Source organism: Leptosomus discolor, chromosome 1 (genome assembly GCF_034619465.1).
Source record: "Leptosomus discolor isolate bLepDis1 chromosome 1, bLepDis1.hap2, whole genome shotgun sequence".
Classification (NCBI taxonomy): domain Eukaryota; kingdom Metazoa; phylum Chordata; class Aves; order Leptosomiformes; family Leptosomidae; genus Leptosomus; species Leptosomus discolor.
In genome coordinates this window covers 164,285,968-164,430,146 of record NC_141391.1, presented here as the reverse complement: position 1 = coordinate 164,430,146, position 144,179 = coordinate 164,285,968, and the positions used below count along the sequence as shown (strand labels likewise).

General features: G+C 40.2%; 3 protein-coding genes across 7 annotated transcripts in view; 1 reads left to right on the top strand and 2 right to left on the bottom strand.

Moving 5' to 3' along the window:
- Nucleotides 1-28,154, bottom strand: part of PLBD1 (phospholipase B domain containing 1) — a 41,731-nt gene extending 13,577 nt beyond the window's left edge. Inside the window, exons 1-6 of one of the 2 annotated variants that reach the window (XM_086469902.1) lie at nucleotides 28,079-28,154; nucleotides 18,068-18,287; nucleotides 11,193-11,276; nucleotides 9,142-9,280; nucleotides 2,275-2,439; nucleotides 959-1,103 (exon numbers count right to left, since the gene is read on the bottom strand). In XM_086469902.1, coding sequence (XP_086326028.1) covers nucleotides 959-1,103; nucleotides 2,275-2,439; nucleotides 9,142-9,280; nucleotides 11,193-11,276; nucleotides 18,068-18,287; nucleotides 28,079-28,154 — 829 coding nt within the window. The remainder of the gene's footprint in view (nucleotides 1-958; nucleotides 1,104-2,274; nucleotides 2,440-9,141; nucleotides 9,281-11,192; nucleotides 11,277-18,067; nucleotides 18,288-28,078) is intronic. The other variant, XM_086469909.1, reaches the window with a different exon arrangement.
- A 5,226-nt stretch (nucleotides 28,155-33,380) lies between these two features.
- Nucleotides 33,381-78,134, bottom strand: GUCY2C (guanylate cyclase 2C). The gene is made up of 27 exons (XM_086469889.1): nucleotides 77,924-78,134; nucleotides 76,877-76,989; nucleotides 75,499-75,566; nucleotides 73,902-74,117; nucleotides 71,396-71,517; nucleotides 70,430-70,526; nucleotides 67,664-67,778; nucleotides 66,319-66,454; nucleotides 64,050-64,135; nucleotides 63,508-63,619; nucleotides 59,215-59,296; nucleotides 56,775-56,880; nucleotides 56,177-56,239; nucleotides 55,541-55,612; nucleotides 54,285-54,389; nucleotides 52,970-53,056; nucleotides 48,283-48,415; nucleotides 46,449-46,586; nucleotides 42,751-42,839; nucleotides 41,928-42,019; nucleotides 40,150-40,308; nucleotides 38,562-38,754; nucleotides 38,007-38,181; nucleotides 36,953-37,051; nucleotides 36,093-36,187; nucleotides 35,382-35,458; nucleotides 33,381-33,555 (listed from the first exon to the last, which is right to left on the bottom strand). Exons 1-27 carry the CDS (start codon nucleotides 78,132-78,134, stop codon nucleotides 33,381-33,383), a joined length of 3,216 nt encoding a protein of 1,071 aa, XP_086326015.1.
- An 11,574-nt stretch (nucleotides 78,135-89,708) lies between these two features.
- On the top strand, nucleotides 89,709-140,818 carry IFT56 (intraflagellar transport 56). Of its 4 annotated transcripts, XM_086469856.1 has the most exons (17): nucleotides 89,709-89,846; nucleotides 90,244-90,336; nucleotides 97,225-97,339; nucleotides 105,352-105,401; nucleotides 107,040-107,185; nucleotides 108,449-108,620; nucleotides 109,043-109,117; nucleotides 111,035-111,137; nucleotides 115,875-115,930; nucleotides 117,720-117,773; nucleotides 118,193-118,256; nucleotides 124,805-124,893; nucleotides 129,999-130,082; nucleotides 132,241-132,310; nucleotides 135,038-135,144; nucleotides 139,025-139,158; nucleotides 140,463-140,818. In XM_086469856.1, the coding sequence occupies exons 1-17, from the start codon at nucleotides 89,709-89,711 to the stop codon at nucleotides 140,572-140,574; spliced, it is 1,662 nt and encodes a 553-aa protein (XP_086325982.1). In that variant the 3' UTR covers nucleotides 140,575-140,818. The 4 variants fall into 4 exon arrangements, with proteins under 4 accessions (XP_086325982.1, XP_086325990.1, XP_086325998.1 ...); XM_086469864.1 differs by lacking the exon at nucleotides 90,244-90,336; XM_086469872.1 differs by lacking the exons at nucleotides 107,040-107,185; nucleotides 108,449-108,620.
- The last annotated feature ends 3,361 nt before the right edge of the window (nucleotides 140,819-144,179 follow it).

Below are 144,179 nucleotides of genomic sequence, written 5' to 3'. Positions count from 1 at the left end.
TAACTGAACAAAGCATGTTTTGAAATCATAAACCAACAAAATTTCATCAGAATGAGACAGTTTCCTACGGCACATCCCTCACTTTAAAAAGCTTATGAAGATTCTTGAGTGTTTGGGTATTTTTTGAATTTGAAATTCTACCTTTAAAAACCTAAACGATACTAACTCACTCTTTAAGAGTCTTAGATTTGCTTTGTTCTTTCATGGTCACGTTTCTTGGTGCTACCCTACCAAAAGTACGTATTTTACCACTGAAACATTTAACTGCTGGCAATTTCTAACATTCTTCCAGGAAACTTGAGATTATTATATGCTGCCTAATCTTCCCAAGGGAGATTTTAAATATCCTGGCTGGCTATATTACTCACACATGAAATAAGCATAAAAAACAATCCTGCCCTCTGCAACAGCTTATAGAGAAGATGGAAGAGGGAGATGGGGGGAAAAAAACAACAATAAAAAAACCCCCACAACTAAATAACTGAAGGTTTGCTAACCCTGCACCAAAGAAGTCGATACAATTTCAGATGGCTGCTGTTTGATACTCTCTAATAATCCCACTACAGCACAAGTCATGCCACAGTGGTAAACAGAAGTGTTCAAAACTGTTATTACCAAACATGCGAATGCTATGGGCAAGGTGAGGAGTTCAACAGTTGAGACTACTGCAGACTACACAAGCAGAATTCAAAGCAGCATGTTTGTGCCAGAGGTAGAATATTTAACTAGTACTTTCCAGAGCACTGAAGGTGATTAATCAACAACAAAAGACAACAACAACAATATCATTTTCAAGCCAGAAAACTGAGGACAACATTTAGTCCTCTCAGTGGCTAAAAGTTTTAAGGTAGATTGGAGTTACTGCTGGTTGAGGTATCCTTTTTATAGGCAAGACATCTGCAAGACAGTAAGATGGTCCATCTTGGGTATCTACATTGTTTTGTTTCCTTGACTTTACCTGGGTAACTGCTGAATGAGACACGAGTAGCACTAGTGTCTGGATCAACTATATTGAAGTTCCAATGCTTATATATTCTCAGTGTGGCCGCATATGTAAACCAGCTGGAATGGGCAAAATATATGTTCTCATATCCAGGTAGAACCTGGAAAACAGAAGCAGAAAGATTAATAATTTTAGGCTCTCTATACTATGCATGTTTTGTACTTGATAGAAACTGGGAGAACAACTTGTTTTAAGTAGTTTGATTAATTGCATTGTTCAAGAAGGAGCAGATTCTTGTGCTTTTAACTGTGTACTTAACAATGAATTTCTGAAACCTCTGGAAATAATTCTTGCCTATGTGTTATTTTCAAATAATTAGTTGTTATTTTTCAAAATGAAACAGTTTAGGGTTTGAGACACCTGCATCACCTGTATGTTTTGTTTCCCCAGTTTCCTCTTGAATACTTGGATTGACACTTTCAGATCAGCTTTCTGCTAACATATCCAACATTAACTTAGAACATGCTGTTTCTGTGAAAATGCCTCTGGTGACTTTAAAGTACAGAAGCAAATGCAAGTAAATTCAATTTGAAAAGGTAAACATATATATATTGATAGTACATCTTTTCAGAGTATTTCCCTGGTTCTAAGATTCGTTGTTAGCTCAGAAACCTCTTGCTGTAGGCAAATGCTTGAATGAACACTTCTCATTTTAAGGTGACTGCTGTTGCTCGGGGACACATGAAGCCTTCACACGCCGAGTAGGAACTTGATAATTTTAAATGAAAAACTTAATTGCCACCATGACATATCAGACATTTATCTTAAAAGCACTTTTTCTGTCATTACTCCCACTAGAAAACTGTTCCAGAGTATCACTGTTACCACTTGAAAAACGTCAGCCACTTGTACCCATTTATTCTTATGCTATCACTGTCCTTTAGTTTAAGTAATACTTTTCCCTTCCTCCTTATTTGCCCAATATATTTGCAGACATTCACAATACCCCCTGTCAAACTTCACTCGCCTAGGTGAAACAAGTTATTCTCTTCCAGTCTCCTCTCCATGGTAGTTCCCCACTCCTTAGTAATTTTAGTAATTTTTCACTGTCATTCTCTGTGGTTTCGGTTTGGTTTGATTTTTTCCCTGCCCTTGAACACAAGTGAGCAAAACTGATCCCAAAATCCTACGGAGGCACAAATGACAACTGCATAAAAGCACTTTGATTGACAGGAGGCTCTTTATCCACACACAATGAACAATGAAGACTCCAGAAATGCAGATTCGTGACACTGCAAATCAACACTGGAGGTGAAGTTCTTGGTGCTCACCTTGATGAGTGCAGAGCAGTGACCCATATCCCACTGATACTTCCCATGGCCTCCTCGTTCCGCGTTGCATTGTCCACTCCGCGCAGAATACTCAAACAATGCAGGAATGAGGTCCAATAGGTCTCCAACTGCATTCAGAAATTGGACATCAAAGATACTCAGTGGCTGAAGAAAGGGAGAAAAGAGAGTCCACAAAAAGCACTTTCAGACAGAGAAACATCAAGACAGTCTCAGCTGTTAAAAATTTTTCTTTTGCTCTCAAAGGAAGCTCTTAGGTGGTCTACGAAATACCTGCTCACAAGCCCCAGATGCTGAAATTCAGTGTGGCATTAGGCACACAGGTATCTTTAAGGGTCTGGCCCTTGTAGTGGCATTACCAATGCTAATATTTCTAAGGGGAAAAAAAAAAGGACACACTAGCGGTAACTTACAAAACTTCTGTGAGTCTTTGCAAACAGCGTACCAGTCTGCTGTTACTGTTACACTGGAGTAATAGTAAGATTTTTTTGTTTTGTTTTGTTTAAGCTACATGCCTTCGAAGAGCCTTCCACTAACAAACACTCTGGGGAGTTTTTAGATTTTTATGAAGACTGCAATTTAAGGATCTTCAGGACTAGAGGAGGAAGAAATAAATGAGGAAAGCAAGGTATCTTAATGATACTAATCAAGTACAGAACTAGCTGAAGAAAGGAAGTCAGTCAAAAGGCACTCTGCTATGTGCTTTCGAAAACCCCTTATGGCTGGAGCTAGCCAGGGTTAATTACACACAGCTCATTGTGCAACACGCTCTTCAGAACATTCTCTTAATTCGCCTCTTCAAAAATAGGAGCTTAACAGTGGTCTGACCTCAACCGTCAAAGACCGTTTTCCAAATCTTTCCTGTTCTTGCTTGCACCATGCTTTTCGTTAATGCAAGGCTTAAGGAAAAGAAGTCAGAACACGCATCACTGTAGGGCTATGAATAGTAATTTTAGAATGTAACATAATCATATAGCAAAGAAACATGTTGCTTGTAATATAAATCACTGTTATTAAACCATATAGCTGACCCCTCTACAAACCCCAATAAAGGGGAGACAAGGACATGGAAAAAATAAACAATGCCAAATCCATTTACTTTTTATTCAGAAGGCTGAATTCTGTGTTATCCATCTGCTGCTTGGGCAGAGAGGAGAACCAACAGGAAAGCCAAAAACTACATAAACTCTAGTTAATGTATTGCAGGGGAACGAATTAAACCTTCCCACAGTGCTTACCAAGACAAGTGAGAGAAATAAGCCATTCTCACAACTAAAATCACGCATTGCAGAAGGCCCCAACAACAGCTATAGTTTGAGGAAGAAATCAAAGAAAACTTTCATAGATGTTACATTGCTTTAGCTCATCATGTTTGTGCGGTAAGAACCCAAAGAGGGAGCAGCAAAGGTCACAACTGATGAACATCAAGAGGTGTATCTTTGGATAGTTTTAGGCAACTCAGTGGTATGAATCATTTACAAACCAGTCCCAACTACTAGTATCTCACTGGAATCCATATAGAGAGACTTGGCATTGTTTCAGCACAATTTTTCCCCATCCAGCTGCAGGCCCACTACACAATGAGGAGAAGCTGTTTTCCAATGTCCAGTTTACACAGGCATTACTGTACAGTACCACCAGGAGGGGATCAAACAGGATTGCATGAGAATGCTCAGCCAGCCCCAAGACATTTTAATTGTACCTGCCATCCATTTGCTACCACTCCATATTCTCCTCCGTAAAACCTGCCTTCATTGCAACATCTACAAGTAGCTACACCGACACCGCTGCAGCATCACTTGGAATGGCCTGTATATTTCTTAAAAGTTTCACATTTCTGTGCTATCTTACAGTCATTCAAGTCAAAAATTCAGTAACTACTAGGAAGTCCATTCACGCTAAAACAGAGGTGCCAAGCAAGGAAGCTATCAGATCTATATACACAGAAAGGTGGCCAGAGAGCAGGAGGAAAGACCCACTCAAATGAAGAAGCAAAGGTTATGTAAATTCCTAGGGCCACACTGGGTGAGATTAGGCTGCCACCTCCCAAAGCCAGCCAAAATATCAGAGAAGTAAAAGAGGAACTATGTTTTTTAAGCACCCACTAGGAGGGGCAAGCAAATTTTGTCCAGTTTATTTCCAAAAATTCATTGTTCTCCTTGGATAAACTTAGTTTTGTGTTTTAAATTGTCTGATGCTTGGTGACATCACACAAGCACAGTCTGCAGAGCTTCTCTGGAGCCTCAGTAAAACAACGCATTCAAGCAGATGACTCCAGTGTCTACAATGCAGATCAAATCTGGTAGTTTTAGGAGTGGCCCAAGGCATCTGCCACAAGGCAGAGCACCCGAGTTTGGGAATAACTACAGCTGATTTCCAGGACATATGGAGAAATCTTCTCTGTGAGGAGTTAATCAGGGTCCACTAGCAAGAATTACACAAAAAAAAAAGAATGCATCATAACAAGTGCATATCTTTTGTAATCGCCTTCTCCTATCTCCTACAGCAATGTCAGGAAAATGCCTTGCATGCATGCTTTACATCCTGAAGAAGCATGAATGAATGAGCTAAATTGACAAGCCAAGAGGTAGTATAGCCACCACAAGAGAGAAAGTCCTTTTGCTAGAATGTGTGGCTCCTCTAGGGTACCATTCTGAATTGCAAAAAAAAAAAAAAAAATCAAATTGAGTTTGAGTTACATCAGCTGTAAGGAGAAATAAACTTAGGAAGGCTTGCAGATAGGAGAGAACCAACCTTAAAGGCTCATCTACATGGGACACTAAAATAGACAAGTTAACCTGTAACAATTGTTTTCCAGTAACTTCCCCATGCATGAGCATTCTCAATACAAAATAAGGGAGTACAAATAGAGAGCTGTCCTAGAATCATTGTAGTGTTTAAAACCATGACACCTCCTTATTCAAGAGTAATTTCCCTGTGTAGACAAGCCCAAGATTAATCACAGCGTTAGTAGAGCATTAGGCAGATGAAAAGGCTTAATGTTCTTTGAGTGCCCCTCCTTCAGAAATTGTTTTGACAAAAGGGTTGGGTTTGTTTACTGGATATAAAATGTTGCTAAACCAGATGGAATAATTTTCACTTTAACATGAAAATATATTCAGATTTTGACATCATTCTTAATGATACCTGTAAATACCAAAATCAAAATACAGAAGTTTATAATATACATTGCCTTCATGCAGGTCTTCATGGAAGCACGTACCTAAAATAACTCTGCAGGAAACCAGACTCCATGCAATTAAAAGTTTAGAACATACACTACAAAACACTTGCTTCATACATATAAGAATAAAAAAATATGTATTAGTACTCCTATCAAACAGTTCAGAGTCTAAACCAAATTTTTCTTTCTGTAGTAAGGCTGTTATTTGTGGCAGACAATGGATCTACGTTATTCCAGTGAATTAGACCTCAGTTTAGGTGAGAAAAGAAAAATGGAACATTTCAGAGTGAGCTGTGTGCACATAATCCAACTCTCATTTAAGCACTATGTGGATCTGGCATAGCTTCAAACTACCATGCACTATACAGGGCAATGGAAAGATCTTTTCACTTGTCTCTCTCAAATAAGCACGCACTAACTAATCCACCAAATGTAAAACTCCAACTACTTGTAAGTTTGAAAAGGTATGTGTAGTGCTCGTAAGACACCTTGACACATTAAATGTGTAGAATTAAAAGCAGATTAGCTTTTAATTGAAACAGCTTGTTTCCATTCTCCTGAAAAGGAAGCCATTTTCTTCAACTTTACCCAGTGCTCAGTGTTGAAACCCACAGACTCTGTAAACGCAGTTCCTTTTCTCCATCTCCTTTAGATCTTTTGGCCTATCCTTGTCAGCTAACCAACTATTCAGTGTTCAGGAGAGCACTATGTCCATGTAGAAGCATTCGCGGGGCAGGAGGGGGCGAAATTTAAGAACTTTGAAATCCATTTCCTCCTCCCCAAGTCTCTGATCTTTTGGGAGTTAAGGAAAAAGGCTTCCAAGCCCTTTTTCTGCAGCATTTATTCTTACTTTAAGCTTAGGGCAGCAGGGGGTAATTGCCCTCTGCATTTACAGAGTAATCCGCTGAATTTTTCCCAATAGCAGTTAGAATATCAGGCAACAAATGCAGCCTGTCACATGTAGGGTTTTGGGGTTTTGTTTTGGTTATGGTTTGTTTGGGTTTTTTTGGTGTCTGGTGGGATTTGTTGTTTTGTTTTACGTTGGTTTTCTTTGGGGGGGGGGGGTGGGGTGTTAAAAACAAAGTAGAAACATCACAACCCACACATGAGATATTCCCAGTGTTTCTAATGTTCATTACCACCATGAATCCAAACTACTGCACCACTAGAGATCAAAGATAAACTTGTTTCTGACTATAATAACCCTAAAACAATAAAAAAAAAAATCCTTTCTATATCTGCAATGAAACAAAAGTAGTATCTACCAAAGGAAAGAGGGAAGAAAAGACTATAAAAGCATAAGGAAAACACTCAATAGGAATGAGATTTGCTTTTAAAAACATGCAGAATTTGTTGGGGGGGCTTTCATTAACAAGTTTAATTTTTTAAGGTGAGAAATGAGTAAGGGAAATAGTAAATACTTGTTACTGCAGTTGCTGCTTGAAGAAAGATCAAAACAACATCGGATGAACTGAACCCAGGTATAATACTTAGAAATAATAAGAAAAAAATCATCTATTAGGTGAATTTATTTGCCAAACATTCTACTTACTAACAAGTCTAAGGGATTAAGTAAAATAATCTTTTTAACATTCTTATAACATGTACTGCAAATGCAAAGTTGAAAACGGCCTCTTTAGAGGGCAGATGTTCTTTAAGTCAGAAGGAATAAGGAAGATACACTTGGTCTTCTGAGGGGCGTGTTGTTGTTTGTTTTGTTTGTTAGTTCAGGGTGGTTTTTCTTTCAGTGCAAATCATTTACAGAAGCTGGGTTGATTCTCAGACAAGTGGATGTGTGGAAGCTAGAATACTAGTCAGTAACATTGCATCTGCCCTGTTTTTATTGTCTATGTAAGCTTGGAGCAACGCTCTTCAAGCTCTTTATTTCCTGAAGGGGATCCCAACAGCAGTAAGTATGTACACAAATAGAGCTGTTGTAGCCTAATCTCCCAAAAGTATTTGAAAAGTAGCATGGTGTCCAACAAAGTGAACTGCCTGTACTTTTGCAGAGCTGTCAGGTATCATTCTGATGCCAAGGAAACCAGACACCTAGATGCACAAGCAGCTATCCAAACTGTACTTAAATGTAAGAGACTGATGTTAACTTATTGGCTCTGGCAAACAGAGCAAACTGCAGCTCCATCTCAAGTGAGAAACACATACATAGGGAACATTTTTGCTTTGAATAAGAAGATAGGGATCTCAACATAGGTGATAAAGCCCAAAGCTAAAATTGTGAATGGCATAGGAAGGAGGCAAAATAAATCCCACCAACTGCTCCAGGCATATTTGGGAAAAGAAATAAATATATCCACTGCATATAATTCAAAAATAGAGGACACATATTTCAGACTGAACCACATGTCTGAACTTTCACTAAATGCACCATTTTTATATAGGCATGTTGATGAGAACTTTGAAGAGAAGATAAAAATTACTGTCACTTCAGAGGTCAGTGCTTTTTAGTATCAAATACATAGTAAAATAAGTATCAGGGAATACATGTTGCAGGTAGGACATGCCTATTATAAAGAAATAGCTCAGACAAAAACTAGCACTTTCCCCTCCCCCATCTGAATCTAAAGGATTCTGAAGCAGCCAAGAAAATTGATGAGCTTTGCAGGTCTCCTTAGATACAGGTATCATGAAAGGGAATTAATGAGTTCTTTTCCTAGAATGTCAAAGTTTCTTAGTATCTTTCCTATAACTCAGGCCCATCAGGATGGATTTTTCCATTATTGGGAACACTGGGTTTTTTTAGTTTGAGCAGGTTCCCCATTCATGAAAGCCCCAGATTAAGTGCTACACAAGAAAAAGATGTGCATTTTACTAAAACGCAATTGCTTATAAATCAGGACTCCCAACTTCTCTAAATTCTTGATATGGTTAAACAATTACTCAAGTCCTCCCTCTCACATTGAGAAACTATTAGACATTAGACTTAAGGACAGCATCGTAATTACCATAGCTCTACTGGAGTTAAAGGAGCCCTGCTATTACACACAAGCTGATGATCCCAAACACAATTCTAATTGAATTATAAAAAAAAAAAAGAAACAAACACAACCACAAAACACCCCAAAACAACCAAAAAACCCAAACCCTACCCCATTTGGCTTGCCACAGCACTGACCGTATATTTTGTAATGGGATACTTAGAAGACAGAAAAGGAGAAGACATTTAGCAATGTAAAACATACTCCAAAATAGAGAGGCTTTTAAGATTTGAAATGTGATGCTTGGAAGTAAAAATGAAAGCTTTAATACACTCCTTACATGCTGATTCATACTGTTGCAGCTACTCTTTATACCTAGAAGGTCATTTGCTCAATAACAATTGTAAAGTGACAACAGCAAACACTTTAGAAGTGTCTGTCCTTCCAACATTCACTAGTGGATGCAAAAGCCACCCCCAATCTAATCAGCACCTGAGCACCCAGGGTTCCAAGTCCAGTGCAAAGGATCTGTAGTGACCTGACCCAAGTGCTTAGTCACATTATCTACATTGAACAGCCACTGAAGTTTTTGTAGAATGGCATGCAGAACGAGTACTTGCCACTAATCATCCTCTTGACTTTTTTTTTTAGTATCAGATTCCCCCTCTCCCATCTTTGTCCTCTGACAACCCATCCCCACCTACTGAAAAAGAGATGCAGTAATCTTACTGTTTGTTTGTGTAGTTTAGCCCATTCGAGGGCTCCCATGTACAGACCATCCAACTGTGCAATAATATAGCCAGCATGCCTCCAAAATGGGTCATCCTTATTATTTCTGATTTGTTGTCTTGTCCATTGATCTTGTTTCCTGCAGAGGAACAAACAGGTTGGGGTTTTCTTGGCTTGTTTTAGAGTATAATTGCTAATGCAGGGAAGGGACAAATATATTACGACCCAGATGATCCAACCTTCCTAGTGTTTTGAGGCAAACCATGCTTTGAAAATCCTGCAGGCATAACTGTTATATCCTTTGTGTGTAAGTGTTCAGGTCCGTGCAATATATCCTACAGTAGTGTGCCTCTACCAGACTCTAGTATCAAAGAAAGAGTAGGACTCCACCTCAGTGGGGGACTGCTACATCAGACCTAGCATCCCCTTAAAGTCAGTAAAGGGAAACAAGCATTTGTCGGGTCAGATGAACCATTCCCTTTCAAATGCCTGCCTAAGGATAAAACAGACTGACCTCTGAAGAGCCTAATTTCCCTCCCCTAGGTATAAGTGCAATGAAGGCTTTCTGCTGGTGGTGCTCAAACACTGCCCAAGAAACACTGCTATGCTCCTCTGAGGACAAGGTGGCAGGCCATACTCAATCATCCTATGTGCCAAATCCAATCAAGAGGCTACTAGCCAAATAACCCTGGTTTAGAACATGAGGCAATACAAGCTGAGCAGACCCTACGGGAAGAGCATTCAATGTTATAAGGATCTCCCAGAGTTCCCTCCTTTGCTGTGTGCAAAGGGCCACAGAAGAACCACAGGTGTCAAAGTAAGTCAGGGCCAGATTCCAGCCTCTGCCATCCTGCTGTATCTATTCATCCAACATTAGGTACAGCAGCAAAAAGAGAGAAAGAACCTGGTAAGGAAGCAAACTCTTCCAGCAGTATATGGGTGATAAAACCATCCAGATTTAGCTTTCTGGAAGTAACAAGATGCAAGAAGTATTTCAGAGGAAACAGGGACATGGTCAGAGTATTCAGGGCTAAAGACTTTCAGGACAATGCAGCAACCTGTATTGCAAAACTGATATAAAGTAAAGCAGCAATACAGGAGTCAAGGGTATAGGCAATAGAAAAATGATACAAGGCCACCTAATATCACCCCCCTCCATCCAACAATGCATCTTGGAGGACATAGCTGCTATGCTGAGTCATTCTGGAAAACACACACAGACAGCTATCCCATTTTTCTCACGAGGACAGGAATACTGAAAAGTGATAGCAAGGCAGCACTAAGATTTTTTTTCTCCTCCTCTTTTTGGATAAGCCAAAACCAGTCAACTTTATATATGTGCACCAATACCAGAATTAGTCAGATATATAACCCTTTATTGAAAGCACAAGACAAGGGAAAGATGGAAAAAACAGTCCCCAGAAATGACCGAAGTTTCACAGAAATATTTGGAATGGAAGAAAACATAAGTCTAAGGAGATTTAAATAATTGGCAATCACAGTTGAGTTTCTGAGTACCTGGCCTGGTTCTTCTCCCACTTGTAGTTTCCCACCAGTGTGGCTGCATTATTTGAGCAGAATTACTTTTGATTTATACAGCTGAAGAGAAAAGGGAATCAGGACTTTTATGATTAGAACAGAATTTACGTCAGTGGTAGAATAAACAAAATGCTAACCTAACAGAGGAAGGAAAGGATACACAATGCTAAAATGATCAAGGTGCCAGGAGACCACACTGTTCAGTGTAACATTCAAAACACCAGCTTTTTAGAAAAGCAGTTTGACTAGAATGACCTTCAGAATTTATTGGCATTATCCAGACTCCTTTATAGCAACAGTTTTAAACATTTCTTTGAAATAACCAGAATTAGGGAAGGGCATATGCCCTTCATGTATATTTAGTATGAAAAAAATTCTAATGGCATTCAATCAGAAGGAAAGGAAGCATATATATTTTTTAGACCATCACAAAGAAAATAAAACCTTGAAAATTCCATCATCCTCCAACCCCAAGTCTTGAATAATTTCTTTTCTAATAACTAAATACATACGCCATAAAATTCTGAACTCCACTTCGAACGGTGGGATTCTTAATTAACTGTGGATACATATTTGCAGCATGGTCATACATGTGCCTGAAAAAACAAGAGTAGCAGAAGTTATTCTTTTGTGTCTTCCCTTCCTTTTGCTTATCAACCCATTGATCAACAAGCATTGACAGACAAACAACACAGTCCACAAAATAAGCTTTTCCTAATCACAGAAATTACTTCAGTGCACAACAAACAGCAAAGGTAAAGCAAATGGATTGGTGATATTTAAAATAAACAACCGTGCTAATACCTGCCTAAACTGCTATACGATGGAAAGATAAGCAAGAATGAGATTCAACTTCTTCACAGCAAAACTTCACATTCAAGGGAGATTTGTATGCCAGAAGCATCTTGAAAGCATTAGCACACTAATTTAAAGCACAACAGAAATAATTTACTGGAACTAAAAAAACCACAGAAGTGAGGAGAATATAATTTGATGATTCATTTCTAAGAGGTGATTTCAGCCTGATATCTAGCAGGTTTTACTTACCATTAACTATGTTCCTTCCTTTTCGATTAAGCTAAATATCTCTATTTTAAAGTGTGGATAAGTTGATCCTATGTGTTCCCACGGAAACTCTCACTCATGCCAGCCCTAAACAGATACAGCTTTATGGAGACCAAAATTATTGTGATTTTTTTTTTAATTCAGTTAGCAGTTTCATCCCAATTAACTTAGGAACAAAACTTGTAAGGGTTTTTTTAGTCGGCTGGGGCTTTTTTTGCTTGGCTGGTTGAAGTGAAGTCCTTTACATTTCAAGATTAAATCAGCTGCCAAAAATTGCTCGGGAGCCGAGGTGTTAAAATCACCCTTCCATTTTAGGTGAAATATAATCTTCTGATTCAAGCCAAAACAGAACTTCAACATTTCTTAACTTGGGTGAAACTTCACCAACCTTTTTTTCAGCCACTGAATTAAAAAAAATTAAGTAAAAAAAAAAAAAAAAAAAAGAGGAGGGGAGAAGAATATCTAGTTCTAGGTGGAAACCAGCAGAAAATCATTTTGCTGTTGTCTGGAGTTGACAGAACTACATCAGTCATCAGTAAAATTAGCTCCTACCAAGTGCTGAGAGAAAGAAAACAGAACTAAGAAACAGATACCAACCTCAAGTAAAGCACATGCCAGCAGGACAGAATTCCCTGTATTAAAATTCATGAGGGTGACTTCCCCTGGGAGGGATGCAGACAGGACCTCTTCCCCGTTTCCCTCAGGGAAATACAGCCAGAGATGATGGAATGGTTTGCTGATGATTAGAGAATCACCCATTGACCTTCTGCCTTCTTTTTCTGTCCCTTGGCCCATTCCCAGCTGTTTAAGTACTTGATTGCACGACCCTGCTGCTGCTTATCTCAGCTCTTGTACCATTCTGGCTACCAAATCTAATTGTCCACATAACATTCAGGCAAAACACTAACTCGGCAAAAAATGCAAATTATTTTTCTGTCAGTTTGTAGTTTGAATCAGGTTGTTATGTAGACGGATAAGCGACAGAACTGGTGCAAGAAAGCAGCTCTCTACTGTGTTAGCAGACGAACTGCTGCATGAAAGGGTCTGATCAGCACCAGGGCAGACACAAGTTGGGGGGATTAGATCTGTGGAGGAAGGTGCTGGGGCAAAAGGGCATCGTTCAGCAGCTTCACACCATTACACCTTTCACGAAGCTGCAGCTACAGTATCAATTTTAGTTCTAGAGTTTCCTGCCTCCCATGTAACACAAGCCTACATGCCATAATCATAACCTACTTCCCAAAGAGGACAAGAAAGCTAGAGACAGATCAATATTCTCCACCCCTGCAGTCACAGAGAATTTGGCAAATAAAAATCCCAAGTAATTTTAGGAAGGAAATTATAGTGTAACATACTCCATACTACAAATCAGAGCTCTCATGGCACAAGAGGAGCAAATAGCATGAGACCATCCATCTGGTAGATGGTCTTTTAGGGATGAGAACCAGATGAGGAGGAAACAAACAGCCAGGATACTACCCTAAACACTGCCCAGGCCAGGACGGATGATCAGGCTTCCTGGTTCAACAATCAGCTCTTCTCTCTTCGTTTTGCACTCAAAGGTTACGCAACACAAGGTAGATTTTACTCTAGTAGTATCTTTAAGCTGCAATGACTGATGTAGAGACTGGGTTACTTCAGAATCAGGGGACTGAAAACAGCTTCTTTAAAGGCCTTCCTTCTTATATATGCTAACAGAGTACATACAATTCCTGGAACTGATTTTTCCTTTTTAAATGCCCAGGGTTACTGAGAATTTTTCCCCTAGTTGCCCTGTTGTTTGGTGGTGTTTTGGTATTGTTTTTGATGGCCGTTGCTTTTTTTTTTTTCTTTGACAAAGCTTCTACGTGCATGGCTTGCATGTTTTGTAAGGGTATTAAACTCTGAAGTAAATTGGATCATTATAGTAAGGTAAGGCTTTGCAGCTGTATCTAAGGCCAAATGCAAGGCAATTACAAAGCTGGGACAAGAAGTCAAAGTCTAAAAACAGCAAAGTAGAGCCCTGCTTCTTCAAATTAGAGAGGAAGATGACAGGACGCAGGTCAGCTGAGGTTATATCAAGAAAGAGTACAATTAATGTTGCTTCAAATTTAAATACTGCTCTTAGGCACCTGGCATGCCCCATTGGAACTGATTAAAAGCATGTGCTTAACATCACAGATTTGGATGTGCTCTGCCATTCTCCAAGTAAAACGAGGCCTCATTAACACTTCTGTTTGTAATGGGAGAAGAGAATTCATACCCAAGAAAACCAAAGCAAACATCTTTGGCTGGATGATAGGACTGGACCTTACAGAGAGGTGAGAGACTGGTGATAAAAACAAGTGTCTGATTTCCAGACACTACAGATGCTAGAATTAGATTTATTCCACCCCTAACTATGTTTTCAAAATAGACAGCTACTATCTGAATCAGATGCCAATACTAGAAAGATGAATCATGCTCTAGAAAAGGCCTGTGTTTCTACCCTCACTGGTAAACGGGTCTGACTTAGTTATTGCTTTTTCTAACACAGACTTGTATAGCTAAAACTGAGATTAATTCTTCTCCAGTAATCCAAGATAAGGCCGTCCCAGTCTGTTGGTTTGAGGTTGGGGTTTGGGTTGTTTTGTTTGGTTTTGGTTTGTTTGGTTTTTTTTAATTGGTTGGGGTTTTGGGTTTGGGTTTTTTGTTTGTTTGTTTGTTTGTTTTAATCTGGTTGCCTTACATTCTTCTTAGGCTCCTACTAAGAACAAAGCACACACTTTTAGGAGAGATTGTCACTTTTTTTGCTTACATCATGAGACCTAGCTGTGTCTAGAAACCCTTCTTCATGCCCCAAGTGTAATGCAAGAACTACACCAGCCGAGAATTCCTGGAGATCTCTAAATTGAACACACTGTCAGGCTGGAGCTCCTGCTTACCAGATGGCTTCTATGGGAACCTGTACTTCAACTTGAGATCAGGCTTGCAGCATATCCTTCCCAATAATGCATCACATCAGAGCTCTGCCTGGTAGGACTTCAGGGTTTCTGCAAAGAGCCATCTTGGGTCACTTCTACTTCATGGAGTCACTGCCACAAACAGATAGCAAGACAGCTGGAGACCCTGGAGTTGTTCAGGCTACAGGTAGCAATGTGCTACAGGGAACTTCAATACCAGGCACATCCACAGTATTCACGTTGCAGGGCTGTGCCTGAGCCACCCAAGGTGGTGCTTGTACAGGCAAGTGACACAAGCATCTCCACTCTGGTAGTTAAGCAGCTGTTAATGCAAATAAAGCCTTCACCACAGCCAAACACATTGCTACACTCTTCCTTGTTGTTACCAAGTTTTTAAAAAGGCAGGTTGAACTGTGGGCAGCTGCTGTGGGCACTGATGTCTGCAAAAGCAGAATGACAGTGTTTAGCGACACCTTCTCATAAAAGAAGTCGCAATGGTCCTAGAGAGCTTCCCTGAAGACAGGCTGAATGAGCCAGGAAGCCTGATGGGAATAGAGTTACAGATTAGGAAGACTATTTGCCAGTTTTTCTTCAGAAGACTTGTGTAACTGTCCTAAAGATTAAACATCTGTCTGCATGTTTATTAGGATTCTGTGAATCTCTAGGCAAGATAAAGAAGGAGAAATGGAGCGCCAAGAGCAATCTTAACATCTGCAAACTTACTGAGTTCTCGCTACTCCTGTGGTTCAGGAAACTGCAAACACACACAAAGATTCATTAGTTGCAGTTTGCAGAGTGAAAAACCACCAAGGTCATAGAGCTAAAACCTAAAGTAACAGGTTCTCCATCTTCCCAAGGGTCAGGGGAGTACATCACTAATTCATCTCTGCTCCTGACCTGGAACATTTTCAACAGGTATTCCTAGCTTCAAAGAGAAGCCCTCTTTATCCAAAATAGCTTTACAAAACCCGACAAGAAAAAGCTTATATTCATAACCCACAGTGAGAAATATGCTTCCACTGCAGGTACAGATGTACAATGGAGCAAAGACATAGCCAAAACTCAAATTCAGATGGTACATACAGTATTTGATAGTAATTTTAATAATGGTAAGCATTTTCAGGTTTTGCATTGTCAGAGAACTTCTCAGTGGATTTCCTCAAAAAGTTTCCTTACAAAAGAAAGGCTTTGGCTACTTCTGGTTTTGCATCTTACCCCCCCTCTCACACTTAAACTCCTTTAAAACACTTGAGTTTCCCACTTTGCTTAACGGCCGAAGTCTCAAACCCTACTTGTCCACAGTGATACAAACCCTCAACTTCACTTCCACAGGCTTTAAGACCTCTGTTCATAACTGTTTCTGCTATATCCACTTCTCTACGAAGGACCACTCAGTGCTGGAGCTGGCAGCCCTACAGTAACAACAGCTAGGGCCAGGAACCAGCCTCAGTAAGCACCTGACCTAAAGAAGGCAAAAGCCTTGAGCACAGTAACTTCTGTGAATCTTCACTTAACACCTGTAGGAAAAAGAAAGGGGAAAACACCCTCCTCTAAACCTAAGCATAGGCTAAGACATCAGATGAAGTCCCTGCAGACACTGTTTCACATTCAAACCATGTTTAAAGGAATGGGCATATACTTAACTTTGTTTAAAAGACAGACAGGAAGACTTATAAATCTACTGTGGAGGCAGAAGGGGAATAGGGTGTAGGTTGTTGCTACTAGAACATCACTTGCCATCTAATTGGGTTTACCATGGACTGGGCTCTCTATGTATGATGACAAAGCTTAAGCTTAACCACTTAGAGATGAGTACACCTAGGTAAAGCCTTAGTGAAAAAAAAAAAAAAAAAATCTGTTGAGTGATACTCAATTTTAATATTCTAAATGTAATGCTAGCATCCCCCCAATCCATAGGTACTTTACATAAGCTGACTGAACACAGTCACATAACAGCACATAACAGTAGCCTCTCATGTCAAATAATCTAACAATATACATCCAAATCTCTCACGTACTTCATCTCCTTTCCTGCCTGGAGTACAGGCTGTGCACTCAGAACTCCAGGCTTCCTTTAGTCTTTCACTCAGAAGTGTTTTGTTATTGACAAATATTACTTTATTGAATTTCCTTTATACTCTCCAGAGACCTAGCTGCCTCTCCAGCAAAGTTCTATGGAGTCACATTCATGTCATATGATCAGAGAACTATCCATAAATCTTAACTGATCTCCAAATGTCTTACTAATTAAATTAATATCATCTTGGCCAGCAGCTATATCTGACAATTGTTCAACAGACAACCTTCCCCTGCTGGCCTCTTCAATGCAGCCTATGGGAATTTATTTTAGTGTTCTGGAAGCAAAGCTGGTGAAACCGAATTCATGTCACCACATCTATCACAAGCATCTCCCAACTATTCCCCAGCTACACATCAGAATCTGAGAATTTTTCTTTTCCTATGACTAAGTTGATAGAGGAAAAGATGGAACTTGTTCAACAACAAGCCACATGTCATGTTCTTAGCTATACCACCAGCTCACCAGCTATATCCTACCAGTTAGTAGGTCATAGTGCCATTCTGTCTTCCAACTCAGTCAAGGAAAGAATAGGGTTTGGTTTTGAGGGCGGGTTTTTTTGGGTTTTGGGGCTGTTGAGGTTTGTCTTTTTTAGAAAAAAAAATGCTCTGGATTCCTAACAAGTACAAAATTCTGTCAGATTTCATAGGTCTGCCTTGCAGGAGAGATTGTCTCTCCTCTTCAAAGGGCTTTCACGAATACTCTGACCGTTCCAGACACACACCAGTCTGCCTTCAGATCGACCATTATATCAGCATTTCATTTTAATTTGTCCAAGAGAGACTAAACTCCCCATGCTGTGAAGTTTCACTATCTGCTCCCCAGCAGTTTTTTGACAGTGTTTGGTGAAAAAGATCTTTAAGGAAGCCCTGCAGCCCTTGCTAGCAACATCTCCCTGCCTGATCTGCTCTCAATTGTCTCATTTGTTGGTGGTCAGTCACCTAACTACAGAGGCGGGAGATAATTACAAAAGCGATAGCAGAAAGAATAGTTATGTACAACAAAGGGTTTACGCACTTCCTCACACATACACTGTTCTGTGATTACATTACTTAATCAATAATCATATACAGTACTCATCTATCTCACCAAAGTGTCAGGAAAGCCTACAGGATGAGGAGAGGGCATATCTTGATCCCATAATGAAGATGCTATACTTCATACCTGCTATTAATTAAAAGAACAGCACACAACAGCAGAATGTACGGTTAGTTTAAACGGATGGGAATTAAGGGAAAGGAAAAACAAACCAAACAAAAAACTCGCAAGTACACAGAAATCCACTGGAAGTGTCATAAGTTGAGTTGCTTCCTGAGGTACTTACGGAGCTGTGAGATAGCCTTCCAAGAAGCCAGCTGCATACATGATATCTTCATTGCTTAAGGTCTGACTGCCATAGCCTGCTCTGATCTCCAGAACTCCCCAGCCTGTTGTCTGTATAGTGTTGTTGTAGAAACCATAGGCATCTCCACTCCTGTCCAGTGTATTCTTGACCTGAAGCGTTTTTTCAGCTCTATTCCAGTAGACAGTTGCATAGCGGATTTCTACGGTGGAGAAGAAAGGGGGCAAACAGGAGTAGGTATTTCCTCTCTAATACTGAAATGTCAAGACAATATTTTGGCAATTTAAAAAAGTTAATTTGATAGGCTTTCCATCAGGTTTAGTTCTACTATGGAGAGCAACACTAATGTTAACATACTAAAAAGTGGCATAAGAACTAACTAGAGCTTTACCAAGACAAAAGCTTACAGCTAACTGTTCTCACATTACTCTTCTGGAAATTATATACAACTTCTTCAACATGGAGCTCCAACACAGCTGAGTCTTGACATGAAATTCAGAAAAGTATTTCCTTACCTGGCCCAGAAGAAAATCTATACAAATCTTATTGAAAGTAACTTCAGAAGAAGCATGCCTTAGCAACTGCAAAGAATTATAAATTACTGTTGACTGTTTTCTACCTAAAGATTCAAAAGGCTACAAGAGTTTCCTAAACTGTCTGTCTGGGCAACTAATCCTGGAGGTGGCATTACCAAACAGCAGCACTGGAACTCAGTGGATCATAGGCTTAAAAACAAAAGCACCACAGGTATGCAATCTTTTATAAAACACACAATCCCCATCACCCAGACAGAACAGAACAGATCCCAAGTGTGAAATGAACAGGAAGGAAGGGCACTAGACTGCTCAGAGTTCTGCTTGGACTGCTGTTTAAGAAACATTCTTCATTAGTTGTGTTTAATTCCTGCTGAGCCGAGGAAAAAAGAGCGAGGTAAACCACTTTCCAAAATAAACCCTACAACTCTAATGCAACCTTCTCTAAGATGGGACTTTATCACATCAGATCTCTATTCAGGACTGATCAAACCACTACTACAGTATTGCGAGTGAAAAGAGTTCAAAAATCATGAGTCAGAGTTCCCAGAATTATTTGAAAAGTTTTAAGGGACAAGCTCACAAACTACTGAGAAACCAACAATGTTGTTATTCCCCAACCCTTCTTTAGTGTGTGGAAATTAGTCCTGCCAGTCTATAGCAAGAAATTACAATTTGGTTACTACCCCTCACAACAATTCATTTTGTGCATCATGCCCCTAACAGCTGCAAAATAGAGACCTGGATCTAATTCTGGATGATCCTGCACAAAATACTTAGTAAGATAATGGAACTATAAAAAAAGCAATATAATGCCAGCACAATACCCTACAGTCTTCAAAAGGCTGTGAGTAAAATGTTTGTGATTAAGCAGGTAGTTTGATTTCAATTTAAGTGCACCCACTTTATTCAGTGCTCTAAAACATAACATGGAGAAGCTATTTTTATGAAGAGCCATGACGTATTCCAATAAAAAAGCAAAGACATTTTCCAAGAACAAAACTCTTTCTCCAACTAATCACTTTTTGACATAGCAGTTACTCGGTTGCTTTAAGCCAGTTTCCATCCATTTTACCAGACTGTTGAATAATCTGTGTCATTCAACAGCCAGAAAGCTGTTCTTTCCTAGTGTTCCAGCAAGAATAACTAAAACTGTTTCTTACTGAGAATCACAGACTGGCTGAGGTTGGAGGGTACCTCTGCAGGTCATCTCGTCCAAACCCCCCTGCTCAAGCAGGGTGAACTACAGTAAGTTGCCCAGGATCATGTCCTAACAGCTTTTAAGTACCTCCAAGGATGCAGATTTTTACCATCTCTCTGGGCAACCTGTACCAGTGTTTGTTCACCTTCATAGTAAAAAAAGTGTCTCCTGATGTTCGAAGAGAACTTCCTGTGTTTCAGTTTGTGCCCATTGCCTCTGGTCCTGTCTCTGGGCATCACTGAAGAGAACTTGGCTCCATCTTCTTCACACCCTCCTCTCAAGCATTTTTACACATTGATGAGACCCCTCTTGCACCTTCTCTTCTCCGGATGAAGCAGTCCGAGCTCTCTCAAACATTCTTCACATGAGAGATGCTCCAGTCCATTAATCACCTCCGTAGCCCTTTGCCACACTCTCTCCAGTAGCTCCAGATCTCTCTTGTACTGGGGAGTCCAGAATTGGACCCAGCACTCCGGGCATGTCCTTACCAATGCTGAGCAGACAGGAAGGATCACCTCCTTCAGCCTCCTGGCCACACTCCTCCTGATGCAGCTCAGAAGACAGTGATCCTTTTTTGCCACAAGGGCACATTGGTGGCTCACGCTCAGCTTGGCATCCACCAGGACCTCCATGCCCTTTTCTGCAAAGCTGCTTTTGAAGTGATCAGCCCCCAGCACATACTGGTACATGGGGTTATTTCTCCCCAGATGCAGGACTTGGTATTTCCCTTCGTTGAACTGCACAAGGTTCCTGTCAGCCTGTTTCTCCAGCCTGTTGAGGTCTCTTGGAATGGCAGCACGACCCTCTGATGTATGAGCCACTCCTCCCAGTTTTGTTTCATCAGCAAACCTGCTGAGGGTACAGTCTGACCCATCAGCCAGACCATCAAGGAAGATGCTGAACAGCATCAACCGCTGGCATACACTGTTAGTTACTGGCCTTCAGCTAGACTTTGCAGCACTAACCGCTACGTCAGTCTTCTAGATTTACTAGAGACACTTCTCACGTGAACAGGAAAAGCATTAGCAAGAACAGAATTTTAATAGGGAAGGAACTGAGGGCTGTTTTTTTTTTTTTCGCCCTATTCTATGAATAGAAGTTTTTACATGAATCTCTATTTAGAAATGAAGTCATTTCAGGGACTTGGAACACAGCGTTTAAAAACATGTTTTTCATCTGCCAGGTACCGAGGCTATTTAAAGGACTGAGACATGACAGACGTTGGATAACTCTTCAAGCAGCTATAATCTTACTTTTCTGTTGTCTCCTTAACTATCTTCTACTAATACATGGGGTAACTGCTACTTTAGCTTAAGGGTAAACATGGGAATCACCCAAGCTGAAAGTCTACAAAAAAAGCAGGCTGATAAGGGTCATCGGTGAAGAGAGCCAAAGGCCATCTTACACAGCTAAAGCTCACATATCAAAGAGGTCAGGGAAAGGGAGGTGCTGTGAAGAAGTGGTGCACAGTGTCAGCACAGAACACAACTAACCTGTCCAGCAGTAAAAGGGAAGCCTGATTCCAACCAAGCAGCCCACTGCAGGGCAGAGGAGAGACAGGCCACACGCCCAGTACACAGACAGCTGAGAAATGAGCAGAAAGAGCAAGAACAAAGTAGGGGAAAAGATTACCTTCTTCCCATCTCTTCAATAGGCTATGGAGAAATGGCGAGTAGTCAAGAGGAACAAGGGCAGCTGAGTATTGTTAGTAGTGCCCACAGACTAAATGAGTATGTCAAAGAAACCTTCTTCTGCCTAAAGCAAAATAGCTATTGCTTTCTTTTTTAAAGGAAGGCCAAAGTCTGTGCCAGACAGACTGATCTGACACAGGTATTCTAACACAGCAAGCTGTGTTTCTTTGTTTTACGCTCTGCCAGAACATGAACAGGCAGAGCTATTTTCAAAAGTCAGAACAAACTTTAAAATTGCCCTTGCAGTTTGCCCTGCCCCAACTGCACTATAAGACAAATTTAAACTGAGGAAAACCAGGACTAGAAGAGGATGGGAGAGAAGAGGAAACATTAAATTACAGCATAATTTGCAACAAACCTAGGGAGGCCTTTAGAGGAACAGCATCAAGGTAGCTGTCATAAATGTGACTTAATGATGCTGGAAAAGACCATTTCCCAGTATTGATTTTTTTTCCCCCAACTCATTCACTCATCAGCCCATTTTACCTCATCAATTTTTATGTCAGTTTCTGCAAATCTAATTGCCCCAATCTGAAGTGTCAAAATACCTACATATGAAATTGCTATGTTTATTTCAAGGAACACATATATATCATCATACAGTAATTTGTTATAATTTAGAAGATAAGTCTTTGTCTTGCTACAGATGGAGTTAAAACTACAAGCTTATAAATCTGTGTACACTTAAAACGCACACTACAATGTAATCAGAGCATTTGTTATCACCCAGTCTGTTACAATTTTAATCTGCGTGCACCTAAACTAACAGCAGTACCTTGGCCAAGAAAACCATCCAGAACTGAAGTATAACACAGAACATCTACAAGAAGCAACTGCACATTTCCAAACAATCCCATATGTGTCCTGCAACAACAAGAACCTTCCCCTCAAATAATGTTGGAATTTTTATATTTATTTTCAGTGGGTGAGGCAGGGGCCCTAGCATCTCTTATCCCAGCAACTGTATTGGTAAATTCTTACATATTAATCAAACGCAGTGTCTCCATGAATCTACAAATTATCCTTTTATCATTGAAGTTAAGACTTCCCAGTGTGTAGCTGAAAATGCTGACAAGTATTTCAAGACTATTAGGACTCTGAAGAACAGAAAAGACTGCGATAATCTGTGGTTATTCCATAACAGTATTGCTTAGAATAATCTAAATAACAAGCCAAAGACACACTATTTACTGCACGAATGACTCAAAATCCCTGGGGACAGGGCAGGTCAGCGGAGTCACTGTTCCCCTCATGCAATCAGCCAGCCAGGAGAACTGCATAGCATCAGCGATGCACAGTTCCACCACAACCACCAGTGGACTGTATGCTGGGAGACATAAGTGGAGAAGTGCAATGACAAAACAAGCCTGGCAATAAACAAGCGTTCCTTCTCCTTTCTGCAGTCAGTAGGGATTGGGAGGAACCTTTCTTCAAATTGCCTGTTTTTAAAGATACATCAGTGCTTCTGCCAAATAAAGATCCAGAAATAGGGACTACAGTTGGGAGAGTGCTGCCATTTCTTCAACAAGTAAGAAGTATCTGCTTTTTGCCAAGATTATACCTTAAATAATGAAAAAATGAAGATATTTCAGCTGTGGTTAGGAGGTGGTGGTAGTCCTCTCGATTTTCAGGATGAAATGCTAAATCTGTTCTCTGCATTTTTGGCTCAATACAGGCATTGCCAAGGTTGTATTAAAAGTGGAGCTTGTCTTTTATTTGGTGGCAGTGGAAGAGTGGAAATACATACATGTTCTTGAGAATGTAGAGAACGCAATTAAAGGAAATACTAAGTGAGAGGACTGAGGCAAGATGAAAAAAAGAAGAAATCAGATGCTTATGAGGACATGGAAGAGTAGCAGGAAGTTGTAATGTAAGAACAGAATGGACAGAGAAGATGAGGAAGAAAAATGAAGAGCAGTATAGCAAGATGGCCCAAGACCACCTAACAAACACACTATTTGATAAGTGCCACTAATATTTATTCAATAAATCACACCTACAAAAATAACACTTGACACGCCTTAAGAATGCCAGTAAAATTTGTCTGGCAATATGCAACAGTTGCTTTCCCTTATGCTTTCCCAGCCATAAGTTGTTTTTAAAACATACATATATCTAGTAGACTATTGGATTTTCTAATTAAAGACATTAACAGAACTCCCTTCTCCTTGCAGATGAAAGAGCTACAAGGTTTGGGGGTGAGAATTAATACTCACATTTTTCCTTAGTCTGAGAAACAAGCTAACTCACCTGCAATGAAGCACTGGTTAGGTTGCATGTAGAAGCCAACTTAAGTTAACAACTGTGAGCACCTCCTAATAATAGGAAAACCACTGGCTTCCTTAACTACTAATTTTTATCTATATTTTACATGCTTATTTTTATCTATGGCTTTTCAAAGGTGAACCCTTTTTTTTTGTAGAAGTGTTCAGATTTACTTCATGAAGTCCACCTATACACTTCCCATTCAATAATGAAGCTATCACTTTACTGTTTCACTAAAAACTAGTTCACAACTTCGAAACACATAAGACATAGCACTAAGTTGCACATCTATTTTCAGTACACCTTCTCCTACAGCTGATGTTCAGTAGTAAAGATATTAGCACAGCATAACATTCAAATATCTCAGGTCGATCATAATAAGGAGCATCTGATGTTTCTGTTCAATTTTGTCATTTGATAGAGCTTGTCCTGTTTTCCCATTAAAAATTTTAGAACCATCCTTTTAACTGTTTAAAAAAGGTTGTATACCTCTAAAGTACAACTGAGATTTCTAAGTACCATCATGATTCGAATCCATTACAAAACAAATGTTAAGAACCTCAAGACTTCTTTAGAGATTAGCTTAAACCACACAAGAACTTAACACAAACCCCAGTAATTTTCAATTAAAGGAGTAAATGCTCTCTTGTTCTGCTTGAACATAAGCTATTTGCATTTTCTATTCTACTGGCCTTAATTCACCCTATTTCCTCATACATTTTAGGTCTAAGTAATTTTTCAATTTGCTTCTAACAGTCCTGTCATTATTTGAAGCCTAATCCCCTGATTCGTGCTTACATGAGAGATAAGCAATATTCAAATGTGAGCTTTAAATTAAGAGTTTAAGTCTTGTATGGTTTTCATGTTCACAAGGATACTTACTAGTAAAGTTTAGCTGATGCAGAAAACTTGCCAAAAGTTAGAGGTCCCCAGGTCATCCACAGAGGAAACAAAAATAATAATTTCACAAATAGCTTCATTAATCTCATAGTCCCTAAATTTAAGTCATTTTTACCAGAGACCATTCTCTAAAAACAGTTTCCGAACAGTATGATGAAGAATCTTCAAGGTGTTCAAAATGCTAAAGCGCAATGAACCAATTAAAAAAAAAAAATATCTAGACAATTCACAGTGGCGAAGGCCACTTTTACTCCATTAAATAGCCTAAAGACATTTCTATTTGCTACTTAGTAGTTTTCTACCAGTAGTTCAATTATGATGTGAGAAATCAGGCAAGTATTAGCTGAAACTACTTTATACCCTAAATTTCCTTTCACTCCCTTTGCATGACTCAGGGTTGACCCTTCCTTCAGTCATGCTAATATAGTACTAAAGTTTTTGCCAAGTCAGGTAAAGTTTGAAAAGTAGGTCTGCAAGATGAGGTAGGACTGTCCACAAAATTATTTGCTTGTAACATTTTGGACACGTCAAAACAACTGTTAGCTGATTTTCTCCTTGTTTTGTGGCAATTAATAAATTAACTAGGAACTTCCTAGAAACACTGAATCCAGCCCAGATGGTCTTCAGAATTCATTGAAAACAGCAGGAGATTCTCCTGATGAGATTTGCTCCCCAACAACCCTACTATTGCCATCAGTACAAATGGTATCCAAAATTCTCTACTGGGCATTCTGCACCAAACAGCTGATGTCTGTCACCAACCTTTACTGATCTTCCAGAGGCAAGCTTCACTTTCACATCCTGCACACTCACTCTGCATCTCTTAAATTCCCTCCTTTAGTGACTCTTTTCCCCACCCTTCCAGTTGCTGGTAAACCCGTTTCATACTTTGAAAGGAAAAAAAAAAATATTAATAATACCATGTTGATACCTCACTGGCATGTCTTTTCAGCACAGTTAGATACCACAGCGTGTGCCCACAGCTACAATGATTCTCGAACAAGCTAAGCAGAAACTCAATTTTTAAGTGGGCAGCTGAGATTCTATGGAAAACCATGAAGCTCACCAAGATGTGAGATTATGGCATTTGCCAAATTCTGTTTGCATCTAAACCTGACTCTGAAGTCGCAACAAGAATGAAGTTGTAAAATCAGGAGACAGAAAAGCCATAGCTGTCAACAAGAGGAAGCTCAAAAGTGTTGCAAGTTTCAGTTATTGAATTACCCTAATTGGAGCCTTACAACTTTGACTGAAAAAGTATTATATTATGCAAACATACGATGAAAAATAACCAGAGCACAAAATTAGTACGAAGTGCTGTCTGTACTGAAAGAGATAAACCCTGACAATTCCTGACTAAGGCCTCACTGTGATCTGTTTAGTTTCGCTTGCGTCTTTGTTTCCTTGAGTTTTCCTTCCCCTACAAGGATGTTTTAGCTATTTGATGACCAGAATTGGTAAACAGATAACATCTTACCTAACACCGAAGACACAAAGCTCCACATATCAAGGAGCCATTAAGGAGACATCAAGACGACAAAGATCCAGATATCAAGGAAACACTAAGGAGACGCCCAGCAAACACCTGCACACACCGCAAACATCTACGGGTTTGCTTGTTACAAGAGGAATTTTCATCAGAAAAGGGGCTCTGGCTTGTGCTCAGGAAAGAACATTCAACTAATGCGAGGAAGAGTATGAGTGATCACTGAGGAAGATTATAAGCAATCACCGGAGGATGAAAAGACCCTAACCCTAAATTTACTGCGCAAGCTTGGACTATGTAAATGAGTCCCAGCTTGGACTATGTAAATGAGTCCCGGGAACTTACCACCATAAGACTGCCCTTCTCAGGAAATCTGATGAATACGTATGATTTTTGTGTATATAAACTGATGTGTTTTGCTAGCCCATTGGAGCACTCATGGTGGAACATCCCCAGTGCTGCCCAGAGCTGCAATAAAGAATACTTGCTTCATAATAACACTCTGTTGTTACTGAGTTTTCATCTCCGAATCCTTACCCAGCCGCACCTAGCCTCCCACCTCGGTGAGGAGCGTTAGAAAGCAAGGGGGTTTGGAAGCTCCGAATTTTTTATCAATACCATGTCGATACCTCACTGGCATGTCTTTTCCAGCACATGGTTAGATACCACAGCGTGTGCCCACAGCTATAAGGTGATTCTCAAACAAAGTAGAAACTCAATTCTTAAGTGGGAAGCTGAGATTCTGTGGAAAACTGTGAAGCTCACCAAGATGTATGATTACGGCATTTGCCAAATTCTGTTTGCACCTAAATCTGACTCTGAAGTTGCAACAAGAATAAAGTTGTAAAATCAGGAGACAGAAAAGCCATAGCTGTCAACAAGAGGAAGCTCAAAAGTGTTACAAGTTTCAGTTATTGAATTACCCTAATTGGAGCCTTACAACTTTGACTGAAAAAGTATTATATTATGCAAATATATGATGAAAAATAACCAGAGCACAAAATTGACACAAAGTGGTGTTTGTACCGTAGAAAACAACTTCGGTTTTTAAAAGTTAACCAGATACTGGGAAAGTACTTTAATGACAATGCAAAGTTAATCTACTTAGAAAACATCAGATCATGTATAGGTATGAGTTCTGAAACACAGGCAACGACCTATACCCACAAGCTAGCACTAAAACACTGTTACAAGTCACAGCACTCCGTGGGCCACGGCACCAGAACGAAATGTCCATCCTAAATGATTCCCATGCACGTACGTTACATTAAAACCCGGCATCACTGGGCGCTCAAGGCAGCTTCCCATCTGTCAGGTCTTAGTTTGGTTCCCCTCGCCCGCTCCGGGATCGAGAAAGGTGTTTCCGAAGCACTCAGGAATGAAGCGCCAGCACTTAACACCCACGAGGCACCACGACCCGGCCTGCCCCAGCCATCGGGCCGTGAGATGCCCTCGGAGCCAGCCCATGAGGCAGCCGGGCCCCTCCCGGCCTGCAGGGTCCCTCCGGGGGGGGGGGGGGGGTGGTGGAGGGGCTTAATCTCCGCGACGGCCCCGTCGCTGCCGGGGGACGAGGCCCCTTGCTGCCTCGCACCCCCTCTCAAAGCGGCACGACGGGGCCCTTCCCCCCGGAGCCAGCGGGGAGGAGGCGGCGCAGCGAGGAGCAGCTCCCCAAGGCGAGGCGCAGAGCCCGGCGGGCCCCCCGGGGCAGGCCCCGGCGAGCCGCACTGCCTCCTCGGGAGCCCCGGCAGAGCCCCGAGCCGGGCTCCGCCGGCGGGACAGCCCCTCCCGGTCGCCTGGCACCCCGGAGGCTGGGGGCAGCCCCGCTGTCTCCCTCCCTCCCTTTCCGCTCGCCCCGGCGAGGGGGCTCTGAGGCGAGGTCCCCCTGCCGCCAGCCTCCCGCCCCGCCGCTCGCCTCACCTGCTCGGCCCCCCGTCGCCGCCCACAGGAGGACAAGCCCCCAGCAGCAGCACACGCCGCCGCCGAGCCGGGCCATGCTGCTGTTCCCCCACGCCTCCTCTGAGCACTAGGAGGCGGCGGGACTTTAAGAAGTTCCCTCGCTCAGGGCAGGTCTCCTCGCTGCCCCCGCCTCCTCCGGTGCCCGCCCCGGCGCCCCGTGCTGGGGGTGGCCCTGCTGGGGCGAGGGCTGCGCGCCGCGTCGGCCGTCGTCTCCCCTCTGGGTCCGGGCTGTTCCCAGGGGGACGCCAGCGGCGGCGGCCGCTTTTCACACCGCGCTTCCCACCCAAAGTGTCGTGGCAGAGGCCCCGAGGCAGCTGTTGGGCCCGGGGCCCCCGGCTGCCCCGACAGCCCGGCTTGCAGGCTGTCCTCCGTGCCAGCCGCCTCGCAGCCAGGCGCGCTGGCAGTGATGGCAGAAGGCACTGGGGAGGGCGTTAAGTCGAGCTGGGCAGCAAGGACAGGGCCCTGGCATCTTTTGGACCTTGGCGCTTGTTTGGAGCCCCCAAGGCCTGGCCAGGATATGGGGTTCAGTCCAGGCTGAGGTCAGGCCTCACCACCGCGCTGGCCAGCCTCATATGGCAGGAGGCAGTGAGGAGGGACCCCCAGGCCAGCGCCTGCTGGGCTGCTGGGCTTGCCGAGGGTGATTAACTGAAAACGGGCAAAGGTTTATCAGGAAAAGCCCCCATAAAGCAAGAGGAATCAGGTGGTGTTGTATCAAACTATGAGTTTTACATCAGAGGAAGAGCAGCTTTTGGCCCTGTTGAGAAGAACCACTGGTTGTGTCCCAGCAGAAAAGCTGAGGGGTGGTCCTTTTCTTAGGGTTTACAGATAGGGACAACTTCCCATGGGGTCTTCCCCTGCCCCCCTGATTCAGATCATTTTGAGATGCTACCTTTTCTTCTCCCCCAGTGTTAGATATTCTACCACTGTCCTAAACCAGCCATTATTAGGACTTTGTGTTTCGGTAATTCTTTAAGACAGTTCAAATTTGATACTGGTGCCTGTAATAGCCTCATATAACAAGGTCACATGCCCACCAGTTCAGGCCAGGTAGCAAGACTTGGCCTGAAGCCCAGGGTAAGAGCACTATAACACTACTGCTGGCTGCGGGGAACCTTCCATACCCATAGCTGTTTTGTTCTTGTTTTTTTCGCTAAAAGATAAGGATAAAATACAGTGCTGTTACCTTTTATTTTTTTTGGCCTCCTCAGTGAAAAATAACTCTTAAATGTCTAGTCATGAATGGGTGCTGTGTTTGCTTTGGAGGAATATTTTCCAAAGGTTTTTCCAAAGGAGGAATTCACCTCTGTCACACGCTGCTCTGAGTTTGACTATGTTGGTGAAGTAAAATACAAAATTATATTTTCCACAGAATTCACTGTATAAGATTGTCACAGAGGCACCCACAAAACAGACAGAGTAATCACCCAAAACACTCCAACCAACCAAAGCAAACCACAAGCCCAGATACAAGGCAGAGCCACTCACAAAACAGAGCAGCTGCTCAAAATGAAGGTTTATTCCAAACAAAATTAGGCAACACTCCGACAGACCAGAGTAAGTCACAAGTTTGGACGTCAGACAGGAATATGATACTACACAACCTGACTGCAGAATTCCTAAGTTTTGCAAACAGTACTTTTAGCAAGATGATCCAAAATGTGTGCACACTCGCTTACAAAAGGGGGGAAAACCTCCCACTTATGGGTACCCAGAAAATGGAATCATTTACCCAAAAGGGGGGTAAGGGCTTACTGAAGGATGTATCCAGAAGAATTCAATCACCAAAGGTGAGGGGTGAGGGCGCTTAATGCTGGGAAGTTTCCTTGGATGGCATCCCAACCCAGGGGGAGAGTCTCCGACCACAGACTCTCTGCTCTGAGGAAGACCGGCTCCAGGTGGCTCTCCAGCAGGGCTCCATTTATACCCTAGTCGAGTCTGACCTATGGTCAGTTCTAATTAGCTGGGGCAAGTGAACAAAAAGGCAAGATGAACAAAGTGATCAGGTTTGAACATCTGGAAACACCCAGTCTTTGTCTTTGGCAAGCCCCAGTCTCTGTTGGGTCTTTGGCAAGGCTCTGTCTTTGTGATCTTTGGCAGGGTGGGTGCATCTGCCACAAGGATTACCACAGGGAATTAAAAAAAAAGCATTTAAACCAAGATTGTCTGCATACAAGTGATGGGAATGGCCAGGAATTGGAGGCACATGCAAACTAGGATAGACAGCACAAGTATACAATGCTGCAACAGGAGGGGAGTGCGGATGCGTGACAAAAATAAGGTGGAGACAAGGGGGGAGTCTGAATATGACCAAAACTGCAAAGCTTTTGATGTGTATTTGGAAAGATTCACATGCTCCCAGCACATGGATTCACAGATATTTTTTTTTGGTGTGAGTTAAGTTCAAATGAATGGTGATGGTGCAGCCAAAATCCTTTTCACTAGGAGAACAAAATTAATATCTCACACTAGGTTTTTAATACAACGTTTCACTGCCTAAAAAAAAAACAGGAGAGGTGAATAACTGGACTTTCAGTGACAGATTTCTGATGGTAGAGGGCTCTTTGATCTAGCATTTGATAAGATGCGATGGTAAGACATTGAAGACAGATTAAAACCAGAAACCAGGAGCAAATTTTTTAAAAGGGCAGTCAAAATTTATTTTATTGTGATGTATGAATGACAGATAAGTGCAGGGACAGAACCATGTAGAAAACAAACCTACCAGAAGATGGGTCCATCGACTCATTGCTAAGGTAATTATTTAACTTCAAAGAATTATATGAAATTTATGATCTGAAGAGTGCAGGAAAGAGAAGGGCTACTGAAAACTAAACACTGTTTAAATTAATTGTCCCAGTCAGTGTCAGCAGATACTTGCTCTAAAATAGTTTGTATCTCAGAGGTGTCAAGGGTGGAACCCATAAAACTCCTCTTTAAAAATAGACTTACATCACTTCAAAGATCAGAGCAGCTCTGCTTAAGATAAAAGTCGTGGGCTTCTTCAGGCATGAGGGGTCCAGCTCCTGTCGCTGCACTACAGCTACACTTGCTAAGCATATCAGATACAGCAACCAGAATAGTCCAGTGGTGCCAAGAAGCACAGCATTCAGACCCAAGAATGAGACAAAGCTTGTTGATTGGCACCACGGGACAGACTTTATACTTTTTGTACTGTACTGGTAGTCTTTTTAATACATAACAGTTTTAGAATACCAATTTTTTTTTTTTTCCATCCTTATCCCAATGAACACTTCCAGTAGAACACAGACCGAAGAAGTAATCATAGAATCACAGAATGGTTTGTGTTGGGAGGCACCTCAAAGATCATCTAGTTCCAACCCCCCTGCCGTGGCAGGGACACCTCCCACTAGACCAGGGTGCTCAAGGCTCCATCCAGCCTGGCCTTGAGCACTTCCAGGGATGAAGCATCCACAACTTCCTTAGCCAACCTGTGCCAGTGTCTCACCACCTTCAGGGTGAAAAACTTCTTCCTTGTATCTAGTCTAAACCTGCCCTCTCCCAGCTTCCAACCATTACCCCTCGTCCTATCACTGCAGGCCCTCGTAAAAAGTCCCTCCCCAGCCTTCTTTAGGCCCCCTTCAGGTACTGGAAGGCCACTGTAAGGTCTCCCTGGAGCCTTCTCCTTTCCAGGCTGAACAAGCCCAACTCTCTCAGCCTGTCCTCGTAGGGCAGGTGTTCCAACCCTCTGACCATCTTGGTAGCCCTCCTCTGGGCCCGATCCAACAGTTCCCTGTCTTTCTTGTGCTGGGGGCCCCAGAGCTGGACGCAGTACTCCAGGTGGGGTCTCACGAGGGCAGAGCAGAGGGGCAGAAACACCTCCCTTGACCTGCTGGCCACAATTCTCTTGATGCAACCCAGGACACCAGTGCCAGTCCAAGTTTAAGATTGGTTACATATAATCTGAAAGCTGTGGCTGTTGATTACAAGCTATGTGCTATTTCTGTCTATATTGTGTTCCTGGGTGTAGGCATTTGCATTCATTAGGCAAGAGTATAAGCCCTACAGCACCTCCTGATTTAATTTTTCCAGGAATCTTTGCATATAGATCTGTCTATTTACACCTAGGTTATTCTTTTTTTCTTGTGTGAGTTCTTACAAAGCCAGCTTAGATTGACAAAGAAAAAACACAGGCAACTGGCTTGCTCTTTTTAAAATTTTTTCAAGTTGTTTACATGGACAAAAATGCTATTCAAAACCATAAAAGAATGATTTTGCACCAAGTTTTATGGTTTGAATACTGACCAATATTTGATAACGGTGAAAGAAGTAGCTCTGCTTTGAAAGCCACCAATGCATAAAAAGCTTTTCCAAAAGTTTCACTCGCTGGTTGTTATTTCTTCATGTGAATGCTGATTTTCTTTGACATGCATCACCTTGCTTTGTTTGCTTTTTAAACCTGTTTATTAATATAAATGCTATGGCATCAGCTATTGAGCAAGTCATCTGAGTAAAACTTGAGTTCTGCCTGGTTGTGAAACTTCACCCAAAAGATGAATTGAAAGTTTCTGAGGTTTAAGAAATTCAGGTAAGGTTGTTTCCTTCATTTCTGTTGCACTTCTGGTTTAGAGGCAGAAGCAGAAGTGGAGAAAAGATATGAAAATGTCTGGTTTTGCAAGATTTCCAGTTTCATTTTGCAGGCCCAGGAGATTCAGATAGGCTTTAGAAACCATACAACTTCTGGAGTAATCTTCCAAGGTAAATAGCAGAAGTGTTGTCTCTTGAACAAAGTCAACTTGATTAAAAAAACCATGTGAGACACAAAGGAAGACAACAGAAGAAGCAAAATGGCAACATATCCAGGATTTACATATGATATGTTTAATGTTATTTTCAAATATATTACAGCAAATCTTTCATCAAATAAAAATTACAAATTAAATACAACATTTAAAAATCATGACAAATTAAAGTTTTGCTGTGAATATTTTCAGAAGTAGATTATTGAACAGGCTATCACATTTAAAAACCTAACCAAAGCAAAAAAAAAAAAAATTTTCCAGACTCAAGTGCAGATATTTTCATTTACCTCAAATCAGGCTGCATGTGTCCTACTGAAGTCATCCGACAATTTCGACGTTACAGTGAAGAGAGGTTTGTTTTACTGATAGCAGGTCAGATGGTAGAAAGGATGCTTGAAAAGGCATTTTCTTTCTCCTTTAGCTGAGAGTATAAGCCTCCAGCCTTCACATGAAGTACCCCAGAAAGTTGCTGCAGCTTTTTGAGTCATACTAGTCATCCAGTTTTAAAGATATGTGGCAGAATTCTCTGTGCTGACCAGTTGCAGGTATTCCAGGGTACCTGATCGGTAGCTGGCTACCCGTGAAAGCTCCCGCGTCTTGGATCCTTCATTTTCCCTTTTCTGAAGAATATTGGTTATCATCTCTGCTAAGTCATCATGTAACCGCTGCTGGTTCTCCCTGAAAGCAACAGGATGCAAAAAAAATTCAGTGATTCACATGTTTTTAGTGGCGTCCAGATCCTCAGTGGTTTTTAAACATTTCTATCCCACATTTATCTTAATGACATTCGCACACTACTGATAAAAAGTGTGGGCAGAACTAAACTCAAGTTCTGGATTTAGGAATAGAATTCAGGGTTTCCATGTGATTTTTCCAGACAGTATGGATCAGTGTCTCTGCACAGGAGGTCTGTAGCTGTGTCGTTATCGACCTTAAAAAAATTATGATCATTTGCATGAAAAGGAAGACATTAATTAGATTCACTCCCAAGAAATTCTAGCTCTCAACACCATTACTGGCACCAGCACTTTCCCTATTCAGCTTCTAGTGGCGTTCAGCAACAGAGTTGCCATGTTTTCATAAATTTCTGCAGTGTATCTGGCTCTTGCTGGAGTACCTCACATATGACAATTTTAAGGGTCAATTTTATCAGTCACAGCCTATATAAGGAAATGAAAACAAAAACATCACTGACCACAGTGATCCAGCTCAAGAGGTACTTCCAATAGTTGAATTCCAGAAGAATTGCCAATTCGATAATTGTGATAGTCTCAACAGATCGTATTAATTAAAAAATTCTGAGTTTACAAAAGAGATGTGCCATAGAAGTTGGCTTGACAGTATTTCCTGCTCAGCCCAGAGCAAACACGTGTACTTTCCATCAAAAAAAATCAAAGTTCATGAGAGTCTGTAGTAGATTAAAAGTTTGATTGTTTCTATTTTGCAAATGTCCTGAGAAAACCTGTATCTTTCTCTTAGCTTCTTTTCTCTTAGGTAGATAGGAGTAAACGAGCAGAAAATTTTATCTGTGCAATGGACACCTTGTGTAAGATTCAAAACTTTTGCAGTAGAAGTAAGCTATAACATTTACTTATGACTTTCACCGTAAGGGATCCCAATGTATCCAGCAAACTACAATTTGCAATATAATTGCTTCGGGTTGCCCTGAAACACTGTCATTTCAAAGCAGACGGCAGCAAATTCCCACTTAGTAAAGAGCAACTGTGCTCAGAAATTTATAGTAGAAAGTAAGGAACTTCTACATTTAGTGAGTTAGCAGGAAATAATGGAATATTCATATGCAAAATATACATTAAATAAACACAGCCCAACTTCAATTTTGCACAGTTTTTCATTACTATGTTTTATTCAATATTAATGCAAAATGATAGCTCAGTTCCAGGACATCAACCTCATATTTTTTTCCTGATATCTTATCTCTTATGTGTTAGGAGGTAAGGTTTTGTTCAATTTTTAAAGACTTTGTGCCTGTGCAATACTACAGTAACTTTGTCTGCCTCTTCTAGGAGAACACAGCTCAAAATCCTGCAAGCTTCATTTCTCCTACAAATTCCCCTGCAAGATACCACAGGCATAACATGGTAGTACAGAGAGCTGCACATTCAGTTGCCGTTACCCTCTCACCATACTGTCACACACAGGTACCGCTAGAACTGAAGTCCTGGGAATATTAATGTTTTTCATTTTTCTGTCCATCTCTTGCACTTAGCACATCAGTAACTTGTCCTGTAAGTCTTATTTCCCTTCCAAGGAAATGACCCTGTTAAGCACTTATATATACAAATAACTTTCAGCACACGCATAGTCCCATGTCATGAATATTTACACATGTTTATATGCACATACACAGTTAAGCCTCTAACTACTGAAGGCAAGTTGAGTGGTATAAAAAAACCACAACAAGTGCCAGGGAGGTACAGCGAAGGCTAAAGTGCAAAGACTGGGAAATTCTCTTCCCTTTTCATATATAAAGACCATCTTACACAGAAGGAGGTGTTGGGAGATTGTATTTCTTGTCCTCAGTACCCGTCAACCAGTAGGTAACCTCTGTTCCTCTGCCCTAAATATGTATGACAAAGAAAAGAAAGCACAATTTTGGGATTAGAATGCAATTTCCTGTAGTTAATTTATTTAAATAATACTGTATTGCACATTGCCATGTTTGCTTATTTTCAGTAACTGATGCTCACAGCAAAGGATTAAAAATCAGATGTGAGGAGAAGAATAATGGGAGAGATGCAGCTGCACACTTGTTCCATGACCTGAAACACATGCTGTGGGAGAGGTGATGTGTGCTGCTTGCCATCAGCTCCCAAGTACAGACATCTGCCAAGTGTAATAGGTTGAAATAAATGGATTGGGAGATAGACAGTCAGATATTGGAGCATAAGTAAATTAACAATAGATTTAGCTTCCCTTCCATCAGATTAATTCACTCCACAATTTTCTGTTACAAATGGTATGTTTCATTTATTCTCCATAACTTTATGTTGCTTTAATTTATGACTCAGGGAGCTCTTCATTGCCTGCATTGTCTTTATACAAGTGTCTTCAGCCTCTAGAAACTGTGATACCAATTGATCTGTAACCCTTGTTCGCCAGCTGTTAATTAAATTGCAGGGTACTCTCAGCTATATAATACTTTTATAGTATCCCTCTTCTCTGTGTTCATTCATGCACATGGTAAAGGTTACCTTCAAGTACGTTTCTCCTCTCACTTCATACTGGAATCGGCAGTCTGTTCTTTTCAGGATGTTAATAGTGGAACCACTTACATGGATCCTTAAAGCTAAAAAATAGACACAATGAAAACTCCGCTTGGAAATGTACCATATAGTCATATTAAGTATATGTGAAAACTGGTGCTATAGCAGGAGCTCCTCCAATTATGATCAACATAAGTTCTGAGAGTCAAATTAAATGACAATCAGTTACACCACTGTACGAGATATCTGACTCTGCTACATGGTATTGTATCTAGGGAGGAATAGCTGGTACAGCCATTGATCTGAAGTACAGGTGACCAGGTATCTGTAGTATTTAGATGCCAAAAGGAAAAAGAATAACTGGGACAAATATAGGGATCTATACAGAGTAGTCATGTGAAGACACTGGCCAGAAGGAAGACAAGCTGGCTCTTGGCACAGTTCCCTGATGGTGAAGTTGAAAACATAATTGCTTCAACTTAAAATACAGCAGTCAGCATATTTACACCACAAAGCTGTAACACAATTCTAGGTCAAACTAAAATCTACACTTCATAGAGTAAAATTAAATTCCAGACATGTAAGTATCATATCTTCCAGAGGAACTCAGCCAGCAATACAGCCTACGTACTCCCTATTACCAGCACTGAAGCATGGACAAGGAGCAATTCTTTGTTGCCCAGCAGGACAGTGAAATAATTGGTAATCAAAATAGATAGGGCTTCTTCATCTTTAGAACTTCTGCAAGCTGATAATAGATTGTTCTCAGCTGAAAACAGACACTTTGGTCACAAACTAACCAATAGCCTTTGGTCCTGTTACACCGACAACTAAAATTAAATCCTTACGCAAGCCTGTGGATTCCATCCGCGAAGCTGTGTTCACCGTATCTCCAAACAAACAGTAACGAGGCATTTTTATTCCAACCACACCAGCTGCGCATGGACCTAGAAATGGGATGCAGAGAATGAAAAAAGGTGGATCAAGAGACTATTTGTTTGGAAGGTGTCTCACTGTTGCAGAGCAGCGCAGTGCCTGCTGGAGCTCTGCATTCCTTGCCAATGGAGTACTCTATACCCCACTTCCCAAAGTATCTAGTGGTTTCCCGTTCCACTCCAAACCAAGCCTGGCTCTGTTAGTCTTGCATAATCCAATAAAAGCATAAAAAGGACACACCTGCACAGTGTTAATTGTAGTTAAACACAACTTCTGTGCAGAAAAATGTAGAGTTACTATCTGTCAGTTTTGGAAGCAAGAGAAAAAGAGAATAAGCTTCATTATGGATGGGTGCATAGTGGTGCCTCAAGCGGTTTCCCATTGCCTCAGTCACTTTCGCTGATATATTCCTCCCCTGGCAGCTGGTGTTCAGGTGGTTGTTGAAACAAACGGGGAAAAAAAGATAAAATTTCCCAAAGTACTTGGGATTGTTGAGCTATCTTCAGTTCCCCTTTGATAAAAAGTATTTTTATGGATAAATTAAAGCGTTAATTCCCACACAGGCTTGACAGAACTTTTCCCTCCAAAAGCATAAAATACAGGCCTGCAGTTTTTGGCTAGACAAGCATAGCTGGCCATGGCGGATCTCCACTTTGGTCAGGGAGGAGCGATCTGCAAAGGCTTGTTTGATACAACTGTCTTAATCATACCAGGAACAGTGGCAGTTGCTCTTCCTAGCTACTGAGTTAAGCTATGAATGAATGGGTATGGGCTATTTCACTATGGGGGAGTAAACCAGTGGCTCATTTACTCCTGTTTCTCTTCCTCCAGGTGCATTGTTTTCAACCTAATTCTTCACAAGGAGAGAAGTTGAATATGATGTACTACCAGATTTTCTATAGATGTTTATTCTGTTAAAAAGCAACGCAACAACATTGTCATTGTTGATCTAGCAATACTGTGTACCAGAATGAATTCCAATGCGAATCCAAACAGGCAGACCCGGCAGATGTCTCAGTTCAAAAGATCCCATGAAGCTGAGGATGTCCAGAGCCATCATGGAGATGTCTACTGCGTGCCGGTTGCCATTCCTCTTTGGTAAACCACTCACCACCATGTAAGCATCACCAATAGTCTCCACCTGTGGAAACAAGATTAGAACTCAGTACCTGCAGACATAGCAAATTACACATTCAGTTAAAAGCAGAATGATCCTCCTGTTCATAATTAAACATTTCTTCCCTGGACAGCAAGATTATTTAGTTTAAGGTAGCTGACACCTTTTTGGTATATGAGGGTTTATAATTGCACCCAGCATTCCAGTTAATGAATCTGTGACCACCTAGCATAGAAACTTTGATATAAGCAGCACACTGAAAGCATATTGAAATGAGGTAATTTTGACCTGTTTTTCTCTCTTTTGTCTGTGGTTAGAAGGCAGATTCCCAAATCCACCACATCATCCACTTTGATTTGTGTGTCCCCTGGTTGTTGACTAAGCAAAAATGTGGAGCTAATCACCTTGTAAACATCATGATGGTCAAGAATGTGGTCAAAGTTCTTGTAGATATCATTCAGCATATCTACCACCTCCATAGGGGTGCTGTATTTGCAGAGTGTGGTGAAGCCAACAATGTCACTGAAGTAGATAGTGACTTCTTCAAATAGCTCTGGCTCTACCAGGCCAGTCTCCTTCAAAGACTTTACTACTGGCCTGTGGAAATAGAGAAGGCAGGAAGATAGATGAGTAGTGTTTAATATTAAAGGTATTTTTTCATGCAACCCAACCACACCATTGCTTTCTGTGTAGGAAACATCAAATAGTTTGCTGAAAACTGCCACTGTAATCGCACTTTGGATGCCCATAATGCCTTTCAGCCAAGGACCTCAAAGCACTTACTGTTAGTTAATATGCTACAACCTTACGAAATCCCAGCATGTTAACAGCCGTGAGAAACTAAAGCACGGGCAACTGAGCTTCTTGGCTAGGGTCAGAAATAGGGATATTGAGTCAAATTTAAAACTGAAATTCTGAAATTTCTAACATGTAGACCTACATTCTACCCACACAGTAAGTAAGAACAGACATATTTTTTCTGTTTCCCCAGTGCAGAATTAATTTCATCCTCATAATTACAACACCACCTCCTGATTTCAGATGAGATATCATAGTCTGATAATTTTGTGGAACAAAAATTCAATACCATGACAGTCAAGATCTATTCAGAGGGACCTTCATTTTCTTGCATTTCTAAATCCAGGAAATTATCTATTCCTAGTGGAGATATTAGAAGAGAATAACTGAAAGAGACACAGAAAATTATAGGTGTTGCACAATGCTGTGTTCCGTCTACAGTGAGACAATAGTAGAGTGGTAGGAACAACAAAGAGTGGAAGGAAACGTTGATTCCTTGTCACACAGTCTACAGAGCCAGATCATTTAAAATTTTCCCTCAAACTGAACTGAACAGACACCTTCTTTTTTTTTTTAAAGACGAGTCATAAAATCAATACCCTGACTACTTAAATACCCTTGAAATTAGTAACGACGTACCAGGATAGTTGTGCTATTCCAAATGTATACAATACCAAAATTACTGGTATTACCAATATTATAATAACAATAATACTTGCCCTATACCATACTCTGAAGCATCTATCTAGGCCCCGTATGGCCCAGACCACCTCAGCCCCTCTGTTGCATTGCTAAATCCTAGCCTGAAGTTGGACTGCACTCTGCTCTCCAGCTGGAGACACTCCTTCTACCTAGCAAGGTGCTGGAGCAGAACAGAACTCTGTGATATGGAATCACTGTAGATGATGTGGGATCTATGTGTTCCCAGGAAAGCAGCGAATAAGAGGTTTGTGCTGGAAGGGGGGATCCTGTGCGTGAAGAGAGGTTGAGGAAGATAACGGGCCCCAGTACCATCCTAACATGAAACTCCACCGTAAGGTGGAGACTTCAGGGACAGCTTCTTCTTTCCTCCCTAGCAGGATTAGATTAGAGGGGAAGGGAATAGAAGATTAATATTAATCCCAATCCCCACTCTCCAAGAATCAGGTAATATATGTAAGTAAAATGCCACTGAAAATCCTCCTGGCGAGTTACCTTGGAAGTAACATGAAATTAAGCCTGTCTGCTCTGTCTCGCTCTGCTTTATATAGCTCTGTCCTTTCCTCCACCAGGTGCTCCAGGTTCCGGGAATACAGCTGTAGACGTCGGATCAGGGTATCCATGTAGCTTTCATTGGTCTGGCCATGGTAGTTACTGTAAGTAACAGAAATACTCAGAAGCCAACAAGAAAGGTTGAAGGAAGCACATTGTTGAGAGAGGCAAAAAAGAGGCAAAAAAGGAGCAATGGAAAACTTGTCCAGTGTTTAACCTCCATGTAGTTAGAATGCAAAGTGCCTCAAGTGCATCATTCTTTTTCTTGCTTGGAGGGCTTAGGTATATGAATGGAAAGTGTGATCCATGCTTGTCACTTGGAGGTGGTAATTCTTAAAGCACCCTTAAATCACTTAAGCCTGCTAATATTGTCAGCTCCAGGTTACCTTGGATAATCCATGAACATTCTTTTGTAAAAAGTAACTGACAAGCTCAAATCCTGAGAGGAAGCTAAAGATAGTAGGTAGAAAATTGCATGTAACGTTTGGCTGGGGACTTCAGCCAGAAGGATTAAGACAATTTCAGGCTGCCCATGTAGAAGACAGAACAATTCAATGGCACAATTAGCAGCCTCGAGGCTAGTGTTTCTCACAAGATCCTGCAGACTCCAGCCTACTAACTCCTGGAAGCAGAAGTATGGTAACACAAGCCACTCATAATCACTGTTTATCTGGGCAGCCTGCACTCGCCGAAGCAGTCTGAAAGAATATGTGGCCAGGCTGACTGGAAGAGTCGGATTAGTATTGTACCCAGCTGGACTTTAAAACCACTCTTACTAGAAACAAGTCTTTACATCAGGCATGCACCATCTTAGACCTGCTATGAGAAGAACACCGTGTTGTATATGGCAAGAGGCAACCTCTTTTCTTTTGTAGGATGGAGGCTTAGGAGCTGAACCAGGACGTCTTTCTATTCAGCTGCAGTAAGATTATTCAACTGATACATTCAGTTATGCATAGTAAAGTTGTCCTTCTGCTCATGTAAAGTGCAAAATGATGCGAGTACTGTTGGCATTTGTTGATGAGGGCTTTAAAAACTGGGGAGCAATTTCCCAAGAGAAGTAATTAAAAGCTCACTGTTTGGGCTGTGAAATAATTAATTCAGAAAAAACTCAGTAGGAACACTGCAGCGTTGGCCAAGTGAAAGGCCTATATAACCCCACAGGTTTATCCAGCTATGGCCCTTGTTATCACACAACTTTATACCAACAAAACACTGTAATTAATACTTCTGGTGAGTTACAACACAACACTTCTAGTCAGGTTAATTTGGGACCATCCAAACTATTTTGGGGCACAACTCAGCTCATCCAAACTTTCTAATCATTCTCCAAACATTTATGTGCATTCGTTTCCCAAAACTTAGATGACATGAGTCACTATCCAACTCTTGACTAGAGACAGGGTGTGAATTACTTGAATGGTTTAAATCTTTAATTATCCAGCTTGCTACTTTCACAATGTACCAATTTGAGGTATGGTGATCGCCTTAACCTCACTCAGCTAATACATGCATAGATGCTCATGTACACACATGTACGTATACATACATACATGCTTGCCTACCTTCTGCCAAAGAATAAAACAGGATCTAAGTGAAGACACTCAATTTTTCCACTGACCGAATCATAGTCACATTAGCTTACACGCTTAAAAATATGAGCTTTCTAACACTTAGGAGGAGTTTGGAGCATTTTAAAAAATGGAGCTCCTGCTGCTCACCTGAATATTTTAGCCAGAATACTCTCAATTTTCTTAAAGTCAGGCCTTTTCTCTGGATCTTCCTCCCAGCAACTCTTCACTAGTGTATATACCTTCAAACAAAAATTTAAGGAAAGTCCACCTGAGTAATGGATATAGAAGGATAATGGTGCTAAACAGCACTAGTTCATTAGCGAATTTCCGGTTACTCTTGACCAGCAACATATTAAAATGTGTGACTAACTGTTTTGAATCTATGGTTAGGACACTCATTGCAGGCATCTTAAACTTAACTTCGTGGTGACTAGTGACATTATCTTAACATGAATTTGCAATACGTAAATGAAACGCAAATATATGGATCCAGTCTTACAGCTGGTCCCAGATACAGTTATTGACATGGGGGTAAATGCTGTGGTAATTATATTTCCAGTAACCTGAGTTTGGGATTTTTCTGAAACTAGTGATTCAGCTAAAAAGAATGGGGTTCATTGCTGAATATGTGGATGTCTACAATACAGATGTTTTCACCTGAGCAAGAAGCCTTAAGGACTATATAATCAGTGGAGAGAGGTATATTTGAGGTGTGATTCATCCCATCTTAAAGATATCTAAAAGATTGGTGCCATATGAACATCCATCTCTTTCCAGTGAAATAGTTTTCATGAGTTGTATTTCATTTCACTGGTAACAGCTGTAGAAAACCATTTTTTCCCATAAGGTTAGGACATTTGGCGTAAAATGTGCATAGCTTTCATCCTCCCATCCTTCCCATCATGACCTCTAGCATGGCCAGGACTTCCACCCTTCACCCAGAAAATGGCTTAGTTAATTATTAGCTTACTTCCATCTGTCTTTCTCCCACTGTTTCCAAGGACAGGTCTGGTCGGAAAGGCTTCACTCCTTTGCCATACTCCACTCTGTAAAGTTTCTCTAACACAGGAAAAAGATTCAAACTTTTAAATTAAAAAAAAACCAAGAAGGACATTCCTTGTGGATAGCATCCTATGATGTTACAAGTTACTGTACAAACAGAAGCCTTGAAGACAGTTCCCTCATTTTGAAGTGAATTTCAGCTTTGGAGCTTTTCTAAATATATGGCACAAGATCAAAACAGGCTGGCTTGAAGGCCCCTGAAAGCAAAATGAATAGCAATGTAGATGAGTATTTATTGGGCATGGTAGACATGGTTATGGCATTTTCCCAAATGAACCTTAGGCATTATTAGTGTGCCTCTCAGCATGAAGTATAACTATAGTAAAAAACAATGTGAAAAGCCCATTGCAACTTGGTCAAAAATGTGTAGAAATACAACTCTCATCAGAATAGTTCAAATCATCCTGCAGATGCTCAGCTTCCTTAAAACCAGGCTATTTATGTTTGTGGTTTAAAACCATTGCATTTATTATCTCATTTGTACTCTTATTCATTAAATCCATTCTATGAAAGTTATTTGAATTCTGAATGCATCAGAATGCAGGCTGCATTTGCACAACTTGATTTAAGCACAGTGAGTGAGAGCCAAAGCAATAATATCTCTCTTTGTCCTTCTCCTCCAGACCTCAAGAGTTCCAGAGGGAGGGAGGTAAAAAAGAGAAGCAATTTTTTACCTCTGGGAGAGGGAAAGAGAAACTGAAAGAGATCTGTGAACAAGGGTGAAATACATTTTTTAATAGTGTGTGATTATATTTGGAAGACAATTTTACTGAAGGAAGCATATAATGAGATGAGGGAGGTTTGTACTCATGATGGTATGTGCAAGTCTAGAGCAGCTAGGAATGCCTAAGCACGCCCAGTGTGCACAATCACCCTAAAAAGATGCAGTAGCTTCCAGCTTTGTGGTACAGAAATTACAGACCAGAGAAGGAGCAGGAGACTTGAGTCTCCCAAATGCTATGGAGTGGACAGACTGCTAAGAAGTCTTCTGTGGGCTAAGAGACAGAAGAATCTGTATGAGTCTGATGTATGCAAGAGGAATGTGTTGGATTTCCATGCTGAGCATACACCTGAGAGTAGAAGTAACAGCAACTATTAGCCACACTGCAATTAGCCAGTGGCAGAAAGTAGTGGAACAAGGAGGCAGCTTGAATTGAGCATTGGTACGTGACAAGATTTCACAGTCTTGAGCAGTGAATGAGGTGTTTCTGCGGAAGAGTGGAGCAACCAGCTGGCCTAACAGCTGTCTCACAGAGAAGTCAGTAAAGAAGACTATGATGTAGTTACTTCTATACATTAGACATCCAGTTCTGTATGCCCATCATCTTTGTGGGACTTCTTTTCACTCATTGGCAGCGATATTATTGTATGTTAAGTTGATTGATACATATTTGCAGGTTGAGCAAATTGGCTTACTGAGTACCTGGAAGTTGAGTTTAATTTTCATAAGTTCGTGGATAGAAGCTAGGTACAGGGGTTTTTAAACAGCTCTTTAAAAATCTGAACACAGTCCTTGCTGCTGCCGATAAAGTCTTGGAGAAGCAGTTATATCAGTTGTCCTGAAATAGCAATATCATGTCTTCTAACTTGCAGAAATTAACTTCTGATAGCCTAGCCATTGAAAGACTTTCTGCAGGAGACTTAAAAACCAAATTAGTCTAACATGCAACAGGGCCATTTCTTTGCCCATTACCATTTACTCTATTTTGGTATTCTTTTCCCTCTTTTTATCTTCAATATTTGTAAATTAATGGTGACCCCGAGTTTGAGCTACTCTCTTCCAAAGTTAGATGACGCCAAAAACAAAATTCAAAAGTGTCTGAATACGTATGGTCTGCCCTTTTGCTGCCTCATCTTGGCTAATGAATGAATCCAGACATTTAAATGGGGAGCCACTTCAGCAATATATAGTAACACTTACTCCTTTCTGTTAGATGAAATTTGATGAACTGCTGAAACTGGCCTGAATGCATTTACTCAAATTGCATAATCAAGAATCAAAAATACTACCAGAAGCCATTAGATCAGCAATATATATCTTAGACATCTAATAATGCTTTTAAGGAAACAGCTTTGGGGAGAAAACAATCTTCTCACTGAATGGAAAATTGATAATTTCAACCGAAGTTTACAAAGCAGAATTTTTTTCTAAGTTACACTGAATCCAGGCTTACCAAACAGGCTTCAGGCCCATTAAGTTTATTGCTCTCTTACAAAACATGCTGATACATGTGACCATCTCCAGCAACAGCACCTAGAGATGCTAAAAATTCTTGCAGTTGGATGGATTAACCTAATGCTATCTGAAAAGGACAGTCTTTCTAAAATGGCAAAATGCAGTGTTGAGAAACAGGTCAAAGTTAAAAAAAGGAACCAGATTATGACTATGACAGCCAGGGTCAAACACAGAGCAGTGAGGATGCCACCACATGCCACAAAAGAGCCCAGGAACACTGTGTCTGAGGCTAACTTAATAACCATTAACATAACACAGAAGGATCGTAACTGCTCAACAAACAGTTAATAGAATGTAGTTTGCTATGGATCTGCTTTGCAAGTCAAAATGAGCAAGGAAGAGTATTGCTCTTTCCTTTTTCCATCTATTTTGGCGATATTTGTAAAATCCTTGCATTCATGAGGATTGTGCCTGCTTCTTCCCAAGAAAAAAAGAATAGAAAGACTTTTCTTTTCTCTACCTTAAGCATGGAGTCCTGAAGAGTTTGCTTCAAGGGGAACAGGCTTTTCTTATTTCTTCTAGGTCTACATTTATATTAAAGAGTTGGTGATGTGAAATACTGTGTTTCCCTAAATATGAACGTAGATTTGTCATAACATAGGTTGACAAACATGCCCCAGAAGTTATTCTCAAATGTAACTCAGGAAAAGACCTATTAGGCTGTCCAGCTGATGCTCTAGATGTTTTAACAAATGTGAGGTGGATCTATCAGAGTGACTCAGAGATAAATGCAATGTCTAAACTTGTTGTTGGTAACTGTCACTAGGAAAATCCCAAACCCACACGTGCTTTTATGTCAGTTCTGATATATTATAATGCCTGGATTCTGGGAACTGGGATTGACTGGGCTGTTAGCCACTCAAAAACAATGTCACAAAATGCACAAAATGGGGTTTAATGTATGCACTATAGGAGGAGGTGCTTTTTCGGACAGAAGTTAAATGACTAAAGTCAATTTTGACAGGCTCGAATGAAGTCTGAATTGCCAGTTTTTAAATGCCAACTGTTCTTGTGTCAAGCTGCTGAATTCTTGTTATTCTGTGTTGACATTGCTGATTTACAATGCCTAATATGAGTGAATTATCATGTGTTGTGCACAACTCATAATAGAAAAAACTTTGTGGCCTTTAAATGTTACAGTAAGTCTGGACAGCATTGTATAACGTCAACCTCTGTAATGCTGTGGCCAAGGTAAGGAGGGAGGAGAAAGGGCAAGAAAACTCAATGCAAACTTTATTTACAGAAAGAATAAGGACACTGCTCTTCAAGCAGCTATCAGAGACAGTGCCTTTCACAAAATATGAAGAATGGGCCAGTTACAGCCACACCATCCCGGAAGGCTGCAATGGAGGAGAAATTTGTGGATGTACCTTTGTTGTCCCAGCAGTGTCCAGTGTAGAAGGTCTCCCTGCGTAGGATGATTTCTTGGGCAATGATCCCATAGCTGTACACATCACCCTTCTGAGACACATCAGCATAACGGAGATGCTCAGGAGCTGTCCACAGGTCTGAAGATCCAGATGACAACAGGGAACGAGGTAAAGGGAGAAGAGAGAGAAGTAATTGAAAAATGGCGATCCTTCTCAGAGCATCCATTGGCTATAGTGATATTTCCTTTTATTCTTTCTATGTCAAACCCAGAGCCCATTGGTACTGGGTTTTTCCTACTGTAGCATTTTTCTTGAGAAGCTGACATCAATACAGGTTAGAAAAACCTCTGATGTAGTAGTTTTCAATTGTCTGGGATTTGCCGACCCTACTATTTCCCAATGTAGGTGCAGACCCTCACACCTCCAGAAAAGTTACAGTTATTGGAAATGAACTTGCTTTTTCTTAGCTAACTTTCATGGATTCTTAGAAATATCCTGTGCATCTATATAAGACCAAGGAATTCCAGTGCTATAAAAAAAAAAAAAAAAAGGCTGAGCCATAAATTATTGAGCTAGATGTATGGAGTTTGTTATACAAGTTGTCAGATGAGAGGACTGTAATATTTCCCAGTGGCCTTGATATCATGAATCTGTTGAAATAATTCTCAAGGGTTTTTGAGCCTGACATAATATTACCTACTGATAACCACCTTCTTTCTACAGAAACTATTAATCTGTATTTCTAGTACAACAAGCATCATTGTCCCTCAAAACCAGAATGCTGCAATGGTATGACAGTTTGTTATGACATGCTGGTGATGTGTCATAACAGTGAACCTGAACACAGTGGTCCTGAAGATAGTGTTATGATATCAGGCTGCAACATCCAGCTACAATGGATCTGTAGATCTCTTGTGAAACAGTAGGTTTTCTTCAAGGAAAGAAATCTAGTAACCAGAAATTTTGAGGCTGCTTATGAGCAATGAAAGAAGAGAAATACATTACAATGTAACAATAATATAAATTTAAAAATGAGATTTGTAAAATGAAAAATGGGTAGAGCATTTACATTAATGCACTTTTTTTACTCTTTTTTTGTGTTCTCATTGCTACTCTTCAACAAGTTTGTGTCTGAATGTAAGAATTTTCTCTCAGCCCAGTTGCAACTACAGTTTCTTCTCAGAAAATATACTGCAGTTATGGCACAGTGCTGTGCTTATTATACCCCAGCCCTACTATACAGATTCAGATGACATAATTTCAGATGGGTTCATCTTTTCCCTCAAGACCAAGTAAGAAGGAAAAGATGAGTAGAAAGAGATGAGTAAATTGTTATAGATTTTTTTAAGGATGATCGGAGTCATAAGTGTTATTGTTTAAATTACATCACAGAGCACTGTGGTAACATGTGCTTCTGATCAATGACAAGATCATGTGTTACTTAACTCCTTTTTTTCTTCACAAAAGTTCAGGATTACTTCTGAAGAGAGCTGTTTGCATGAAGGCCTTCGATGCTGAAAATGTTTCTTGCATCTCAGCCACATGTAAAATCTGTTTTCTAAACTATAGGTTGAAAATTCATCTTTCCTCTCCTTCTCACCTACACTGCCTAATTTCTTTCTCTACCTGTTAATAATTCTCTTTCATCATGTTATTTAAGTTAAGACAGTGTATTCAGATATCATTCGTATGATGGCTGCTACATGAAACAAAATCATATTGCATCGTTTGTACTGTGTACAAGATGTAATTAGGCCCTACTGGACTATGAATATAAGAAAATTTCATTGTGTTGGAAACCATGAAGGAGAGTCCAATTGGGTACTGTTTTTACCTTTCCTTGGAGGCAGAATTGAATTACAGCCAAAATCAGTGATCTTCACTACCATGCGATTGTCAACTACACAGTTTGTGGATTTGAGTCGACCATGGACTTCAGTCTTGCTTGAGTGCAGGTAAGACATCCCCTGTGGTTCATAATAAGAGAGGAAGAAAGCAAGGCTATGTGTGAGACAGCTATTACCAGACTCAACAAGAATGTGAAGCATTAGTGTAACATCTGTCCAAGTAATTAAATGGCCTTCATCAGCAACGGGCATGCATAAATCACAATTCCTTGTCGTGGAGGGAAACAAATATTATTTTACAGAGGAGACTTTCCAAGGTGACAGGAACAGTCCTGTCATTAAGAAATGAGGAGATTGATCATCTTTCCTCTTAGTTAACAGAAGTCTGACATAGCATCTTGGGTTTTTATAAGATTAGAACACAATTAAGCAATTAGGAATATTTATTTCCTACCACAGAAGTTTTGATTTCAATTGCTTTTATGGTAGGATTAGTACAGCTTTGTTGGAATGTCACAAAAAAAAGTGCTTCCAACTATATGTTCATCCAATGTACGCCATAAGTGTGAGAGGAATCGCTTTTTATGTCTGTATCATCTTTGAGGATTACCATACACACGAGATTTAATTCAGAAACATTGCAGTAAAACCTCTTCTGCAAAGCAGAGGGCTAAAGAGGGGTCAATACAGAGAGTATGCACTAAGGCTTACATAAGTCAGGGGATCAGATTAGACAATCATAAAGGTCTCTTCTGACCTGACTGATTATGGTTTTCTCTGTACTGGTTGACACATATCACCTATCCATGGGCTGAACTCAGAAGTGGACAACACAAGGACTGACCAGTACAGTTTCAGGTATATTTCCTGAGATTCAGACTCTTACTATACGAACAGGTGTACAAAGGTGTGTAGTTTGCCCCTTTTTACTCATCACCTCTGAATTTATCTCATTTAGTCTAAGACACTTGAATACAGTGCAAATACATGAGAAAGGGCCAGCACTGAGGCATAGCAGGAAAAGAACATTAGTAAGTGGGCGTAAACTGAAGAAGGGAGTAGGTATGCTAATTTGCACCCTCTTGCTATTATTTATTCTGTTTCATCTCTCTCTTTTGAACTACTAAAGCTCACACCTACTTGTAGCCTACTGGTGGTTGTTTTTCTTCCTATAGTTCTCTTTCCTGTAGCTCAGTATATAAAGCACGATCTATATTCTGTGGAAGCCAGAACAGTTAACATCATATCTATATAGTTTCTTCTCTGAATGGTCTTCCACTTAGACTCTTACACGTATAGCTCATCCTTGTATGGTAACTGGTAGATACACTTTAATCAGGGTTACATAGCTCATGTGGTCCAGAATACACAGTATAACATGCTGGCTTTTGTCTCCATATACTGGGTACCTGTAATTGGGAATGGGTCAGCAAATGCTACAAGGGATCACTGAGACGTGAGCTGAGTTTTGGGCACAGTAGATGTATGTCTGAGACACAAGCAGCCTGCAAAAGATGCAATCCTTGGAGAATGTTGTTGGACTGGTTATCCTGTACCTATCTAGACCATGCCAAAATTTAGAGACTGTGTGCATGCTATATCCAAGGAACACATTTCTCGATAAAACAGCTTTTATCATGCAGCTCTGATGACACTATCCAGGATGTTTTGCGTGCGTTAGGTCACATTTCCTCCAGCTGTGCCTTCTTCCAGCTCCTGCTTTCATCAACCAGGAAATACACCCTTTGCTATATCCAATTCCAAATCAGTTTCTGCATGAAATGTCATGCAAAGGTAATTTTGATTTCCTTATACAAGGGCTTTCTTGTTAATCATTTCTGGAGGCAGATGTCTTATAGATGTGCCTGATAAAATTTTCCTCTTTCCTTCCAACTAACCTATGCACCTACCTAAAAACACAGAACCTATTAGGAACCCACAATATGATTTTCAAAATTTATAATGAATGTCAGTATTGTACTCCTAAATCCTTGAGGCATTCTTGTAACCTCTGCTCTGAAGCTCTGAAGCTTTAGTTCTGACTGAGAACCCTTTTCCTGACACAATGCAAGAATATTATAATCCCTTGCACAATATCCTGCAGCAGCCCCTTATTTAATAAATAGTGTTGCAACGACAGTGTATGCAATAATAACTGCAAAGCTTGATTACTGCAATTCCGTCTTAGCAGACCTTTCATCAGAGCTCTTTGGTCACATGTAGCCAAATCCATGTAGCTACAGGTGGGGTGCCATCAGACCTAAAGACAGCAAAGATAGCAAAAAGAAAAGGGAAAAAAAAGTAAATGGAGCAAATTAGGGCTTCACCTTTGCCTATCTCACCTCCTCTAGAGGACTAAGGGCTGCTCTAGGAATAGTCACTACTTGACTAGCTGTACCAGGGAAGAGAAATGATTCAACCTCTGTTCAGAAACACTGATGCAGCGGCTTCTGTGCCAGATGAAGAGTAGGTGAAGTACAAGGACAAGGCCATGGTAAAAGCAGGGTGTAGGAAAGTGGTGGTGTGGAGTGGAAGAAGCTGTCATGGTTTAACCCCAGCCGGCAACTAAGCACTACACAGCCACTCACTCAGTCCTCCCAGTGTCCCCCTGGTGGGATGGGGAGAATTGGGAAAAAAAAAAGTAAAACTCGTGGGTTGAGATAAGAAAAGTTTAATAATTTAAATAATAATAATTATTATTAATTATTATTGTTGTTTTTATTATTGTAATAATTGTAATTAAAAATAAGATAACAAAAAGATAAATAAAACCCAAGAAAAACAAGTGAGGAACAATGCAATTGCTCACTACCTGCTGACAGATGTCCAGCCAGTCCTCAAGGAGCGATCCTGACCTCCTGGCGAACTCCCCTGAGTTTATATACTGGGCATGACATTCTATGGTATGAATAGCACCCAGCAAAAGCTGGGGCTGTGCCTGCCCTCTGCCTGGTTCCAAGCCCCCCAGAGACCCACTGGCCTCAAGGTGCCCACGTTTGTCACAGAAGAGCAAAGGAACTGCAGGGGCTGGTCATAGGGATTTTATCAGCCTGGAGAGCTGGTCTGGGCTTTAAAAGGGCAGATACTGAGATGAAAGGAACTGTAGCTGAAGGGCCATGAAGTGGCTTATGTAAAGCAAGAAGCCATTCAAGTAAAAATAGATAGGGTGCCTGGAGGTTAGGAAGCTATGGTTTGGGAAAAGCAATACAAGAATTTCATGGAAATGTCTAGGTCCCAGAGGCTTCACTACAGTGTCAGGTCAAGGAATAGGAGAGGCTGGCAGATCATCCAAATGACAGAAAGTTTCCCTGATATTCCTGGGTACATACAAGTTTTCAGGAAGCTTTTGTGAACCGTCTCTACTAACATGGCTAATAATGCTCAGGAGCCATTCCACAGAATGGATGCGGTGCACCACCATCCTCAGACACTATGTCCCCACTACCAACAGTGCAGTGAATGACTGGTTGTGAAGTCCCAGGCCCAGTGCAGTCACTGAGCATTTAGTCACTCCCTTCAGAGGGACTGGGATTTCTCACTCCTTCTTGTAAACAGAGACAGTACTAGTCCCTATTTTCTAAAGAAACATCTGAAGGTGGACTGCAAAGGGTTAAAATATACCCTGTTTTTTCTATATGCTATAAGGAGGAAGGGAAACTCCACTGCTGCTATTTAAAATGAAACTTAATGCTGAATATTAGCTGAACTTGAAAGTCATTAACAAGGCCAACAAACTGTGACAATTTGGATTAAAGGGGCTTTAATAAAAAGCAAGATTTTCAATATCTCTTTAGAACAGGCACAGTGGAGTCATTCATTGTGGAGACCAAATCTGAACTGATGCATGTAGGGAAATGGGAGGACCATCTAACTGCAAACCAGCAACAGGAAGGGGAGAGCAATTGAGCACTAGCAAAAAGGCAGAGGTAATTCTCTACATTATCTACAGAGGTATCATGAATTATTATACCTGTGAATTATAATGGCTCCCTAACTACCAGCTAAACAGATGTAAGTCTCTAATGCAGAATAGAATTTCCTTTGCCGTGCGTATTGATTCTTCCTACTACAAGGACCTAAAATGCAAAGATCTGTTGAAACCTGCTGAAAAATAGTCTTGGTTTCTGTACAAGATTAATTTCTTCCCTCTCAAAGTGCCTGAAATGGATAGCTGTAGTGAGAAACTAGAGTTCTCACTCAGTGAGAAAATCAGGATGCAAAATGAACAGTTTGTTTAGAAAAAGTGATCCCATCTCTGAATACAAATTAGAATAATTCCATCATTTTAAAAACTCACAGTTTTCTTTTGTATGCCTTACCCGAGGCCAGAGAGCAGTGTGTTTTGCAGGTCGTGTGACTGCATGTGCCTTACTAATCAGAGCAACTGGTCAATGGATTGTAACCCTCTGATCTTTGTGTCACATTTCTTTGGGGCGTATTTATTTGTTTATTTATAACTAGCCCAAAGACAGCTCTGGCCCCTATTTCCTCCTTCAGTTTGAGATCCACTGACTCTTCTTGCCTCATATACCTATCCACAGAGAAGGAAAGAGTGGAAGGGCATACAGCTCTAGAAAGGGAAGGAGAAGACCTTGAGAGATACCCTTCTCCAGAGGATCAGTTTTGCCAGGCAGGACAGGTTGATTAACATTGCACCGTCAGTGGTCTGCTTACCTTGGCAATATCGTACATGACGGAGATTTTGAATTCCCAGTCCATGAACGTGCCATCAGGGTAGGAGATTTTATCATTCAAAACATCCTGTCAAGAGAAGAAAAGAATGGTTCTAATCTACATCAGGGGAAAAGCAGAAGATGAGATATGAGTACCTAAATCGCACAGCCTTTCAATCAGCAACTGAAAGAGGTAGCCCTTCATTTTTTATAGGGAGATAGAGCAGGAGTTGCCTCAGAAAACACGGAATATGAAATATATTTTAGGTTTACAGAGAGCTAGAAATGTGGGGTTTGTGTACTCAAAGGTAAATTGTGAATTTGCTCTTAAAGCCCAGTCTTTAGTAAAGCAAAATAGCTGAGACAGAAATGGGCAAGGTGTGCAAGAGGAATGGAGAGGAGTTTCTGTGTTTTGTGCTCACAGTCCTTTTCCTACCAATTTACTCATGGCCTTATAAATGCAAAATAAACTGTTCCTTTATCTTAAAGTGCCATTCCTTTGCAGTTCTTCCAGCCACTAAGATTTCCGTTGCTAAAAGTAAATCTCCATGAGTATGCCAGTTTACAAGAAAAGAACTAGAGATAGAGATGTTATTTTGCTGCCACGCTGTGAGTTTGTTCCAGGCACCACTGCTACTGATGAGAGTCTTTGTATGAACTCAGAAGCAGAGACAATGTGTGCCTGCAGAAGAGCTGATGCCACCATTACTTCATGATTAGCACTGAAATAATATTTGTAGTAATAACCACAAGTCTTTCTATAACTTTTGCCAGGCATCAATTTACCATTTCTTTTTATAAAAAAAAAAAAATAAGGGCTGTTGTCCCTTACAGCACAGGATTTGCCATATTCCAGCCTCAAATTGTTTGTCCCTTATTAATATGGAATATATTCTCTTCTCTGTCCTTTCACACTCTGGGGGCACTGTGGGGTCCACGAGGGCATCAGCAGAGACAACAGCTACCGCTTGGAAAATAAAGAAAAAATTATGTCCTATGTGCTCCCAATAGGGGGCACAATACAAATATTGGCTGTTGCTGTTGCCTGGGCAGAGCTCTGCCTGTACTTTTACTTGCTTGCACCTCACCTCATCCCCTGGCTGCTGAGAACCATCAAATTCATGGCAGCTGCGGCAGCACCTGGGGAAGGCTGGAGAGAATCGAGCAACAGAGAGGAAAGTGGACTCAGAAACCTGCCACCACTTGCTCAGTCCGTGGCTGCTTCATGAGGGCCAGAGACATAGAGATGGGGATTTTATTTCTTACTTTGAAATTTGAAAATTTGGGGCAGGAAGGAGAACTGAAAAATCCTTTACCCGTAGAGAACCTCTTTCGCAGTACTCGATCACCCCAAAGATCATGGTGTCTATCTTCACAGTGCCATAGAACTTGGTCAAGTTGTAATAATCAATCTGCAGGAGCTAGAGCAGAAACATTGCATCTGTTTTTAAAAGCAGTCATTGTTAGTACAGAAATGCAGGTCAAGGATACTTGTGTGACGTGGATTTTTATCTCAGGTGCTGATAAGATATATGAGTTTCCTTTAAACCAGTATGTACTAAAGCACTGAATGAAGTACTGTAAGACGTTTGTCATTCCAGAGCCTTCCGGATAAGGGAGATAAGAGTGGCTGCTGTTGGATACTGCAAGTTAATTCCAGAGCCCACTGTAGTCTCCAATATTGCCTATCTGCTCAAACCTCCCAGTGGACCAGAATAGCCATTATGAGTGACAGAATGTTGTGAATCTGTCAGTAAGTGAGCAAGTAATAAAAATTTAATGACTCTGCATTATATTATGGACTTTGTCCATTTATATAAACAACTGTAGTTTACTTTGAAGTATTTTTAGAGCTTATTGAATTCACAGTATATCTATGCTGTGTAAATAGGAAAACTATTCATTCAAAAAAGATGCAGTACTGCAGCCAAATTCATCTCTCATGTTGGAAGAGTCTGTATGCATAAGTCAGCAGAGGGTTACTTATATTTAAAAAGCTGCATTTGGCATTTAATAATAAGATTTAACTATGACATTCCACTACTAATGAATTACTATGATAGGAGCAAAAAGAGTGCGTTGACTTTTAGCATCAGCTATAAAAATGTATTTAGCAAGGCCATACAACAGAGTGTGAATTACTTCATTCACCCTCAGCTTCTCTGGCATACAATTCAGATTCTGAACTGGTGAGGAGATCACACACATAAAGAGAAAGTTCATCAAGCTGTGTCCTTTGAGGAACACCTCACGAACACGCACGAGCATGTGGCTGTTGGAGTTGACAGTGGAAAGCAATGACTTTACTCATAGGCTCCATCCCACCCTGCAGTGTCCACTTGCTACATAGAATCATAGAATCGCAGAACAGTTTCAGTTGGAAGAGACCTTCAAGATCATCAAGTCCAACCTTTGTTCTAGCTCTATCCACACCACTAAACCCCGTCCCTAAGTACAACATCTACCCATCTCTTAAACACCTCCAGGGATGGTGACTCCACACCTCCCTGGGCAGGCTGTCCCAGTCCCTGACAACCCTTTCAGTAAAGAAATTCTTCCATGAAGCAGTTACCTTGTTCAGTTCTATTTTTTGCTTCTCTGAGAAATTACCATCGTTGTTTTTGAGATCCTTTAGGATCACCACCTGAAGAAAAAACATCAGTGGGAAAAAAAAATCACAGGTTTAGTACAACACCAATTCATCCTTCTTTTCCAAAAAATGTCCATAGAAAGAAATACTTCAGAAACACTTGCCTACTGCTTTGCTGTTGGAGTTTCAGTTAATCAGCTAGTAAGTAATGGAGTTATATTTCCTTCAAAAGATTTACCGGGTAGGTAGGAACTATTTAGAACTGTCAATAACGCAGATTTTAACTCAACATGAATATACCTCAGCTAGGCAGATAAATCTACTGAATGTACAAGAATTGCTATATCAAAGGCCTATCCTCCATTAATCTATTAATCTCAGTACCAAAATGTATCAGATTTCTGGTCCCTCTGTTTTGGTGCTTCTGGGCTAGGCTAGGGATTCATGCAGTCTTAATGCAAAGCACCTGATAGGGAGTAAATGGCTTATTCCTTCCGTAAGATCAAGCCATTTTGCAAGGTCAGGGGAGGCGGAATTGTCTCTGGAGAGAAACAAATTCCTCCCAGAAAAAGCCCTCCTAAGCCATGGAAAGGAGTGTGGACACTGCAGTCAGGTTACCTTCTTGTCATATTTGCCTTGGCGCAGTCTCTGGGTGGTGTCCCGTCTTTTATCTTCATCGATCTGAGAACAAAGAAGAATAATTAACTTGTAGTTATCACCTACTCCTCACTTGCCGGATCCAGAGAGATAAGTAATGTCACTGTGTGCCACACAGAGAAGCGTAAGCCTCTCTCTCTAGGGAGGGCCACTACATGCCACAGAAAGTGTGGGACATCCTTGCCACTCCCACAGCTGCTGGGGCCTCCACCTGCTGCTTTCATTCTCTTGGGTGTTAGAGGCATAACAAAGCACGGGGTAATCATTTGTAACAGGAAGAGACTGAAAATCAATACCCAGCCTATTCCCTCATCACAAAATGAGCTTTGCTGCTGGACAGCAGGTATGTTCTATTAGGGAGCAATAGATGGGGAATAATCTTTCTTCTTCAATACAGCAACTGAGGGTCAGAAAAAAAAAAAAAAAAAAAAAATTAACAGATCCTAGTTCTACCAGAGCCATAGCTTGCATTGTAGTCAAAGCATGCCAACACCCCAGCACTGATGATTTTTAGAAGACAGAATCCAAGACCCAGCTTTGGGCTTCATGCTTCTCCTACCTTCAAACTAACATGACTTGTCTCACTGGTCTCCAGAGGCAAAATTTTCTCAGGCGGTATATGGGACCATTTCTTCCATCGGCGCTCATTATCTCTCCTGTACTTCCTGCAAAATAAGCAGACTCATTCAGAATATCCTCCCAGTGAACTGAAACTCACAACAGGAGATTAGGATAGGCAAGCTTCTAGTGTCAGGATGACACAAGGATGGGGGTGTCAGGTTGATAAGGCTTGAATGCAAGCCCTGTGGCTCTAGTACAGTTTTCCAGTTTGAGGCTGCTCTAATTCCTCTAGCTTTGGGAAACCCTAAATGCCCATTCAATTCCATAGACATAGCAGAAGAACAGAACTGATTTAGCAGAGCAACTTCTAGGCAATTGCCAGTCTCAAGGGAGGTCAGAACAATTTAAAACATAAAGCACTGTCTGGATTTTGTGTAGTTTTCTCCTCCGTGTCGTTGAATATACTCTGAAGGGAGATCCCACAAACAAATGCAAGCTAAAGGAAGTCTGGCTGTCAACACCGGGTGGTAAGAACTGGTGTGAATACAATGCCAGGAAAGGAGGTAACAACAGTGTTGAGATGAGATGCCTTTCTGTGCGGGTCCCTTGTGTTCTGCACATTTTGTAAAAATGAAGGAAGAGCCCTTGGAGAAAGAAACTGCTGTCTCCCTTGTAGAACTTCAGAGCAGACACTGTCTTCTCTTAGAGAAAAGCTGCAAGACATGTAATACTCATCAAATCACCTGATTACTTGTGCAAGTCCTTCCTCTATTTAAAAAAAGCCACAGGACTGGAGAGACTGCAGGAAAATCCTAACACACTGATGACTCCTGGCACGTGCTCAAAACAGGACAACCCATGGTATTGACTAACAACATAAATGTTCACTTTTCTAGTATATTTTAACGTACATATCTATAAGAAAATGAAGACAAATAATTGAAGTGACAGCTATTTTCTCAGTTCAATCTTGTAAGCTGTGTTATATCACCAGGATGCACTGCAATTCAAACTGGTATCAGCTGGTGATAAAGCACATATCAAACTGAATTAAAATCTACTAGGTCTAATATTTAGTTATGTGGTTTTCAGAACATTGCCTTTTTACTTAGCTGTTAGAACTACACAGGGAGTTGTGAAATAGTTTCAGTGTCCTAGTAACTTGGGAGATAAAGAAGGAATAATGACACATTTTGTTAATTTTCATAGCTGAGTCTCTCTTCTCCTTTGTTTGTTAGAGGACAAGCTTTGGTAGCAATTGTAGTTGAGAAGTTTGCTATTAATTCAGGACAAAAAGGACAAGCTTTATTCTAAAAAGAGTCCTCAGGAATCTCTTCAATATCTGATGCTTGGGGATATTACAATGATATATATACAATAATAATCTAATCATCTAAACAGATTCTTTAGATTTTATGCATCTGCAAATATGGAAGAGTACAGAAACTTTTACTAGTCCATACTGTCTCCAGACAAATTTTTATCAATTTTCATAGCCATTACAAACTTTACTTGTCTGTTTATATGTTAGTGCTTAGATGTGGCAATGATTAGGTCTTCCATTTCTTGAGTACAACTGGATATGTAAGAGTTGTATACCTTCATCTTTGATTTTTCCCTTGTGAAAAGCTTTAGTTAGCAAGGCAGATTGGTCCACTCAAAATAAGAGAGCTTGGGTAGTATCTGTTTCTAAACAAGTTTTCTTAAGACCTGATTTTCTCACTTTTTCTGAAGTTTTCTGATATATAGCAAAGAGGGACGCTAAGCTACTGAAAACAGATGCACAGGTAAAACCTTTTTTTAAATATGAAAGCAGGCAATATACTTTTGAAATGCATTTCTTCCACCAAAAGGAGACATCACTGATTTCTATTTCTGCTTTTTCCATCATAGTAAAGCTGAACTGTGTTATACTCATGAAATTCTAGCTGTTAGAAAAGTCAGTATGCAAGGAGTTGGACTGAGTTGGAAGAAACTGAAAGACAGGATGGATCCATGCAATTAAAACACCAAAACCTCTTCGTAGTTTGACTCCTGAAGTGACTCAAGACAAATACCTCCTTCTAGACTGAACTGTTATGTCACCAGTAGATTAAAGAAACATAAGTGAACCCCAGGTAAGATAAAGATGGGCAGTAAAGTGGAAAAGGTCTGAAAATTGGTCTGAGATACATGTTTCTGTATATGTAGAGGAATCAGAGCTTTTTAGCAGATGCAAAAACTCTGAGCCTTGCTGCATCTTCTCCCTTGATTATTATCATGACATAACAACGCTATGGATCCAAATACTACTTGGCATATACTAAAGAGTTCATGCTGAGGGCAACCACCCAGGCATATAAGGTAAGCTAATGAATGGCTCTTCAAGGAGAGATCAAAGGCATTGCCCTAGGAGGAGATCTGTTCCAGGAAAAACAGGAGGCCAAAGAGGTTGGTACCTTAGAATCAGCAAAGAGATGATCAGAACCAGAATCACAATTCCTGTGAGTGTAAAGACAGCAATAGTCAAGATGTGTGGGCCTGCAAAAAGGAAAAATTGAAAAATAAACAATTGACAGAGGATGCTGAAAAACAGTATTATATGTAAGAAATTACCCTCACCCGCACATGTGCAAGTCACAGTAGCTGAGCAGGGATATTCTTTGTTTACACCCAAATTAAGAGGCTTTGGTAAAGTCCATCACTGCCTAGAGATGACATGTGCCAGCCTCTTTCACTGCAAGATGAAGCATAACCCAGTCTTACATCCCCACCTGAGGCATGGGCACTCTGTAGGCACACACAGGTGGGAGAAGAATTTAACAGCACTAAATCTCATATCAGCTCAGCAGCAGTTTCCAGGTGTTCTCCTCTTTTAAAGCAAACTAGGGCAGTCCAGGAATAAAGCTGACTTTTCTTAGTAACCACATTTTTAAAAGTGAGGCAGCCAAACTTATCCTGGTAATAACGTCATAAGAGTGGATGGTGGAAGCAAACCTCAGATACAACTCTCTGCAGGATAGGGATGTAGATGAAGTAGTTGACCATTTGAAATCAGAGTCACTGGCAGGCAAGAAATGCTGTTTTCCCCCAGCATACCCAGGGCTTAATGCAAAATGGGCTTTTCATTGACTCCTTTGGATAAGGATTTACGTGAAATGGGGAACAAGGGTTTGATCCCTACTGGTTTTATCATGAGATTCAACACTCGACGATGACTTTCTGATTCAGGCTTCATAATGTTTACCTTTTCCCTTCCAGTCCTGCTGGGCACCCATGCAGTGAGAAAGACATATGTCACTGAAAGTGAATTTTCCACAATTACCCATGCCTTCGTCACCCAAGGTCTTTACTGATATAATTTGCTTCAGGATGGAATACAGCTAAAGCTTCCACCGAGAATTTCAGCTGATACAGAGTACAGCCACTTGTGGATTTCAAAGGCATTTCTCACAAGAATTTATTATCCAAAAAGAGGTCAGGATGAAAACCATGGTACAGCTTTTAAGATACGCAGGCTTTTCAGCATTTTGCACTCGGGTTCTCCCCTTATTGGCCCAGTTGTTTAAAGCCATCTGTAGTTGTTCTAGACAGAGCTTTGGGGACTGTGGACTCATTTCTGAACACTTCTGTAGACACTATCTTGGGATGACAAATGCTGCTGAGTGGATGGGACTCTTCAATCAGAAATTCATATCCTATAGAGGGAAATTAATCTGGCGGCAGCACAAAGCTAGTAAAGAGTCCTTGGAATCTGCCAGATGCCAAACAATTTGAAAATCTATTCAGGCATCTGAGGACTTAGACCGAAAACCATAGAGCACACAAGGGTCCTAATCCTGACCAGGCAGGCAGGATGGCCAAGGCTGGGAACTGACTATTTAAGGTTGTAATTTTGTTTGTCTTAATGTGGAAAAGCAAACTGAAGCCTGTCTTGGATCAGTTCTTGGATATCAGGGGTACTGGGAAGGAAAGTTGCAGCCACCAACTTCCTTTGAAGAGCAACAGGCCATTAGTGCAGAGCTTCATCTAGTGGCCACACATCTAGAGTGTATCTACTCTATTGAGTAAGTCTCTCGGGCAAAGAAGGCAGAAGATAATCTAATTTTGAAGATTGCCATGTTGGTTGTGGATAGTAAAACAGCCAAGCTACTCAGCCTTACTGAGGCTAGTGCACTTCTTCCTGTGCCCAGAGACAGAAATAAAGGCACACAGAAAAATGATGAAGTGTAAAAAGTTATAAACAAATTAAAAGCAACATGGCACACCTTAGCTGCCTTTCAAATAAGGCAGCATCTGAGCAGGGATTTTCAACATACTAATGTGTCTGCATCTGACATAGAATTAAATTTAGGAACACCTCTGGATTTTGGACCCAGCTTTTGGGCTTTGATTTTTCTTGTTCTGTGTATCACTTCTCCCCACCTTCTTTCTGTGTGTTCAACCTAGCATCAGTCTTGGGGCCTTCTAGTAACTTAGTATTAGTCTGACGCTCTCCACTGAAAACTATCAGCACTACTGTTTCCCTCCTCCAAGAAAGGACATTAAGTCACCACACTAAAACAACGGATACATGAGAACGTGCGAAGCCATTTTGTACAAATTCTCTAGAACTTCAGATTTGTGAATCGTGGCTTGCAGCTTAACAATCAGCAGGTTGTAGTTTCCCATGGAAGAGCTGTGGGACCACGATTTCCCGTTCTTGAGGCTGTGGTACCACCTCCTGGCTCTTAGTATTACAGCACGCAAAGGGAGAGGGCATCACAAATTAACTGTTTTCAGCACTTCTGGAACCCGAAACGTTTGTGTATTGAAGGATGACCTTATCCATGCTTAGAGCAAGGGTTAAAACTTTCTGAATAATGGGAAAATGTGGATGAAGCCCCTTTTTTTAAGGGATGCCAGGAGGAAAGAGGGTAGCAGAACTGGGTCAGCTGTTCTCAGTTGCAGCTTAGGAAGGAGCAGGGCTCTGGTTGCTGTGTCTATTCACCTCCCTGGAGGAAAAAACATATTTCTGGTTGGAAAGTTTTGACTGGCTTTGGCAAGGCATGGTGATTACTTAAACTTTGGCCATAAAAAGTTGCCCTTTGGGGGAATATATTTATTTAGAATCACACTGAAGGAAGGTTTATTTTAAAAAATGTGAAAACAAAATAATCAAGTGCCTGTGGGAGGCACTTTTACTTTGGTTTAATATAGCTTGGCCACAAAGTCAGGCCTTCATTAAGCACTGAATGTTAAGCTATTCGTCTGTAGACATTGGCTTTCTGCAATTCTAATTTTTCTTTGGTCATTGTGCTGCAGCTACAAATAAGGGCATACTCAAGAGAATGTTTTAAGGATACAAAGATCCACTGACAATGCAACATGTTGTGGGGCCCAAGGGATAGATGAGAGTGGGACTGGCACCAAGAAGACTGGGACCAGGCAGCACACAGCTCAGCAGGCTGGTGCAGGGAGAACCTGTGGCTAACGTGTGCAGTGCTGCTGCCACTGCAAAGCAGGACTTGTGGTCATACTAAAGGAGACCAGAGATTTGACCAGAGATGAAAAATTATAGCTCCACTGAATTCCCTCTGCTCTTCCCAGAGCTGTCTAACTGGACTCTAGTCAGTGCTGCTGCCTGCTCCTGGCAGCTCCCATGGGTCCCTGGCAATGAACCACTACTCCTGCTTCTCTTAAGAGGGTAAGCCCTGATTTGAAGCCTCTGATTTACTTTACTGAGGAATAAAAATTTTTTAATCCATGTACCACCTTACTGTGAATGGACTCTTAGTTAGCAAAAGGTGTTCGTTTCTCCAGTTACTGCTTTGCCTATTCCCTACTGGAGGTAAGGTGTACAGCAAATTAATGGAGGTCTTTAACAGAGACCTTTAATAGCGACATCTTTGGACACTCACTGATGGGAATGACTCAGGTGAACACTAACCCACTGTGCACTAACCATTGCAACCACTGCCACTGCAGTAATTTTTATCCTGCATATCATACCCTGAAGCATATGCCTTTCCGTTGCCAATCACCATGTGGCAGCAATTTAAATGGGGAAATAATCACAATCTGATCAGACTGACAAGGCTGTACTCTGCTATGCTGAATAACAAGGGGATTCATCTGTTCTATCCAGGAGTCACCAAAAACTCAAAAGGAGGTGGTGATTTCTGGGATTTCAGATTTAAAGTTTGAGTGTAGATAGTAACCTAGTTTCCCATTGTCTTTCTGCAAAGAGACAGGTCTTCTAAGAAGCCCCTCCAGAGAAGTACCATGAATCTGCACAGTGCTACGTCCTGTCCCCAGCTCTCTACAACAAGGATAAAGGGGCAAGCAGAAGCCACCGCACTGCATCAGCGGTACAGAAATGCAGTCAGGTAACTCATCATAACCTTAACTCTGCTGTCTTTCCTGAACAGTCTTTCAAGCAAGTCACACCACCACCATCTTCTAGTGAAGTTTGTATGTCTGGGGTGACCTTTTCTAAAACATGCTGTGGTATTCCCCATGATCACTGGTACAGTATGGAGTCTATGAGAGACTTAGTAGCACCTAAACAGAAATGCAGGTTTAGAACTGAGCTGGATGCAGGGAACATGGAGGGCTGGGGCACGGAAAGGAAAGATGTGATTCTGCCTCCAGCTCCTGGAGCCACGTGGCTGGGGGCAGTGTGAAGGTAGTGTGCTTGATTGCACAGCAGGTGGATCTTAGAACTGTGTGACTTGTCTTTGCAGAAGAGGTAGGTTTAATGGGTGTCTCACCAGTGCCTGGAATATCGCTGGGCAGCTTGTGGTTCTTCCAGATGAAATCCAGACTGGTAGTCATCACTCGTGTCTCATTCTTTTGGGTATTGAAATACAGAAGAGTTCTGAACTATGCGTAGGAGGGAAGAAATGCAGTCAGCAGCTGTGCTCTCCTTCTTTTGTCCCTTGCTTCAGACTACCCTTAATAAATGTGTTGCCCACACTCAAAGTAATTCTTGCTCTTTCTGCTACAGTGGTGCATTCCTCAGCTTAGCCATATGTTTGGCTGCCATATTCTTCCTCATTCCTCCCCTTTCTCTGAAAAGATATGTATCAGTCCCACAAAATACCAGCTGCACTTCACTTACTGAATCACCAGATGACATCAATCCTGTCAGTCTCCAGCACGCCTCTCAAGACCCCCCCCAGCATGCACAGCGTGCCTTGGCATACCACCACTTCTGCTGTAGTTATTTTCATCATTCTTATGCAATAGTACCAGGTATTTTGTTTCTCCTTTCATATATAAGGTCAAACAGTTGCTCCCTGGACATACGTACATGATTTTCAGTCTGTGACGTGTATAGCAAGGTCAAATTAGTATCAATGTCCCCGAATTCATCTAGAGTCACAGGACCCAGTACACCTGCGAACACAATGAATTAGTCAGAGGGCTTGTGTTCTCAGAAACATAAATATGTGGCAGGAAAGATGGGATAAATAAAAGGAATTCTGATGCTCAGGATATTTTTCTTCTTCATGTACACGCTAGAATACATATCAGCTTAGTGTGGTGCTGCTTCTCCCTTAATAGCATGTTACATTTTCTCTACAAAATCCAATAAAAGGGGTTGAACTGACTGCACTGAAGAGGAAAGTCTCCCTCTAGCTATAGAAAAATATATTTGTCAGGTTTCTTCAGCATACCAAGAATGTCAGAGTAACCTTCCTCGAAGGAACTATTTTAGAAGTGAGAAGGGAAATTGCCTGTTTCCACCTGCAGTTTGACTCTATCAGCAAGAAAGGAAATACAAGGATACTTTAATTCTTCTTACTCTTTTGAGAGCTACCTGCTTGGCTCTAATAATACCATTTTAACTGGGTTCTTTTTCCCTTTAGCCTCCTGCCTCTATGTCAGCAAATGTGCAGATTGAGAAATTGCCTATGTAGCACATTCCAAGGATTTCAAGGTGGAACTTCCTAAGTCCCTCAGCATGGCTTGACTTTGCTCTTCTGAAGTCAACCATTTCAACAAGAGCACAAGCTTAGCCAATAACCACCAGTTCTGAAAGTATCACCTTCATTTTTTCCCTTCTTTTTTCAGGAAAGCCTTTTTGATCAGCTTCAGATTACTCTTTTGCTGCTGTTGCTGATGACTTATTTTATTTTTCCTAAAGTTCAGCGTCATCATTATTTTAGTTTGGGAATTACCTTCTCCCTTTTCACCTCAAAAACTGATGCTAAGTTTTTCATGGTCCACTGTATGAACTCCCTACTCTACCAGCCTCCAGCACAAGAAAGAATGAAGGTGATTCAACACCTTGTACTTTTAGGATTTTTTTTTAAACTAAACATATAACTAATGTGGAGCATTACAGCGCAAGATTTATTTCAGATAAGTAAAAAAGTTTGTGCAACTTACCTTTCAAATTTAAAGTGAAACTGAAAAGATGGTTTTACTGATATGCAAAAAGCATGTTGTCTCCAGGAGGAATTAGTAAACCATATTTTGCTAGGTTTGGGATACCACGGTTAAAGAAAAGATAAGCCCAAAACCTGATAGGCCATATTAGGAAAATATGGGCAACTTCTACACATGTGTTTGCTGAAAGCAGGTGGGACATAAACACAAAGCTTTAAGTTGTGATTTTGGTACAGATCTCTGATGTGAAGTGACAGCTGGGACTTTGTTCCCAGAGAGGTAATGTTGTCACTTCTTTGCCTCTGTCTTTTCCTAATGACTGAATTCTGTGATTTTAAGCCCATGGCCTGCAAAAGCCCACTGCTGCTGGACAACCTGTGAGAGGAACAAGCAAGTTGACTAAGAAGAGCCAACCCGTTGCCAGCTGGCTTACACTCATACTGCAGGCATCCAGGCCTACAATGGCTTTGTAAGCCAGAAAAGGGGTGAAACTACTTCATTAAAGCTTAGCTAGGTGGACTTCAGAGTCATTTGAACATCAAGCATATTTCACACATATTGGCCTCAAGTCAAGACTAGACCTTTGAGGGAAAGCTTAGAAATGCCGCTGTCACAGATTAACAACCTGAATGCTAGGTTGTCTCTGGAGGAAGCACGGACTCTGAAAACCACCTATATGATTCACTCTTCCAGCATCTTTCTCATTCTCCAAATAGTCTCCCTATAGAAAGTTCAGTTTGACACCAGCTGCAGGTCCTTGTCCCTGTCCTCCATCTCTGCTGGCTGGGAAGCTCTCTCTTCTCCTTCCCCCACCACTCCTTACAGAAATATTCTTTAAATGTGCTTTGTACTTCAAAGCAGCAGGAAAGACTCAACAGCCCAGAAAGGAGTCTGGTCCTCAACCAGTCTGTTGCTAGTTGCAATGTTTCAAATTATATTCATTTTAACTTTCTACCTCTTCTGTGTTGCATGCACTGCGGTGATTCTGCATGACTGATATGTAGTGCTTCTGCTAATACAGAAAGTAACATTCTTGTAAAAAATGATAGAAAAAGAGTGGAAATAAAACCCATTGAAAGGCTTAGACTTGTTTAGTGCAGAAGTGACTTATCCTAAAAGTGCTCAAAATCAAATTTCTTTCTCTTCATCAATTAAGTGAAACCTGCACAGGACTGTACTTTTTTTACCTTCAAAAGTGGTATTTCGGAATTCATTGATGAAACTGAGAGGTGACACTGGGCTCTGGGAGAAGATATATTTCTTCAGAATATGTCCAAACAGCAAGACTGCATTAAAATAGCCAATCACAAAGTCATCTTCTATCTAGAACAGGAGAAAAACAAAAATGACAATTTGAGAGTTCATGTTTATACCTTAAAGCTACAATATCTTTGGTGGTCTCCATTTGGCAAAACCTCCAGCATGGAAGAATGGAATCTGCTGAACACTGTCAGTAGACGGGCAATGCCACATCAGTGTTCTCGCTTGGAAAAATAAAGGTGAATAAAACATATTTTTGGTGTATGAAGACAGGGATGTGGTGCAGACTTGTAAGAGGCCAATGTAAAGCTCTGGCATGATGTTCCTGGCGCAAAGGGTTCAAGAAATTCTACATTGTAGGTTCTGGGTAGGTCTGCTCAGTGGGACCCAAAGCCCCTGGTTTTGGATTAGATTTTCTGTGCAGATAATCAAGTGTGGTGCCAGCAAGTCTGGGATTTCAGATGGCCACAGCTCAGGGGCAAGGACCTGTGCCAGAATTTCCAGCAGCATGTCATAGAGCTGATACCCAAAAAGCGTTGAGGCCAGGCTGGGGGATCTGGAAGCCCTGTAAATCCAGCCAAAAGCTTTGGACTGCCTGCTGGAGAGCTGGAGCTCAAAACCGCAAATCCTGGGAGGAACTCTACATGTAGAGTCTGGTTCCTAGGCAGATGGCAGGATCATTAGTTTCACTAAGCAGATGCAGGGTTTGCATCGTTTCTGCTTTTCAGGAAAATAAAAAAATACATATTTCCTACAGAAAAAAAAAAAAAAAGTTCCTGTTTTTGAAGTTTAACTGGAAAGCCCCCGGACAGAAACAGCAACAATTGCCACTGCTTATACATATCTGCCCACAAAAATCAGTCAAAAATTATTAGTTCTGAACTTTCCATACTCACATCTCAATTGCACCTATAGATCTTCCTTCAGTGATGCTTGCAGCTACGTATGAGATTGTGACTCCGAAGTGGAGTCAGAAGGCCAGATACCTATATGTCTCCCTCAAGCCCCATGAACATGACACTTGCAGACCACATTAAAAGCTTGAATTGAACTTCACAAAGCAGGAATATGAGAGCCTGCATGTTTGCCTTATGAAATTTTACTTTTATACCATTACAGAGGGACGAAATGTCATCCTGCAATAATGTAAGAAAATATTAGCTTAGAAGCATGATGGGGGACGATTACAGCTGCATTTTTAGTTTCCATTTCCTAGTGCGTGAACATGAATGAACATGAATGCAATAATCAGATATAAATTAGTGTGGTTACCAGGACAGCATCCTCAGTCTTTATGGTATTCAAGCTGTAATTAGCTGGTGGCAGAGTCAGGACAAGTACATTCTGCATATAACGGGATGAGTTGTTGTTCCTGAAGTACATGTTACTGCAAAGCAAAGCACAAGAACCCCACGAACAATCAGCAACAAGTGCAGTGGTAACCGTGACAGAATCACTCTCCTCTACCCAGCGGCACTGTTATTTTACAGGTTGAAACAGTAGTTCTAAAAATAAAATTTCATCATGGACAAAACTCTTTATGTTGTTCATTCCCTGATGCCAGCTTCTGTGCTTAACTACATTAAAAGGTAATATCAAAAAGATCTGGCAATCTGAAATTCAAAGGTTGCAATGTATTGTTGTTATTATTGTAACTGTTTGGTTTCTGTCCTGTTTATTTCCTCTTCTATCAAGCAGGAGTTTATATGTATTAAAACTGAGTCTCTTATTGGAAACCACAGAACTGCAATCTGTAGTTTCTTCATGCGATTGTGCATGTTTCTGACCTCTTCTGCACTCTTTTGCATGTTTCTCTAATTGTGATATTTCCTGCTGGAATTGATCACAGCAGGATTTGCACTAAAAGCGTTTAACAGGAGGTCATGAAACATCAGAGAGGTGCAGAGAGCAGCTTATTGATTTATTTGTTTAATTCAGTGAGCTAGGAAAATCAGAGGAAACTATGTGAACTTGAAAACTATGCTAAAACAAGCAGAAAAGGTTGTAGCTTTCAGGTATCTGTGGTTTCATCACCCTGACAGGCCATCTGGCAGTGCTTCACAGACTGGCAACTACTGTATTCACATGTTACAGAGGAGTTTAGCAATAGATACTAGTGCCAAGTGGCAACATCTGTCACTGCTATAGATAGACTGATAAAAAAAAGAATTGTATGAGCCTTCTCTCGTTATTCGTGTTTGATCATCCTTTTATTTTTTCAGTCAGCACTGTATTAATCATTTTTGGAGACCATAGGCTCCACTCCATGGCCATCAGATGGGATCCTGACACCAGAGCGCTGTCTCTGTCTTTCTCTGAACCTTCTGACTTTTACATTGCATTTTCCACCCTGAAGAATTTCAAAGTGCTTTTCATTCAGCCTTGGACGGAACTAGCCAGGTGAAAAGGAAACTTCATTAAACTCCACCAGACTGAATAATCCTACAGCATCCCACCTACACTGAGGGAGGCTTAAACACTGTGTTTGTGTCCTGGCTGCCAGAGGACTCAGAGCTGAAGAAAATTTAAGTCCATTACTTTGTCTGAGGGACTTGACTCCTGGAGAAGCATGGGACCTTGTCTGCTGTCTTCTCCTACAGCTTAAGTTTGGATCTAACACATGTGTCTGTATTTTGTTTCTGTTTTAAGATGAAGAGCATGATTTGAGATATTCAGCAAAATCAGGGTTATGTAGCAAATTTAAGGAGGGCACCATATAAAATGGGTTGAGGCAACTGGGTATATCAGAAGGGTTCATACTACAGCAGAGAAGCCCCTTACTGTCCTCGCCTACTGTGAGGCAACAATTATACATGCAACACCAGTAAGTAAAAGCAGTCATGTAAGTAGTCCCCATTGTGCATTTCCAAAGAAACAGGAATTGTGGCTAGTTGCCTCAGGAAAAACTGGGGATTCCTAGTGCCTGGATAAAGTGGTGGAAAGTCTAAAGCTCTTAGAGACACTTCTGAAAAATATATATGGTGAACTTGAAAGTGTACAGGACAGAGAAGATCCTGTTAGCATCTGAACCACAGGCTCCAAGGTTAAATAACTGAAGTCATTAGTCCAAAGTGCCTTAGCCCTGCCCTGTCAAGGTCAGCTTTAGATGTGAGGGCTGGGAAGTATCACAGGCCCTGGAAGTTCATAGATTCTTTTGCTACATCAACAGTGAAATAAGATTGACACATGGGCCTTGTGATCATACATACCATTAAGCTGCCAGTACAGTCTTGGGCATAGTTTTGGTCTAGACCAACCAGCTTTCTCCCAGACTGTGACTTGCTACGGTGACCAGAGCCATACCCAAAAAGCAGTTTGGACATCTACACTTAGTCATATGGATGAGAGTTGTGCTGTGTCACAAGATCAGCTCTCGGTCCTCATATACAGACAAAGTTTTGAGACTACCATCGATAAGGCCAGTTTATACCAGTTCTCACCTATAAAGATTTTGTAATTAGTAATATAAAGATGAAATTGAACAACAGAAAACTTTGGTTGTATACTAAGAAACGTCTCTGAAAAGTTAGATTTATGTAGTTATAAAGATGTAGAAGAGACGATTATAAAGTGGAAGAGACAATTGTACCACTCTTTTAAATCATTTAAAAATTGAATAAATGGAGCCTAGAAAAATATACTGTAAGCCACGTTTACATAATTGTCTGGTTGGGCAGAGTGTATGAAAAATGTACAAAAACTCGTACGAACAGCTCACAACTATTCTGACTTTGGACTCTGTGATTCTCTCATGGCTTCCTGCACTGAGGATTCCACAGAATGACACTAGCCCTACCTGCCCTACCTTCACTGCCTTAGAAAAATATTATGTGAACTAAAGGGGATATTGTAGAGGATGCACCACAAATTAAACACTAAGCAGCTCAGATAAGTGGCCAGACATGAGGAAAGACAGCAATGGAAAACATTTTTTGAGAGAGCATTTCTTCAACAAAACAGTTCCACTCAGACTATTTCCATTATCTCTATCCTTCAGCAAACTGCAGAGAAAAGAGAAGAAGAAAGGTGATACTTTACTTGAAGAGATCTATCAGGATGATAACAATGTCCTTATCCACTTCCTCCGTCCCTAGGTCTGTGCTGACGTCAGTTGGAGAGCCACACATGATGATCACTACAGATTGGGCAAAAATGGAGACAGATCGGTGAAAGGTACAGACAAGAAGAGGACATTTTCCTGTTTCCCTGTACTTAGGTAGCAGACAGTAGAGCAATGCTGGGCTAAGGCACATTACCTGCGCTGTGCTGGGATCCAGGCACAAAGTTACAGTCCCTCTGCGGTAAGACCGGGATAGTTGAGGGAAAGTGGTAAAAGGTGCCTCGAACACCTGCACCATTTTCTGTCTGATTGCACTAGAGCACTACCATTATCTGAGCCAAATAAGCATTATCAGTTCCAATGCAACACAGGCTACTGAATATGAACATTTCTAAGTTAAATGGCGTTCAAATAATAGTTTCATTGGCTTACTTATTACTTTCGCACTCATTTGGCCTGCTAATGCCAGGTGCTTAGTCTTAGGAGAAGATGAGCCATTTACTCATCCATTTTTCTAGTTTCGATGGATCACTTCCAGAAGAAATGCACCTTGATGGCACAAATGAGGCCCATATATGTACCAGGGATGCAAACACAGGAATGGTAGAGGGCTAAGCATTCTTGTAGTATCTAAGGACCTTTGTAGGAGGAGTTGTGATACCTGGATTTCTGAATCTTTCACAAAAGAGAGCTTGTGCCTAGATGGGATAATTCACCCCAAAAGCTCTCTGGAACTAGGATGTTCCCCCATATTTTATGGGGATGGAGAGAGGAATCTAAGAATTTTGTGCCATTTTATGTTTGCATCTATGTGAAATGGTATATCTGTTTCTCCACCATTTCTGTGGAAAGATTATCCCTAAAATGTAACTAAGGGGTAGGTCTGATTTCCTGGGGAAAGCAACTTACCTGCAGGGGAGAGTTCACCCTGAGCGCCCCCTTACCATTGCTTTTCCGGTTTGGATCTTTCACAGTTTTTTTAAGTTGCTCTGGAGTCCTTAAAATCTCCTTGAACTTCAGTTTTTCGGAGAAGTGTGTGATTCCAGCATCTAGCGCATTTATGTACCTGACACAAGGGAGGACAGATACTGTCAGAAAATTGCAAACTCCTCACATTCTCCTAAATAAGCCAAAATGTGAGATACGCTGTTTACAGGACACAAGAGTGTTTCTGAGGCAGTGTGGAACATTTTTTTTCTGCAGCAGTAGAAGAGAGAAAATCAATACAGGGCATGAAAGACTTAAAAGTGTCTGGAAAGTCACTCAGAGGTATTTTAGCCTGGTTGTACGAAGGATGGCTTTAGAGAATACAGTGATACAATAAGACATTAACAATTAAGAAAAGAAATCAGGGATATGGGGAAATTACAGTGAGTGAGATGAACTGGAAGGCAGAGCCAGGAAGCTCTGATGTTTTAAGAATCTTAGAAGGCACATGTGAAGGTTCAAAGGACTAAATGGGAGCTCCAGAAAGAATTGATAAAAAAAACACACGTACCCTAACTGTGAGAGAAGTGAAGGAAGGAAAGTAGCATTAGAAAACCTCACACTGAGTCAGTCAAAACTTGAAGGGGAAAAATTAGGACAGCAAAACAAACAATGATGTGAGTAAAAGCTAGCTAAAAGATTAAGCAAAACCAGCCAAGTCCTAAATCCTATTCTTGCCTCAACGTGTTGTGTCTGAGAAAGTTAATGCAGAGCGAAAACCAAAAGAAATCTCTGTTTTCTAACTGCTTAACATTTGATCTAGCAACACTGAGATCCCAGTCCTATAAACTACTAAATATCTTTTGCTTCACTTTTTTTTTTTTTTTTCAGGAACAGCATCATTAACCATTAATTTACAGGAATATATGGATTGTTGAGACAACCTGATTTTGCTGTCGCTGTAGGTATTCACTTATTTTTATACACATATGGGAAAAACAATTAGCCTATGCAGTATAACTTGTGCTTTAGCAAAAATGGATTTTTTAAAATTAGACAGTTCAAAAACCTTCAAGATGACAGTTTCTATTAAAGCTGAGATGCATTTTTACCACTATATTAGGATGAAAAATGTGCAGAAATACAAAATTGCTTTTACATTTTTTTATTCATTCGACAATAAAGAAAAGGAGCTCGAACAATCCTGAAGTCATAATTAATGTCCTGAACAGAAGTATTAATAAAGACAAAGTAAGAAACGCTTGGGAAATAATTTACATGCATTGTCTTCCCTGAAATGTATGAAACCTGCAGGATTGAAGGGATTTAGCTAAAGTGTGTGTAGTACATTGGCAATTGTATCTTCAAACATGGAGAAATAGGGATTGTAGTAAAAGATAAGCTAAGTGCACTGATGTTTCAAAGCATCAAAGAGAGATAATCATAGCAATTACAACATGTGATCAAGTTGCTATCTATACTTAAAAGAAGGAGAAAACAATAAAAGTCCCTAAATATCTATAAAACAGTGAATTGGAGATCAGTTTTTAGGCCCCTAAATTCAGAAAAACAAAATTTAAATTCTGTATATAAAATATTCTGTGAGTGCATGCTTCTATCACTCTAAAGCAAATATAGTCATGAATTCTGCTTAAAATTCTGCAAATTCCTCAGATTATTAATTGGAAAAATAAATAACAGTTATTTTCACGAATTCTTGGCTGCCTTTGAGCTACATTTATAAAATTACTAGGAGAAATGAGATTTTTGTTTTAATTAATCAGCATTTATGTCCCAAAATTAGGGAAAAAAAAGATCAAAGGAGCATAGAAACACTCACATGAGCTGAAAATTAAGTGAGTCAATAATAGAAGCATAATGATAAATATTAGTATAAAGTGTTTATTTGACTAAAAACAGCCTTTGGTTTTAGGCAAGGAGAAAACCCAGCATTCCTGAAGATCAAGCACAGGCTGTTGTTTCAGTTCACGAAGTGAAAACTGTCTCCTTTGCTCCAAACTGGTGAGACCATAGCTTAAACTCTGCAATCATTTGGGATCATTTTGCTCAAAGAAAGACACAGTTTGAACTTTGGAAATATTTTGGAGTAACAACAGTGCCCACAGATTGAAGCCAATAATGTGGAGAAACATTACAAAAGCTTGATAAGACCACTGACCTAAAAAAGCATCTATGGAGCGCCCGATGGAGGAGCCTCTCATGTTACATGATTTACATCAAGGATACAGTAAACAGCAGGGCTCTTTCCAGCAGGGACAACATATGGATTATGCTGTCCACAGGAAAAGCCCAGGCTTGAGAATACTTAAAAGCAGACTGAGTGGAACATTCAAATACACAGTACAGCTAAAGGGAATAATTCAACTCTTCCTTCTCTCATTCCTTGGTAGCTGTAAGGCACCTCACAAAATGTAGGACTCCAAGGACAGCTGGTAAGAACCATGTCCAAGGATGGAGATGGAGTTTGTCAACAGCCAGGTCAGAGGTGGATCTGGATCTTACCAGAGGCATGCCTCCGAGTTTTCGTTCCTCTTGTAAATGTAGGTAGATTCCCAGGTTGTGGTTTTGAATGGCAGCATAGATTCTTTCCAAAAATAATAGAAGAAATCATTCACTTTCCTGGCTGGGGTCAGAAGGCGGGTTAGGTTTACTTTGTAGTCACAGGACAGTCCAAAACTCCCTACAGAGATCAGAGGCAGGCTCAGTATTGTTTCAACTCTGAAGGGAGAGACAAGAGGACAAGTCTGAACAGATTGCTGTTGCACCAAGGCAGCTACCACGTGATTTCCAGTCTCAGCGCGCTCTTCTCATGGGCCCTGCATTAGTTTAACAGCAATTTGAACCTAAACCAGAAGGCTCTTGAAGAACACAAGCAGATTTCAAGTCAGTATTGGCACTGAAAAGCCTTGTTGAACTGGTCCAAGCAGCTTCTCTCACTGCCCCAAATTCCCTGTGCCCTTTTGAGTACCATGCACCATTTCAGCCCAAGGGCTGTGACAGGAGTCCAAAGGCTCAAGGACCCATGCGATTCTGCTCCCCAGATGCTGAGGAACAGACTTTGGCATCATTCTGGGCAGCTGTATATCCAGCAGATAGAAAAGCAAACATAAAGTTAGGAGGCACAGTGAATAAAATGGGGTGTATTGCATAATATTTTAGCATGGTCCTATATATATACGTGTTATTCTTTCGATTCTTCTATAAATCAGTCACATGTGTTCACCAGTAACATTGTATTCACTTCTGGTCATGCCACTCAAAGAAAAGTATAGAGCTAAAAGCACATAAAACTTCAGGTGAAAGTGTCTTGATCTTCACAGTATCTCTCAGTGAAACCAAAAGGCTACCAAAGTTTAAAAAGAGAGGTGATTCACATGGGTAACAATCTGTATTTGTACATCATGACTGATGAGGGTTTTTTTAACTGATTTATGCTAGAAGTCTGCAGATTCAACTTACACTTTTCCTAATATCTGAGACTGAACATATTTATATATAATATAATATAATATAATATAATATAATATAATATAATACAGAATAGAATTATACAGGTTCATGTACAATATGATAGTAGAGAGATTCATTCTTCAGAAACGCTTTCTCAGGCAGAAGAGTTAGGATGAAACTAGCTGCTCCCAATCTAAACACTCTTTACTGAAGATGGTTGAGGTTTTTGGATCTTCTCTTGACGCACGTGACTCAGGCCCCACCTTAATCACTGAACACCCACCCAGAAGGACGCCTGTTGCTGCAGTACTGCCATGTCTACATGCCTCCAGCTAACATCTATTTCTGCTGCAGTTGCTGAAGAGTTAAGTCTTTTAAGCCCTTAATCAATCAACCAGCTTATTGTCAGCAATTAGAAAAGTTTTCTTGCTAGCAATGGGATTTCATCAATGGGCTTTGGAAGGGGATTTTCTTCTCCCTACCAAACCGTGGCTGTGCATAAGAGTCTTACTGCCTTGACTGTAGACCTAAAGGTGTCTGATGTTATCTAAACCCCAATGTCTCTGCTGGCTTGTTATACACAAAACAACTTTGTTCAGCAGTTGATATCTTGAATATCACAGTATTAGGCGGAAGAGGTGGTACTTACGAGACCATTTGGTAGGTAGCGTAGGTGCAAGCGGGTCCTATGACGACACAGCCAAGTGCACCACGATCCTGCAAGGGATCAGAAAGGGTCAGTAGTGGGGACAGTGCAGAGGACTGGCAGAGAGAGGAGGATGGGAGAATGAAAAAATCTTTAGGCTTTGAGAAGTAGTCACTGAATTTACCCAGCAAAAGCAAGAACAGAGTAGCAAAGGAGCTACAGAAAGGTTAAAAGAACAAACCTGGAGTGAAGGAGGGAGGAATCACAGAAAGCTGAGAAAAGGCGGAGGACAGAACAGTGCCTGTGAGTATGACCTTCCTTAAAAGACAGACAGCAAGTTAGGATTAAAATGTTGCATTTGTTACAATTGCACATATAAAATTATACACCCCAGAAGTGCTTGTATTTGCAGAGGACAGAAGGGTTTGGAATTACAAGATATTGTGTATCAGAAAAATGATTAGTTATGTGCATATGAAGCTTGGTAGAAAAAAAATCCTTCCATGACCACCAAATGAGGCCTAACCAGTAGCTTTGTGTGTCATGAGGGCCTTCTTAACAAAGACGATAGCATGTGCTCACAGATCGGTAGATTTGAGAATTCGCGCTGGATTGACAAAGCTTCGCTCAGAGGTGATAGTTATTAGACATCAGAAAAACCGCGGAAACATGGCTTCTTGTAAGGCAGCAATTCTAACTGAAGCTTTTCCCCATGTTAGGGTGTTCACATAGTTTGTCCCACATGACTTCGGTGATTTCTAATGAGAAGTGAACACTTCATCTTTGCCCTCTGGGCATAGTTCCATATGTGTTTCTTTTGTATCAGTGCCAGCCTAATAATCTCTCTGCCTGCATGTTCCCATCCTCACACAGCTCTCCACTTTGTGTATTTGTGTAAACTGATAGAGAACCAGATCAGGGTCTGATCCAGTTGGAAATGGATTTTTTTTTGCTCTTTTTAGGCTGTTTGAGTACTTGGGTTTGGGGGTTGGGTTTTTTGGTTGGTTGGGATTTTCTTTTTAATGGATTGCTTTGGCTATGTGGCCACACAAAGAGCTATGCAAATATAAAAAAGAGGACAACTTAAGTATAGGAAAAGGAGCCTTAAGCGGAAGGCTGCTTTAGCCGGCACTGCCACCTAATGTCTAATGACAGCCTCCAGGAAGCAATCATAGAATCTCTCTCCAGTATTTCCCTGCTTGTCTTCACAAAACCTACAGGAACATCTTCTCTTTGGAAGCTTTACCTCTCTGTCAAAATTATTCGGAACTGAACAACAGGTTCAGAAGTTAATAAGGAAAGACAGGGACACGCACGCACACACAGAAAGAAAAAAGTCCTGTCTTCTCAGGAAATCAACTTAAAGAAGCCCGCTACTCACATAAATTTCCTTGATGAGCTCCACACCTTCACAGGTGCTGGTACGACAGCCTTGTGAGACATAGAGTGATGAGGTAAAGGTGTGGAAGGTGGCACTGAGTGTAACATTTTCTCCTGTAATGCAAACGTAAAAGTAAACAGCATCATCGTGAGTTGCAAATAACCACTGATACACTGTAGCCCCCTTCTTCTGACACAGGACTGAGCAGTCTTGTGCCAGGATGTCTCCCACTAAAAAGCTGTTAGAAAGCCCACCTACCACATAACCCCTACTGCTTAGGATGAGACTAAAATTTGCTCCAGTGTGGACTGCTGACGACTTCTGCTGAGTATTAGTACCTCCAGTACAAAGTACTTTTAGTGTTGGCCATTATTAGAGACATTTCTTAAAGATCTGTAGGAAGACAGACAACTTTCCAGTAAGATTGGACAAAATCTCTTCATCTAGAGGGCAGAAAGGGAATAGGTATCATTTCTTTGGAACCTCTTTCTCCCATGATATTCTAGAGAGTGACAGCAGATTTGTGATACTGAAAGGAGAGGTAAGATAGCAAAATAAATAAAAGCATCATCTGCAGTGACTCTAAATTAGGGGGAAACACATGGACTGCAGATTCTTCACACTTCAAGTTGTAATATGGTCAACAGATGGGGTCAAGAGGAAAATTGTTTTCAGAAAGTAGAGGCTAATCCAGCCAGGAGAGGAGGCAAAGGCATCCCAGGTACTGCACTAGATGAATCACTGGTCTTGTCTGATCCGTTTCAGCAATTCCTATGTTCCCAATCCCAACTGAACATATCCAGAAAAGCATGCAGGAAGAGTCTGCCAAAAAAACATGAAAGCAAATACGGTTCTGCTCATCTGTAGAGTACTTCTGGTTTTATAGAGGAAGGTCATTATTTCTGTAAGATACACATAAGGTGAATAGACAGGCAAGGAGCCTGTCTGAGGAGCAGTTTGCTGAAGGTCAGAGGAGTAGAAAGCTGCAGCACGAAGTCTGACAAGAAACCACAGCAGCAGAGGGATAACCAACACTCATGGCCTTACCTGCCATCTGGAATTCATCTTGTACCCTCTTCAAGGCTTGCTTCACGGCTGATTTCAAATTATCAGTAGATGATGGAAAGTCTGAGTAATTCATGAGCATCACATTGATCACATAACTGTTGTTGCTACACTCATTTGAACCAACTTTCTGCAGTAGCTGGAGCGAGAAAATCAAAGGCCAAAGGGCCAGAGCCAATATCCGTTGCTTCATTATTGCTCAGTTTAGACCCATTGTGTATGCTCTCTTTTTCTCTTCCAGCCCTCTTTCTTTCAGATACAATACATTGGTTTTGTTCCTGGACAGGACAAAAGAGATCTCCACGCTGTAGATCCAAAGACAGGCTGTATGATCCTTCTCTCAGGCACTTCCCTTTCCCCCTCGCTGCCTTCACCTCTGCCCGCCCCTCTGGTGTACTAGGTGGCACTTCTGTTTGTGAAAAAATAGCAGCAGCAAAACTCAGGAAAGGCGAGAGGCTAAAGGTTGCTGTGAATGTTTGCTTATGGAAAGGCTGAGGCTATAAAACTGAAGCATTACCTGAAACTTTGCCTGATAAGGGCACTAACTCTTCATCACAGGGATGAGCTGAGAGAAGGAAGGGGAGGGCACAAATGGACTGTAAAGATGACTCTTTAAAATGGAAGTAAAATACAAGGTCCATTAAAGCGTAGAGGAAAACAGATGGTTACTTCATGTTTGCATTGCCCTACATCTCTGGTTACACTGCCAGACTGTCTCTGCTGGCTGTGCTCACAGATCAAGGGTGTATTTTCTTCTGTGATAAGTTACCGATTTCATTCCTTTAGCTTTTACCATCAAAGCACTTTTTGTGTTGGCAAAAATGTCTGACTTGCAATCCTCCAGACCAAAGCCTTCATTTCTACTTACAGAGTAGACTCAACACAAAGCTTGTCCGCTCGTAATCACCTAGTGTTGTACACCAAAATGCCCCAGTTCTGCCTCAGACACATTGCTTCCGGGCAGCACAGGTCTCATTGCCCATTCCCACCTTGTCAGATGGCTCCTCCGATGGGGGCCAAACCTTGCATCAGGTAAGGATTAGGAAAGCTGAAAGCCACATCTCAAACCTGTGGGACCAAAGCTAAATTATAAGTGCCATTGCTAAAAGGCATGCACTAAAGGACACCACGGTATTGTTCCTGGGTAGGGCTCTTGGGCTTTCCTGAGTATTTTTCCTGAGAATGTCTCAGCGAAGGTAGGTAGAATGAAGAGAAGACAAAAAAAAACCCACACACCTTATGGATAAGTCTGGGCACAAAGGAGAACTGCAAGATAAAAGGAATCATCAGGCAAATTTAAATAAAGTAGTGAGTGTGATTGGTCTGAATTTGGGGTATTTGTGCACACCTATAGCAGCTTCTGGTTTTCTACTGAAACCTGGACTGAGGCTGTCAGATAATAAATCAGTTACTTTTATTACCTTCCTGAAATAATTTTAAGACAAACAAGGAAAATGATCAGCAACAGTTTAAGTAATAGTGCTTTTGATATAAAACAGAACTGCTATTCCATGGTTTCTTTCAAAGCCTATATTTAAAACGTGTTGAATATACTTCAAATGTATTTCAACAGAATTTTTGCATGATGCTATTTTAATACCAAATTATTATTCCTGGAATCTTTCTTATTCCAAACAACAGAGAAGGCCATGAGCCAGCATTTAAAAGCAGATCTTGAACACTCCAGCATACCTAATCTAGCATTCGTAATCAGAAATTCTAAATTAGCGGTCTGTAGTGTAAACATCTGGACCACTATAGCTGGCTAGAGCTACAGACTGAGAATGGAATATAGCTTTTCATGCTGAGATCGTCTGCTCATCCCTGTCCGTTTTACACACATTTACAAAGTCCTGGAAACTTATCCTATATAAGTCAGTAAGAGATTTGTCACTAACTTCAGAAGAGCAAGATTTGCATACTCTTCTTATCCAATCTGAGAGAAACAGTTAGCCAGTGTGGATAATGCAGGTAGAACTGAGTACTTTATGTTGCTGGTCACACAGGGAGTATGTAATGGCACTGAGGTCTCCCTGGTTTTGTACCTATTCATGTCTTTATTTGGTTTTCAGAGCAGCTTAAAAATGTCCTTTAAAAACAAAAGGTAAAATCAACTATAACCTTAACACAGCATTTCTTTTTACTCTCTCCTTTGCCCCCTGCCTTCACAGTCTTACAGGGACTCCCCAGCCAGAACATGTCATAAATGAGTAGTTGACCTCTCAACTTTTAAATTTCCAGTGTGTGAAGTCTCTCAGTGTCAAGTCCCATGATGGGATCATGTCTTGAGCATCAGGTGGCGTGGAGCAGGAGGGAGTGCAGCAGGAGGCTGCAGCTGGGGTGAAGCAGGTGCTCCCTGGAACTGGCTGAACACCACACTTTCCTTTGTACCTTGGGGCTTTGTACATCAGACACAGTTGCTTTGCAGACTGATCGATATTTGCTTCGTGGCATAAGAAAAACAAAAGCTGTGACATCGTGCTGCAAGCATGAGAGTTACTGATACTGTAGGTGATCATGAGGGTGGAGAGAAAAAATGGTAAAAGAGTAAGTCATGTGTAAAGCACAAAATTTTATGGGCCTGCCACAAGCACAAGCCAAAACTTCTGTATATTAGTTTCTTGCTGCCTGTGCCTGCAGGATCTTTAGTCCCTGGGGATTACAAGATGTGAGACACCAATGCCAGTCCATTCATAGTGCCCTGGCTTCAGAATGAAGCTAAGCTCCACAGATCCCAGCCAACTTCATCTAATTCTTTTCTAATGTCCGATCCAGCAGTCTACAAAACCAAGAGGTTACCAGTGACACAAACCAGACAGATACCCCCAAAAAAATCTTCCCTATCCCTTCAGAGCACTGCCCCCACTATCTCAGTAACTTTGCTCAAACTGTGAGCCAGGTCTCACACTTCAAAGATTAGTCAGGGAGGGATACAGTTCAGAAACCTAGCAGCCGAATTATGTGTCAGAGGAAAGGAAAAAAAAAAAAAGCTTTTTGACTTTAACAGGCAACTGCAGCTTTAATTAGATGTCTTACAACAGAACTACAAGTAATAGGAGCATGCTGAAGGCAATGCAAATGACTGCCTTCCCCTGAAAGAATGTGATGCCATGGAGAAGCAGAGCAAGAGAACCAAACACCAGGAACATCCTGCCTAAGGTAACCTCTCCTGACACCCCCCAGGATAAGCCACAAAATTTATCCCAAAAAATCTTTAAAGCACATCTTCTAGAACTACTTATTCTCTCTTAAAAGAGCCAAGGTTTAATCACCTTCTAAGGAATAAGGTGCTAAGAACTATATCTGACATCCCCAGTGCATTTTTGCTAGCTGTGGCTTCTAGGCATCAGCTACTGTTATCACCTTGTCAGAAAGGTATAAAAAGTTCCCAGCATTAAATATCTTCACTATGTGCAAATATCTATACAAAAAGTCAGTTCTTAGGTGTACATCAGTTTGAATAACCTCATCTTTGTAACCCTAGCATTATTAACAGCTCATGGAAGTCACCCCTTGAATTATTGAATACAAACCCTGTAGTTTATCACTTATGCCACCTTCAGAATCATAGAATCATAGAACAGTTTTGGTTGGAAGAGACCTTCAAGGTCATCGAGTCCAACCTTTGTCCTAGCTCTATCAACACCACCAAACCCTGTCCCTAAGTACAACATCTATCCGTCTCTTAAACACTTCCAGGGATGGTGACTCCACCACCTCCCTGGGCAGGCTGTCCCAATGCCTGACAACCCTTTCAGTAAAGAAATTCTTCCTGATATCCAGCCTGAACCTCCCCTGGTGCATCTTAAGGCCATTTCCCCTTGTTCCATCGCTTGTTACTAGGGAGAACAGACCGACCCCCGCCTCAGTACAACTTCCTTTCAGGTAGTTGTAGAGAGCAATAAGGTTTCCCCTCAGCCCTCTCTTTTCCAGGCTAAACAGCCCCAGATGCCTCAGCCGTTCCTCATATGAGACATGATCCAAATCCTTTACTAGCGTGGCAGCCCACCTCTGTACCCTCTCCAGCACCTCAGTGTCCTTCTTGTAGAGACGGGCTCAAAACTAAGCATGGGGATGATTAAGATTCAGATAGGCAGGCCCTGTATTTATCTGTCTGAAGATAAAACTCAGTCCCTCACCAACAACAATAATACCTGTGCATAAATTGCATAGCTACAAAACACCATAATAGGTCTCTGTGGGTATTGTTATAATCTGTGTTAGATTAGAAATACTAATTCAAATTAACTCACCAGAGAACTGTATCATTTGGTTTAGTGAAAAGTGATTTTTAGTGCCTGATTCTACATCCTATTTGTTTGTTCTGCCCTCTGTTTTATTGGATAATAAACAGCTAGATATTATAGGGTGTATTTGGAACAGATAATTGGCACTGACTTCCTGGTCTAAAAATATTCTGAGAAGTTCTCTCAGTCTTCTGGAATATTCAAAGACACTCAGACAGAGAAAAAGACACAAGAAGAGCAAAATAAAACCCCAAAGAGTTGTTCCTCTAAATCGCTCAGCCTATGTTATACAAAACATTTTCCAGTCCTTTTTTAATGGTCCGTGTGACAGAGCTTTCCTCATTTCCATGCCTTCTTTTTTGTACAGAGTCTGAGTCCTGAAAAATGGTAATGATAGGCCAACCTGAGCATCACAAAACCCCTTTGCCTATCCAGCCGATATTGTAAAAGTGCAGCTGTATTTAGAACGAAGCACAGTGTATCTCAAATACCTTTACCACTTTCATTTTTAGGATCTTTTCACTGACATGTAGCCTAATTTCTTTTTTACTTAATTACAAATCATTATTTCCACTTGACTACTCAGAAAGGAGAAAAGAGAGAGAAGATACGGAATGAAAATTTCAGAAGAGTCGGAAGAGCCAAAGAGTTATGTGAAAGTATCAGCTGCCCCCAGTCAGTCAAACTCCTACTATGAAAGTTGCCACCAATAGTCGTAGTAAGTCTGAAGACAATGTAGACATATTGTCAGCTCATCCTCAATTTCTTTGGTACCAAAGACAACCAATGCAGTATTTTTCAAGCAACTATTTTGTAAAGAAACATGCACTGTGATAGAATTGTCTTATTTAGCAGAATAAAATATTTTGACGGTGTCCTTTAAAGTGGAAATTTTTAATACATATTTTCTACAATTATTTATTTTCTCAGTGTCATTTGTTTATAATTGTTATGGTCAACTTATGAGTATCATAATTGTACAGTATTTTTTATTTTCTCCAGAGCTGGGAACTTTGATAGCACACAAGAATCTGAGGTTCCATTAAAATAAAAGAGATGCTGCAAGTCTCCAGGGTTGCAGGATTGGGAAATGTGAAGAAATTCATTAAAAAAAATAATCTGAAAAGATATTTAAATAAAAAGATCAGTACATGGATTTATGTATTAAATTCTCACTAACTTAAAAACAAATTTCCTTGGTTTCAGTGGCCATGCCTATGTTTTTGAATAAATGATATTGTCAATATTGGTTTTGTAAAATACAGAATTTTTAATATGAAATTTGCACAAGACATTATATGTTGTAGTAGTTGATCATACTTAGCTAGCAGGATAAATGTAGAAAAACTTCGAACAGTGTTGTTTTCAAATTCTACCCACCATTATTAAGCCCGATTCCAAATTATTTTGATTAGCTGGGGCTTTAACAGCTTTTATCCTGTCTTTAAAAAGATTTAGAAAATCACATTGAGGAAAAATAAAATAGAAATGTTTCTGTTTCCTTTTTTTTTCCAGTTTTGTTAGAGGTTGGAATCACAAACGTGATTACAGACAGAAAAGAAAACATTACAGTACTGTAATGTCTGTGTTTGTTTATTTAATGTCAGTAGCTTACAGGCCTAGACTGCATAGTATAAAGATGTCTTCTTTAGTTTTCAATATTACAGAGAAGACGTTGAACATGAAATAATGTTTTTCTTTTTTTTAATGCTTTTTTCAATATTTCTACTATCCAGATTTAAAGACAGTAAGGTAAATTATGACAAACATAGCTGTATAGTATACATAAATAGCAGCTGTATACATGTATATAGCATACATGTATAGCAGCTGCATAGCAGCTATGTTGACTTTTCAGAGGTAATCCTTTTTTCTCATTCACTACATAAGAACATAAAGCTTTCACAAACATTATTCTTTGGAACTGAAACTATCTACTGATAAACAACAAGCCAGTAAAACAGCATGCAAATATGTAGGTCATGTGTTGCATGATGTTGATAGTACAGCATGATCCTAAACTACTACAGACCCTGATAAAGTAGAAGTCCTCATTATATTGCCATTCCCATGAGTTATTCAGAGTTTAGGTCTGTTCTTGGAGTTCATAGTTGCTGCCAGAGATTAGAGTGGAATTACAGTGCAAAGCACTGACTGTTCTCAGCAGAAGTTACCAATTTAGTAGAGGAAATCTACAGATAAGGATAAGGAAAGCTGTAATTGGAATTGCCTCATACTACCAGCAGCTTGGGTGGTGGCCTCATCTTCCCATTGATCTATGTTACCACATACCAGAAGATGAAGCTAAATACGTGATGTATCATAAATATCTAGCTCAATTAAGAAAGTCTTCTTCCTTTTAACTGTTTTCCAACACATACACACTTTGAAGTTAATATTATTCATCCATCTAACTTGCAGACTACCAAAACAAATAGCATTTCCTCCTAACTGCTGATTTGGTATTCTCTCTAAAGGACTTTGTTTCCAGAGTGACAGGACATATTTTTAGTTTCAGCATAAGCATTGGCCTCTATTCTAGACTCAGCAGGATACAGCTCTGTCGAGTGACAAATGTAAGCTACCTGTAATGTGCAAACATCTGTTCTGTTTTTCCTTAAGAAGGTAAATGGCTCGAGTGTGTAATAATTTATGTCTGGGACACATACTTCAGTTTCCTTAAGCTCTTTTTATTAAATATTATACACTATGTAATGGGATTGAGTTATGAGATCTTCAAGCTAGCGCACACTTGATCCTGTAAATCCGTATAGCAGTGGCATACTGTGCAGATACATCAGCACACATCCTGGACCAGTACAACTGCAGTCTCTGGGATGTAGCACTTGCAATGATGTGGCTTTCTGGCTTGGGTAAGTTTGTGTGGGTCCAGCTAACCATGTATTGCATTTTCAGTTCTGACACTGATTTGTGGATTGTCTCGCCTCCCCTCCCTTGGTTTTACATATATAAACTTCCAAAAACTTTCCTAAATGTGATGCTGAAATCCAATACAAGGACAGCTCTTAAGTCACTTTTATTAACTTGACTGAATCTTGATGACAGGTTGGGTGTTGAAAGTACGAGAAAAATTCCGAAGGTGCAGTTCCCACAAACCCATACAATCACAGACAAAAACACCAGTGAAAACTAAAGAAAGAGGTTCCCCTACCAAAATAAAGACAAAAATTATGAAATTTCATTTCACCATTTGGAAGTTTTTAATTGACATGACTGTTGTTTGCTTCCTTGTGCTGGGCAAGAGACCTAACAAAAGCATTAAACATGCACATGATCTGTCACCTTTGCAGGCTGATCTTTGCTGTCAACTTCCATATTCTACCTTCTCTCATCATGGGTGGTCTATCCAGATCAGATTAAAGCTTAGATGTTGCTGACTCCATAAAAAAGAAACAAATATTCTTCAAGTTCCTTGCTTTTAAACCAATCATTTCCCATTTACTCATCTCAGGATTGCCTTTGTAGCTTTAGCAGGGTTGCATTTCACTGCCTTTGCTTTTGCATATCATTTATCTTGAGATGTTTTCAAAGATACAAGAGGCAGAACATGATGAAGCATAATTACTGGAAAAACATGATCTTACCCAGACATTACGGGAATTGAAGCATGTGATTGCTGCTGATGCAAAGGTCACTTCCTAACCTCTTGCTTTGGTTATATGATGATTTCTTTTCCACTTCTTGCTTTTCCTTTCTCATCCTTTTTTCTTTCCTTCCCCTCCTTCCTCTCCTTTTCTTAGACCTCACTTTCCACTCTCTGATTTTTTATTTAATTCATTACACTCTCTGATGCTTATCTTGGTGTTTAGTCACAGGTGCATGACTTCACTTTTGCTGCTATCAGTGTAAGTCAATTCCCTCCCTCCCAGTAATTCTGTGTGGGAATAAACATGATCATTAATCATTTTATAGCTCACAGCCTCCAAGATAATGCCACTGGCTAATAGAATGTCGGTGGTAAGAACTGCAGCAGTTTTCCAGCATTATTAATAGAGTAGCTGAACTTCTTGACTTTAATTTATGAAGTGTCGTCTTAGCACTTCATGTGAGGAAAAGATTATAACATCTCTACCTACTTTGGTCTGCATTTCTACACCAGATATTCTAAACATATTTTGGTCAATTTGATGTTGGTGAGAATACAGGAATAAATTATATGTGTCCTCCCACACAAGTGGCTTTAGTGAAATTAGATATGAATGGAGACTCCTACTGCTCTGAATGGGTTTTAGACCACTCCTGTATGCAAACAGCCCACACCAACCACCATAATGCCGACTTCCAGCATTTTGCCTCCTACTTATATCTCTCACACTATGTACAAGTAGCACCTCTACGAGTCAGGAGATAATTTTACAGTGTTCAATCCATAGCCCACCTGTTGAGCTGTGCAATTTATAATTAGCAACCCTTCTGGTAACAAAGTCTACGGTTTTGACTGATGACAATCATAATCAAACTCACCACCTTGTGCTTTAATACTGCTCTAGACCTCACCTATGAGGGAAGGATCTGACAGGCAGAGTCACAGCTTTGCCTGCTGAGAATGTGCCAGAAGAATTCCGTTTCAGTCATGCTGAAGGCATCCTTGCTATTAAGTGTAACCTACAGTTCTGCCTTACGTATAGCATGTCTCCAGTTTTGTAATTGGAAGCCAGACCGTTATGTCCAGTTAGAATAAATTTTTACTTTCTCATCTTGCAGGTGACTTGAAGCTCAGTTGAAGCTAGTACTTGTGGAACACATTATCTTTCTGGAGGCAACAAAATTGCACATGAAGAGGTGTGTGTTTACAGGCAGCACTTAGGGGACTTGCCTCCAAAGCATAGTTAAGGTTAGAAGATGTCTCCCATCTGAGTTCCCCTGACAAGCACAGAGCTGGCAGCAGAGAAACAAGTCATGCTTCTAAGCACTCCCCACTCCGCATGATCACAAAACTTTTGGTCAAGAAAATCCCCTCCCCTCAATGCAGACAGATGCTGGAATCCCACCAGTGGCATGCAAAACACTGTCTGAAAAAAAAAAAAAAAAAAAAAAAAAAAAAAGAACTGGTTTGGCTGTTATTACTTTTTATCTCAGTTGACACTGTCCTTCTTGTGCCCACAGCTAACCTGCTGGCACCGCACATCTGTTAACTCTCACACATTCCCCATCTTTGGACAGAAGAATTCGAGACTCCACTGGGAAATGGGAGAAACCAGTGGAGCAGCTGAGACTGTTCTTCCATTTGAGTTCATATTTTAGCTGTATTTAGTATGTTGATTCTTAGAACAGCAGGATCTTGTGAAAGAATCTACATAAAAAAAATGGAAGAAAGCAATGTAGTAACACATTTTCAGTTACTTTTTTTTAAAAAAAAAATGAGAATCTTAGATAATTCTACTGTCTGCTTGCTTGCATTTCAGCCAAAAATGTAACACCTTCATCAGTGATGGCTTCTGCTTCTTCTGTTTCTCCTCTTTTACCAAGTTTACTTTGGCATTTGTATAGTAAAAAAAACTCAAACAGAAATCTGCAGCTTTCCTACCTTACTGTACATAGCAAGAATATTCTATGGCAGTAATGAAAATTACTGTGAGGTATTTACAACAATTATTATTGTCTTTCCATTTGAAATGAAGTATTCTGAGGCATTGTTTAAGATCTGAAAGGAAAAAGGCATTTTACAATATCCATGTCAATCTAGATGGTTTTCTTGATTTCACAGTGTTCTGACAGAGGAGACTCTTAAGCCTTCTAGCCTGCTGAATTTTTTTTTCTGCTACTTAATAGAAAATCCTAGACAACTGATAAGAGGACAGTTATCTGTATTGTGTGAATTAGTCTACAGATATAAACTTGACAACATAAAAAACACACTTCAAATCGCTGAAAAGGCAAATAATATCAACATTACTTATGGAAAAATAATTTTCTCCTGACTGAAATAATACTTTACTGAATAGAGAAGAGCTATAAAAGGAGACCAAATCGCTGGCACACATTTTTTATCACTTTGACTAACTCACTCAAAATTAATTACTTGCAGAGAAATTCTCAGTGGAAGAGGGGATTATTTGCCTGCCTTCTTTATGGCCTGTGGTATGAAAGCACATTCATAAGCAAGGGACATCACCACGGTGCTGTTGTGCTCCTGTGGTTCCTGGTTGCAGAGTAACCTTTTTGGGGACTGTTGCAAGCTGGGTGTATTGTTCCTGGGTCAAGCCATCTTGAAGTTAGCAAGAGAAGATGAGCATGAAACCACACACTGAAGAAGCAGCGCATAGTTCTTTACTGCTGGACTGTGTTACAGATGATTGCAGTGTGACAGGATATATTTATTCATACAGAAGAAAAGCCTCTTTTTTTTTCTGATGGAGTGCAAAATATTTGTCTTCTCAAGGAAGGAAAAAGGGTAGAAATACAGATAGCTCATTAGTCCTGTCCATGGACATGTATTTTTCGGCTAGTTGAGTTGTCAGGAGTAGTGTAATGTATCGGTCCTCTGCACCACAATTGCTAATGGTGCAATTCAGGCAATATAGCAAAACGAAAGTTGGGGGGGGATTCCACCGCATGGTGTTTCTCTGTAATTAGGAGAGATCTGTTTTATTCCCAGCAAACTGCAGTCTCAGAGATGCCTCAGGAAACAAGCTGTGCTTGAAAATTATCAAGTTTGCCAGAGAGATCAGCTACTGTATGCAGTTAAAAAGTACACAACCCACATACCTAACGTTTTATATTATGCTCTCCACCTTTATGATTATAGAAAGAGAGATGGAGTGGCTATGTTTACTAGAAAAGTCTAAGCATCTGCGGGATTCCCTCTGCACAGGGCTGTTGTAGGAGAGTGGTCAGCCCATCCAGATCAATAGGAGAAGCTCTCTGGTCAGTGGAGGAAGGTCTCTGGATCACCTTACAGGCTGAGGGTGGGTTGCTGACTACAAGCCTAAGAGACTGATTATGGGAAGAGCATTTTGTGATTGCGCAAGACTTACTATGGGATGTTGAGGCCAAGGACCAAAGATGGGGAAGGCAAGAGATCAAGGGGGTTTGGGGAGGAACCAGTATGCGACACAGAGCAAGGGGCTAAAAGGGGCTGGTGACGTGCAGTACAGTTCTCTGTCCTTACTGTTTTCACGTGCGTGTGTGTGTGTGTGTGTGTGTGTGTGTGTGTGTGTGTGGTGCGTGTGTGTGCAGGTCCAAGCGCCGGACGACGGGCCGACCCGGACCCCTCCCGCTGTCGCTACGGAGACCGACGCCCGCCGCAGCGGAACCGGAACCCCGGGGGGCGGCGCCAGTCGCCAGCCGGCGCTAATTCGCCGCCGCGCTCGGGTGCGCACCGCCCCCTTCCGCCCTCCTGCGGTTACCCTGGCAACGGCGCCGTCGGCGGAGCGAGGAGCCCGGGCCCGGCGGCAGGATGGTGAGGGGCGGCGGGGTCGGGGCCGCGGGGCGGGCTCGGGAATCACCGCCGGGGTCCCGCTTTGACCCGGTTCCGCTCTGCTCTGCTCTCTGCCCAGATGCTTTCCCGGGCCAAGCCGGCCGTGGGGGGTACCCCGCCGCCGGGGGACAGGCGGAGGAAGAAAGGGAAGAAGGTGCCGCAGCTGGAAGAGCTCCTGGCCCTGAGGGACTTCACCGGCGCGATCGCCTTGCTGGAGGTAACGGCCGCAGCGGGAGCGGAGACACCTCCGGCACCCTGGTTCTCCCACTCCCCTCTGGAGAGCGGTACCGTCGTTGCCAGGCCCGTGCCCGGCACGGCTGCGGGGCGAGGGGAACCCTTCCCCTGCCGCATGTCCCCCTCGCCTCCTTCCGCACCCGTTAGGCCCTGTTGGTGCAGGGTTTTCCCCTCACTTCACAGAACTAGGTCTGGCATGGGAGGGTTGCCTGCTGCTTCCCTCAGGAATGTGAGAGAAGCTCCACCCCAGCAGCATCCACAGCTGTCAAACCATCCGTGATGTAAGGTGGCCTAGTGTTACTTAAATTACCTCTGGGGCTTTATAAGCTGTGAGGCAGTTTATCCTGACGAAATTCTTCCATTCTTTCTTCCCTACAAAGTTTAAACAGCACGTGGGTGAGCAGGAGGAGGATGCTGACCTTTGGATCGGGTACTCTGCCTTTCATTTGGGTGACTACAAGAGAGCGCTGGAGGTAAGGTGGGGAAATCCTCCTCCTTGAGGCTGGAAATCAGGATGTTGTGATAAAGCAATGACAACAGGAGGAAGATATTCTGTAATAGGGGGCAGTTCTGCCAGCCATTTAAGGTACAAATGTATGGTAGTAAGGCAGATGCTGTGGAAAGCAGTTTGGGTTGGGAAAAAATAGATATTTGCTTATGAAAATAGACCTTTTTTAATGTTATCTACTGTCTGATTTAATACTAAGCTCAGTAGCCTGATTTGCCCTTTTGAATGTCATAGTTAACATAATAAATTTTCCCTTCCCTTTTTGCAGCTAGCTTTCCATGGTTTTGCTTTTCAGGTTTAATTATGTCTTTGTCTTCATTGCATAGCTCGTCTGTAACATGCATATTTTCTTAATTCTTTAGAGGCTGATGCTCCTGGACATTTACTGGACTTTATTGTTCTTCTCTGTGTTTTCTTGCATTCAGTAGTTCAATTAAATGAGGCACTCTTATTCTCCAAAAGTTTTAAGTCACTAAAAGACATGCAGGTTATTCAAATACGCATACGTTTTTAATATTTGCACCATACGGTGCTGTCGTGTGTCTCTCGTTGTATGAGTCCAAATGCAGTTCTTTCTCTTGTGTCCATTTGTGTCTCCAGTGAAACTCAAATTTCATAGAATCACATAATGTATTGGGTTGGAGGGGACCTCTAAAGGCCATCTAGTCCAACCCCCCTACAATAAACAGGGACATCTCTAACCAGGTCAGGTTGCTCAGAGCCTCATCAAGCCTGACCTTAAATGTCTCCAGGGATGGGGCTTCCACTACCTCTCTGAGTGACCTGCTTCAGTGATCCATCACCCTCTTATTAAAGAACTCTTTCCTAATTTCCAACCTAAATCTACCCTTTTCTAGCTTAAAACCGTTATCCCTCATCCTTTCACTACAAACCCTTGTGGACAGTTCTTCCCCTGCCTTCTTATGGGCCCCTTTCAGGTATTGGAAGGTCGCTATAAGGTCCCCCCAGCACCTTCTCTTCTCCAGGCTGAACAACCCCAGCTCTCTCAACCTGTCTTCATAGGCAAGGTGCTCCAGCCCCCGATCATCTTCATGGCCCTCCTCTGGACATGCTCCAGCAGGTCCTTGTCCTTATGTTGGGGGCTCCACTGGATGCAGCACTCCAGGTGGGGTCTCACCAGGGCAGAGTAGAGGGGCAGAATCCCCTCTCTCGACCTGCTGGCCACACTTCTTTTGATGCAGCCCAGGATGCAATTGGCCTTCTAGGCTGCAATTGTGTGTTCGTGGTTCATGTCCAGCTTCTCATCCACCAGTGTTGCCAGTATCCCTGGGATCCCTTTATCTTCTCAGTTGTGCTAGAATATTTCTCTGTAGAAGTCTTAACACTGTTGTCTGCTTTGCTCTGTACCTCCGAGGGCTGGAATCAGTGTGCACATCAGAACAGGGAGTGTTGTGGAGTGATGTGATGATACCCACAAGGCTGCATATAAGCTCGTGAAGATTTGGAAACAACTCGATCTGCCTGACTATTGTTTGTCTCATTGCTGTATTCCTACAGATGTGAATACAATGCTGTATTTAAGACTTACTGCTTTCAGTCAATGTCAGTTGTGGGAGATCTCCATCATGATTCACTGTGAAGTATAGCTGGTTTTGCAGCTTTTTAACTTGCTTTCCCTGGATGAAATATTAAGAATAGATGATAATTCAAAGAAAATAACCATAGATAAATAGATTATAGAACAATAATTATGTTTTTCTCTTTTAGATAAAATTAGGCATTTAACTGTAGTTGTAGATGGTCACATGCACAAGATTTATAGGTGAGGTGGAAATAGAATTTCTAAAGCTTCCAAGTAAGTTGACAAGGCGCTTTCCCCCTTAAAAAAACTGAAGAGGAAACATCTGTTGGAGATGCTAGAAATTCTCAGTGAATCAAATTCACAGTATGCATAGTACAGAATGTAGAATAGTATTATAGGGCATAGTGGTAACTGTGTTTAGAGTTGAGGAATTTAAAGATTATGAATGTAACAATCAGTTGCTGTAGTTAATTTTATCTGGATGTTAGGTGTTAATAGGAAGTGAAAGTTTAAAAAAAAGAAGTAGATTGCAATGTCTTTGAAATAAATTCTACTGTTTGGAACACCCAGTAGATGCTTTTATAGCCAGAGCAGATTTTAAATGTCTCCTTCAACGAAAGATTAACAGCAATTTTATTTATTTATTTAGATTACATTTTGTATGGGATGTTTGATTTGCCACTAGGTGATGCTGTTGATTCAGGCTTTTAAAAAAGCTACAACATAATTGCCTTTTTCCCATTTTTCTGCCCAAGTAGGGACAATAAGAGGTTTGTATGCATGGTTTGTGGTTGGTCGGTTTGTGTGTGTGTTTTAAGTGACTGAACCACAGTGCCTATCTTTTCAGATTTAAGACTGATTTTTGGCACAGTGATGAGTCCTAATAACTTTGTCATTCTCTGGTGGTACATGGGAAATCAGCCTGTGCATCTCAACCTTGTTTCTTTTCAGACAGAACACTAGTTATAATTCCCAAGCCTGGAGTAATCGAGCGAAAGACTGCTGACTGCGGAGGCTGAATTATCTTTCAGTTATCAGCTTCAAGGTTGAAGTGTAATGCTCTATCTTCTCTGCTGTGTTACAAAGGCATTGCTGCTGTATTCTCAAGGACAAATTCCTTGATTATCTATACTCTCCAGATCCTGGAGGACTCTTTGGGGAGTGCCAAGAGCACTTTAAATAAAATACTATGGGTAGAAGATTCTGCAGAATTCTCCAGAGTGACATTACACACAATCTAAATGATTCACACTCCGAAGTGCCTGCAAGTGACAAAGTGTAGTCTGTGTCACTATATTCCCAGTTCATGTTTGTATTCCATAAAGCTTATGAGGGACTTCAGAAATTATGCTGCTCAATAATCCTTTTATTTATAATGATACTTTCATAGTAAGCCAGATGTGCTGGCTGCATGGAAGCTTTTGGAGAGCCTTGGGAGTTGGGGTGAGGTGTCCATCATCCACTGCTGGGAGAACCAGGGTAAAAATGAAAAACACACAGGCCTCTAGCTCCACGAATATCTTCAGAGAGAATGACAGCAAAATGTCTGTCACATTCACATTCCCTTATCATAGGCATGCCAACAGTCAGATATTCTCTAGGTAGAGTGCTAACCTCAGCTTCACTAGGGTCACACTATCCCATTCTTGGTAGGTAGTTCCTTTCTCAAAGGATATACCACTAGCATTGGTCTGGTATGATCATCCCTGCTGCTGTACACCAATTTACAAATGGTACTGCACTGGACTCAACTCTTCCAGCAGTCATGGTGGCAGTCCCTCCCTAGGGACTTGTCTAGCTTCTGTCACTGACAAATTTATTTTTACTAACACTGAGTGACTAGTGGCCTCCTGGCATCACATGGCAACCAGAACTTCCCTAGTGGATGGCAGCATCTAATTAGTTTTCTGGAGTCTTCCATGTCTATTATACCTGATGAGGAAAAACCCACCTGTCTTTCTGACATGACTTGTTTATAGCACTATTCTTAAACCTTTCCTAAAAAATTTCCCAATGTCATCCAAGGACCAGAATCAGAGCATCAGTCTGATGATTCTGTTTCTGAGCTGCCTGATCCTCTAAAGTGAAGCAGCCGGAGCCTGAGAAAGGGAAAGTTATAAAACATATTTGAGGTATTGACAATTTCAGAGAGGAATTGGCAAGGGCAGGTGCACTGCTAGGTGGGGTTCAAGAACAGGTTTCATATTTGCACTCTGCACCCTTTGACTGGGCTGAGGCACACAGGTGTGATACAGCTGGTATTGTTACCACAGATGTGGTAATGCCATCTTGGCCCATAAGCTGCAAACGTGAGAGCAAAGCAGGATCCCCAGGCCAGAGCCTTCAATGCATTGTTTCTGTCAAAATCTCACAAACTACAGCCGGCAAATCCAACAGTCTCTCCTATCGGCCACCTCCCTCCTAGCAGAGAATCAGGAGCCATTCCACCTCTTCACTGGACAGGAGCTCCTGCCTACCCTGACTTTGCTCAGGATAATTTCAGTCAAATAGTAAATCATGAAAGGAACTGGGCTATACTGGGGTAATGGTTCATCCATGATCAGTATCTGGTCTTGCTTGAGTACTTCTGCTGGAAGCGTGAGAATACAGGTACACTCAAGCTAGAAAGTAAAAGATAGATTTTTGGCTCGGGGAAGTTCTCTAGACTTCTCTGTCATGACTGTAGCCAGGTTATGATTAGTATCTCCACACCTCCTTTGAGCACTTATGGGGCAGCCCTATAGGTTGGCTTGTTTATTGTCTCTTCAGGGTCTATGTTTATGGGCTTGGAGAATCCAGACAAGCAATAAGGGCACTGAGCAGGATCCTGCTGGCCTCAGCATTGCCAGTAGGTGTCCATAGTTGCAGGCAATCAACCTGGCAGCCTGCTTTTGATGAAAAGGGCATGTGTCTTGTGATAGGGGCGAGAGGTGAAGGAGAGTGAAATAGCAAGAAGTTGTTATGTTCCTAGTTGGCAAAAATACGCCAGAGATTGACTGTTGGGAAGCTTTTGGAGTGTTTAGTTTGTTTGGTTTCATTGTTTTTTTGGAGAGGAGGAAGGAAAGCTCTTGTGAAGTAGTCTTTGAGAGACTGACATTGAATGCCTTTTAGTGAGGAAAGGGGCAACAGCACATAGTCTGGGCTCATGGCCCAGAACTGCAGGGTAAGGAGCACTAATAGCCCTCATTTTTATTTACTGTGTTTCCATAGATTCACATTGGTACTGCTAGAGCAGTCTTTATTTATTGCTTGCTTTGAATGGCCAAGCCAGAACATGACTTGTGTTTATGCACTTTGTCTTTTCTAATTAATCTGCCTGCAGCCATAGCGAAAGAGACCTTTGGGTGCATTTAATCTGAACGGAATTTGAAAGATTCCAGATGGTCCAAATAAACAGCAGTGGCCTGTTTCTCAGAGCTCCATGACAGGCCTACATCAAGTAGGAAAGGTTGGCCTCTATGTAAATTTTGTTTGTTTGTTTGTTTTAATTTTCGTATTTATTTTAAATCCTCTTGAAGGACGGCTAGTCCCTGAATTATTAGCAAGACTGAACTGGCTTTTAAGGGCATACTTTGCCAATATCCTCTCTCTTTGGGAATGCAGTTTACTTCCACTTGGCAACAGAAAAAAAAAAAAAACTCTTTATGTTTGCAAACTATAAACTTTATTGTTGTCAGCATGTTTCTGTTCTTGGGATTTACTATCCTTTAGGCTTGGCTTATTTTATCTAGTGATTTGTGCCTTTCCTGTGGAGGTGAGAAGTTCTCCACCCATAGTGGCACAAACACTCCCTAGGCAGAGGGAAATTGCAATTCACATGTTTGGAGGAAGAGTAAGGAGTTGACAAGGGGCTGTGTTGCTGGGAGGGATGAGAGGCTTATGGTGATTGGGAGCATGTGGATGGCATTCTTTCAGCAGGTCTTGTGAGAACCTTGCGAGACCCTGCCTGCTTTGCTTTATGCTGCCTGTTGGACATGGATGGATGGAGAGCAGCAGGAGGCACTTCCACTGGGATGGTCCTTCCTAGTAATTTAACAGAAACCCGACAGAGGAAAAAAAATGGCATGGAGAGGTCTCGCTGCCTCTGTTTTGTTACCTATTGTTATGCAAAGCAAAGATGTTTATCTTCAAGAATATCCCTGTTCAGTAGCTGCAAGTCTTTCTTCATTAAAAAAGTAGATTAAAAGATTGATCTGTTAAGTTTTAACTCTTCACAAATAACAAGAAATGAAGCAGTTCATGTGACAGTATTAAGGGATATGTAATGAATTCGGATGTGTAAGGAATATCAGAATATGGTATCTAGTGGGATGTGTAAGGAATATCAGAATATGGTATCTAGTGGTTTTCTATAGCTGTTGGCTGCAAGTCTTAAGATGGGAAATATTGAAGTTTGGCGTAGTTTAGTTATATTTACTATAATTATTATCTATTCGGAAATCTTGAATTTGCTCAATACCAACTTGTAGGCTTGTATTATAATGCAGTGGTCTCCAAACAATTTTGATCGTGCACCCTTACCAGTAAAAAAATTTTGAGCACATTCCCTCAATATACATACATTCATATATATATTTATAAATTATGTACATGTACTGCTACACTAATATGTAATTATAAAATATGCACAAAAATAGAAATTAAAAAAGGATGAGATAAAGATGAAATAAAAACTATTTAAAAATATTTTAGTTATTAATGATACTAATAAAAATTTTCTTCCTGCACCCAATGGTATTGTCTTGCACAACCGCTGGGGTGTGCACACCCCACTTCAGAGACCACTGTTTTAATCTATACTAAGACACTACCTACAGGTTTATAAAAACAGGTTTAACGCTTGCTCCAGTGAGTATTCGCAAAGAGATTTCCCTGATGTTTATGGCTCCCAGGCTTTGACTGGAGGAGAAGTTAGGAAAGCATAGAAAAGACTGAGGAAAAGTTAGTTATGTTGATACCTTTATAACTTCAATATGTTTATTTTTATAAATATAAATAATATATTTGTAATAATATGAATAAATGTTTATATATTTATAACTTCAGTATTGACAGAAATCATGCTCCTACAGAAGATTTATAGTGCTGCTTGTCCCTGTTGTCTCTTCTATTGCTGTAAACAAAAAAGAGCTAGGAACATACCTTAGGTTAAAATGTAATAGCTTTGTTGTAAGCACTGCAGTGAACCTGAGAGTAAGTTGTTTGATATCAATAATGATACTTCGTAGAATGGTGGAAGAAAGAATGATATTTAATACAAGTCTGTGCTATTACACAATCTTAAAAAATCAACCCTCTCTTCTATTACAGGAATATGAGGCCTTAACCAACCAACCAACTTGCAATCCAGATGTTTGGGTGAACCTTGCCTGTACGTACTTCTTTCTGGGGATGTATACGCAAGCTGAACAAGCAGCCTTGAGAGGTGAGATGTATGTCTGTGATGGAAAGGACAACTTGTTGACTGGAACACTTAAAGTAATTTCCAGAGAAAGTATTCAATGCTTTTTTTTCGTAGGAATAAATGATATGTTTGAGCCAAGTTTTTTGGTTTTGTGGTTTTGTTTGGGTGTTTTTTTCATTTAACAGGAGAGTTATGATGCAGTTTGCTTCCTAAAAATACCTTGGGCAGGTGGAGCAGCTGAAACTGAAACAAGCATCTGAAAATAATTTCTCTTATTAATTTCTGAAGAGAAAACCCAGCATATGCTGACCAGCAACAAAAACTTACTTTTCTTTTGTCTGATTCAGTGTCTCTGAGCCAGTGCATATGAAGCTAATTAGGCTAGTGAAATTATCAAAAAATAAGCATCTGAGAGAGTTCAGCATTCTCCCTGATGTGGACAAGAGCACTGTTTATGTAGTTTGTGTGACGTAGTAGGTGGTCTTGTTGCCTCCTAAGTCAGGTATTAGGCATCCGATTCTTCAAGGTGTGGAGTCCACTGCAGTTACAGTGTTACAGTTCTACTTTAATCTGAACATACATGGATCATTTAAAGAAGAGGAATGAAAATCAGATTCCAAGGCAATTTTTACTGCCTAAAAATGTTTCTGCAGTTTAATTTTGTTACCCATCACTTTCTATTTATCTTAGTGATTTATATTCTTTTCCATAACCATAGTATCTTAGTGCTTTCTAAGTAGAATTAGTAGTAGTGATGTTCTCAGTCAACTTCTGACTCTTGCCTTTTTAGGCTAAAACTCTTATTGAAGTATGGGGTTTCTCTTTTCTTTCTTTTTTTTAGTCTTCTAGTCTTGGGCTGAAAATAGAGTAGGGAGAAAACAATTGTGTACTTTCTACTACTGTGGAGTGCCTTCAAAAAGGACAGTTTTGTAGCATTTTTTAGAAATAATTAGATTCTCATATGCCTTTAAAATCCTCTGAAAGATCCTGATGAGCTCAAATCCCACAACTGGTAATGTTTTATTTCCAACTGTTTCAGGCAGAGCTTTGAGATCTGTATTGTTCAAGAGGTGCGTAAATTTCTGATATTCAGACATATAGACATATTCTGATATACAGACAATAATTTAGTGTAACACAAATGTGAGCTTTGGAGAAGACAATGTAGGACTTGAACAGGAATCTAAAAATAATTGGGCAATAGAGCCTGAGGTGTCACTTTGACCTAAACCGTGGGGGAAACAAGCAGCTGCATCCTGTACCAGTTGGAGTCATTGTCATCAGCTTCACATCATGTGAATTACAGTAATCCATTCTAGATGGCAGATACACAGCTGGGCATGCATCTTTATGAACTGTGAGCTGTAAATGAGGGAAGGTTAATTTTTTCATGCCCCTTAAGATTAGTTTGGAGTAGCATGGTGAGTGGCAGGGTAGGGGGTGCAGTTAGTGGTACTTAGGTGCTGGAGGAAAGGGCAGAAATATTAAGAAAGAAGTGCAACACATAGGGAGTGTAGCTGAGAGAGGGAACAGAGAATAACTGAGATCTCACACTAGTGGTATCAGTTCCTAATTTTTTTTAAGTGTTTAAGAAGGACAGCATGCCAGTTTTTATAGTGAGGTGCTAAACCTTTCTTGTGAGTACTGTAATACTGATGATTTCTGACTATTTAAGCTTGGTGGGGAGGCAGTCTCAGCTGAAGATTTCTAACACTTGTCCTTTCTCCCTTGAAGGCTTCCAAGTGTTGTATATTTCCCTTTCCACTCCCATCACTTCAGTCTTTCTTACTGTCTACATTTAGCCTGTAACCAGGGCTAAACGATAAGAGCCAGGGAGGGGAATCAGGAAAACGAGAGCAGGTAGAAGTGAAAACAGGTTTAATGAAACAACACCAATATCAACAAAGGTATACAAGGTTATACTCAGACAAATTAGTATCCAGCCATCAGAATCATTCAGAGAGCAGTCCTCAGGGAGAAGCCAGAGGAGGAGCAGAACACCAGCCAGAACCCCAGCAGGAATCCCACAGGAGCTCCCCTTCATCAGTCAACCTCCTCCCTTTATAATGACCGTGACATTATGATGTGGGCTACACCTGTAGCTAACTTGGGTCAGCTGCCCTGGCTGGCTTGAAACTGCCTAGCAGGGCTGGCCTGTGATTCTGTCCCAGCCAAACCAGGACACTTACATTGATGTTGAACCATTTTATTTTCACTCAGTACAGATCCTTTTTTAGGTTTTTTTTTTTAAAACATCTTAGAATTGCATCAGTGATGGCTGTTTGCAATATATTATTGACAGCTGAGGCCATAACAGCTTGGGATTTCTTCCATGGTTTTGCAGAGATCCTGAAGAAGCAAAATGTTTTGTTTGATATAGACACAAGAGGTGAAATCTCTAGAAGAACACCATTTATCCAGTACTGCCTTTCATACTGATGAAAAAATGATAGGTAGTGCTAGTGTTGAGCTGCTTACCATTGCTATTTTGAGGTTATTTTGCCTGAATTCTTGCATACTGCTTGCTCTTTATTGCTGCAGTTATGGTAAGTCCCTAAAAGTAGCGTAGTGTTAAAATGAGGGAGAAATAATTTATTTTCCGCTATAATTCTAAATTTCCACAGTGATGGAGTCTCTGGGTGAAAGGGAACATAAATGTCAGCTTGCTTTCTGGAACAGATTTTCTGCACAAACATGTAAATATCTAGAAATCAAATAGAAGTTCCTTTTTGCCATGTGCTGTTATTGTTGATTAAGAAAATTCTCATTAACTGTTTGAGGAAAAATATGCAGGATATCTAAAAATTAGGAAATTAGCATTAAAAGCCATGAGGTAATTGTTGCATTTCATACAAGATATATAGTCCACAATCTCCTGTGAAGCAAGGCTTTATGTTTATTTTATAATAGATGTGAAGCATTCTCTTAGCTTGTCATTACTTAATTAAAACTTAATGGTACATTCTCTCAGGAAAGAATAAATCTGTATATCAAAAGTCATATAAACCATAATTACTGCAAATACAACCTAAGAAGCAGAGCAAAAAGGCAATAAAGAAAAGTCCTTCTTTGGAGGTTTTTCATTACAGTTGTACTTTATATCTTCTCTAGGCTTTCTTCCAAATTCCTTTCAGATATTTCTGGCTTCTTTTTCCCTGCTGTCCCCTTACATTACAGTTACTAATGTTGCTGGATCCGAGGTGAAGGTAGAGTTACTTAAGTCAGCTACTGTTGTTTCATAGTCGTCCCATAGCTGCCAAGTGATGCTTCGTTTACTCCTTTTGCAACTGTGCTCTCATACATTGGCTGAACGTGTGTTTTCCATGCTGTGTGCTAGCCTATCTAGTCTTGGAAGAATGAGGCTGAAAGTCTTCATCTTGGTATAATCGACTCCTATTTTTTAATTGTAAAAACAAATAATCTTATGTTGCATTCCCAGTTCCTGTGCCTTGCAAAGGGCAAGGACCGGAAACTCAGCCTGGCATACTTGCACGGTGATCCTGGCAACTGATCCTAGGGTTTAGAAGCCTGCATAGTGCTCTCAGAAGCCATTGGCTTGCTTGCAGTCCGTGAAGAAAAACTCAAGAACTAACAGTGTTCTTTTAAACCACAAAATGTGCACATAAGTGGGGCTGCAGTTAAATCTGTTGTGAAAACGTCTTTTTAGAAAAGCAGAATTTTACAATTAAATTTAAGACTTATGCAAAGAGTCGTCTGTTGAACCAGTCATTAAAGTTCTCCCCTCCCCCCTTCTAATTTTTGATGGGCAAAGCTTTGTAATTACTTCACAGCTCTGCGTGTGCCAGATCTGAATGTGGTTTAACTGAACAAAGATACTTCTCATTTCACAACCTATACTGGAAGAAACAATGTTGTACAAAAGCAGAACAGAGATGGGGTAGTAAGAGCAATGACATTTTCCAAACCAGTTTTGCTTATGCGTGTACTAATGTTTGCCACGTGTCAGATAGTTGTCACCATTGAAAATGTGCAGTTACAAGCAGGCATGGAAAAGTTGCTGGTTTTTCTCTTTCTTTACACTGTGTGTTCACCATGCAAAATTATCTGCTTTCTGCTTGTACTGTATTTCTTGAGAATGGTCTTTCATTTTCATTGCATTTTAGCTGTGGTTTTGAACCAGCAGAATTTGATATATGGAACTTTCAAAGTGCACAAGTGAAAATACCAACTTATAAATATTTAAACTTTAAAAACTACTAACCTTATTTTCTTGTTTTGCTTTTTAAAGTATAGTGGAAGCTACAGAACAAGAATAATTGATAATTTTTTGCTTCAATGATCTTTAACTTACTGTGCTTAGGCATGACTGAAATGAAATGTGTATATATTGCAAGCAACTGAACGTAGTTGAACTGGCTTTTAAGTGTTTTGGGAACGGGAAAATGTCAGTGAATGTCCTCTGTAAATTTCATTCAAGAAAATTCTGAACAGTGAGCCATTCAGGTGTGTAAGTGTGAACCTCGCTCTCGGACCATGGTTTTTCCAAACATTTTCCCCATATCCTTGCATTTTACCTCCACCAGCAAAACTGTGGTTCTGAGGCACAGAGGGCTTCATTCAGCTACTGTACTCGAGTGAGCAGGGTGTTGTTTCTCAGGGACAGGAGAATAAAGTTTCCTCTGGTCATATTTTCTGTGCTGTCAGGCTGGAGCCTTCTGAGCACTGTCCCATTCCTACCAGCTATCTTCTATGTATGTTTAAGATATGCCCGTTAATGTGTGAAGTGCTGCTATTGCGTATGCATTATGGCTGCTGGGTAGGATTTGTTAATGCTGGATGCATGACCGCCATTGCCTTGCACTCTTACAAGAGGGCACAAATGCCAGATTGTCCATGACTGTATTTCATCATCTTAGCTGCCTGTGGCAGCATTGTGGAACCACCAAGAGTCTGAGCTGCCATTTCTGGTGAATTTAACTGTTTGTTTAATAATTGGTGAAATAACTGCCTTCACTCTTATTGTAGCTGTTGGTTATATTTTAACAAATACTTCACTAGGTGCCTGTTCAGCGTCAGCACATAAAAATATACAGAACACTTCTAAGATCAGTGTCAACTGTGACTTTAGTGCCTGGAACATCAGCACTGATCATGACAAAAATTCTAGCGTAGGAATATCAGTGTGTTTCCTAGCTGGAAAGAGATATATCCTATCCAGCTACCTCAGTGATGTCTTCAGCATAAAGCAAATACTAGACCTGGAGCAGGATCCAGTTTGTTGCCATGCAGCAGTGTTATCACATTTGTTATGATCCCTAGATTGTGTAGTACTGATTTAAAAAACAAAAGCATACAGTCATCTTCTTGAAAAAGTAGGACAGGAAAAGAAGATTGTGCTTCCTTGTGACATTAATAGATAAGTGACAATGAAATTCAGTAGCAGCAGAGAGTAATAAAAGAACAAGCCTAATGTCCCTTAAAAATCATTATCTCTGATGAGGCAGTTGTATCACTTCCTGCTCCAGTGATTGACAACAGTTTTATCCCATATGCATGACTAAATTCTATCTGGAAATTAATCTGACCTTGTTCATATGTTTCCTTGTCTTCCTCAAAAAATGCATGTGGCACTGAGAGAAAAGAAACTGCTGATATTGAATGTTTCCATGGTTCTGCTTACTTTATTGACAGGACTATATTTTTTTGGTTTTTGCCCCTCTCCTCCTCTGGCTGACATTAAGTAAAAATGTCTTATTTTAAAGAATATCAAATGTATAGTATCATATAATGTCATGTGAAGCAGGACTTTTTATCTCCCTCTATATATCCATGCACACCGTCAGAACTCAGGTTTCGTCTTTTGCCTGGTTTTAGGTATGAAATAATGTGGACTAACCCTCCAGCTTTTGCCAAGTAGTAAATAATAATTTTGATGTCAGATCAGATGCCAGGTTTGCAAGGGCAGCAGTGCAGTCATTGGCTGACCAGTGAAACAACAACTCCTCGGCTTAGATTCTTGAGGGAGTATTGCTTGAAAGTCACAAATTTCACAGTAAAATTAATGCTAAAGCCCACTCAAAAAAAAACCCCACCCAACTTAGTCAAAAAAGGAACATTTCTGACTTTACCCATAGTACTGTGATTATACAACATGTTATTCTCAGTGAAAATCCCACAATGTGTCCTGCTTGTATTTTTTGAGTTTTTGATGACCAAATGTTTTGAATTGTGAAGGGTGGTTGTGGTTGGTTTCAGTTTTGCACAAAAGCACATGTGGGGTCCATGTGCAATCCTTCTAAATGTTGATATTAAAACCTATCAATTAATGCTGAGGCACATGTGGAGTTAGCACAGTATCATTGCCGACAACATTTTGAAGAACATGCATTTAATTAAAGTACTCTTTCTAACTCGGTGGATGAAATAATTTCTAGAATGTACTATTGTGTCGGTTGTGCTACTACAGCTGCTTATACAATATTGATTGTAGATCAGACAAACTTTCTGTTCTTCAATAATTAGGCTAATGAGAATTCCCAAATATATCCTAGGTTGGAGATCATTTAGCTTCTTAACAACTTGTTCCTTTGTTAGTGATACCTCACAAGGTGGTGTGCTTTTGTGAGAATGCTTTCATACCACCTTTGCCTTTTGGGACTTCTCTGTTCCAGCAGTTCTTTAAAGATACAATTCACTGTCCTCTTTTTCTGGGAACATGATTAAATAACACAGCTTGGGAAGGAGGAAAGGGGAGAAATAGTTGCTGTACCTGTCAGAAGTAGGTGGGCAGCCTTACACTGCCAACCTGATGAGCCTGGCTTTTGGCATTGTTCACTGTGTTACAAAGTTTTCCTACTATGTGGAGAAAGAGTACGAAGTCTGGAAATCTCTCCCTAAATTTCTTTAAAAAAAAAATAATCTAACTTGTTACTAAAAAATTCTATCTTGTGGAGGGGGGAGGGCAGAGGTTTTGGTGGTTTGAGCCCTCTTTCATGGTTTAGGATGTCAGAAGAATTAGAGCCTTGTGTTACAGGCCATTGCTTTGCTAACTCTGCAGTTCTGTACACAGTAATTCATTCTGCTTTTTGTAAAGATTCCATGTACCTCCTTTCTGTGGAACATAGGTTACCAGCTGGTTGGTCTGAGCAAGAATGAGAGTGCTTTTTAACTGAGTAGGCTAAAGAAAGTACAGGAAACAAGGGAAGGCTTTTTGGAAGATTGCTTGCAAAAGAAATTAAGAGCTCTGTTGGACGAGGACCTTTGTCACTCTCAGTGAAGCACAAGGCTCTCTCTAGTGACTTAAAGCTCTACAGTTAACAATGTGTCATATGGAATGAGTTAAATGGAATTCCTAATCCTGCTAGAGCAAGAAATTTCATGAACTTTAGTGGCTCTAGAAAGGAGTTGTCTCCCTTAAATCTCTCATGTATCTTAGTTTGAATCTTCTTATCTGCTCTGACTGTAGGATTACTTCATATACCTTTTGTTCCTAAGGACAGAATAAGTATTAGAACTATTAGAAGTATAATATAATGTGCATGCGTAACAAAATGATAGCAGCAATGGGTTTTGCAATACACTGGAAGCTGACAAGATTCCTATAATTATGAATCACAACTTAATTCAAATGTGACCTGTAGGAGCCTTGATTATGAGTTTATCTGTTGCTGCTTTTTATTCTGTATAAGATGCTGTGTTGCACGTCACAAAAAAACAGAGAATTATCCAGAAGGCCCTACAGGGAAATTATAGTGCAATTCATAAAAATGTGAAGGCTCATGGAAGACAGAGGCTAATGAAAAGTTATTTTCAGCAGAGGTTTCAAAATAAGTCATCAGGGAATGAAGATAGGGAGCAGGAAGGCCTTTAAACTGCTCTGAAATTGGTAGAAGCTGCCCTGGTTCTGTGGTAGACACAGCCCCTGCAAAGGCTGTGTCGGTGAAGAACTGTGCTTGGGTTAGTTAATGAAACAATATGGGTGCATGCATATCTATTGAGAAAGACAGTTAAAAATAAAAAAGAGGCACCTTGTGTTGTTCTTTGCAGGGATACTTACTGAATTTTTCTTTCAGCACCTAAGAGTCGTCTCCAGAACCGTTTACTCTTTCACCTGGCACATAAGGTATGATGTCTTTTCTTCACTCATGCTTCGTTTGTTTTCTTTTCAATTTGGTAATGTGTAATTTATGCTGGTAACCTGGCAGAATAATGAAAATGTCTGTGGTGTCAGGAGTTCTCCATAACCACCCTACTTTATTAAAATGCAGAGGAGAAAGTAAGTGTGAAAGCATGATCTCAGAATAGGTGCCCTTAGCATGTACCTAAGGAAAGTCTTACCAACGCACTTCACATAAGTCACACAACAGGAACCTGATCGTATTTTTGATCACGAGGAACCTGGAACTTGAATGAATAGAATCAGAAATGTGTAAGACACTATTTTTCTTTTTCTTTGAAGTGTACCAAGTTTCCCTAACTTGCAGCTGCCTTATACTTAGCAAATTGACCAAAATGGTCTATATGCTATTACTGATCCTCTTAAGTCATTCAGTATCCAAGAAGTAATATTGTTTATAGAGTGAAATTTGCTTTACTTTCAACAATTAAAACTTATTTCACTTACCACACATAGCTATCTTTCCTTAAATTTGTTTTTTAACCATCCTGTGTTATACTTAACAAGTATTGTGCTGCTGAAGAGACTGAGTTGAAAGAAAATATAAGTCCTGAATGTTAGCTTTGATGTCAGATTCTGTTTACTTAAATCTCTGTTAAGTTTAAGAGAGAAGTCTTCAGACATTTTTGTAGTGGCGATGGCACTTACAGATGTCTGTGATAAAGAGAAGTTGAATAATTCCAAGTTCATCTGGTTAGTCTTGGAAATAAAGGGTGTTACAAAACTATGAAGCCCATTGCCTTTAGTTCTGTTAAGCAACTTCTTTTGCCTTTATACTGGAGTGTTGTTTTGTGACTGGCTCAGAGAGGGAGGAAGAGGATTTGAAGAAAACTGAGCAGATAGATGAAAAACAAATACATAAGATAAAATTTGTGTGTAAGAAAAAAATCGTAATTACTGTTGAATTAGCAGAACCAGCAAAGGGAAGCACTGCAATAAGTGGTTTGAGTCGATCGATTAGGTGAATAGCCTCAACTTTACTATTGTAATACAAATATAACTGCTATGTTTAACTCCTTGTTTTTATCCTTGTGTGTGTGTTATGTGCTATACAGAAATGCTTTTAAAAATAAACCATTTAGGTGAACTGGAATTTTAAGGGGCTGATGAAGGAGAATTTGTTAGTGCTGTAAAGAAGTCTTGTAAAAATTAGTGCTTGTGTGTTGGCAAGTCATGCATTTTTCTGCTATCCTCGAGAAGTAACATTTAGATCTACAAACAGTAAAATTTCTGCTGGCTAGAGTAATAACACTCAAATCTTGTGTTGCAAAATTCTGTTTGTAAAATAATTAATTCAGCTCTTCCCCTCTTATCCATCAAGGCATGTGACATGTGATTATGTCTAAATCACACCTTAAAGGAAAATGTGTACTTAATTTTAGCCTCACATTTATCTAGTTCCAACTGGTCTGCCTCTTTAATATTTGGCTTTCTCTACTGGTCAAATTAACTTTAAAGTAGTAGAGTTTTTCCAGGTGTTTAATATGAATCACCTGCTGTTTGCCAGCAAGGACAAAACTAATCCAGCTAATTAAAACGTTTTTGTTGCTGAACTCTTCTGAGAATGTGTCACGCTCTTTTTAGTTCAGTGATGAGAAGAAACTGATGAGCTCTCACCAGAATCTGCAAGATATTACGGAAGATCAGCTTAGCTTGGCATCTATCCACTACATGCGGTCCCACTACCAAGAAGCTATTGACATCTACAAACGCATTCTTCTTGATAATCGGTGGGCATCTCTACTCTAAACCTTGTTGCAGTGTCTCTGATACTGTTGGTATTTGAATTCCATTTAGTTGCTTGGTTTCTGAAAGTAGTAATTTTCCCCAATTACTATGTCCCTTTTCCACCACAAAATGTGTACAAGTTGCAGCCCCCTCCGTTTTGTCATTGCAAAGCATTACTGAAAAATGCCTGTTTAAAAAGAAGTCTGCTCTCTGTTGCTTTCTTTTACTGATATTTTTGTGTAACGCACTCGGAGATCTTTTTTTATTTTGTTACTTACTTCTTCTGAAATGATATATGGTTATGTACCTACTTTGTCTTTTTCCCCCTCTGATGCCCAGTCTGGCGACCCCTGCTTGTGATTATTGACTTCTTCACCTCTTAGCCTTTCTAAGAAGGGTTCAGTTCTTAGTGTTTATGTAGAGTTCCTTGCATTCCTTTAAGTCTGAAATTATTTCCATTTCTATTTATCCAGCTATGACACTTGTGGATGGTTTTTCCTATCATATTCTGCAAGTTCTTAGGTTAGAATTTAGCAAGGAACAAATTGAATTCTTAAGCAGCTGGAAGTATTGTTTAATAAAATAGAAATTACTTTCCCAGAATACATAGCTGTCTTTATACTGTATCTCCTCTTGAATGCTTCGAGAAGTCCATCATAATGTATACAAGTAAATCATGTAATGCTTGGGGAAGAGAATTTAACTTGCAAGTCCTGTAGAAGCAATCACTCAAATCTAAATGAGTAACCTTCATAACAATTATCCTTTTATTTACTGTTTCCACAAATGCCTGTCTTATTTCTGTGTCTGGTTCTTTTGGCTTGATAGCTTGTAATAGCAAGGATTTTCTGAAATAATTGTACTTGATATAAGATAATAAGACCCATTAAAATATTTTCAGAGTTTTATGTGCATATTAAATGTTTCTGCATGTATTGCATACAAAATCCTATTCTGCCAGGCCAAGTACAGTGCTCATGTTCTGTGCATTTCCTTAGTGTGAAGTTGCTACCATTTCCCAGATTTGTAAACCAAAAGTTTTCAAAAACTTGCCATTGAAAAAATGAATGCAAATCTGGGTCTGTGGAATCTTAGCTAACAAACTAGAGCTCTAAGAGCTCTAAGCATTTCTCAGAAAACCGAGTTTTGATATGCTTGTAAAAAATGTATAGACATGTGACAGCTTTGTTACCACTGATGTTAATGTTCTGTAGTATAACTATCTGGTGGGATTTAAATGTTCTCTTTAATCCTCTTTCCTGCAGGGAATACCTGGCTCTGAATGTATATGTGGCCCTATGCTATTACAAACTGGATTACTATGATGTGTCACAGGAAGTGCTAGCTGTTTATCTTCAGCAAGTTCCTGACAGCACCATTGCTCTTAACCTTAAGGCTTGTAACCATTTCCGACTTTACAATGGGAAAGCTGCTGAGGTATCTATTGCACAGCCCTTCAGGTCACTCTTATTTTAATTCAAGTTTTGTACAGGTTTCTTTTCCTTGTTGTCTGTCTTGATCTGTAATGTTGATAATGGCCTTTATCTTACCTTTATCTGGACATAGGAATAGGAATAGAATAGGAATGTCACCTATTTCAGCTTCCCTGGTATTAAGCCATCTGTCCACGTGTGTGCACAGTGGTCTTACAGTTTTCCCAGTCCACTTTTGACTTTGTGTCTATATGTATCATTCAATTGCTGAAATCATCACATAGAATTAGGAAGGCAAAAATCTTCCAGTGACCCAGCAATGCTGGAGATGTCTTTCTATCAGCTTTGGGGCTCATATGAAACTCCATTTATGCTTGTGTGCTTTTTTGGTTTTGTGTTAATGTTTTGGAATGTATGTAATTCCAGGCAGAGCTCAAGAACTTGATGGACAGTGCCTCATCGTCTTTTGAGTTTGGCAAGGAGCTTATAAAGCACAATCTGGTGAGTAATGTACTTTTTGAATTTAATATGAACTGCCCTCATTTGTGGAGCTTTCCTTGATGATTCATCAAATGGAATATATTGGGATTTGCAGACCTAACTGAATCTCTGATGCCATGTAAGTCTCATTCCAGAAATCCTACCTGTATAATCGAGGTGCCATCAAGTGTAATTTTTTTTCCCCTCTGGAATTTTTCCCTGTCAGTTTGAGACTGTCAAGAAAATAATAGTGCTGTTGCTTTTACCTCCAAAGGCATATTAAATTAATTTATGTCCTGTAAGAATACCTTTGCAAGACATTTTGTGGAGCCCCGTCAATGAGGACACTGTAGAAACAAGTCAGAACGCATAACCCTGAACTCTTATTTAGTAAGATAACAACGTGAGTGGAATTAAGATAACTCAGGGAAATGGTCTTCATCCAAAAAGTACTTAAAACGGAGTTGTAGGGAAAAAGATACTGATAAAAGCCAAAATACTTGTGTGTTCTGCAGTAAAAGAGTCACTAATCACTTGTTAATTTTCCCTGCAGTGGTGTTACTACTTTGAGGAACAACTGGTAATAGTAGATTGTTCTTATTTAATGATGGGCCGTTGCTCGCTTTGTTGTTTTTCAAGAGCAGTCACAACAAACTAACACTTTTTTCCCCAAAAGTTAAAACTGCTTTCAAACTGGACTTTTGTAAGTCAACATTCTTTATTTTGAATGTTGGTCTTTTTGGCAGTGGTTTATTCAATAGGTGTGTTAGATTTTGTTGGAGGAACTGTCATGTGAAACTGAAGTATAAAGAATTGACTGCTCCTGATTATTTTAGGATCTTGTGGCATTCTAAATAAGTGTAGAGTTGTTAGCCTAATTTTTTCATATTAATATATTGTGAGCAAATTGTAATTCTGTATTGATGAAGTGAAGTTTTCTACTTTTATATGAATTCTGGTTTTGCTAACATCTGAATTAGGGGTTGTGAAACTTTGGGTCATGAAATTCTGCGTTGCCTGTTTGCTGATGAAAGAGGAGTGTACAGAAACTGCAGAAACCCAGGAACAGCAGGAACTCCGTCAAAGCTATACATACCAGATAGACATCAAGGAGACAAAGCTCCAGATATTAAGGAGACATCAAGGAGACAAAGCTATCCACACATGCCAGATGTTAAGGAGACGCCTAGAAAATATCTATACGATTGATTGTTTGTTCTGGTTGCAGAATAAACAAGAGGTTGCATCAGAAAAGGGGCCCTGGCTTGTGGTCTAGAAGGAGGATTCAACTAGAGGACATCGTGAGGGAGACTACGGACAACCACTAGAGCCCCTCAAAAGACCACCAGCCCGTTTAGTTCTGCTTGATAGAGCATGCGCAAGGGGGAAGGAACCTATGTAAAACATTTCTGGGAAACCATTAGAATAAGACCGCCTTTTCGGGGACAGATGATCAATGTATAATCGAAAGGTCTATAGAGGTGTAACCATGCGACCAAAAAGCACTCACCTTTGCAAAATGATTCGCGTGTGCGCCCAGCGCTGCAATGAAAGAATGCCTTGCTTTCTGAAACCTACACATTGGTCTTGGAGAGTTACTGATCCAGTATTTGGGTAACAGTATGTGTTCCCCTTGCTCTTGTTTCAGACCATATTATTCTTTAAAATCTTTGATGTATAATTTATCACTGCTCTGGGCTGCTAAAAGCTGAAATAAGTTAATCTTTACAGATGGATTAAATACTTTATAGTCTTCAGAATAAAGATTGTCACACATCGTAATTCTATAGTTATATTAAACCAGGGATTATGCTAATGCCAGTACCACTGACCTTTTCATACTGTTAATACAGGAATTTAAGGATTATCTTCCTTGAATTAAGAGATAATATAAAAGATTTTGATACACTGTTACCAATATGCTGCTTTTCTCTGCAGGTGGTGTTCCGAGGAGGAGAAGGGGCTTTGCAGGTCCTGCCTCCTCTGGTTGATGTTATTCCTGAGGCAAGACTGAATCTTGTGATTTACTATCTCCGGCAAGGTAAATAAACCTTCCTCTGGCTCTGTCATAGCTTCAGGGATAACATTCATTCATCTGATCTCAACTCACTATTCAATGAAATGTTTTTTTTTTTCCTTGCAGTAAAATGTAATTTATTTGATTTTCTGTTCCTCTGGAAAATAGTGATGTAAGAGTTCCCATGGCTTGCAGAGAAGGGCTTTTATTGTGTGCAGTCACATCTACTTCAGCAGAGTAATGGAGGTTCTTGCGTTGTGGGAGATGGCTTTGGGAATGGTGGTGTCTATATGTTTATAGTGAGAGGACCTCTCCTCTGCCTGAATATGTGAGAATGGTAGGCATATGTCCTATGAAGGCAAGGACAGGACGACTATTTCTGTAAAGATGGCACAAACAGAATATGAGCCAAAGTGACTGTGTACAAGGCTGCAGTTTGTGAACAAGACCCTTCATTCCAAGTCTAATTTACAACTCTTAAAGAATGCAGGTAGGTAGCAGAATCAGTTGGAAGGGATTTTCTACTTGTTTCTCTCCTTAGTTGGCCAACTCCTTTGAATTTTATGAGTTTAATTTCAGAGCCATTTCTATTCTCCCATTATGTTCCTTTATTCAACAGTGGTTTGACAGGCTGGGTGATGGGTAGGTGTTAATTGCAGTCATATAATATAAGTTGATGTAATGATTGCTTTTCCATCCACTGCTTTCTTATAAGCCTTGTATTTTGTCACCTGTTAAAGGTGTTACCTTTTAAAGGTGACAAAACAGTTTAGATGACCAGAGCATCTGAAAGAAAAAAAAATAAAAATCTTTTGTTACTTTTTAAATAAAGTCCATGCCTGCGATTTTCTTCCAAAATGTGGAAAAATTACCTGGAAAAAAGGAGATATATTCTGCTGGCAGAAGTAAGTCACACCAGCTTTGTTCTTTGCATTGCAGTAAGTTCATCAGAGAATCTGAGTGTACATAAACAGTACATTGAAAAAGTGTGATTGACCTGGAGTGTCAGATACTGATTCTGAGTAACATCTTTACGATTTGTAGTCAACAAGATTGGTGAGATTTAATCTTTGTAGCTGGAATAAGTTCTCTTTGGTGCTCAGTTGTATCCAGGACTGCTTCTTTTGTCTGCATGTGCAGTTGACACACTGCCTTATCATTTTAGTTCAAGTCACTGTGACAAATTCTAGAATCTCCCGCTACTGATGGCTATTAGCAGATATAGAAATTCTTACTGTGGCTAATACTGTGCAATAAAATCTCATTAATCTGACTTTGATAATCTGCAGACATCACAGTCTTCACAAAATATGGCAATTCTATTCCCATTTTGGTTTAAATTTCATCATGGTTGTAAATTAGGTGTATATTCTCAAGTAAATTCAAATGGTCACAATTGCATATTATTAAAAGTACATTGTCACCTGGGTGGGCTCACTCCAGTATTTCAATGTTGGTGTTGATCAAGGGATCCAAAACCAGACACGGTACTCCAGGTGCAAACTCACAAATGCCAAATAAAGAATACCATCCTTTGCCCTCACGGCTACATTCTTGCTAATATGATCCGGTGTGCAGTGGCCACCTTTGCTGCAGGCCACAGGGTACACTGTCTGTCAGGACCCCCAGGTTGCCTTTTAGCTGGTCAGGTCCTTGCCTGTCTTGTTGCTTAAAAGTGTTTCAAACCAAGCAAGATGCAGGACTTGCATTTTGCCTCCACTGAATTTCATGAGATTTCTTTCAGCCAATTTTTTTCAGCCTGTTGAGCTGCTCCTTAATAGCTGGGAGCTTTCTCTCCAATCTTTTATCATCTGCAGACTTGCTGAGAATGCTCTCTATTCTATCATCTGGGTCGTTAATATAAGACATTCAACAGTATCAATCTCTGGGGCATTCGATTAGTAACGAGCCACCAGTTGGATTTTGTACAACTAATCACTGCCCTTTGGTAGTCCAGCCAGACCATGTCAAAGACTTTGCTAAAGTCAAGGTACACAGCATCCACTACTATTGCCTTATCCATACAACCAGTCATACATTGAGTTTGTCAATACACTTTGGCATTGGTAAATCTATGCCTGCTGTTCCCAGCTGTCTTTCTGTCCAGTATTATTTTTGCCAATATTACTATAGGTAATATTGGTATTATTACCAATTATCTTAATAACTGGGTGGGTAGATGATGGAAGTACAGTGGATGTGGTTTATCTTGATTTCAGTAAAGCATTTGACACCATCTCCCACAGCATTCTCACAGCTAAATTGAGGAAGTATGATCTGGATGATTGGGTAGTGAGGTGGATTGTGAATTGGTTGAAGGAAAGAAGTCAATGGGACAGCATCTAGTTGGAGGCCTGTATCTAGTGGAGTCCCTCAGGGGTCAGTACTGGGACCAGTACTATTCAATATATTAATCAATGACCTGAATGAGAGAACAGAGTGCACTGTCAGCAAGTTTGCTGATGACACAAAACTGGGAGGAGTGGTTGACACACCAGAAGGCTGTGCTGCCATTCAGAGAGACCTAGGTGGGGAGAAATTCGATGAAATACAACAAGGCCAAGTGTAGAGTCTCGCATCTGGGAAAGAACAACCCCGCGTACCAGTATAGGTTGGGGACTGAGCTGTTAGAGAGTAGCGTAGGGGAAAGGGACCTGGGGGTCCTGGTAGACGGCAGGATGTCCATGAGCCAGCAATGTGCCCTCATGGCCAGGAAGGCCAGTGGCATCCTGGGGTGTATTAGTAGGGGTGTGGTCAGTATGTTGAAAGAGGTTCTCCTCCCCCCCTACTCTGCCCTGGTGAGACCCCATCTGGAATAGTGTGTCCAGTTCTGGGCCCCTCAGTTCAAGGACAGAGAACTGCTTGAAAGAGTCCAGCGCAGAGCCACAAAGGTGATTAAGGGGGTGGAACATCTCCCTTATGATGAAAGGCTGAGGGAGCTGGGTCTCTTCAGCTTGGGGAAGAGGAGACTGAGGTGTGACCTCATTAATGTTTATAAATATGTAAAGGGCAAGTGTCAGGAGGATGGAGCCAGGCTCTTCTCAGTGATATCCAGTGACAGGACAAGGGGCAAGGGGTGCAAGCTGGAGCACAGGAGGCTCCATATTAACATAAGGAAAAACTTTTTCACTGTGAGGGCAACAGAGCACTGGAACAGGCTGCCCAGAGAGGCTGTGGAGTCTCCTTCTCTGGAGACATTCAGAACCCACCTGGATGTGTTCCTGGGTGACCTACTCTTGGTGGTCCTGCTCTGGCAGGGGGGTTGGACTAGATGGTCTTTCAAGGTCCCTTCCAACCCCTAACGTTCTGTGATTCTGTGATCTTGCCTAATAATATTTTTAATAACATTTTTTTTTTCAAATTAAGTTCTACTTACACAGAAGCAAAGTATGTCTTTTGCATCACTTAAAAATCAGTCTTGTTTACTCATTTGCTGTCAACCTTGCAGTAATTTTCATTAATTAGGTTCTGTTCTCCACCGTGGTATATAAATGACTTGCAGACTGACAAAGGAGGCCAAGGGGAATTAGGAATAAAACCACTTTCCTAGTTAGGCTAAGTTTCCATTTTAAAGTCTTGCTAGTGTAGCAGCATCAGTTAAGAATGTGAGAAATCATTACTTCTAATGACTACAGCCGTGCCTCCAAAACGTACAAGGTCTCTGATAAAGGTACACTTGTGTTGAGACATGCTCTGAACTGGAGTGACTAAAGCACAAACATGCATCCCATTTTTTTTCGACTCTTTAAGGCAGTGACTCTTAGCAGGGTTTGGGGACAGGTATCCAGTCGTAATCTGCTCCAGTGAGATTTGCTAGAGCCTTCTGTTGGAGCCTGAAGAGCGTAGTTCTGTGTTGATGGTCTACAGTGATGAACATAAGGGCTCCTAGCATTTTTTTAAATTAGTTGTTGATGAGCCGAGCTAGCAAAAAATAACAAAAACCCTATTTCTATTAAAAGAAAAAAAACACCCGAACAAAAACAAAAAACCACCACAATTACGAGTCTTGACTAGTCTAGTACCCTGTGTTGGCTTACTACATGACTGCTCAAGGGAACAGGTAGGAAAGCAGAAGGAATTAGCAGCTCCAGTGTGTATTGCCTTAAGTCACCCTGGAGTACTGTCCCCACAGTGTATGGCTGGTACGTACCAAAATTTTGTTTGATAAGGCTTGTTTTTATTGGCAGCTGGTATAATGCTATATTAACAAAATTTTTTCAGTAAAAAGGGCATCTTCATTAGTTTGGTTTACGAAGCAAACATAGTACCAACGTTTTTTGATTTAGGTGAAGTAGTGCTTTTTGCTTGTTAGAATTAGGATCAGGTAAGAGCAGCTGGACAGATTTTGAAATATTGGTAAGGAAAAGATGAATTTTCCCTTCAGAATCATCTTGCCCTGTCCTCCTAAAGGAGTAAATAAATATGAGAAGAGAAAAGACAGGAAGGTGATGGATTTATCATCTTGACCTTGTATTGTTGAGAAGGCAGCCACTGGATTATGAACAAGGGAGCCAAGGCATCTCTTCTAGGAAAATTGTAGTAATAAAGAAGCTATTACTCACTCTGTGTTTGTTATTTGAGTTCTAGAAAACCATCACCATTGTGATATAAATTCACAATGATTTATAGTTAGCTTTCTCCTCCTGTCTAAATGCTTTATTTCTTAGTCTATGACTATTGGGGAATGTTGTAGAGGATGAGTGACTTGTTCTAATATAGTGTGCTATGGGTTGTCATGCATTCTATCGTCTGGTGTTTCAGATGATGTGCAGGAAGCTTATAACCTGATTAAGGACCTGGAACCTACAGCTCCACAGGTAATTGGAAACTGATGCCATGGTACATAAAGACTGAGGTTATAAATTGATATGAAATGTGCCACATACAAAACTGGTATCCTGAGGACAGCTTGCCCCATTCCCACTCTTAAAATTCATGTGTTTTCCATCCTTTTATCAACAATAGACTTAATGTGCATGCATAAAATATTATAAATATATGCATATATGAGTACTTAGCAGGTTTAGTACTGTAGCACCTGGGGTCAACTAAGAACACAGCTCTGTTGTGTGCAAACTTGATTCTGGGGAGCTGACCATTAGTGCATAGATAAAACTTCCAACTACAGCAACTTGTCACTTCTGCTCTGGTGATGGTTACCATCCCTCAGATCTGTTAGCACAGATGCTCATGTGGTTTGTCCTGAAGCCATTTCAGTAAAACTGAGCTAGATTAGATGAAACAGGTTAAGTAATAGAACTTTTCTAATCCCATCTTACTTTGGCTGCTGTGAGTGAAAACTGCAGTGTCCCTTGGCTACTACTGTAATTTTCTTTTGTGGCTGTTCCAACATCTTTAGTCTCTGATTTATTCCTCTTTGCAGTTTATTTTCCAAAGGTCACATAGCTGGGCATGAAAGGGACCTTTCATGAGTCTGTGTGAGGATTAGATGGAGGAAGGGAAAAGGAAAACCTCAAGAACATAGATCTGGTGATTCTGTGCTAAAGAGTGTCTTCTGCTGTTCTTACATTTTTTTCAGTATAACAAGACTTAATTGAACAGTCTTCTGCGTCTCTTGGTCATTTAGCCTCATTTTCCCCATATAGGGGCCTATTATAAATAACACGATACCATTCTTGATCACATTTTGAAATGAGAATCTTTGTGCTTTTTTTCCTTTTTTCTCACTCACACTCAGAAGAAACTCCCTGCTAAGACTTGCAAAACTCCTTGTATATCCTCCTTCAGTTCTTCTCAAATTTCTTCTGTGTCGTGACATCTATAGGGTAATAATCTGGCATCTGTAAGAGAGTCGGTGTCCTAAAATGATTACTTAGCATGCTGGCTAGTACTCTCAGATTGTTTCCTTGCACTCCATTGTTGGTCTGTGTAGATGTCTCTTTCTCTTTTTCCATGTTTACATCTGTAACAGGGCTGTCCAGGTTTATCAGGAGTACCTACTAAAACAGATTTATAGCTATAACTCTTAGTTATAAGACTTAATTGAGACAAATGTCTCTTACATGCTGAGAAAATCTTGCTTAAAGAATAATTAAACTATGGTTGTATCTCATAGCAGAGACTACAGGGTACTGTACTCCTGTTCCTAGTTTCAGTAGAGTAACATGACCACAGAGTACAAATCTCTTGACATTTTCACCCTGATGAGAAACATTACGCATTTTGGAGCAAGGATGTTAGTGGTATGGCCAACCGATGTGCAAACTTGAATCTGTGCATTAATATAACAATATTGCACTTGATTATTAGTCACGTCATGGTGAAAAGGGGATGATAGTATGTTATGGTGTTCCTTCTGGTGCATCATCTTTGAGCACAAGACTTATCAGAAAGCATGCTACCCCTTTGCATCCCACATGTTTGGCAAAAGTGACTAGCAAGTAGAATGGATTTTTGGGGGGTAACTCTGTACTACTGTGCTGTAGCACTATCGTAGTATCATAGTAACCATCTACCTATTAAATTGAGTTGGGATGGAGTTGAATTTCGGAAGAAGAAAATAATGTACAAATAGGCTCTTCTGTGTCTCCTGAAATCTTCACCTTGTCTCCTCCAATGCTTTTTTGCCTTTTTTTTTTTTTTCAGGAGTACATCCTCAAAGGAGTGGTAAATGCAGCACTTGGACAAGAAATGGGCTCGGTGAGTGAAGCAATGAGGTTATCCAGCTCCTCCAACAGTAGAATGTGAACAGATCTGTAGGGACTGGAATGGAGTGAAAGAGGCAGTCATTTCTCATTTAGATTGCGGGATCTCCAAGTCTCTTGGTCTTCTGTATAGTACTCAGTCCAGAATGAGTGAAATGCAAATCTCTGTTGCTAGTCCTGACAATAAATCCAGCTGAATTCAGCTTCTCTGTCCTGCTTCCAAAAACTCTGTTTGCTTTCTACAGTGTTCTTGTGTATCTAGGCACATACAGTGGTACATTTACCTTTTCTATTTTTTCTTCAGCCCTGGTTTGTCTGTTAGTTGCTCCCCATCTGTTCCCCAGAGTGTATTTTCACTGTGTATGGTAGCATCAGCTCTGGAACTCATGTTGGATTTTTTTTTTTCTCTCCCAGAGAGATCATCTGAAAATTGCTCAGCAGTTCTTCCAGTTGGTGGGTGAATCAGCCAGTGAATGTGGTATGTTTGAAATGTTCTTTCTCCATTATGTAATCCTTCTTACAATATCCAAATATACACCATCATATCTTTGTCTAACTGCTGACTGTTAGCATGACTAGCTAGGCATTTTGTTACTACACTATGAGTAACAGAAAGTCTAATTTATAGTCTGAAACAAATTTGCAAATTTAAATTAGAAGGCTCAATTTATTCCAGACCTTACTATATGAATTTGGCTGGAAAAGAGGCTATACTGCAAACTACTTGTCTTTACTGATAGACGCTGCAGCAGCTTGCCTGTGACTAATAATCCCCATTATAGAAACAGAAGACAACAGCCTAATTAGATGAAGTGTGTGGCTGAAAACTCGCAGGTACAAATCTAGGACTGCTAATGAAAGCCTATTGTGAATGTAGAGTCCTAGCACGGAGTGTGCCCTGGAACTGAAGGTGATAAAAACATAGAGGAATTTGGCTACAGAGAGAACTGAAGGCTCTGGAACTAACTCCTTGGTTGAATCGAAAAAAAACATGATGAAACACCACCACCACCCCCTGCAAAAACTGAATATATTTTCAATATTTACTTTTACTTATTCACTAATAGACCAAAACAAGACCTTACCTTCCCTTCCCCTTGCCAAAGTAAAACCTAAAATCCCAAATCAAAAAAAGCCAGTAGTTGGAACACAGAATTTCAGCCAAAATGGGGCTTCCCAGTTTCCTCTGTAGGCATTGTCACTAAGACTATTTCTTTAGGTGGGTAGCTTACACATGTTCATGGTGCAGACAGCTCATTGTCCTCAGGGGCAGAATGCTGTCTCCTGTGTCGGTGGTGACTAAAGAGAAGGAGCTCAAGAGACAGAGTGGCAGCACTGATGAAACTTTCAGAAATACTGTTGAGCCATTCTGTTCCCCTCGCAGCCCTTGTACTGTTGAGATCGTGCAGCAGAGAGCTTCACGTTGGAAGGCTGGAAGTGGTTCCATAGATGAAGTTTCCCTAACACATTCCTTTGTCATTGAGGCTATCCCTTTGGAGTTGGGATCCCAGCTCACAGAAAGGAGCAATATGAACTGTAGTAGTGGAGGACTTGGTTAGTGGGCATATAGCTAACTAGGGCTGTGATGCCAGTAAAGTCACAAGGTGACTGATGTAATGGTGGTAGACCTCTTAATGCCCATAACAGTCATGCAGGTGTGATAAGTGACCATAGCACACATGGATAAAAATAATCCAGAGATGGTCTGAGAAAAGATACCCTGAAAAGCCATATAGTGAAGATACAGCCCAAAATCAGGAAAAGTCTTAATCTTACTGTGAAATATTTTTAAACCCATATGCAGAACAAGATAGAGAGGCTGAGACTCGAGGTATGGTTGAGGGGAAAAAAAAAAAAAAGAGAACAGAAATGTAGTTCAATTAGGAAGGTGGGTTAATTGAAAAAAATGAACCTATGGGAAGGATTTGTTCCAACTAAAGGTAAATGGAAACATTAGTACAGCAAGCATCTTACACTCTTGGTAGTTCCATATAAAAACTGCTTTGTCATCTTTTTCAAAACTTTTGGGAGAAAGCTGACATACAGAAGAGCAAACAGTTCAAGGTAAGTCCTCCTTTAAAGGCGAAGTAGTGTGAGGGTTTTTTTTGTATCCTCAAATGAAGGACACATGGAGGTCAACAAACTGTAGATAGGAAATAGAAAGAGGCAAACAGTTCAATTTAGATAAGATGTAATAAAAAGCAAACACATGAAGACCAAATATGTGTGTGCTTTTATACAAATAGATGTTTTACAAAAAGATAATAAAGTGGAACACGGTTTAGAAGAGGAAGCCATAAACCGAAAATAATTTTTTAAACGTGATAGGAGGAAGATAACATGTAGGATATTGTTCCTATTTACTTTACAATGGGATATTACTAAATAGATGATGCCAGTGGAGAAACGATTCTAAATATTAGAAAGACCTTCTCTCAAAATAAATATATTTTATCAGTGAATAACATAAAATTGTTTTAAATTACATGCTCAGATGGGAGACTCATCTTACTGAGGCTAAATTATTCACCAGCCAGCCTGCATGGGAACAGTGACTGGCATATTAAAGAGGTTAGAGATTTTATATAGAAAGATAATTAAATAATAGTTGGAGGCTTCTATTCTGCCCATATTGACCTCGTAAATGCAATGACATGGCATGATAGAGAGAATGAATTTTTAAATGGTAAGTTTTCATCTTTCTTAGAGAACACACAAGTGAACAGGTGACTTTAGACCAGTACAGAGATTACGTAGAAACCGATCTGAAATTTTATGATGAAAATCCAATTCTGTTACAGTGATTTGAGTATAGTCAAATTCAAAATCCGTGCGTTAGCAAATACCTCCAAAATTTTCCACAGTACTAATTTCAAGAAGAAGGAAGCAACATAATAACCTTTCTGATTTCTAACAGAAAATTTTCAGTGAAGTAGCAGTGAAAAGGATAAAATGCACCTGATTTGGACATTTGAAAAAACCTTTTGTTTCTTTAAAGAAAGAGCTTGTATTCATAATTAATGAGCTATAGGAGACAAATAATGACATGACTAAGTTTGCCACTGGTTTAAAATTACCCATAGTAGGAAAAATGAAAGCTTCAACAATGATGAAAGCTATGGAAGAATATATGAGGCTGGGTAATAATATGCAAATTAAATTTAGCTTTGATAAATGTGAAGTAGTACATAGGGGTGGAAAAAACCCTTAAGCTATATTTGCAAAGTTATCAGAAAAGTTCAAGAGAATCTTAGGAATCTATGAGAAAACAGAGAACAAAACAAAAATAATTACTGTGTCATTGTGGTTCCCTTTCTTGAATACTGTCTGCAGGTCTGGTTCTTACATTTCAAAAAAAATATGCTGGAACAAGAAAGGGTACAATAAAGACAGCAAGGATGATCAGAGAAAGGGGGTACCTTCTTGAACAAGGAGAGATTAAATGAAGGACAATACATGGCCTAGAAAATTATGACTGAGTTTGGTTATGTTCATGATACAGAAGATCATAAATGACAAGGAGAAGAACAGAGAAGAATTACAGTACTATACAAAAAACAAGGAGCATTGACATAAATCATCACACAAAACAATTAAATCAAACAGCACAAATTACTTACTCACATAACACAACTTATTTGATACAGAATCTTGTGAGAACCAGAAGGTATAAAGAAATTTGTAGAAGAAAAGTCCATTGGCTGTTGAACACAAATTTTTCGGTGATGGTTAAGAAGTCCTCAATCCAGACTGTTGCAAGCTGGGAGAAGTTTAAAAGGAAGTGACATTACATGCCACAGCATGTATTATATGTGAAATCAGAATATAGTCTTTTTATAGCTGTGTATTCTTGCTCAGCAAGCTTCTGAACCAGACAGACTTTGGATCCAATATGACTATTTTTGTGTCCTTATGTAATTTAGCGTATTAGCCACTATGTTGTATGTTTGTGGTCATTTTTGATCTGCTGCCTTTTGTTTTGCTGGATTTAGAATGAAGAACACGTTGCTGTCAGTATACTTGGGCTTTTGCTAAGTAGCCAGCCATGCTATTCAAGGATGCAAGTCATGCTTCAGCAGTTCCCACTGGGCCAATCCTTGCAAGGACCTAGTACTACTAGACTGTCTGTTTAAGATCTTTATCGAGTTACTTAACTGCTTTGCAGATTTACAATACAAAAGTAGGTTGTGCTCACTAGATTGAGGAAATCCTATGTTGTGTCTTTGCTCGCAGCTGGGCCTACAAGGCTCCTGATTTTAATGGGGATTATCAAAAATTAATGGATTAAAATGAAGATGTGAAATATTTTTTCAAAACATGGTCCTGCTTTTCTAACTTGCTTTTTCTGTAGAAATCTCGTGACTGCATTAAGAAGAAAGCAGCAACAAGCAGTTTAGGAAGAATAGTGACATGTATTTGTAAAGTCATTTGGAGTCATCAATAAAGCCCTTTGCTAATTTTAATTAGATCTCGGTCTTGGAGGTTCAAGGAATGTAGAGCAAACAGAGTTAATGTGAAAGTCCTTTCCAATGCATGTACACACTTCATCTCATGTTGGAAGTTACGTACTTTAAGAGGAGTAGGGACACACAAAACAAAAAGCCAAAAAAAAAAAACCCAGGAAGCACTTAGAGTGTAGGAGTCAATATTCACCCTCTTGCAGCAATAAATAACACCCGGAACAGCAGCTTGGGTTTTTTTTAAGCTCAATAAAAATTCTTAATCCTAATGCCATGAAATGGAAATGGCATTACAAAGGAGGATATAACTAGATTTTTATAGTTAACTCTCATGCTCTTCTCCCAGGTTCTCAACTGGGTGGAAAATTAAACAGATACTGGATTTCTGAGATAAGTTAAGGAGGAAATGGGGCAAGATGAACATTAATGAAAGTAAAAGAACATTAACATTTCCATTAAATGCAATGTTTCTGGTGCTTGACATCAGTCTTACAAACTACGCTAAAAACACTGAGAGTAATGGAGGAAAGCACCCCTTTCATTTTCAGTGGTCTTCCCTTAGGACCAAGTCAGGCATATCTGGTGTTGGGTGGGAGGAATGAAACTTTTCTTCTGGACTTTGTGCAGCCTTTTCTTTGAGGTATTACAAGGTCACCCTAAGTAATTTTTCAAAATGAGAACTTTCTCCTCTTCCTGTATGAGTCACATGGGATGAAATGGAGCTATAAAACTCTAGTTTTCCTGTCACTAGTAGTATTCATTGCTGAGTTGTATGAGATTTACAGATGTTTTACTTGTTTGTTTTTTAATGAAATCTTTAACTAAAAGTATATGGAGGATGGTATGCTGGGATAACAAAATTTTCTGCCAAAACGTGGGCATAAGAAGAAATACTGAAACTTAGGAACTCTCCAATCATATATGGGAGAAGTGTGGTTCTCATATTTTGTTACTGTGATTCATTTTTACTGAAAATGTATTCTCAGTTTTAAGTTGTCTTTGCATGTTTATTAGCATTTTTTAAAATTTTGTTTAAAATAAATTGCTGTGACTTTATGAACTTCAAAAATTGAAGGTGAGAGAAAAGCAGTACTTTTGAGGTACCTGCATTCTCATTACAACAACCAAAAAAAAGAAAAAAAAAAGCAGAGGAACACTGAGGAAAACTGTTTCTGTTACTGTCCTGTCAAGGCATATATCTGGCCTGATAAGTATGCCTGCATGTGAAAAAGGGACAGATAAATATACAGGCCGGTTTCTGCTCCCAAGTGAATGCTTCATAAATAACCAAATAATTTTCTTAAGTTGGAGAACTGAATGATGTGGTTCAGACACAGATGAGGATGGATTGTCTCTGTATAGAAACGACAGGGTGTCCAAGTGCTAAAAGATAAAAAAAAATGAGAATATTCTGCTTTCCTTTGAAGTATATTTTGATATCTTATAAAGTGCTTTCCAGGAATAATTACTCCCCTACCTTATTTAAAGGAGAATGTACAATTTTCCAGTGGAATGCTATATTTTGTGCTGTGGTATGGAGTCAAAATATGGTCTTCAGATACATGAAATTTCTATATACAGAAAAGATATTTTAATTTTCTAGTGTGGATGGATTGATGGTAACTAACCTACAGAAGCAGATTACTTCAGGGCTGCTGGTAGCCTTAGGATCTTATCTCCTGTCACCTTACCAAACTGCACAGAGCAGCAGGCTCTCTAATGGTCGTTTGACATAGTGAAATAGTAGTGATTTGACATCGCTTGCATTTATGCCTTCCCAGCTGCTACTTGGCTTCATCCATCTCTGACCAATCTCTGCTGTTTGGGTCTAATAAAAATTAGTCCTAGTAAGCTTGCTTCAGAATCTCTAAAAAAGCTTTGAAATAGTTTATCAGTAACAAAGCTTGCAATTTCAGAGTAGATGACAGCATAGTATGATGGCAGCAAAGTTTACTGACACTCATTTGAACTGATGTGCCTAACTTATTTATGGCTTTACCACTTGTGAGCAATGTGGTAATCCCAAATGCGTGGAAATTAATTTTAATATTGTATTTTATCACTGAGTATTTTTTCTGTGGATGTATTAATAACAATATTTTCCGTGTATCAAGTTTACTGTCTTACTGGAACTAAAATTAAAATATGTAGAGCTTCTTTGTCCAGGGTAACTGAAAGGCATAATTTTAAAGAAAAAGGGCTAATGAGGTTAGAATAATAAATTCAGGTTTTGTGTCAAGTCTCTTTTCCTAAGAGTAAGAATAATTCACAGTAAAATTATGCTACATAAATTGTGTCATGGAAAAGTCCTGTTACTTAAACAATTTGTCTCTGTAGAATTTGCTGTTGAATACAGTCTTGCAATAGTTATTGTATGCTGTAGAGAAAGTTGACAAGATGATCTAATAGTTTTTGTAACCTCTAGTGTGGTCCTTTGCCTGAAAAGGCAAGTTACACTATTTTTAGAAGTTAGCTGCTTTCATAGTCGCCAGCAATCTTGGCAGTGATTTCTATTACCATATGATTTAAAAATTCTACAAATCTGCATTTCTCTTTTGAATTTCAGATACCATTCCAGGGAGACAGTGCATGTCCTCCTGCTTCTTTCTTCTTAGACAGTTTGGTAATGTCCTGATTTACCTCAACTCAGTCAAGGTTGGTATTATTATTTAGTATTGGTAGTATTCTAATGCATGGAATCACTACTTATGGAATTAGACTGTACTGTGTGAGATGCTACGTAAGCATGAAAAGATATAGAAACAGCAGTAACAACAAAACACAGGAATAACAGCAGGACATCAGTGGTCAGTACAGCAAATGGATCAAAATGTAAAGAAGCAGTTTGAGACAGCATTGTGCAGCATGGTGAGCATGATGGTGTCATCACACTTGCAATTTAACTATTGTCAGGCTTTCTGGTGGCATCACAGAAGATGAGGAAGATAACTAAAGGAAGACAATGAAAAAAATTGTGATTATTTATGGGGTGGGCAGCATGGAGGAAAAAACCCAAATGTTTTCTTAAGACTTATCAAATGAGTGATGCAGATTATTGTCACTGGTTAATAATTGGGGACAACATTTTAGTGAACATGAGTGTGTAAGGAAGGTAGGATATGAAAGACTCTGAAAGTAGTAACAGTTATATTTTACAGTCACTGAAGGGCTAAGATAGGTCAGTATTACCAAAGCAGTAAGCTAAGAATATTGGTTTTGCAGAAGTAATCTGAGTGGTACCCTGCAAGTAATGTTGCTTTTTTCAAGTTAGAGAAGGAGTTTGCAGTTACCATAACGCAGCATTATCAGATCGCCAGTATTCAGTGGGTCAAATGGGTGTAACTTACAGATATCCAGTTATAAGTCAGATGTGAGGAAAAAGAGAGAGGCTGGAGAGTGGTTATAAGGCTAAGTGATTGCAGTCTTGTTCCAGTGATTTGAAACCAGAGTTGTAAGAACTCTATATTTGGTAAGAGGAGGAACAACAATCTAAAAAGAAATTATTAGGGAGCTACACAAGATGAGCACAACTACGATGTTCTAAAGAGGGTGAAATCTAAAGGAAAACATGAGGTTGTAATGGTGCCAAAAGCAACTGGTGGATGAAAAATGAGGAAGGTTTTGTGGTTTTAAATTTTGTCTGGAAAGAGGTCGTTGAAGAAATCCCAATTGGCTGTAGCCACTGGAATGGCTCCACTGTAGTAGAATGAAAAGACACCCCACCACCACCACCACCACCCACATTGGATTCTGTGTATAATTGAAGAAAAGGAGAGCTGGAAACTAACAGTGAGATTGTTTTGCCTAACTTGAGCCATCTAAAAGTCAGATTTCTAGTTATAACTAATCAGCTGGTCTCAGTGTATAGACAGTGGGGGCAAATGGAAATTTATGGAGGAGAATTCGTCCTGTGTATTTCTTACACTTATTTTAGAATGGAATGACTCACCCCATAGAAATGCCCAGCTCTTTCAATTTCCTTTAAAAATTTCTTAAACAACTAGTTCTAACATGAAAAGATTAGTTAAATGTGATTACTCACCACCTCCAAGGTATATGGGAAAGCTTAGAAATGAGGGAGAGGGAAAAGTAGCATCTGTGGAGGCAAATGGAGTTGTCATTAATGTTGGAAAGTAAGGCTAGTGTTTTTAAAGGAAAGAACCAGAAACGAAGAAGACACTAAACAGAAAAGAGGGTGAAAGTGGGCAATAGAGTGATCAGAGGATAGGTCAGAGTCATCAGGCAAGAGAAGGGCTACATGGAGGGGATTAGGTGAGACAGTTCTGTGACTGTGAGGGTATAAAGGAAAGTGTTGCAGGAAGCATTGGAAAAAAAATCTGAAGGGAAAAGGAAGAACACAGAATACTCGTCGTTACTTTGTAAGATGTTAGTAAAAGCCCATGCAGAGCAAAATATAGGTGAGGAATAGATCTAATGTTTGCAAACTGTCAGGAGGAAGGCAGAAAGAGTGACAGGTATAGCTTTGCAAGCCTTCAATCCTGCTATATTTATCAACAAGAAGAAGGATCGTTCTTACCTTGTCAGATTTGGGAGAAACAATTTTGTTGCATGTGTACAAGAGAGGGGAAGGGTTATCTGACTGCTTGTTTGGGTGTTTCATTTTAAAAACTTAGCTGTTTTGCTGAAAGTACATAGAACTACTGTCACACGTTATAACATATATATGTGGATCTCAGCTTGCAAGCTGGACTTATCTACATATACCTGCCTTCAGCATCAGTAACCATCTATCTGTTTTGATTTGGCCCATATTTAGGCAAAGATAATTTTTTTAAAAATATTCCCTCAGTTTTCACAGTTGTAATGTGAATGCATTTATAAGGGTGAAACACAATATTAAGCTAAGTAAAGAAAATTCAGTATAAAAAAAGATTTGATGCCTTTCATTGCACAGTGGTGTGCTCTTATTTGAAATACTGGCCACTACAAAATTGTCAAAATGAGGATTAGAATAAACAAGGTAGATTTGAAACCTCCATTTGTATTAGGAGAGGCTGAAAACAAGATACAGCTTGCTGGAATTGCAGCAAATTCACAATGTCTTTTCTAAGAAAATGCATTTTGTCCCTCTCAAAATGCACCTGGTTTATGGAACTTAATGTCGTAGTTCAAGGTAGGGTTGCGCTTGAAATTTTGGAAGGTTTTATAGATTGTATCTAGCAAGTTGCAAAACTATCAAGCTTAAGTAAAATATGAATTTGTTAAAATTCTTGAAGGGAATGATAAATATTGGTAATTTGAGACATAGTGCAGTTGATAAATAACAAGGACTAAGGACAAAAGTTTTCTGCCTACTACCACTTGCCTTGCATGGTCCTTTTGAAGTGGTTGAGCCACTACTAGCCACTGCTCAGATTTACTTAGGTCATTCCCCTTCTCTTCAGGTCACAGGGATGCAAATAATTCTTCCTGTATCATGTTACAGACAAGGTTTAGGTGGCTTTACAGTCACCTTTGTGTTTCATCCACAGGAATAAACTTCACTAGAATCTCTGCAGCTCTCTAAGTATAGCTGTGCACTCTGTGAAGATTGTTTGCATGATATTGTTTCAGGAAACACCACCTTCATCCATGATTGATTAAAACTGCTTTAGGCATGAGAATGTCTCAAAAGGACGCCTTATTATAAATGTATTGCCAGCTGCCCTGAGGGTGACAGTATAACACTGAGGATCAACTGAGAAGAGAAGCTAATTCAGGCTCAGCTGAGTTCTGGCCACGACGAATGCTTCATTGTTCAACTGGGTATCAGAGTGTCTCATTGAAATAGACATCACTCAGAGCACAGTTAGTTTTATGAAAAGATTGAAGACCACAAAAGGGTGAAGTCCAGTACATACAATGTGGTTTTTAAAAAAAAAAAAAAAAAGAAGAAGAAGAAACAAAACATCTAGCTACTGTGAATGTGTTGCCCTATCAGCAGCACTAGTTCATTTCTACTGGTTTTGTTTTTGCAGCAGGTCTGCTGTCTAGCACTAATACAGCCAGGATAGAATGACACATTTTTTGAGTTTGGGTGCTGACAGAGTTTCTTTTCCATTTTAATTAAAAAATACAGTGGGGGCTATTTGAACAGGAGAAACTATTCATGCAGTAAAACTAGCTTCTTGCTCACCAGCTTTGCTTAACCTGGGACTTGTGCTGAATCACACGAAACTATCGTTGAGGAAGAATACAGTAAAGTGTTGTAATTCTCATATGGTGAAACCAGTTAGTTCACCCTAAGGGTACTGGGACGTTTTCACAAACTGAGCTTAAGATTCACCCGATTGGTTCATCCTCATGCTTTCACATAGCTTGCTATATTTGCTGGCTTTTGGACCCTAACATAGACTATTTGGGTGAAATGTAGACATCCGGCAAATGGTGGCAACCCTACACCTCTCCTGTCAAGGCACTAGCTGGATGTATGTGGGTGGACTGGATCAATACCCTGTGTTGACTGCCTATGACAGGGAAGGGAAGAGGTTCTTCAAGTGTCCCTACATCATGAAAGAAGATAGAGAGCATTGGGAAAGGGTTTCACCCCTTCCTTCCCATATCTTTTGTACAGTACCAATTATGCTTTTTTTACCTCGTCCTTACTCTTCAATGAGGGAACAAACCAAAAGTTTGATCTTCTACGCAAGTTCTGTTTCTTTTATAGATGTTGTATAAGGAAAAACATTTCTTCTTCCACACACACCTTGCTGTTATGCACCCAGGAAAGCTTTTTTTACAGTAACTATAGTGGATAAACCACCCTGCTTTTTTCCCATGCTCTTTCATAAGCACTACACCTCTCCTCAGCAGGGATCCTCAATCCAATCCATGCCTGTAGCTACGGTATTGTGTTCCACTTTACCTCTACTAGGTCTACTGATGCAGTAGTGTGGGACAGTGCTGAATGTAGAACACACTCAGATGACTTTTGGTCTGGACATCTGGCCGTGAACAAATCTAAGGTATTTGGGTCAAACCCAAACATCAGGCTGACCTGTACCTAGAGTTGTATTTCCTGCTTTGGCCCATGCAGCTTTTCAGAAAAAGATACAGCTAGAGCAACCTGATCTGTCATTAACCAGGCATGTCCAGTCTAGTATGATGGGATGGAAAAACTTAGTGTTGCACTTCAGATAGAGAGAAGGATGCGTGTAAGCAAGACTTGAGCTTAAGGAAGTCCTATGACACAGTATGCTGCCTGCCTACAGCCAGGTAGTGCAGCTCCACCTCCATCACGTGATCCAGTATGTCAGACTAGCATCTGTCACATAACCAGATCTACAGGATCCCTTGTGGAACCTAGAGCAGTCTTGGAAAAACAAACTGTTCCTTAAGCCATTAGGGAGTCAACTGCCTATTTACCACCCTAGTGGTGAAGTTAGTGCTTGGGAGGTGAAAGAGACCATGGCAGCACAGCAGGTCTTCACATGCCCAAAGTGAAAATTATACTCACAAAAGCTGTCACTGCAATTTTGAGCTTGGAGCATTCTCCAGATCTCTCATGGTTAATACTGTGGAATGTTCCAGCTGTGTTTGTAGTCACAAATGTAGGATGGAAAGCCAGTCCATAATTTTCTACCCACTGTTTATAAATGCTGTATATTCATAATGCGGGTTTTTCTTTTTCCTTCCCATTGTCTTGATATAGTCTGACTCAGATTTGGGGGGAGGGGGGTATTTTTAATGTTATTATGCCATGGGAGAGGAGGTTTTTTTGTTTATTTATTTGCGTTTTGTCTATGTGGCTTATTTTCCAGAGTTACTTCTACAACGATGACACTTTTAACTTCAACTACGCCCAAGCCAAAGCTGCCATGGGCAATTTTAGTGAGGCTGAAGAGGTATGTATTAACTTTCCTTAAAAAACAACAATGGAAACATTTCCCACATACTCCCATCTTTCCTTCCTTTTCTGCCTCCAGATCTTCATGTTGGTTGAAAATAACCAGGTTGTGTGGAACATAATCTTCCCCTTCATAGAGAAACTGAAACTCTGAGTGAACACTATTCAGAAAAGATTATCTTGCTAATCTTGTAATGTGAGGTATATGGGGAGTCATACTGCTTGTGGCGTATCACAGGAGTGCTTGCAGCTATCTCTAATTGATCAAAGAATGCCCTCTTAATCAGATTTCCTAGCTTTGTCTGGGATCCTAGGTAGTCTTATTGTTCAGACTGACAAGGGCATGATGAGTAAAAGACACTGAATAGTTAAGAGCTTCTAGGTCCCTAGAAATTCGTGTTAAAAAAAAATATTTCTTCCTCTGGGAGATGTGGGAGGAAAAGAGGAAGTGCTTACTATCTTATTCAGCAGCATCCAGATGCAGCTGGAAGAGATTAACTTCTACACACAGCATTTTTTGTGTCTATGTGCAGTAGAAACTTAATTACACCTAAAATATGCAAAAGCAAATAGCTATTATGAAGATGGAAGCAACATTTTCCTCAAGAAAGAAGACAAGCCAGAAAAAAAACACCCAACCACATAGCCTAAAGTGAATCATATACATTTGGTTGGTTTGTCTGGGGTTTGTTTTGGTTTGTTTTTCCTTTCTTTCTAACTTTTTAACTCTTCAAGTTTCTTGACAACAAAGCCCCTCTGGGGTTTTGGTGGGTTTTGGGTTTGTTTTTTATTTTTTTTAATTATTTTTCCCAGCACTCACCCCCTTAATTTCTGACCTGAAATTGCATCTCTTTTTAAGAAAAATATCCAAGACTGTCAGGCAAAATGGATTTATATTTCAATCCATCTACCTTAATTTAGTTAGCTTAATGAAAATGCAGGTGAGTGTGTCTTTTAAAACTAGCTAGCAGGCTATGCTGATTCCTGAGACTTCATAAAAATGATAATACTGTAAGTAAGCTTTAGCTGCAGCCAGGCAACAAAGAAGCACAAAGATATAAACTGCTGTTAATCCACATTTTTCCTCTTATGTTCTTACAAATGATTCTGTATAAACTTGTGTTATGTCGCTGATGCATTTAAATAACAGAATTATGTAACTCAATTGATTAGTCTGGCCTAATGTCTGATCTTTGGTTGTGATGAGACTTCCATATAAAGATCCCCTTTCCCCAGTGTCTCATAAACTTGTAAAATGTCTCCACATATAGCACTTATTTAAAAGCTTACTTCCCTGGACATAATGAAATAAAATCTATGGTAAAGTGCCGCTTACACTGATAATGCTGCTTTCTTTTTATTTCTTCCCTCTTACCCCTTCCCCCAACAAAATTAGGGGATCAGCAATGTTTAACCAATAAAAATGTCAGTAATTTGTGGAACTCAGTGTTCCAGTACATACATCTGCTCCTATAAAGGTATTTTGAGTTTTGCCAGTAGCATCCTAGTATACAAATACACCTGCAGAGGGGTATAAATAGCTTTTTTCTATGAGCAAAGCCAGAGTACATTTTAAAATGTATAATTCCCCCCCACTGCATGCATCCCTTTAGATGCAGAATGTAATAAACCTGTATTTGTACGTAAGTTACAAAAGACAAATTGAACCTTACTGAAACCAAAATGGTTAGAAATGGCTTATTGCTGACCTGGAATGATCTCTGACATAAACGGGGAGGAAAGGCTCATATGTATGTGAAACTTCTGGTATTTCAAGAAGATGCAAATGTAATTGCTTGCATTGCTTTCTAAACAAACACATTCCAAATAGCTTTTCCCACAGGCCCAGTGTTCCTTTGTGCTGCTTGTGTTGCATGGCCGCCCACTGGCACTTGTTCAGAGCAGGCCGCACCCTCCGCACAGCCTGGCGTTTTGAGGCTGCGGAATTCCCTTGATAAGCATGGCACTGTTCGAATCCTCCACCTACCCGACGCAGAGAGATGCCGCTACAGTGCACTTGCATACCTTGACTCCTCTCATGAAGCAGTTGCTCATGTGGCTTAAGCCTCAGCTGCATGTTGAAACGAGGCAGGTCTGCCTTCTGTTTGCTTAAAAGTACATGCATGTATAATCTTTTCTTTTCCATCTTCCTGCAGGTGTTCCTTTTGATCCAGAGTGAGAAGATAAAGAATGATTTTGTTTACCTTAGCTGGCTAGCTCGCTGCTGTGAGTCACTTTACTCTGAACGTTATAGAATACAGATCCTCCTCTATTGCATCAGTCTTGGCAATGCACTTTCCTAATTGAATTTGATGTTGTAGGTGTATTCAGGACTATGAAAGTGAAAAGCTGATTGCACTAGTTGTAGCGTGGGTGGCTGTCACACCTTTCATACATCTGGCTTTAGTAAGCAATTACTGCTTCAGTGCAGTTCTGTTATAGCCCTGTCAATGCAGCTTTGTCCTAACCAATGAACCTTTTTCTTCTCAATTGTCTACTCAATTGCTTGAGTGAAGATTTTCAGTCTTAAAAGACTGAGTTACAACTGTAAAATGTTCAGAGTAAAACACAAAACAGAAGCAGCCATATTGGGTCGGGCCCAAGGGTCTGTCTGCCTGTAGCCAAGAGTAGCCAATGTCAGATGTCTAGGGAAGAGAAGAATCAGGCAAGCATATGCGGCATTTTTCTGCCTGCCACATTACTCTTCCTGTTGTCCGAACTCCTGTGCCTGAGGGATGTCCTTCATAGTCTCCAGCATGTTTTTTTCTTCCAAAAACTTTTCCTTTTTTTCCTTGAACCCAGAAAACTTGTTACGTTTAATATCCTATAGGAAATTTTATTTTTATTTTTCTGAACCAGTTTTTAAAATATTGCTGAGTACACCTCAGTACAGCTCTAGCTACAGTGCCACATTCAAAATAGTATAGAGGTGGGCTTTTCTAATGACTCAAGTCTGAGACTCCCTAGACTAATTTGTTTTCCTTACAGTGCCTCAATACAAAAGTGTTCTCTTATCAAACAATTTTCAGTGGTGGTACTTGGAATGTAAACATCTATGTATTGGGACATTATGCCATATCGCAGATGCGGTCAACATCTCTAACGTGATCTTTCCAGACAGACTTATCACACCTATGGATGCCTATCTAAGACTCTATTTTAGGACATGCCAGTTTATTTCATTAAGGTGCAGTACTTGGTTATGCTTGAGTGTTTTATACGAGAATGTTTTATGTGAATTTTTTTGATGGGAGAACTCCTGTTGCAAGGAGAATTCATGGTTCTTCAGTAGACAGGGTTCATCCCTTTGTGCTATAGTAGTTCTTTGATGTACACCTGGGGATGCAGAACTCTTTGAAGGTGCTGCTTATTATACAAGAAGTAAATTAACACATGTTATCAATTAAAAATTTTCTAGCTCTTTCATAGGAGTTGCTATTTATTTTTCAGTGTGCCTTTTGCCATTCTGAATTCCTGCTGAAGTTTCAGTAGACATGCTGTATTCTTCTGTGTCTGTTTTAAAATTTTGATTTTTCATTCCCAAACAGCTGCTAGAATTCTTTGCAGAAATAACTATTCAGTGATGAATATAGTTATCTTTTTGTATATATTTGTCAAGTATGTAAATTACTATTAGATCCTTCTGGATAAAAGCTGCTGTAGAAATTAAAAAGCATTATAATACCTTCATGTTGGAGTATGATTATGTATTGAGTTGTAAACAATTCAATGCTGAAATATTTCCAAAGGGCAAAAAGTAAGAGACGCATCTTTTTTGGATTCTAGACAGTGGGGGGGGGTTAATATTATTGTACTATTTATACCAAATTCTTCTTGAAGAGAAGGTAAAAAACCATTGAATTAGCACAGTACTCCATTTCTCTAGATAGATGGGTTAGTATTTGGAAATTAAGACCTGGCTGTTTGCCACTATGTATGGGATCTGGAGGTGACGAAAGAAAACTCTGATTTGATGACTTACTGCCTCCTAAATGAGAAGTGTCTATAAATCCTGTGATTTGCTGTTACATGTTGACTATTGATGATTGCCACCCATTCCACCTGCAACATATGTATTGGCACAGCGGGCACAGATACAATATGCTAAACAGTCCTTCTTTTGAAAGAGCGCAAGAGTAGTCCATGTGTGAACAGACAGCTACTCTGTGAGTAGCTGGTAAGACGTGAAAAAGGAAGGAATACTTAATTTCTTTTCTCCCAGTACTTGAATGAGTCAAACACCCTAGTACAATTTCCACTAGCTGAGATGGAAGATTCAGATTCTTTTATTTCAAATAGTGTATAGCAGTGATGTTTTAAAGTTAAAGGCCAATGAAAAATTCTAGTCATATAGGCAAATAAAAACCAACACCAAATCTCAAGAATTTGGGAACATTTTTTGTAGTAGACACATAGTGACAAGTTTGTTACGGCTGGAGGGGCTTCACCTGCCCCCCTCCACCCCCTTTTGGTTTGTTATGAATCATGGGAATTGAGTGTTTAGATTGAGGTGGGCACCAAGTGTTAAGGACTTCGATTCAGTGCCAATTAAAATTTTTCTGTGTATAAGAACACGTAATCCTAAATCTCACCATCTAAATGGATTGCCACAGTTCATTGTCCTGCATAAAATAACTTCTCTAATGCTTTCCATTCTGTTCATTAATCACATCTAAAATCATGAGAGTTATGCTTATTGCTATATCTCTGAAATATAAGTTGAGATGTAAACATCATAATTATTCCTCTTGACGTTGATGTTCTCTGATGAACTCGCTCTTATCACTAGTAAGGCAGAAGATAAGGACAAGTTTCCCTTCCCAACCTCATGCTCATGGGTGAGGCGTGCATTTACATTAAGCAAAGAAATTTAGCAACACTTATTCCACCTGCCATTGAGTATTGTGCGTGGCATATTCTTTTCACAATCCCAGCTTTTTGTTGTTATTGCAGATATTATGAATAAGAAACCACAGTTGGCCTGGAAGCTCTATATGAAGATGGAGACCTCAGGGGAGTCCTTTAACTTATTGCAGCTCATTGCAAATGATTGCTACAAAGTAAGTCTTCTCTTCAGAACTTGGTGTATGTTATGTTAATTCAGTGATTATACCAACAGCCATTTTTTTTTATACTTTCCATCATTGTCATCACTGGTGAACTTTCTTTTGTAACAGCAGGATGTCTAATAATGTAGAGCAGTTGGCAAGGATTAGTCAGTATTTTAACCTACAGGCCTTTTTGGTAGCCAACCCACTGATTAAAATGCTGGTAAATTACTGCATGCTTGAGCTATCAATAATGATAACAGTTTCTCCTCCTACTAGGGATTCATTGTTGGTAGAAATTACAAGAACCTTTAAAGAAAAAAAAAAATCTAGCATAGATTCAGCGTGGAGCCTCATGCTGCATTTTTTTCTGGGACGGTGTTATTTTTTCCTTAAAGCTTATAATGGCAATGGGAGATGCTCCCTTGTTGATCATAAGGAAATGGAAAGAGAACTCCCACAACTACTGTTCTGTCTGCCCAAGTGGGGCAAAGAGACACAGTGTGTGTATAGTCATTAGGAATAAAACTACTCAGAAGAATGGTGAGCTTAACTGCCTACTGCGGTATCCCTGCTAACACTTAATAGTTCCTCTTCTGAACCTTTTCTAGAGGAGGCTTTTAAAGAGATGAGGTTAGACTAAACTATAAACATTTTTAAGTCAAGCTAGGCAAGACAATGTCCACTTGGGACAGTAGGGATGCTCTGGACATTTTAGAACGTGTTAAAATACATCCTACCTTATTTGTACTAAGCTTCTAGATTGTTTACTAGTTCCAATGCTCTGTGCTAATACACTGCTGGCACAGCTCCAAATTCTAGTTTATACAAAGCTATGCTAATAGTGAAGAGATCTTGGGAAGCTGATTACAATTCTGCCTAAATTCCTAACATCTAATTCTTCAGATGGTGTCCATACACATTGAGACTGAGCTCTGATGCAAGTTTTTTTGCTGTTCTGCAAAACATGGAAAGAAAACATGAGAGCTTCATCTGCAGGATGAATGTAGATGCATATAAAGAGAACTTATTTGAGGGGGTTCAGAGGCACTATAGGAGAAAGAAGAATTCGTTGACCTATGCAGAGTACTGCTGTGCAGGATTTCAGTAGACAATAATAGGATGCTCTATCCAGCATCCTCTCTGCCATCTACAAGGATGATTGCACTGTGTTGGGACCTAGAGGAGTAGCAGCTCAGTGACAGGAGAAAAGGATGTACTTTGGAAAAGTGTCATGATGTGACACAGGCCATCCACTTCTCAGAAGATATTGACTAGAGCCCGGAAGTAAACTGAAGTTATTTGAGGAGCAACCATCTTAGATTTAAATTAAATACAGAATATAAAGACAGATCGTAATTTTGTGATTGCGTATAGTATTTCACTGTTTTAAGAAGGCAGATGTTAGAAGAGCAGAACACAGGTAACAGGTGTGAAACTCATGGAGCTGGTTCAGTGGGGCCTAATGCAAGTAAATACACAAGAGCTAGCAGCTATTAGCATAGGCTTATTAGAGATACAGTGACCAGACTTGCCATCATAGAGGAAAGATCGTAAACTGAGTCCTGTTGGAAAACCTCACAATGATTCTCAGTTTAGTCAAGCTCTCCAAAGAGCAGCAATGTCCGCATACTATCTGTAACATTCTTTTTTGCTGTTTTCCTTCATCTGACAAAGTAATGTTCCCAAAATCCTAACAAACATATAACTGAAAGTCAGAAAATCTACGTTGTGATCTCAAAAGCAATCTTCTAAAACTTCTTAAACTTCACTAGAAGAGCGAATTATCTCTTGCACATCTTTCAAGTATTCAATCCACCATCTCATTCTAAAAGTCTTGATGCTTAAGCAAGTGGCTATGCCTCTGGTGTTTCATGTAGCTGCAATTTGTGAAAGCAAGTTGACAATCAGACCTTATGTAAAAATCTCTCTCTAGACCATTTTAAGTCTCACTTAAATCAGTTGACTACTTTGCTTAAATTCTTCTCAAAACCTTATTGTACTCTAGAGAAGCAGCTCCACACTTTGGATCCTCTAGATCTCTTAAAAACTGCACTTACAGGGCTAAATTTTTCAGCCTAGTTGGGTGTATACATATGGCCATAAATGACTGCTCCAAAGACCAAGGAATTTTATTTCAAAAATTATTACTATAGTGTTATAACTTGTCTTTCTACACTACCAGCTGTTTGTACCTCTTCCACTAAACAGTAAGGCCCATGTTGTTTGAGTTTGTGTAGGACAAGTTGCACCAGGGGAGGTTTAGATTGGATATTAGGAAAAATTTCTTTACTGAAAGTGGTCAAACATTGGAACAGGCTGCCCAGGGAAGTGGTGGAGTCACCATCCCTGGAGGTGGAAAAAAAGTGTAGATGTGGCACTTCGGGTCATGGTTTAGTGGGCATGGTAGTGTTGGGTTGATGGTTGGACTTGATCTTAGAGGTCTTTTCCAACCTAATGATTCTATGTAGCATTTTTCAGTTGCTTCTGAAACATTAAATTATATTGGAGGTGCACAGACAGCACCGTAGCTGTAACTTAAGAAGGCAGTTGCACGAGGCTTCACTCCACAGAATGCTGAATGAACAGGGATGGAGCAAGATCAACAGCATCCTGAGACTAGGTGTAGCTGGATGCCCCATTGCTATGCTGATAGAAGTTGCTCAGTGAGGAAGCTGGGATGCAGGACTTCTGGCTAATTTCTTGCTGCTTTTCATACAATAGCCCGTCTTATCCATATACGGAACAGCACATGACTTGGGGTGAAGCATTTCCTGCTTTTATGTCAGATGGGAGGAGGACATTAAACCAGTATCTGCTTAATGGAACTAGCTCAGATGCCAGTTTGAAGAGATCGGTATTCAATTATTTTTTAGCTGACACATCTGATACTGTTTATACTCGCTAACTTTATTCCCATCCATTTAAGTGCTTGCCAGTCACCTGTGGTTAAAATCACCATTTGTGTGAAGAAAAGGGAATTATTACTCATTCTGTAGCACCTGTGTTTCTTAGACTGAAGTTTCCAAATGTAACTCCCACAGCCTGTCCTTTTTTCTCAGCAGATGCAGGCTTCCAGCCACCAAAGGGTGGGAGGTTGTGCTCAGTCTGCCTTCTGTGCTCTCCAATGGGAAGATGCTAGCCACAAACAACATTGCTATTCAGGCTTGCCCAAGTGAAGAACACTCACAGTCATAGATAAGGTCCACGTGAGTTGTGCTCACTTCACAAGCCACACTTGCTGTGGTTACTCCTTTCATACTGACTGTTGCCCACCAACTTGCTGCTTGTTCCCATTTACAAGTAGAGAACCTAAGGCAGAAAAGATAGGGCACACAGTGGATTTTCCTACGCTTAGGAAAATTTTGGATTATAGAGTCACTGAATCTTGTTTTGTACTCTACTATAACAGTGAAGAAAAAAATCTAGCTCTAAGTTGACCCCAAAAGACATCCAAATATTTCTCCAGGACCATCTCTATGTGAGGAAAAGTGATTCTATTTTCAAATGTTTGGGTTAGTTTGAAGTTGCTATACTATCAAGGACTATGCTATACAGTACAACGCTAGATAGGGCACCTCATAAAAAAATAAGTTCTGTAAGCTAGTGTTATCTGTATATCATCGAAACAACAGTGCTGGTCATTGCCAACTAATAAAGTTCACAGTGCATTTTGTCTCTAATATGTTCAAAGACATAGACCGGTAATGTTGTAATACCACCTGTTTCCCTGGTTCCTCATAGAACTGTTCTGTGTCACTCGCTGCCTGCAGAAAAACAGGAAAATGCTTCTGTGACTTACTGCTGATTTCAGAATACTGAGCTTAAAATTTTTAATCCCTTTCTGAAAGATGGTTATACAGTCAGGAGTAATGTTTCACTTTCTGTGCAGATGCGTCAGTTTTACTATTCAGCCAAAGCATTTGATGTTCTGGAGAGACTGGACAGTAATCCTGAATACTGGGAAGGCAAGAGAGGTGCTTGTGTGGGTGTCTTTCAAATGATCTTAGCTGGCCGAGAAGCAAAGTGAGTATTCTGTGTTGTATTGGAATTTATTTTGCTCTTTTCCTGTTTCCAGTTAGCTGTAAGCCGGAATCATAACCTTAGCTTTAGGACTGTGTATTGTCTTCCAATCCTTTATTGACCTTCCAGAGAACAGACACTCTGGCCAGTGGTTCCACTGCAGTGTTCAATGTGTATCTTCCACACTAATAATTATAGAACATATGGTGGAGAATAACTTATCAGCGAATGCTATGAACTGTAGGAAATCAAAATACATTAGTCATTATACTAGGAGAAGCTAGTATGTTCATTAACGGAGGGAAAAGAACCTCATCTCATATTGGTGGTGTAAGAATGGAAAGCTGTCCCGTGACATTTTAAGGTTCATAGAACAGAACTAACGAAACATTTACTCAGCACTGTAGGAAGGACACGGTTTCCCTAAGCAATGAGTACAATAGACTGTTTTCACTAAAATTTGCTTTCTGAAGACACTGTCTATGTCAGACAAATATACTTACTTGATGCAAGCCTAAAGGAAATTACCTGTTACTGATAATTTTGCTTTTGGCCCATTTCACTGGATGGGAGAATAAGAGAGAGTAGTAAGGCTGTATTTAAGTACTATTCCCTTGTGAATATTCTGCTGTGATGCCAGATGGCCATTCTCCCCTGGCCAAAGTTGCTATTTCGTATATGACTGGTAAGTGTGTATCTTGGCTTCTACACCTTCCTTGTATTCCCATCTCTGCTGGACTAATCTCATTAACTACTGCACCCTTCAAGTGTCCTTTTAGCGGTTACTGCAGTAGATGCAGTAAAATGCATGTAGCTTCCCTGTTTTTCAATATGCATACAAGTTCTTGCTGTAAAGTAGCTGGCAAACTGCAGCTTCATACTGGTTTATCCTATTGGTAATGTTCATTTCCATATTATTTGTATTTATGTGTAAGGTGCTTTGGCAGCATTAAGCTAGATATTGCCGTACTGAAGACTAGCAAGTAGCATTAAAGACAAAAAAAAAAAAAGTTTGCTTTGCTCTGGGGAGCTATTTTGCGAGAGTAAGGATTTGTGTATAAATACATGCACGCACACTAAACTCCAAACTACTTACATTTTGCTGATTTTGGTTTTTTTTTTACTTCTTGATCCCCCTGTCCCCTGGGATCTCATCTACTGTGCATTTTTACCTATTCCTGCTCTGCAGCTGAATGGATCTCTCTGTCTAGGAACGATGTTTTGCAAAATAGTTTGGATGTGGGTAGTAGTTTATTGTATCGGTTGGGTCTTACCCTCATTTAAATCTTTGCTTATCACCTTTATAGAGAGACTCTACGGGAAGTACTGCATCTTCTGAAGAGCACTGGTAATTCTCAAGTAGAATACATTGTCCGCATCATGAAAAAGTGGGCCAAGGAGAACAGAGTCCCTGTTTAAGTCAGTGCCACAAAATGAACTGGGTCAGTTACGTGTGTGTGTGTGTATGGCTGTAAGACGTGGGTCTTGGTTTCTCCTGTGCATTCTGGGTACCTCCTTCCTTGCAGGACTTTAGATGATCAAGCAGGTTGACCCAGCTGAGCAACAGCATAGTGCTGTGAGATTGCAAAACATTCAGCAAGTGAGACTGCAAAACATTCAGCAAGTTTGGGGTTTTTTTATTAAAGCTTTTTAGTTCTTTTTATTTTGTGCCACACTCTATTCCTCATTCAAAGTTTCCATTTTTTAGTAGTAATTCCAACTGTCCGCAAGTCAAAGTGCTCCTCGAATGTTCCTCAGATTTCTCCACACAAAGTACTGGGCTGTTTTGTGGGGGTTTTTTCAGCAAGCCTTCTGGCCTCTGGAGAAGAATCATTTGTCTTTAAATGACTGAGACAAATCTACTTCAGCAAGTGATGGCATGTGGCAAGTGGAGAGGATGACAGTGACAACCAAGAGCCAGTACTAGGGTAGCGGGTAATACATAAAGACTTCTATATATTACCTGTCTTGGGTAAAATACAAACCGTATTCTGAGCACAGTCCTTTTGTAGATAAATCTCAATAACTAATACCTTCATTTCTTACTTTTATCTATAAGGATTGTTTTCTCTCTTACCCTTATTTCTGAAGATCAGGGTTAATCAACCCAAAATGCCAAGCTCCAAAGTGGCTTGCTTGCTTTCTAGGTTGGTAGCAAAGCATGATGGTACCATCTTTTTCACAGCACGGAGATTTGACTGACTGTATTGTTCAGCCTTGCTCTGAGGTTTGACAGTCAAAACATCTATTCATGTTAGTATAATTCATGTGAGTAATCCATTTAGTTTAGCAATCTGACGGATAAAAGATCTGGATGTTTTGAATCATTTTCTTCAGCATTTACTGCCCTCATTAGCAATATATTATACTTTTGGATTTATTATACTCTCCTGTTTTTTAAGGAGAACTGTTCAGGGAATACATAATTCTAAAAGAAGGCAACAGTTGTAACATAGAAATGTATTATACATTTTGTAGTGAAAAACAGTTGTATATTATTTGTAAAAGGAAAATCTACATTTTGTAAATTTGTAAAATACTTACAAAGTATTTTTTTAACTTTGAAGAAGGAAACTCAGAATACTATATTCTCTACCATCTGTGCTTTGATTAAAGCTCTTAATTGAATCTACAGTTGAATGTCTTGTTGGTCTGTGTTGCTTCATAGTGCAGAAGTTGAAATAGTGTATTAATTTTGCTGTGGAAGAGGGCAGATTTGTGACTGGTCGTTAAATGCATGTTCACTAATCAGTCGAAGGCAAGCCAATGGCCTTGGTCCTGATTTTATAGTAGTTTGCTGAAAATAAAGAGGCTGGGTGAATATGGAGCATATATACCTTTCTGCCCTGTAACATGTCAGTGTTTTTACTGTTTTAAGCAAAAACTGTGGGTAGCACAAGTACATTGATTGTTGTGGCTACTTGCATTTACATCTAGAAAACTGATCCGTCATACTAGCAACGATAATAAGAGCCTTTCAGCAGGGGCAGGGGCAACGTTGCATTCAAAAAGAGGTGTGAAAGGAGCGGTATTTTCACTGAAAGCAGTTACAAACATGTTTCACTTGTAAAAGGCATTTTTCTTTTCCCTCCCAGTTTAATTAACTTGGAAACAGATTGGGAATACAATTATGAGTCTTGGTACGAAGCTTCAAAAAGTCATGTTGGTGGCTTTGTAGCAGATGTTAAATGCATCTAATTACTCCCTTTATTGAAGCTTAACCTGCAGGAGAGCTGAAGAGCATCCAAATCCATTGCAGACCATTTTACATGTTGGGTGAATCTTCTGAAATAAGTGTGGTGGCATTGCAGCGTAAGAGCTTGGGGACTAATTTTAAATTCTCTGTGACCAGTGAAGAAGTTTTTGAAAACCTCACCTTTATTCACTATAGTCACAAAATCATATTTGATGTGCTAAATAATGTGGGGAGTAGCACATATTGGCTGGTAATAAAGCTTTTGTCATTTAACAAATAAAGAACAGGGCACTGCAGGGCTTTGCCTTGTACGGTGATGAAATACAAGATATATTACACATTGTCCTAGCATTAGGGACTTGGTAATGGAACAGATACGTAGGTACCATTAAAATGCAGAACAAGAAAAGGGCTGAAATATTGGTATTTATTTTGCCTTAGAAATACGTTCTAAGAACATCTTCTGTTGTTTAATTTGAGATCATATTCAAAGAACAGAGGTGTGAATAGGAGTTTCCTTAGCTGATACAGAAAGTGAAGTTAATGTAAGAGTTTCCAAAGCTGTTTTTCAGGTAGAGTTAACAAAATTTTATCCCTGCCCACTTCCATATTTCCCTGAACTGTGGAAATTTAAGGAGCCAAGGTGTACTAAATAAGACAGCTAGGACTGAAGGTAGATGTGGAGAAAAACAACAACAAATGTGACCTATACAGAACAAGCAGGCGGTGAAGAATGCACATGCAGAGTCAGGGAAACAGGTAAGTTTGTTTGGTTGGGAATAAGTGAATGTAAAATTGAAACCGTGGCATTTCAGATAATGTAGTGGAAGAGAGACTAAGGCAGAAAGAATTTGCTGCATCATTAGAATTTCAAGGAAGAGTATGGAAAACACAGTTATTTCTTATACTCTGAATAAGCACCTGATTCTGGAAAATAAGCTATAGAGAATACACAGAAGTTACTGTGCTAGCAATCATGTCATTAATAGTGACTAGTACAGAAAGCCAAACCTGAAACAGAGCGTAACTGCTTTTAGTTGGATGCTGACCCATTCCTGACAGATAAGGAAGATGATGTTTAAACAAATGCAATAATACCAGAACAACATTTATGCCGGTAACAACTGAGTGAATTGCACTGCAGGGGAGGACATTTATCCTGTCTGTTCCTGTAAGTGAGTTCCAGGATACCACCTGCTTTGGCCAGCATCTGAACTGATCCAATATAGCAGCAACCTGCTTGGATTAATTCTGGAATCCAGCATAGAACTTCTAAGCTTAGTAACAGCTGGAGCCAAGCAATGCGCTAAACTGGAGGTGGCAAATTCGTTGTAAAGGAAGTCATGTCACGTTCCAGCTGTGCACTGAGCAGACTTCTGGGTTTGTGTGGTTCCCTCAGCTTGAAGATTGCTCATGGATCTTCATAAGAAAGTTGTCTTAAGGTTGAACTTGGCCACTAGCTAGTAAGACACAAAATGGACAGTTACATATATAGCTGTTGCTACGTGTAGCTTCGCTGTGTGGGAGCTATACATACATTGAGGAGCACATCTGGGCTTTGCCCATTGGTTTACTCTTTAAACAAATTTTCCCTGTATTATCTCCAGAAGTAATTTCCAGTCGCTCTTTTCCGAGTTTCATTTCCAGACTTCCCTCTCCCCGTTTCATCTATTCATGTGGTCACTGATTAAGTAGATAATTGCATCAGTCAACAGTGACCATTAAAATCAAGTCATTAACTGACTATTGGATAATCTGGCCTGACCCTACGTAGTGCAAGATAGTAGATTTCATCAGCTAATCTTTGTGTTGAATCCAATAACTAACT

Bases quoted from the DNA above. Each gene is read 5' to 3' on its own strand.
- IFT56 (XM_086469856.1), top strand. From the start codon at position 89,709: ATGCTTTCCCGGGCCAAGCCGGCCGTGGGGGGTACCCCGCCGCCGGGG. The intron at 108,621-109,042 runs GTATCTATTGCA...ATGTAATTCCAG, and splicing joins ACAATGGGAAAGCTGCTGAG to GCAGAGCTCAAGAACTTGAT. The intron at 139,159-140,462 runs GTGAGTATTCTG...TCACCTTTATAG, and splicing joins TTAGCTGGCCGAGAAGCAAA to AGAGACTCTACGGGAAGTAC.
- GUCY2C (XM_086469889.1), bottom strand. From the start codon at position 78,134: ATGAAGCAACGGATATTGGCTCTGGCCCTTTGGCCTTTGATTTTCTCG. The intron at 56,881-59,214 runs GTACCAACCTCT...CTTATTTTGCAG, and splicing joins ATCTCTTTGCTGATTCTAAG to GAAGTACAGGAGAGATAATG. The intron at 35,459-36,092 runs GTAACCTTTACC...ATACATATTTAG, and splicing joins GAGGAGAAACGTACTTGAAG to GGCAGAGGAACAGAGGTTAC.